The sequence below is a fragment of the Orcinus orca genome, chromosome 9 (genome assembly GCF_937001465.1).
Source record: "Orcinus orca chromosome 9, mOrcOrc1.1, whole genome shotgun sequence".
Taxonomy (NCBI): Eukaryota; Metazoa; Chordata; class Mammalia; order Artiodactyla; family Delphinidae; genus Orcinus; species Orcinus orca.
This window is the reverse complement of record NC_064567.1, coordinates 32,925,160-33,069,338: the sequence shown is the minus strand read 5'-3', so window position 1 is coordinate 33,069,338 and position 144,179 is coordinate 32,925,160. Positions and strand designations below refer to the sequence as shown.

The following is a 144,179-nucleotide window of genomic DNA, read 5'->3' as shown; positions in this document are numbered from 1 at the left end:
AAATGTTTTACTTTTTATTTGACATTTAATGGGTAACCTAGGTCACAGTAAACTACCTTTCCTAAAGAAATTTTCATATTTTGCCATGGCAGAAAGGACAAATAAAATGGTATCAGATTCCTGGCAAATTGAGCTATTTGTCTCTTGATGCAATGTCTAAAATCACTTCCCAATCCCAAATATAGACTGACTTAAACTCCTGCCAAATTGTGTTCTCCTAAAAAATTTAACTGTTAATCCTATTAGTTTGCCTAATGGGGAAAAAGTGAACAATCCAAAAGCCTTCTTTTGAGAAAAATGTTCTCCTCCAGCCACAATGATCACAAATTAAACTTCTGAGAATCAGCATTACCCATTTCACCAAGAAGAAAATTCATGGATGGCTTAGGCCAGATTACAGTTGTTCATTCTTCTCCAGCATTCCGATCTTGACAAGGCTTTTTGAAAATGTGAGTTTCAAGTGTTCTAATTCTCAGGAGATTTTCACTTGGGGACAATTTCTCATAACATCCTAAATAAAGGTTTAGGTCAATTCTTTCATAGTAACATAAAGGGAGAGACCATGCTTACAATCATAGACTTGACTCAAGAAATAACCTTATCTTAGAGATCCTGTCTCTGAAGTATGTTTGAATGCTCCTGTTGACTGAAGATTCACTGCTCCCTGTCAGTCAATCTATTCTGGTTTTAGACAGCAATCATGATTAAGTTACTCAAAATTATTCTTTTAAAAGTTCTCAGTCTTTCTAAATAATTTTAAAAATATCATAATGATGGCAAAAAAGGCATAGAAACTCATTTTCGTATCTATTTCCACAGAAAAGAGAAGAGTGAATGATCAGGTTTTTTGATCATTGCTCCCATCTCCATTTTCCCACTTGGCATGATTCTCAGACTTTGTGTTGGCCAGTCCCATGCCCACAACAGGGAAAATCTAGGAATATAGCAGGCGAATAAGTAGTCTAGTAATATAGCAGGCTACTAGTAAAATAGTGGGCCAATAAAGTACTTTCCCAAGAATCAAACCAATGGAAGATGCCTCTATCTAATGCAGGGGTTAACGAACATTTCTAAATTCTGTGATGAAAGCAACTACACTGAAAGAAAACATGGGCCACCAAAGGTTACTTTCAACAGACTGGGCAACCTAACTTCTTAAAGGACAGTCCAAAGCAAGAGAGGCAAATGCGTTCTGCCACAGTCTCTTGACAATCACTCAAGCGAATAATACCTATGGAAAATCTACTATGCTCAAGGGAATATACTTGACATCTTATGGAACGTAAGCACTTACTTCATGGGGAGACAAAGTGTGATTACAGAAAATGTTTTATGAACCTCCAATCTCTCACTCTAAGGCTACCCCTATTTTTCTTTTTGACAGTTTCATTCCTACTCTTGGTGGGAATATAAGTACTTCTGACTAGCTGGTTGTCTCATCAACTGATGATGCCCTTTATGATGATTATGCCCTTTATGTTCAAACTAGGAGCATAGACACTATTTATTGAGTGTCAAATACTTAACATTGATTACTTTTATTTCTTATAACAACCCTGAAAGATAAATATTATGATGCCAATTTTACAGGTGCAGAAATAGAGGTTGAGAAAGACCAATGACTTACCCAAGTCTAGGAAGAAGCACTGTATTTGGAATCAGATAATCTTTTATAACCTTGTGAGCTGTATAATCATAAGCAAATGACTAACCTTCTGTGTATCTCAATGTCCTCTTATGTAAAAGGGATATAAAAAGGACCTATCTCAATGGGTTGTTGCCTTGATAAAATTAGATACTAGCCATGAAATTGTAAAGCATCATCCAAATGTAAGCATTGCTGTTGTAACTTCTACATAGCTAGCACATTAGATTTTTTAAGCCTATACAATGTGTGCTATTTCAACTACCAAGATTAAAAATATCTTAGTAACAATACAGTACAGCAATGTGACATTATCCTGTTGAAATTTTAATATATACTCGAACTCATAATGCTTTAGCTCAATTTACTTCTATGGCTCAAAAATATAAAAATGGTGCCACCTTATCATAATGTTCTATTAGCTGCAAAATAAAAAGAATTTATGTGCCCCTGGAAACACATAAATAAAAATAATCAACATCTAAATCCACAATACTTTTTTGTACATCTCCTTACTCTACCTCAAAGATATAATGGAACTAGGATAGATCCAAAAAAGGATATTAAACTTCAACAAACACACATTCAATGCTTATTACATTCCCAACACTCTGTTAGGCATTAAGGAAATTGAGATAAATAAAGCAGAGTCCCTGACCTCAAGTAATTCCTGGCTAAAAATAGCCCACTTATCTGGAAGAATGAATACTCTGCTCTTAAGTGTCAGTATACAGTAAGAATAAGAAAATCAGAAAATTCGCCTTTATGGCTTCTACCCCACAAGATGATTGTATTATTAGTCTACTTCATATAATGAATCCAAACTTATAGAATCTATTTCTCTGTTTGGTTGTACTTCAAAAAACTAAACAAGAAGATTTTAGGCAACTCATAAATAATAAATTAAAATCTGACTATTAATAGAGACTAAAACATGTTAGCAAATAACATTTAGCTTTTGAGATTTATGTCATGGAATTTCTTCAGGCCCTTCTACAAGCCCCAGTTCTATACTGTCCTGGCCAAACCAAATGAAGAATGGTGATTCTTTTGATTGTCTTATAAATTATCTTTAATCATGGGAGATATTAAGAGGTTTAGGTAGAACATTCCTCACCATTCAAACATCAAAGAGAAGTAGAAAAATGCAAAAATCTTTGTATATTAAATAGGTTTCCAAAACTATATCACAAGGCAATAGTTAAAGAGAGGTCAAGTGATCAGCAATGTAATTGCCTATACTTACACCTGGAGGTGCAGGTTGGTTGAGCAAGATGGGAGGAGGGTGTAAAGTTTAACAGTGGTACACCCTACCAAACAAAAACCTAGATTTGTTAAGAAAAAAGTATTTGCATCATGAATTTGGACTCCTAAGCTGCTATTTCATTAGCTGTGTATTTTAGCCAGTTTTTGGAGGGGCTACTGCCTGTGGTCAACGTGCTAAGCATCGCACAACTCCAGGGGGCACCATTTACATACATAAACTATAACATAAATGTCACCCTCTGGAGCTGCATAACATAGTAGCCTTTATTCTGTGTGCAAGGCAGCGGAGGAAGGGTGAGATGGGGAAGAATTATGAGGTAGGCCAGAATGCTGTAGGGGAGGAAGGCCAGTAGACATACACGATCCAGACATCCCTGACCTGAGCACCTAATCTGGAACTATACCAGATACTTACATATACCCTTAACAGGGATTTGGGGGTATATGTAGACACATAGTACAGTTTTCAAACACATACTCCCAAATAACCATACTGCCATTTTGTGTAATGGCAGTACACATGACATTGTGTTAGCATCCTTATAAAACCATTTAAAACTAAACTATTTGATCTGAAAATTTTCATTTCTTAGATTCAAATGAATTTGAAAATACATGCCCCTTTAGTGTGGAATATCTATAGAACATATTCAGAATGTTCTGTAGATGCTGAATATGGTCTGAAAATTCTGCCTTACATGCTGTTATACTTATTTTTGTAACAAACTTTAAGAAGGTTTTTGGCTTTTAAGAAATCTGTCATGCTGGTATCACACCAGATCTTTTATATTAGATCATTTATGTGTATTTCTGGAAATTCCATAAATTTGAGTCAAATCAAACACATCTTACTTAAACAAGTCAAACCACATCTTACTTAAGTCTTGCATATATCATGTAGGATATATAGCTGCATGATATTATATTACAGCTTATCGGCAACACATACACAAAAACACACACAACCATACACACAATGTGAGTCTTGAATTCTATAAAGTAACATGCTATTTTATGATATAAATTCAAGTGAAGAATGCTCAGTTAATAACAGAAGTAAATAAGATCACATATTTATCACACATTTCTATGATTCTTCAATAAGAGAAAAGCATTCTTTTATAAATAGACATTATTCCCACACGATCAATATGAATGGCATCTAATATACTCATTCAGAGTATAACATTTACTGGTGAAAAAAAAAAAGGTTAGTACCTAAATTGGTAGATAGAGGTAAAACCATTGACTGAAAAACAGAATCAGCATATCTAAATTAATAATGATAGCAAATATTAAGTATGAATAATTATAACAGCTACTATTTTTAAACACCTACTATTACTACTGTGCTTATCATGCATTATTGCTCATTTATATTTTGACATTGCAAAAATGATGTCATTTAGTTCAGAGTGATTAAAGAAAATTTCAAGATATTGCATCTGGAACTCAAACTCAGATTATCTAAATCCAAAGCTCTCAAACCTGTGCTTACTGTCTATGGGAAGAACTCAAAATATTTTATTTTAAAATATAGTAGTGATTCCAAGAAATAAAATAGAACTTTTGTTTTGCTTTGTTTTTTGCTTTCCTACACTTGCTTGGAAAATACTTTTTAATCCTAGTTCACCTAGAATTAGGAGCCCATTCTAGCCCTTATAAATTTTAAATAGAATTTCATGGTAGGGAGCACTTTGGATGTACCCTCACTAGATGACAGGTTCAATGTAAATACTTGTGAACGATGGAGCTATGCTAGCTGTCAATCTCTGGGTAATGAAGACACACCAAAATCATCGTTTAACTGCTTAAATTTTCCTCCTAGCATATCACTAAGTTAATACTCCTTACAAAGAAAGCTATTTAAATTATGGGAGTTTTTTCATTCTATTTTAGGATCATAGGCCACTGACAACAACAGCCAAAGTCAGAGACTATTGTTAATGTACTTGTTATCTACAAGCCAATTCACTCCCTAGATCCCTGAATCACCATAACGTGTACACACACACAAAGTCATGTAACCTCTGTGGGGTTCAGTTTTGTCATCTGGAAAATGGGAATAATGGTTTTGGTTTAACATATTAAAAGTAATTTTTAAAATAACTGAGAAGATATCACACTTATGCCAAGTTTTAGGTGAAGAAAAGACAAGTTGATGATACGTATTTCATTGTATCAAGCACTTATTCAACAAATACTTAAGAAACATCTTTTAGATGTAAGAACCCTTGAAGGAAAAAAGAATGAGACGGAAAGAGTGAGGAATATATAAAGGTGAAACAAAAGGAGACTCTGTGACATAGCTTTCTTAAGTGGAAGATGCTAAACTCATGAATTACTCCAAATAAAAGAACATAGGTAAGTCAAATACATTCTGGAACACATTACAATATCTGATTTTTAATTAAAATTAAGATCGTCTATTAACTATTTTTTTTTTATAATTGATGTCATGATGTAATTTTATATTCACTTTGCACAACAACAAGATCCAAAGCCTTGGCAAGATAAACGTTCTGACTATTTAAAAGAATCATCATACTCAGTGTGTTTTAGCTTTTTTCGGTGACTGGGATATGAGGGGCCAAGGAAGGATATGTGTTCCCAACACTATTAGTAACCGCCCCTTCTTTCTCTTCTCCCTAACAAGGTCAGGGAGATTCGTGCAGACTGAGTAGGTTTGAAAAATGTCCTTATCACTGCCTGGTGATCACTGTTCCAGCTGGGACAATGAGGGTTCATCCAAAAGCACTGCTTCCTCTTGCCTATTGACAGGAAACCCTGCCTGTGACTAGCTGCACAAGCCTTGCTCAATGCTGGCAGGGCAGCAGCTAGAGACTTGGGAAGAAAAACAACTTCTAAACCTGGTTTTTGTGCAGTAAAGTATCAGGTGGTGGTGACATGGGAAGGCTAATTGGGGATTTTTTTAAAATACTCATATCACCATAGGCTTCCCCAGATTGTAGAGAGAATTATGATATTCACAAAAGAACTTATTAAAAGTACAAAATAAAATAATTTTCAGTCTAAGACAGCTAGGAACTTAGAAACTTTGCATGTAAAGAGATGTGGTGAGGCTCCATAATAGAATGATAAAAGTATTAGGATGGAGTAGCTTTTCTACAGGACCTTCTAGAAATGGGTTTCAAATGCTTGAATTCTTATGTTCAGTTTAGAAGAGTGTGTTGGACCCCTTTTTGAAAATTGTCCTTAAAAATGTGTACCAGACTGCCTTAAAAACTTTACCAGGGGAACACTTAAAATGAAAAGCACCAGCAACTGAAGATCTGAATATCTTGTTTTCATGTATCATTTTTCATCTATATTCCTTGAAAAAAATGCATTAATTATAAGACTTTTTTTATACATCTGATTGGAGGCATCAGAGGAAGAAAGTGAACTGCATCTTTGATGTGCTAAACTGAGAAGCTGATGAGAGAACATGGATGGAAACATCTATCAGGTAGTTGGGGATTTGGACCGAGAGTTTGAGAGAAAGATCATTGGAGCTACTGACACAAGAAAAAAATGCCAAAGGAGAGGAAAGATAAGAAGGTTGAAAACAAAGTCTCAAAAAATGCCTATATTTGGAAAATGAAGAGAGAAGAAAACAAATAATTTTATTAATATCTATGTAAATAAAATGATAAGCCAAGAGAATATAATAAACCTAGAGGTGACCAGGACATGATGCAGGTCATCAAAACTGGCAAATAGGTTTTGACAAAGAGAAAACAATTTCAGTAGACTGCTGAGGACAGAAACTAGACTGCTAGAAGAACTGGACTGCAAATGAGTAAGTGGTTAGGCAATGGAGGAAACATGAATAGATAATTCATTCAAAAAAATAAGGGGGAAAAGGAAAAGACACAACCTTCGAGAGGGGAGAAAGCTGGAGGGCAGCTTCCTGCATTTGAAAAAAAAAAAGCTCTAGTGGTGAAATTTGAACAGAGATGAGAAGGATAGGAATCCTTTATCCTCAAGGAAATAAAAAGTCTATTTAAAAAAATTAAAATTCCAAAGAACCAAAAATTAAGGTTTGGGCTGTTCCTGCACACACTCAGGCAGGCCACATCCGTCAGCATTTAGGAATTCCCTCCCCTTCTGTTACAGGCGTGGGCTTAAGCCCACGATGCAGGCAGTCTGCTATTTGTTTGCTTTTCCTTTGGTGAGAGCGTCTGAACATCCTGTGGTGAACCAAAGGCATCCCTGACCTCTCCTGACCTCTCCTGCCCTCTCTTCCCTCCAGCACCCCACACCCTCACTCCACCTCTCCCATTTTTTTTCCCTCAAGCTGAATTTGTCTTGCAAATTTGAACCTAGCAAATTGAGATTATTAAACAAGCTAGGCAAATATCTCTGGCAATCAAGGAGGGATTCGTTCTACTGGAAACAACAGCCAAATTTTTAAAAAGAGAGAGAGAGGGAAGGAAGGAAAGTTACATAGGAAATAGAGATAAAACTTGATTACCAGGTGCCTGCCTGGTGGCCCAGTTTCCTGAGTCAACAAGTTGGTCCAAACTTGCAGAGCTGGCTGAACTATAAAAAGCAGCAGAGCCAATCAGCTAGATCACTGGAGGAGAGAATGCTTCCCAACTTTAGGCAAAGCCCTGTGAGTTTAATGCCCCTTACTCAAAATTGGAACCCAATTGGCGTGAAATAGGGTCTGATGAATGGGAGAAATAATGTACTTTTTCAGAAATAACACACACATTAGTATCTTTGCGCCTATGTATATTTTCATCTCAAGTCTGTAATACCTTTCCCTGCCACCCCTTCCTGCTGAAATCTTCCTCAACTTTAAAATCCAAACACTACCTCCTCATCAAATTTTGCAAAATTCACCAAGTGGAATCCTTTCCTAAGTGACAGGAACTTAACTCAATATCAGGAACTGTACACTGATGCTGGGGATAGTCTCCTTTGCATCTCCCTCCCGTCAGTCATGCTCTGACTTTTTCTTTTTTAACTGTATAATATTTTTCATTAATTGATATTATCTTTATCCATTTATATATTTATTCTATGTCTCTTCCTACCACAATATAAGATCCATGAGCACTGGGAATTTATTTCATGTGCAAATATGTTCCCAGAACTTTGAATAGGGTCCAGCACATAGTAGGCACTAAGCATATATTTGTTAAATTAATCAGTAAACCAACCAATCAATCCTGTCATTTAATCCTCACAGCCATCTGTGAAGTAGAAATTAATTTGCACATTTTTTCAGATAAAAATTAATACGAGGAAATCAAGGGTAACAGAAAACTAGTAAGTGAAATAAATCATCCAGGTCCTTCTGATGGCAAAGCCTTATTCTTTCCATTTAATATCACCTACAGCACTTGTCACACACTGCCTTGTTTGCTTACTTATGACCTTATCTGTCATACCCATAGCACTGTGAGCTCCCTGGGTATAGACTTCATTCTTCATATTTCCTCTCGTATAATCCCTATGACTTGAAGATAATGGCTGTTCACCAAATGTTTATGAGTTGAATTTCCTCATCCCTACTTTAGGCAGTAACTACATTTGAGACTCATTTACGCTTATAATCTTTGCTCACAAAAGGAGTGTGCAGTTTTCCACAGCTAAACCAAGAAAAGTGATTATTCTCTCAGCTAAATGACGGTAATGCAGGACAAAGAGACAGCAGTATATCTATAAAAACAAGCGAACCTGTGGCTGGAAAATAGTCTGTACAGAATAACAAGAGGATAGTTCAGGAGGAGGGGCAGTGAGAACATCAGCAAAGAGGCAGGAAGACTTGGAGAACACGCTTGGAGATTAGGGAATAGATCCAGTTTGGCTGGGAACATTGACAGCCACTGGAGTGGCAATAGATGCTGGATGCTTCTTCTATATTCACCAGAGTAAGTGAATTCTAAACTCTGAGTTCTCAATAGTGCAGTTCATGAACTGTTTCCTATATGTATTAGACTTCTATTGTTGCTGTAACAAATTACCACAGATTTAAAGACTTAAAGCAACGTAAATTTATTATCTTACACTTCTGGAGGACAGAAGTCCAAAATAGTTTTTTTATAAGGCTAAAATTAAAGTGCCAAGAGGGCTATGTTCCTTCTGCAGGTTCTAAGAGAGAATCCTTTTGTTGTTATCTTTTCCAGCCTCTAAAGGCCAGCTGCATTCTGTGGTTAGTGACCCCCTTCCATCTTCAAGTCCTCTTCTGTATCTAGGCAAGCAATCACATCACTCCAACCTCTGCTTCCGTCCTTCACATTTCCTTCTCTGAGTCTGATTCTCCCACCTCCCTCTCCTATTTATAAGGACCCTTGTGATTACACCCAGGTAATCCAGGATAATCATCCCATCTCAAGATCTTTAACTTCCATTTCCATTCATTTAAATCACATCTGCAATCAAATGTTCTACTCCTGAGCTGTACCTTCACAACTGTTAGGATGTGTATCATCAAAAAGACAAGCAATAACAAATGCTGGTGAGGCTGTGGAGAAAAGGAAACCCTTGTGCACTGTTGTGGGAATGTAAAGCTGTGCAGCCACTACAGAAAACAGTATGGAGTTTCCTTAAGAAATTTAAAATAGAACTACCATATAATCCAGCAATCCCCCTTCTGGGTATGTATCCAAAGGAAACTCACTATCTCCAAGAGTTATCTATACTTCTATGTTCATTGCAGCATTATTCATAATAGCTAAGGTATGGAACAACCTAGGTGTCCATCAATGGGTGAATGGATAAAGAAAATTTTATACATTATCTTTATACAATAACTTTACTGTGTGTGTATGTGTGTGTGTGTGTGTGTGTGTGTGTGTGTGTGTGTGTATAGAGAGAGAGAGAGAGACAGAGAGACAGAGAGAATGGACTACTATTCAAGCCTAAAAAAGAAGGAAATTCTGCCATTTGTAACTTGGTTGAACCTGGAGTGCATTATGCTAAGTGAAATAAACCAGACATACCAGACTCTATAGACTAGCCTCCCTCTGTACCTTCTCACCAAAAAGAAAGGAGGATCTGAAAGATACTATTCTGAAGAATAATAACACTGTATTTCTAGCAAGTAAAACTTTAAATAAAATAATACATATGATGCTGTATTTTCCCTTTGCCCCAAATGTATCATTTCTATAACACAGAATGAAAGAGGCCCTGAAAATTCTGAGACTCAACTAGTTTGACAAAAGCTGTATGGGGGCTTCAAGTCTTTATGTCAACAGTGCTGTTTATAGAGGTTTGCAAACCTAATTAAATGTACATCTTAGACAAAACTACTTAAAAAATAGATCTGGGCTTCCCTGCTGGCACAGTGGTTGAGAGTCCGCCTGCCGATGCAGGGGACGTGGATTCGTGCCCCGGTCCGGGAGGATCCTGCGTGCCACGGAGCGGCTGGGCCCGTGAGCCATGGCAGCTGAGCCTGCGCGTCCGGAGCCCGTGCTCCGCGACGGGAGAGGCCACAACAGTGAGAGGCCCGCGTACCGCTAAAAAAAAAAAAAGATCTAATGACTACTATAAGGAAAATGCTATAGCCACATAACAAAATTGCAGCTGTTCCATTTACTATATAATTTTCACTTTTATCCTTAGGAGAATTATTTGAACATTACAGAAAGTGAAAAGAATTCATTTTAAATAAAACATAATTTTGTAGGAGAGCACCTTTTGCTTCAGGTAATGATAAGGAACCTGGAAATTTTCTCTCCATCAATGGTGATTCTAATTTTTCCCCATCTTTTCAAATTTCTCAGTAGAAAGTGGAAAATCTCTGATCTACACCATCTGTTTGTCTCATCTGGTGGTGCATGCATTCCAATTTCTGCAACAGGAGGCTCAAGACAACCTGCCAGTAAAATTCCCTGAGATTGCCAAGACACAGAATACCTGTGAAAAAGATTAAGATAAGCTTTTTTCATGGTTAAATTCTTCTCACACAACCTCTCTCTCAGGGCACCTCTGGCTTCAGCAACAGATTTTAAGTAAAACTAGAAAATGCCACACAGAGAGAGCTTTCAATGATTTATTACATAAACAGGCAGTTTGCTGGGTTGGAATCCCTGACTCACTCATCTGTGGGACAGAAGTCTGGGCTTTCATTTGCATTCATTTAAATGGCAATAGGCTGATGGCAGGTCACATCGAACTTACTACATTCCATAAAGAATGGAGATCCAGGCCTGCCAAAGAACACTATCTAAGTTAAACCCACAGTGATCACCCTTTGTATTGAACCCAAACAGGGTCACAAAAACAATGTGCACAATCCTTTGAGTTCCACAACCATCATGGAGGTTGAGAAGCTGCTTTCTAAAACAAGAGACTGGGTGTAGTAACATTTTCTAAGCATTTACTAACGTGCCAGAAGCTACATTAAGAACTTTAAATGTATCACCTCAGTTAATCCTTTCAACTACCCAATGAATTATATAATACTATCTGATCTACTTCTCAGATGGAGCAATTGAGGCAGAGGGTTAAGTAATTTGCCTAGAGTTGAATGTCTAGTAATCCTGAAGCCAGGATATTACACTCAGATAGCTTGTCTAGAAAGTCCATACGCTCAACCACTGGGCTTTGCAGCATTTGTACCAAGAAGCTGCTGTTTTTCTATGAAGAAACTGAAATCAAGCAGGACCCTGTGGGGCTCCTGGGCACAGAAGCCTTTCTGGGTCCCCCATTCATTGCTTGTAAGGAACAGACTCCAGCCTCCATGACCTTCCCTGAGTTCCAAAGGGCAGATTTGAACAGTTTGTAATCAGGGAAGGGAGGGGATGCAGAGACAAGGGAGGAGCAGCCAAGAAACAATAGTGCAGCCTTGGGGCAGGGTCCTGGTTCTGCCTCAAGGGATACACATAACAATATCTTTGAGCTCCTCAGGAACTAAACTCCCCAACAAATGGAAAGTGTTAGCATTCTTCATTCCAGAAAAGATCAAAGGCCAGATTAAAAGAACCAGAGAAGCTTTATCAAGAGACCACCTGAGGCCAGATTAAAGGAACCAGAGAAGCTCATCAAGAGATTTCCTGAGCCCAGATTAAAAGAGTGCAGGCCCTGCACACACCCTAATCTTATCAGCAACCCTGTCCTTGAACCATTTCTATAAAACTCCTCACCAAATTTTCCTAGGTGGGGACACACAGTTTTTGAGGGGCATGAGCCCACTGTGTCCCTCTTTGCCTAGCAAAGCAATAAAGCTATTACTTTCTACTTCACCCAAAACTCTGTCTCTGAGATTTGATTCGGCACAAGTGCACAGAGGCTGAGTTTTTGGGTTCTAATTCACTCTTCATACAACATTGGGTATGAGTGGATTTTCCAGGAGGTGGTGAGAATTGCACTAATCCATCTACCCATACTCAACCAGTCTCAAGAAACAATTCTGCAAGATTGGCTGGCTGAATCTGGGTGGAGTTGTTGGTTCTAAGCCAGAGTAAATTTATTGGCTTACCTGGGGGTGAATCTGAAACTTGGACTCATTAACATGATGCCTAAATGAAATAAACTAGTAAGCCATAGACATTGTAACAATTTATTTGATTGCCTGAAGCCATATACTTCAAAAGGAAATTAAAAACAGAAATGTTCTCTTCTTTATGGTATATAAGATAAAACAACCTCTTAGTTATTTTTTCCATTTTTTTTCCCCTGGAGCCATCAAATTTCCAATGTTGCTAAATACACTGAGCTCCCAAAATTCACAATATATTGCCTTCTAGTGGCTCTAATTCCTTTAAAATGCCTCTTAAAAAGTTCCATAGTTTGTTGTGAGATTAGCCTTAAAGATTAGGAGGAGGTTGCCACAAATTTTGAGCTCTCCTAAGTAATACCATTTCCTACAGAAACCTCACAAACTGTTCTCTCAAATCAATGAATTTACTCTCCAAATCAAAGCACTTGATTAGATAACAATGTGATACTCCTTTAAAAAGTCCTGACAGATTCTTATAGATAAGAAAAAACCAAAGGTGTGAGCAATGATGTACCTACGGGAATAGACTACTCAGAAGGAAATGCAGCCACCTGAAGCCTGTGTGTTTCACACTTCCTGAATGCAGAGGCCGTCTCTTGCTGAGACTCTGATATCTGCAGAACCTTTGCATTTGACTTTGCAGAAGTAGACCATTTATTTACATCAAATAGAGGCCAAATAAGTCTGATTCCTGTGAAAGACACTGTTTTAGGAGCGAGGGAAACAACAGAAAGAATGTCATTTATCAAATATAATGGAGGCATTATCCAAATGACACAGCCATACTTTCAGGATTAGAGACAGAAGTGAGAAGAACTAAATCCATTTTTTCTTTTCGTTTCTACTTAGTACTATGCCAATGAACCATACAACTTAAAAGAGGGGGGTTTTTTCATCATAAAAGTAACAATTGTTCTGTGTACAAAAATGGAAATATAGAAGCTTATAAAGAAGACAGTTAAAATCATGCATAATTACACTATCAAGAGAATTATAATCACTCATATTTGTACAAATAATATTTCAGTATATCCTCGTCCCTTTCTTTCTATGTATTTTTTATATGGCAGAATATATTTACAATTGCAGAATATATTTGCATTGCAACCTTTGTGGTGAGATTTTTTGATGTCATTAGTCATTTATGATATCCCTTTATTGAACATACAACAGTCTAGATGGATATACCATCATTTACTCAAGTAGTTCCAGGGCTATTGTGTTGCACAATTCCACAGAGAATTTGCACTGTATTTGTGCATTTGCATTTCATTTTTAATTATATTTTGAATTTACATTTGCATTGTATCATGCACATGAAGCACCATTATATGGTCAAGCACTTGTGCAATGAGGCAACTCAACCATGACCTATCCCCTATTATTGAACTTCTAAATTGTGTACAATTTTTTTCTATTATAATTATTCCATAATAATCATTCTTATACATATACAATAGTTTAATCTTAAAAGAGTTTTTAAACATTTTCTTCCAGAATTTTTATCCTATACCCACAAACATGCTTATAAAAGTGCATTTATGCCATTCTTATTTACCATCTTTTTTTGTTGTCTTTTTTCAGCTTGGTCTCTTGCAACCGATTTTTATTCCTTATTCAATCTCCTACCTTAAGATACTAATGCTTATGATTTTGTTGCCTTGCCACTTATATGTATTAGGATATTTTTAGCAACAATTAACAAAGGGCCCAGCTCACAATAACTTTGAGAATATACTAAAATATTATTTCACCCAGGAAACAATAGCAGAGAAGATTTAAGATTGTCTGAATCTGAGGCCAGTCACAGAGAGCACTCCACTACTGTAAAATGAAAGGCCAACATCCAAGTGCAAGGCCTTCAAGAGGCAGTTTCTGAAACCAAATACTGCAAAGACATCAACACAGGGGAAGTGATTAACTTGAGCAAGCAACCCATGAAAGGAATACAAATTGAAATGGATTTTCACACTTACCCAGCTACATTGGTAGGAGGCTTTATCTTCTTTCTTGGTACTACATATAATCATGAGCTTTATTTGTTATCTTTTCTTATTGAGAAGCAAACTGAAATAGCACCTAGGAAAGCTACATTTACTAAAAATAAAAAGCTGGTATGTCATTGTTTCTTTTTCAAGGGAGCTGTTTTATTTCATGTATATAACTTCTTTTCATCTATATTTCAAATACCAAAAAGAGACTGATAAGTTTTCCAAAACTAAAGATAAAAACACGATTACCAAACATTTATTCATCCATTGTAATTCATATTCTTTTGATGGTGATTGCTCTTGCAAAGAAAAGAGAAACACAGTAAAACATAATAATAAATTTTGAAGGAATTATGAGAGTCTAAAGGCAAGAATTTAAAAATGGTTCTCCTCCAGGATAGAGTCTAAGTGGGTTCCAGGTGGCTGACATTCAGGCTCCACCTGACCCAATGAAGGCAGCAGTAATTTTGAAGTCAGAAAAGTTGGATTCTTATACTAAATTACATATGGACTTTTATAAAGGCCATGCCATGCTTTTAAGACTCTTTGCAGAGAGATCCAGCATGCACACACCTAGGTCAACAAAAATGACCTCTGAAAATAGCCAGCATTCAGTGTTTATCTAAGGACTCTAATGAGTCCCTTGTTTGTCTTATGATACCTGACTACACAGTTTGGTAGAGCCCGGGATGCAAAAGCTAAAGTACAAGTAATCCTGTTTGAACTAGCAAAGACTTATTCAACATCTTGCATTTGAATGGGTCATAAATATTAAAAGTGGGAGCATGCAGACATGTACACATACTGTACTGGGAAAAGCAAGCCTTTGGAGGATGAAGCACTTTGCAGGCACATGGAAGTGAGAGGGTATATAAAGGACATCAGTTTAGAAAGAACGCACCCACATGCAAACTTTACAATCTACACGATTTTGCCATGGATCAGTTCTACTCAGAGAATAATCATGGGAATATCAACTTGTTTGCAAAAAATAAAATATTCAAATTAAAATTTTTTCAACAATAGGAATTTATTTTCTCACTTCAAAAAGTAATCAGGGGCTTCCCTGGTGGCGCAGTGGTTGAGAGTCCGCCTGCCAATGCAGGGTACACGGGGTCGTGCCCCGGTCCGGGAAGATCCCACATACCGCGGAGCGGCTGGGCCCATGAGCCATGGCCGCTGAGCCTGCGCGTCCGGAGCCTGTGCTCCGCAATGGGAGAGGCCGCAACAGCGAGAGGCCCGCGTAACGCCAAAAAAAAAAAAAAAAAAAAAAAGTAATCAGTAAGTACAGTTCAAGACGTAGCCACTTCAGGGATTCAATGATGTTATCAAGGATCTCTTCTCTATAATTTCCATTCTTCTTTTTTCAGGGTGTTGCCAATGTTTCCCCTCATAGCTCCAAAATGGCTGCAGCAATTTCACAGACTCTTACTGTTTTCACCAATTTCGTAGATTTTATTGAACGAATATTTCTCCATTTGCTTTATCCTCTTAGGACAATTTCCAGAAACTTAAAAAAACTGTTTTTTTTTTTTAAATTTTCACCAGTTAAATTGTCATTTTGCTGGGGATAGAGTCCATCTAGACACTTACTCTGTTATTCTGGAAGTCCCACCTTTCAAGGTTTCTTGAGACTAGGTTTCAAAATGGTGCACCATCACTTCTGTTATATTTTGTTGCCAAAACTAGGTCACAAGATCAACCTAAACTTAGGAAGTGAGGAAATAGGCTCCATCTCTAGCTAAGGAGAACCACAAAGTTCTATTGCGAAGGATCTGGATACAAGGAAGTTTAGATAGCTGAGACCACAGTCAGTTCACGATCAGGAGGAACACCTTTCTGAGACTTCCCCAGAAGATTTTTCCTGTGGCTCACTGGACAGGATTAAAGGATTAAATCACATGTCCACACCCTAGCTGCATGAAAGACTGGATAGCCAGAGTCTGACCTTTTCAGGTCCATAATGACAAACAGACTTTTCCACTGTTAAGGGGAAGGGAGAAAAAGGTTGTTTGGTAGGCAACCTACATGTCTTCCAAAATGTCCAATCTTTTACCTCAATTTGAGAAGGCAGTTCTCAGTACTTAGTCAAGAACAGAAGGACCACCCAATGTCAAATATAATAAAAATAAAATATTCAAAAAACAGGAATAAATATTGAGTGTGATATATACTTTGGAAGGTTTGTGATAGATAAGATGCTGGGTTTTAAGACAAGAAAATTTCATATAAAAATGTATATCAAACTATTAGAAGATAAGGAAAAAGCAGGAGAAAAGTACTTCATTTGAATATGATATTTTCAACAAATTACTATCCAGTTAGAATAACTGGACTTGCTACATGGTATCAAAAATAACAACTGACATCTCTCCATCATTTGCAGTATTTTTAAGCCCCTTCTATGTGCTAGACAATTTGCTAAGTGTATTCCATATGAAATTTCATTTGGTCTTCATAATAAACATATGAAGTGGATCATTATTTTCCTCAGTTTTCAAAAAGAAAAGAAATTTATCTTCATATAAGTTGATAAATTGGGATTTAAGTTAGCCCAGCTAATAAATGACAAAAATCCATATTCAAACCTATACCAATCAGTTTTCACAGTGTGAAATCTTTCTGCCGTGTTATGGTCTCATTACCAAACATATGTGGCTTTAGAAGGGAAAAGAAAAAGAAGGAAAGTTTGCGAAAGTAGTAATTATAACATCACTGAGATGATATCATTTCAGAAGTTTTGCTCTGTCAGCTTTCTGTAACTAAAGGATCTTCATAAGTCATGGTGACCATGTGAACAATGATAACATTTGTGCCAAAAGTACTGTTTGTAATACATGCTTTTCACTCAATACATCAAGAACACCTTATCATTGCATTCAGTATTAAAAAAATTTTTTTCTTAACTGCTCAGTGTTCTACTATATGGATATAATTTATTTTAAAGTGTATCTACAATTAAAATTTGTAATTATTACATGTTCACCAAAATCTATTTCTTCTGTTGTCTAAGAACAAAGCTGGAGTACATTTCCCAGCCTCCCATACTGTTGGATAACCATAGACTGTGTCTAGCCAATGAAAAGGAAGCAGAAGTGATCTATGCCACTTGCACACTCAGCATAAAGCATCTTCCATGTGACCTCCATATTCTTGTGATCACATAGATCAGCCAAAGGCAGAGGATCTCCTTCAGAGGAGGAAGGCGTCAGGAATCACAAGGTGGAAGGGGTTTGAGTCTTTGAATAATTATATGGATGTGCACTCCCTAAGGACATCCATTTTGGAATTTGTATGAACACGAAATATGCTTTTCTGTATGTCCAGTCATAAAATTTTTGGATTTTTTACAGCAGCTGGTGTTACTGTTACTTAATCTAAATAATATATGAACAATGCTGCAGAAGACCACTTTGTAGCTAACTCTTTGTGCAAACGTTGATTATTTACTTAGAATATATTCTTAGAAGTAGAATTTCTGGGTCCACAAAAACGTGTATCAAATTGCCTTCCAGAAAGCATTTAAAATACTTAGCAGCAAATCAATGAGAATTTCTTAAATAATTCACTTTACAACTCAACAGTGTTTTCTAACACAGGCAGATAACTTCTGTAAAGAATTTACTAGGATCTTGTACTGGCTCTTCTACTTACGTTGTAAACTAAATCTGTGTAACATACCTATCCTTCCATTTATTTCAAGGATCAAACATCATAGAATAGTATATATTTTAAATGTTATAAAATATAAGACAATACAAATGCAAATTTGACATGAATCTAATTTCATATGTGAAATTAATCGTTGTAGTGTCAATTTTTTTCTGCCTTGAAAACATCATCCACTGAAACCTTGTCCATATGATCTTTAATTAGATTTTCACTTTGCTGTACTATCACAGTAGCATTAGTTACTTAACAGTACAGATATTTCCTTCTTGTAATTTTTATTGGCTCAAAGTGAACTCAAGCTTTAGTTCAAACAAAGGTGAGAGAGTGAAATTTAAATGAGGTGGTGATAGAATACTAGAAGAGAAAAAGAGATAGATGTATCAGCTGTTTGTTTTGTTTTCCTTTGAAAACTGCTGTGTCTCTGCTCCTGATTTGACACTTGGAGGCTAGAAACTTTCCAGCTGTGTTGAACAGAACCTCTGTCTCCCCTTGGGAGCAGCAGCAAGCCATGGTAGACCACAGGAACCAATGAAAATACCTCATGCTATTTACAACGGATCACATTTCACCATTTCTGACAGATGGAACCTTTGGAGAAGAATATTAATGACCATTGGGAGATGACACTAGTCATTTAGGGAAACACTCAATAAATAAGCAAGTGATACTTGACACAGAGACTCCCTGGATTTGTAAAATACTTAGAAGCCAAAGGAAGCTTTTCCTGGGGCTTTGATCATTTTTTTAAGGATAATAAAGCTTAATTCTGAACTCCCTGATGTAGTAAAATAGCCCACTAGTACCATACTACATTTCTTTAAATCTTGAAGAGCTCTGTTACTTTATTTTTTCTTATAAATTCTGGAGTTATATAACTTAGGAGTTATTCAAAAATATATGCTCTGTTTTCACCAATTATAAACCAAATAAGTTAGTATATTACAAAGAATCATGAGAAAGATGCCTTTCTTATAAAGAAGATGCCTAGGATCAAGAAGTTGTGGGTGATATGTTCAATGGAGCCTCCAAAGCCCCTCACAGTTGGTAGCAGCCACCGTGCTAGCCATAGGCCTAGAAGGCACCCCTTGGACAGAGGCACAATCATCTCTTACTCGTCCTGGCTGGAAGGCTCATTCACCAAATTGGTGGACTGAGGAGAAGAGGGGTAACAAACACCTGCAAAGAAAACTAAGTCTATGTTTCCTGAAGTGAATAAGTCCTGTTTTACCTCAATCTTTTTTTCTCCCCAAATCTCATGACTGTCAACCTGAAACACTGAAGAACAAGACTAAAATTATTCTGACTAGAACAAGAAGAGATCACATGTAGCCGTTAAGTTTTATTCAAACCCCTTGCCCATGACACTATTACTGCCAAACTCCCTTTAAAATGAGTCACAATATTTCTCAATACAACTGATGATGGAAGGGATTCCCCTCTGGCCATTTTGGGAGCCCCATATTTTCTCTGATAAATTATCTAATATATCAAACACTGGAGTCTCCTATCAGAGATTAGTCACTAGAGCAAACAGTCAAAATCTTCCTCCAACAGAGGTTTTTCTGGTGTACGAGACTCTTGCAGTCATCTGTAAAGAAGAATAACAAGTACTCCCCAAAGAACTTCCCCAGGATTATCCCTAATAATCCCAAGAGGAAATCTCAGAAATACTGTGCCTGCAACAGACTGAAATATGTCAAAAATGCTAAGGGTACAGGGTATGTTCACTTTGCTGTTTTGTAAACAGAAAACACACACCACACAATGTTAAATGAACATTTCAGACTTTCACTGGGGGGAAATGAGGTATTTTAAAAGAATGTAAAGTCAAATTATTTGGTTCAGAGGGAATTCCATTGAAAGAAATTATTTAAGAACAAATGTTGATGAACTTAAATACAAATCCATGGTTAAATACAATAGAGGAAAATCATATGGAATGCTAGATTTTATCATTGTAGTACAATTTCCTTAAAATTAAAACTCTCTAGATAATGCTGGTGGCACTGTTACATTCATATCTGGTATTTTAAAGACAGAGGCATATTGAAAGAAATGTTTAATGATCATTGAAATGTTGTTGAAGGAATTAAGCTATGAATGAAGATTAAGAAAATGTATAATTTGGCAGGATAGCAACTAATCAGGAAATAGAAGAGCAAAAATGCCATTAAAATGAGAAATCACTTAAGGTAGTCCATAGAGGAATATTAACAAGGAATGATGACTGGAAAATATGAAAAGGAAAACTAAAGAATAAACACAAGAAAAGTTTCCTGAGAGTCAAACCTTGTCAGCCTCTAGGGAGTCAATGGACAAATCCATCAATTAGGTCATATAAAACTACATTGTTCAGAATATTAACCAAGCCTTGTATTTCGACTTCTCAACCTTTCACTCTGAGAAACTATGTGTGCTGCCCACAACAGCAGAGTTCTTTAGGTTTTGGGCTTATTTTCTTTATAAACTCCTCCTTCATCAAAAGTCAATGACAACCAGAAGAACTAGTAAAGATGACAGGTAGCCAAAGTGGAAATGAGAAGTAACTCCCAGTATCAGTGGATATATGAATCTACTTAATTTTAATCAGAAAAGGGTACTGTTGGTTAATAAACGATTTGTAAGTCTTTCCCAAAATACCACTGAAGCTATCATTTCTATGGCATAAAGATTCATATCTGTAATTGTCTCAGTTCTCTAGAATATATAGGTTAGTTTCAAATTTTCATAATTAATAGAGGAAATCTGATCTCCAGTTCAGATCACAAGAACTCTTAAATTCTTTACAAGTGAAGTGACATTTCCTTCATGATTAAAAATGTTCACTGCAAATGTGTTTGAGTTAAATGAAGTAAATCAGATTTTCCATATTAATATCATTAGATACCATCTTATTTCAGCACAAATAATATATCAGGTTACAATTTAATATTAATATTACTAAATATGAATGGCTTGATACTAAATAGCTCTGATTGTTCTATGATGACAGCAATCTCTGTCACAGATTTCATAATTTTTATTAAGCAATACCTCAGAAGGCTGGGGCAAAGGTTTTCTTACCCCTGTTAAGACTATGTGTGGATGTTACACAGGACAGATGTCTCCAGTTAGTGCTATTTTTCAATCAAATTTATTCTCCCTTTTGCAGGCCAAACTAGTAGTTCAGATACTTTCCATTAGTATCAATATTTGCAAAGTCTCTGACCAATTTGGCAGTTCTACCAATTAGATGTTTCCATGAGTAGACTTTTCCAAAGTGGTTCAGGTTTCACTTGTATACATTTCATCTGCATGACCAGTTACTTTCATTGCTAATATAATCTAAGCAACTGGAAGAGAAAATGAGGCCAGAATAACATTTCCACACTTTCTTCTTTTTTGTGAACAGCCCCTAATTTCCACGCAAAATGATTATTCTGTATAAATTTTCTCAACTTTTTTTAATGGATCATTCACTACATTTAAGCCACTCTGTGGCTCATTTAAGTCACCCCAAAGTCTTTCCCTTTACTATTGCTGTTCACAGCAAACCTGGAGTCCCCTCTCTACTGCTGATCTCAAGTTGAGTTTTGCTCTTCGTAGCTGTGGTACTGAACTCCATTCCTGCTTTCCCTGCCTTACTTATTGGGAGTGGAGGAAGCATAGAGATGACTACACACACACACACACACACACACACACTCACACCCACAGAGCACAGTTTCTCAGGCACAGAGACCCTGAGCTCTTTGTCTTTCTGACTGTCCTGTGGATGAGGAAAGAAGGGAGATGCAGAGGAAGGAACATGCTAGGTTCTAGGACCCTAGTCTGCTTCTGCTCTGAGAACAGAGAGCTTACATTTCTGAGAACAGTATTTACCTCTACTCCTTTCAACACATAGGATGCCAGAATGACCTCGGCAAGCTCCTGTGTCTATTTGCCAAGATGCCCTGGGAAGAGACTCTATTTGTTCATGGAAAGAGGATAAGAGACCTGAAGCAAAATAAGTCTCACTTCACTGTGGAATCAGAGTGCATAACGTGGAAGCATTATGAATTTGCTTCTCTGGAAGGTGTATTAGGATGCATTTATCTACAAGAAAGAATAAAACTGGTTATCAGGGGTTTAAACAAATGAGAAGTTATTTTTATTAGACAATAAATTTGAAGGTAAATTACTGGTAGCATGGATTCAGTGGCTCAGTGATGTGATGACTGTTGTCTGATTCATTTACCCTTTCCCTCATAGTCACAAGATAACTGCCACAGCCATAGGGAACCTGTCCTCATTCAAGCAGAAAGAAGGGGGGGACAAGGGGAATCCCCACCAGATGTCTCTCTAGCTCTCATTAGTCACATGGCCACCCTCAGTTCTAAGGGAGGCTGGGAAAGCAAGTATTTTACTTTCCAGTCTCTATAATTGGGGTTGGAAAGGAAGAAAAAGTTGAGATTACGTGCGGGAAGCCAGTCAACAACATCTGCCACAGAAGGGATCCCAGGCTCAAAGTTATCCACTTATTTTTATTTTTCTTGGAAATATCCAGGAAGCACATCATCCTTCCTGACGCTCAGCAATACCCAACTCCCAATAACACTGTCCACTTATAAATGCTAGTTCTCTCTTGCTTCGTAGAATTTGAGCATGTTGTATGTTTTGGAGGCCTGCAGTTTTATCTTTACGTGCCCTTGCCACCCAGTTTGGTATGGTCCAGCTATTATAGAGGTTACATACTCTATACTCAGGCTATATACTCTATACTCAAATTCAAATGCAGGAAACTGAATGAAAAAAATATATATATGTTCCTTCTTAAATCATTGTGTTCATTCTTTCATTATATTTTGTTCAACAAACACAATATGACTATCCTAATCACATCCCAAGCTCATTTTTTTTTCCTTTTGCAATTTCAGATGACACCTGCAAGCCTGAATGTCCAGGTAAAAACTATTTGTCCTTGGTTTTTCCTCTTGTCTCAATTCTTCCTCTAATTCCAGCTCTACCCACCCAGTCTTTCATTTTTCTCACAGAACCTTTTGCTTTTCTAGTTATTCACCACTGTCTTAGAGAAAGAGCTTCCTCCCTTGGAAGATGTGCAATCTTTCTCGAGACCACACAATGTGCCTTTTTGTGTGATGATGGGGGACAGATGTGATTTTTCCAATGAGTTCTATTTTGTTTGCTTATTTATGTATTCTTCAGACTTTGGTCTGCAGTCTGGAACAAAATAAATCAGGTCACTCGTTTCTCCTAATTTATACTGAGGTGGGTTTTCATTAATTTTAAATAATTTGTTAATTACACAAAGTTCTTAAGCCCCTTTATTAAAAATCATAGAATATACTGGGCAGGGTTTTAAAAGCACATTTTTCTTTAAAAATGTTTTTTGAAAGCAAGGCTGCAGTACTATTTAATAATAGATTATTTTGCTCAGGACAGTTTTCATAATATTTATAGAAAATTAACATAAGTAAATGCTCCACAACCCATGCATCAAAAAATTTCCAATTATATTTCTCTTCCTTGAAACAGCTATTTTATGTTAATAGAGAAATATGTGATCCAGAAGGAAGTCTAAAATTATCTAGCATTAACTCTTATTTTACAGATGAGAATATGGAAGCCACAGAAGGTGAACAACCACCCAACAGTTTACGGTTTGTGAGTGGTAAAGCCAGGATTGTAAACCAGGTTCCTGATGCCCAATTCTGAGCTCTTTCACAATCACCTACATCTCAAGGGTTCACCCTTATGATAAGCAACTACAAATATCATCCCTAGGTCCGGTGGGTCAGGTGGTAAAACAGAAATGGTAAAACAGCAGAAATGGCTGCATGGCAGGGCTGTATCAAGAACTAAGTACTGGATGACAGGCAAAGAATGAAAAGAAGGTGTAGAGATAAGACCAGGAATGTGGACCTGTTAAAGTTGAATGATGGAATACTGGCACTATATTCTCCATATTCACTAAGCCAGATTGAGGGTAGCAGGAAAAAGGGGGCAGGTCCAAAAGAATGAGAGAAGGGATTGCTTCCAAAGACAAGTCTCCCTTGGAATCAGGAAATTAGACAAGCATTGCCTGGGAGAGGTTAGTTGTAGTTAGTACACTGTTTCACTCATTAATCAGTTTAAAACATGTTAATCAATTGACTTTCAGGTAATTTCAATAAAAAGTATGGTGAGGTGGAGTAGGGTAAAGGAAAGCATTATTCCTACAGCAACTTCAGCTGAAAAACATACTCAGAGGACTTGTACCAGCAGCATAGCTAACGGCCCTTTTAGAAGCATGCTTACTCTGAAAAAAAATCCTTTTTTAGATTTAGTCTTCTCCTTGGTGATTCTAAATTCTTATTCATTTGTTTACTCAGTTATCACACTTAGGAACCACCTACTATATGCCAAATAACTTAATCACTGTCAATATTTACAAAGTAAAAAGGTGGCTTTTCTTTCATGGGATGGAGGGTTAGAAAACATAAAATCCTTCTTTTAAAGTGTTTGTAAATATTCATTCTGCCAGTTTGAAGTAAGTTATTGTGTTTGTGTTCAGAGCAGACAATTCCAATGTCTCATACCATAAAAGCAATTTATCTTATCTTTTTTTTTTTTTTTTAATTTTATTTATTTATTTATTTATTTATTTATGTTTGCGGTACGCAGGCCTCTCACTGCTGTGGCCCCTCCCGCCGCGGAGCACAGGCCCCGGACGCGCAGGCCCAGCGGCTCCGCGGCATATGGGATCCTCCCGGACCGGGGCACGAACCTGCGTTCCCTGCATCGGTAGGCGGACTCGCAACCACTGCGCCACCAGGGAAGCCCCATCTTATCTTTTTGAATGTTAAATTTGCAAACAAGACACTCCTAGAAGAACTGGCCATGAAAGAATAGGGTGTGTTCAGGGTATACCAGTCCAGAAGGTATGCACTTATTTGAACCATGCATCATGTTATATAAAACCTATTCCCAATTAAGTACAGCACTTAAATAAACTGCAGAGTTAAAATGGTAGCATTAACTAAATAGATTTTTTTAAATGTCAGAGCAATTTCCTCACCATGTTGTATAAAGATATTTTATGTACATTAAATATGGGGGAAGGACTTGGCTTTCTCTTCCATCTCTCCAACCCCAATCCCACTCCTGGTCTTCAGTAAAGTAGATTAAAGAGTAAGCGACTTTGTTAGCATAAAACACATACAAAACACACGAACCATATTAAATGTGTGTCTCCATGTATAATAATCATCCCCCTAGTAGCACCAACACCTGAATTACTCTACTCTCCTCTCTTTCTAGGGTCCTAGCTCTATTTTGGAGTAGAATCATATTCTGCAGATCCTGCATATCCCTGAAAGGGACCTGAGGACCACATGATCTTCAGACTGACACGTAGACAAGAAACAGATCATCCTCTTGTAAATATACTGCCTTGTAGCATAACTTGGAACTGTTATTTTATTTTGCTAATAAGTTTATATTCCATCCTACCAAATGATGGGGAGTTGTATTAGAGAAGAAAGCCATGTTTTAATATACAGTTACATGTATAATTAGCTCACATACAAATTACCTGAACAATTAAATTGTATATGCAATTACAAATGCATTCAGCACACAGTTTGGTTATTGTTTTGCCTTCCAGTGTGCCTTCAGCAAAATTTGTTAATGCCTTAAGCCACAACACGTAAGACCAGAGGAAAGTATGTTTTACACAGGCCCCAATGGATTCTATTGTCCAATCTGTTCCCCATCATCTCCCCAAACCACTTTTATAACCTAATACAAAATAAGCTTGTCTACATTATCATTCACAGGAATTTAATCAGAATGCCACTAGAAAGACCATCATCCCAGGAAGTGAATATCCATTAAAAAAAACAACAAAAATCTTCCTCCAAATCAGATGCTGCTAACAAGCCCATAGAAAAGACATGGGCAAAGAAAAAAATATTCAAAAGGTAAAATATTTCACCCAGTTCCTTGCACATTATAAGTACTGATGCAGAGGAAATACTCCCTGTGTTTAAATGAGAGGACTAACCTGAACTGTCCACATTTTATTATCATCATCAACTATTGCCCAAACAGTTCTCCAAAGTGGGGGGATCCAAAGAGGCCTTGTGAAAATTTCCAAAACAAAATCTCAAACTAAAATCCATTAAATCATTTAAAAATGTTTAAATATGAAAAGAGGAGGATGAAGAATTGAAAAATCTAATAATAATATCTTATTATTTGGAAAGGTTAGAATAACTGTCAAAACATATTTCACTTCACATTAGAAAGATACTAGACATTTCCTATATTTGTTCATTATCATCCCATTTGCAGAGAAGTTAGTCATCTTTTGGCATATTTGCCAGATTAGTCTAATCAATGATTATTAACATATGTTTTAATGTCCAAAACCTAAGAACTGATGCTTTGCCAAAGAAATCAGGGTGTAGACAAAAGAAATGTAAGGAATTCAGCCTCACCTTTTAAAGTTTTCACTAGAAATCATTTCATGAGGAAAACACTTGTTGCCTTAACATAGGAAGTTCATTTTAACTTAAGAGTGTGGGGTAGTAGATGAAGCAATGCAAGGATATGGAAACAACATAAATGTAAAAGGAGTGAGTGAGCGAATCTGGAACCAAAGCATAGACAAGAATTAACCACCTTCTCGATCCTCTTCTTTCTCCACTCACATCTATTCTTAAAATACAACCTTCCACCTGCATGCCTCCCCTCCACAAAAAAAAGTTCCCTTCAGTTTAAAGTAGTGGCTTAGCAGCACAGATAATGGTGTTCCCAATGTCTTTTTCTGAGATTGCTTATTTATCTGCACAGATGTTAGCTAGTCTCTTTATTACTTCTTATATCGAGTCTTCCCTCCATGTTTATTCCTCTGGTTTTAAACCAGCGGAGCAGTGTTATTTCTCTAAATAAAGGAAATGTACCAAAGTGTAATTTTATAGTGGTCTCTGCTAATTTCCTTCTTTGCCCCCTACCATGTCAGGAGGCTCAGTTCTAGGTTTCCCCAAAGGCAGTGGGAACTTTTCAAGGATTCTGGATAGTAACTGACATTTTGTGTGTTATACCTGGTACTATGCTGTGTTTTCTATGTGTTATCTTATTTGGTCCCTAAAATAACTCTGTAAGATATGTACTACTGTTATCCCCATTTTTAAGGTGAGGAAACTAAAACTTGGAGAGATTAATTCACTTGCCAAAGTTGAATCACAGACTTTGGATTTGAGCTCCAAACCAACCCTAAAACCCATACTCTTAATCAGTTCAATATTCCTGTGTTCTTTTAAGAAAATATGAAAATCTGTCCAAATTGCCTTCTGAAAAATGAAAAGAGAAAACCCAATCAAAATAATAAATATAGCCATACCTCCAAAAGTTTTCCTGTATCCTTTTGTTATCATTCCCTCCTGCCCCACCCCTCCCAGGCCAACACTGACCTGCTTCCTGTTACTATACATTGGTTTTCATTTCATAGACTTTTCTATGAATTATATCATATATAAGTACTCTTTTTTTGTCTGGATTCTTTCACTCAGCATAATTATTTGAGATTCATCCATGCTTTAACATGTAACAATAGTTCCACTATCAAAAACCATTTTTATTGGTTGTGTAGTATTCCATTGCATTGGATATACTATAGTTTGTTTACTCATTACCAGTTGATGAACATTTGAGTTATTTCCAGTTTTTGACTATTACAAGTAAAGCTGCTATCAGTGTCAGTGTACCAGTTTTTGTATAGATACATGCTATCTTTCACTTGGGTATACCTAGGAGTAGAAAGACTGGATCACATGGTAAGTTTGTTTAACTGCCTAAAAAACTGCCAGATAGTTTTCCAAAGTGGTTGTAACATTGTATATTTCCAGCAACAGTGTATGAGAGTTGGGTAGAAGAATAACCTTGTTTTTCTAAACTCATAATCATTAAGATCCAATGGGTAGGGGACTTCCATTGTGGTGCAGTGGTTAAGACTCTGCGCTCCCAATGCAGGGGGCCCAGGTTCGATCCCTCGTCAGGGAACTAGATCCCACATGCATGCCACAACTAAGAGTTTGCATGCCTCAACTAAGGAGCCCACGAGCTGCCACTAAGGAGCCTGCCTGCCATGACTAAGACCCAGCGCAACCAAATAAATAAATAAATATTTTTTTTAAAAAAGGAAAGGAAATAGAAAGATCCAATGGGTAAAAATTCTAAAAAATACATTAGAACACAGATAGAGATCTCCTTTTTTTTCCCCTGGTGTTGAATTCTACTAAAACTTACATGCTTATGAAACTTAAACTAGTATTCCATTTCAGACTTATCTTCAGAGCTCCATATACAAACATATAATTTAAAATCCATCCAGTCACCCACTCTAAAAATCTCAGAGGTGTTCTTGAGTCCATATCCTGCCTTAAACCCCACATATAAATGTCAAGTCCTGCTGTTTTAACACCTTAAAAATATCACCGATCTATCCCATTTTTTCCATCCTTAGCTTAGTATCTCATTATCCCTTGTAAGAGCCTTTTCAATGGTTTCCCTGGTTCCAGAATTGGACTTAAAATCCATCCTCTACACATAAAGCTGGGGAAATTTTTAAAATAAAAATATGACCATGTTAGTCCACCTAACTCACACGATAAGGTTAAAGCTACCTTTTCACATATGGCCCTCCATCTTTCCAGTTTATCATTCATCACTTCCTGCCTTCCCTTATTCCTTAGAACTGCTTGTAAATTCCTCACATACCATGCTGTCTTGCCTCTATGCACTAACACATGCAGTCTACTGTCTCTAGAATGGCCTCCTGCCCACTATTCACCTAATTAACTCATCTCTGTTATCATGTCCAGCAGAAAGTCTTCCTCAAGTCCTCAAGTCAGGTGAAGTTCTCCTCATTGGTAGTTCCATATTTCCATTTACTTCTATGACAGCACCATCAGATTGTTTCTAATTATCTGTTTATGATTCCCCCCACCACCCCCAGAATATGAGCTCTTTGGCACAGTGGTGTATCTAACTCATTGCTGCATCCATGGTGCATAGAGCCATGCTTGGCACTTAGCACACCCTCAATAAATCTAGATTAATGAACAGAAATGTCAAGGTCTGAGAGATTTGGAAAAAGAGTACCTGCCATAAAGTTTTGGAATTCTAGGATATATTGGATCATAATTATAATACCAGTAGAGTAGGGACCTGCAAATCTGCTATTAAATGCATTTTGACATAGTATGTGGGTGTTTTAAATTTAAAGTATGCCTAGATTATAAAGACTGCCTGCCTGCACTGGATAGGTGTGGTTTTTAGTCATTATCCCTTTGTGTATGTGATATAATTTCACTGAATAGATTTGGTTTTCAAGAGAAGTCAGCACATTGTCACAATAAAGTCATCACATAGCAAGCTTCTGCAGGATTCTTCCACAATCTTGTTGGTAACATCTGGCCCCTCAGGGAATAGAAAGTTGAGGCCTAGATAATAGTTTCTTAAGGACTTCTGAATTGCATTAGAAAATTATGTGATAAATATATCAAGGGGTCCAAAATGAATCTCATAATACTGTACAAAGACAAAAAATACCTTTTGAATAAATTAAATAATTAGTTCATTGTTTTGGATACCTTTGACCAAAACAGGGAAATGCCTCTTCAGAATGGCTCTCATCTTCTGAGGATGCATCTGCATATGAAGCAGGGCAAGGATGTGTGACTCAGAAATTCCATTCACTGGAAGTCAAAGGCACAATTTTTTTCTATCTGGGCTTAAAGCCAATGATACCATAGCCTTAATGGATCCAGTGTAGCTGTGAGTCTTGTGACCTCAGGAGTATAATCATAAAGATAAATTTAGAATAGCATTCCAGGAGATAGCTGACACTCTATTATAAAATGAATAAATATGGATAGGGCATAGAACCGGAAAAATTGCATCACTATATACATGAAATTGCTACAAAAGAGTCTGAAATTTTCACTAACAATTATCCCCCATCTCTCTCTCTCTCTCTCAAACACACACACACACACACACACACACACACACAAACAAAAACAAAAAACTGAAGTTATATGCCCTCCTCCTCAGTCTAGCTTGCTGAAAAAAGAGATCTTGTGATTCAGGTTAAATTAAATTCAATTAAAGAAATAGTTACTGTACGTATTAAGTATAAGGCAATTCTCTAGGATACAATAGTGAACCACGTCCCATGGTATACAGTATGAAGAATTAATTTAGAACAAGGATAAAATGGAAAGCAATGTTAAATTAATATATTCCTTACATTATATATTACCTGATATTAATACTGCTACATTTTATTTCAATAGCCATTAACTGATACATATTTTGATCCTCAATTTTTTTCTTTTTTAAAATCTTTTGTCTATTTCTTGGAACCTCCTGTTCTTATTTTATTGATATGCTATCTCTTGAGTGTCTCTGAAGATAGTAATGATTTTTTTTTAAAGTTTTCTGTTTTCTCCATTAATTCCATTTCTTCAATTTGATTTTTCTCAGTTTTTTGGTGGTTCCTGGTGTGTTTGAGAATCCCTTTTTGCTCTCTGTGGTTACAGGCATTTACTATAGGATTTTGCAATCAGTTATCACAGAGGAAGGATGGTCTGTGCTACCAGGCTGAGGGCAGAGCTAGCAATGTATCTTTTAGGTTTTGGGGGCTTCCTGCTGCTCCAAAAACCTCTCTGTCTCCCTCTGTCTCTGTCTCTCTTTGTCTTATATGCTCACATATGCTCATTATCCTTCACTGTGGGGAAAAACATTGCTAAAAAAAACCCCTCACATTTCAGCAGAAACGCTGGAAAGGAAAATAGATAACTGGCTCAGCTGTGCCAAATACAGTTTTATAAATATGCACTTTAAAAATGCCAGGGTTTAATCTGATTCTGACAGCATTCCTGACATGAATTTCACAAGACCCTTGCTTTCCAGAGTCAATTATTCTGTACACACATACATAACCTGCCATCTTGCTCTGCTGATTATCATTCTATATGTGTGTGTGCATTTTTCTGACACAATGGTCCACAAAATTCTCAGTGTTGTAAAAATAACTTTATTTCCACTAACAATTTTATTATCTATCATGAGCTCCCATATCTACATGATATTAAAAAAAAAACCCTCAATTTGGTCAACTTCCATATTTCTCAATCCTATCCAGGGATTCCTTTTAACCAATTCCAAGTTTTTAAGGTATATGTGCTCCTGTTTTATCCCTAACCCATACTCCTTGGTCAAGAGGTGGTCATTAGAGAACGGCCACTGTGTCATGGTGGGGGGAACAGGGAGTCTTTCTCTCAGTCTCCCTTTTTCTCTATCCTGTGTTGAGAACTTTTCTAGTGATGTAACTTGACTCACAGGGAACTGGACAACGTGTGTGAAGCATATGTTACACTCAGAGGGCAATTGCCCATGGGTGGATCACCTGGCACTTTAGCACTGCCAATCCTTCTTATCTGTCACTGGGAAAGCACTCACATCTCTGCTTATTGCTTTCCCAGTCCCAAGACCTCTTAGCCAAGTTGTCCCTTGTCTCAAATGTGGATACATCATTTCACTGTCCCTACTAGAGCGCCCTGGTAGACAGAGTGTACCACATCCATGATGCTGCTGCCTTCTGAGATGTTAGATGAGTAGTGGACCACGAGACCCTTTATCCTCATATTCCTACTTAAAGTTAATTAGATCATTTCCTCCCCACACCACACCCCCACACACACACACACCAGACTCCTACGTCGGGGAGTGACAGACTCATGGCCCCTGCAATACTTCTAACTTATTTCCTAAACTCTCCACTTCCTGTGAAGTTCCTTTGTCTAGTATGAAGGGCAGAAAGACACACCTATTCTCCCTGCTAGTGGAGCTGCATCAAATCTTCTTGGTCTTAAACTGAGATATCTTTTGACTGTAGAAGCTTAAAATATAGCTTAGAATAGGATGTAGAAGCTCTTTGTTCTCATGAGTGGGGTTTTCCTTCTCTGAGCAGAAGGTGCACCCCTCCCTCATTGCCTAATAGGAAGAAGGTGGCATTACAACAGGGAAAACAAGAAAGTTGACATTAGTTAGTATTTGAACTGTTATCCCACCAGAGATTAATACTTCCTATGCCATCTTGCCATACATTTCTTGTCTTTGCAATGAGACTGAATGGGATTGTCCCAGTGGGCTTTTAGCCTGAGTCTGAATCAGGCTGGAATCATAAACTTCAACCTTCATGGTATACTGTAGTTTGTCTTCATGTCAGTCTTTGAGTAGGCCAAGTGTGGTCAGCTCAGGAGAGGCTGAGATGGTCTGTGATGAAACTCATTGATATAATGTTAAACTTTTTCCCTGTTTTTTTCTGGAATGATCTTTCCTTTGTCTCAATATCTTTTTTTTTTCGAATTTTATTTATTTGCATTTTTTCCAGATGTATTAGGTATTAACTGACAAACATAACTGCATATATTTCAAGTGTGCAATGTGATGATTTGATATACATGAACTGTGAAATGATTACCACGATCAAGATAATTAACAAATCTGTCACCTAACATAGTTAACTCTTATTTTGTGGTGAGATCCTTAGTCCAATTTTTAGAAACACAGGTGCAGTCTAATGCCTGTTAGTGAAAATTGGCAGTGGCAAATTAAAACAATCATGCCTATCGCACTCTGTTTTTCATTGCCTCATGTTCCACTTTGTACTGCAAGACTGCATTCCTCAGGGCTTGGCAGAGAGAGAGAGAAAGAGAGAGAGAGAGAGACCCAAAAGGTCATATCCTAGGTCTCTAACATTCAGGACTAACAAACACAAGGATAAGGATAGCATTTTTTTTATGTTTTAATGGAATATATTCATCCTCTAGGCAAAGAACAAATAATTGTGAAGGGGAAAGAATCAAAATTCTCTTTGTAAGAAAACCATTTACAACAAGGTACTGCTTGAAAATTTGAAAAGAAAGTCCAATCTCACTCCTAAAATTGTTAATTAGAAGGAAGATTACTACACTCCATAGTAACTAAAACTGTTTGAACTAATTCTGAAATATCACCTAACAATTTTTTAATGTGATGCTTTTTCTAATTCTTTTTTTTGATAGGGAAATGACATAAGCTTTTCATACTTTGTGCATGTTTAAAGTAAGAATATTTATAAGCAAAAGTAGCATTACTTCATTGATTCAGAATCAGGAATTACAATCTCAAAGTTTGTTCTTCAATGGAAGTTTTTAAAAAATCACTTAAGTGTACCACAGTTTTCTTTTGTGAAATACATTTTTCAAATTAATAGGTCAGAAAACTTTGGAGTAATTCAAAAACTCTTCTAGTAAAATTTTATAATCTGAAGTCCAAGTTAGAGCCTTAATTCCAAACAAATACGCTTTCATTTCTTTTTAACCTGGAATTTTGCAGTCAATAATATGCAGATAGAAATATGAAAAAATTAAATTAAAAGTTTGTTATATTCAACTATCTGAGAGGCATAAGAATTATCTGGGAAGAAAAGAGAGAAACACCAAATATTTTAGTATTGATTGCCATCATCATAAATAGTATGTTGGAATGATAGCAAATCACTCTTGCCCTGTTAGTACATATCTATATACAGGGAGAAAAAAAATAACTAGTACACAATCAATTTCTGGCAATGGCAATTCTCATTTTGATACATCTTGGAAAATCACCAAAGCCAAAATAAACATCCAACTGTCCAAAAAGCACATGGATTATTAAAAATAAAACAAAGTCCCTGTGCCATATTTTGGAGCTAAATACCAATTCAGTACCTGGCCTAGAAAAAGTACTCAAAAAATATTTTTAGAAACAATGAAGGAAAATGCTCATTGGTCTACGTATTGGTCAGACTGGTATATCGGTGAATGATAACACTGGGTTCAAAGATCAACACTATCTCATTTCACAAGATAGATAGGCAAAAAATTACAATGCACTGTATTAAATGGAACAATAATGTCACATCAAGTTTCATGGAAATATAATAAAGGATAAGTAATTCTGCCTAGACAGTTTGCCGAAGTAGCCACAGAATGAGTAATATTTGAGCTAGTTTTTGATGCATGAGTAGAATGTAGGTAGATAGAGAAGAGCAAGAAAGGATCTCCCAGAAAGAAGGGTCAGCATGTACAAAGCCTTAGCATTAAAAATATCTCTATTTGGGCTTCCCTGGTGGCGCAGTGGTTGAGAGTCTGCCTGCCGATGCAGGGCACATGGGTTCGCGCCCCGGTCCGGGAAGATCCCACATGCCACGGAGCGGCTAAGCCCATGAGCCATGGCCGCTGAGCCTGCGCGTCCGGAGCCTGTGCTCCGCAACGGGAGAGGCCACAACAGTGAGAGGCCCCCGTACCGCAAAACAAACAAACAAATCTCTATTGAAAGCACAGTGAGGAGTTCAGTAGGGCAGGTTTAGGCGTGTATGTGTGAGAAAGCAGCACAAAATGTGGCTTGGGAGTCAGGTCCAGGCTAGCTTGTGAAAACATTTTTAAGACATTCTAGGATTTTGAACATTTTCCTATAGTCTCGGGAAACTACTGAAGTTATTTAAGCAGAAACAAAGTATTTTTGAATTTGAGTTTTATAAAGTTTGCTTTGCTGGTAGAATGTAAAAAGGCTCGGTTACATACAGAGGAGCAAATTAGCCTCTCAGGAAAGAAATGCTGAGAATCCACAAAGAATTCAAATACAGCTAACAAGTGCTCAACACTCTCTCCCCAAGTGCTTTGCCCTCAATAAATACAGAATTCACTAAATGAAGGAACAGATGAATGCATGTCTATCAGAGTTTGCTTTGATATCAATTTTAAACACGGCAAATACAGTTTTAGTGAAAGAGAACTGAGGTTGCAATGGGCTGATTAACAGATATTCTACAATATATCTTAACCACTTACTTTTCAGAGAGTTTTTTTTAAATCAGTTTTAGTTGTATATGGGCTCACAAAAATATTAAAATCAAATATAAAGTAGTAAGCTATGCTGCCGATTGTATTGTACTACATAGTAGTATATTATACTGTTTTTATAATTACAAGGTGTTATACAATGTAAAATATATTGTATATATAATGTATATAATCTCTAAATATACAATGAGAATTAGATAATTATCAGTTTTATTTTCATACTGTTTTCTTTTTCATAATTAACTAAAAATTCTAATTTCTTAGAAACCTTGATTATTTCATATTTTATAAAAAGTATTTAGAGATAAATGCTATTTCCCCAGAAGAGTTCCAATAAGACATGATTTTAAAAGTTTCCTTGAAGAGGTTGTTAGAATTTAGATGTTTATAGCTCAAAGATAGATGGATTGCTAAGCAACTTTGTGGTAAGTCACCATATCTCTGAGGGTCTACATCCTCAATATGAGAGATAAAGTAAGCACTGGGGTTCCCTACCTACCATCCACTCCCCAGTCTGCTGGTAATAACCAACCTCAGCTTGCTTGTTCACATGTCCCATGAGGAACTTGCATGCTTCAGGGAAAGCTGACTCCATCCTGGATCTAGAAGTGAGGCAGGCAGCTCCGGCATACACCAACCTGGACAAGCCCATCCACTGGCCATTGGTACTGGAGGCTGTATGACCTAATTTCTCTCTATGAGACTAGAAGAGGTATTTGCAGGGGCTTCTATAGTAGAAACTTTCTCTTCTGGGAAACAACTGGAGACAATGTCTCTTCCCTTTTGGATGATGGCACCTAGAACAACCATAGTCAACTCCCTACCAGTTCCTCCATGTAGCTGATGATGAGGCTGACATCTTGAGAAAGGCAGGGAACCAAACCAGAGCAAGATAGGCTGTTCTAGAGTCTTATATATCTCTGGGGATATTGGTTACATCAGCCAATAAATCCTCTACATAGTTTAAGCCATTGTGAAACGGGTTTTCTGTAACCTACAATGAAAGGATCCCCAGGGGTATAAGTTGTTAACATAGAAATGACTATAAAGACATCACAAAGGAGCAGCTAATGTGGAGACACTGCCTGGGCTGACTCTCAGCTCTATATCCTCTAGCTATGTGACCTTAGGGAATCACGTAGACTTGCTGTGCCTCAGTTTCATCATCTGTAAAATGCGGATAATAATATATACCTCACAATGTTATGAGTTAGTAACCATAAATTAATAAAAATGAGTTAATGTATATGAAGTGTTTAGTATAGTGCCTAATGCATTGTCAATGTCTCAATAAGAGGTAGCCTTTATTAAAGTCATTCTAGTCTTAAAGAATCTGTGGTTCAATTATTTATAATTACGGTATCTAATGTTATCTATGTTATCTACTCCTCAAGCCCTCAGCCACTCCCAAATTTTCATGCCTTATCTCTCTCTCTGACCCTTTGCCTTATGACTTACGAAAACCCACTGCACCTACCGGAAACAATAATAGTGATTAAAGGCTCCCTACCCATAAATTCAAATGCTTAGTTGTTTTAATAATACTAGCTTACGCTTACATATACCTCCTTCCATAATGACACTTGTTAAAACCAATATCAGTCTTGCTATATACCTCTCACTACTCATGCAAGGTCAGGTCCCATGGCTGGGAGTTTCACCAGTCTCTGTCCTGCTTACTCCTAGCTTATTCCCTTCCCTTACTACTAGAGTTGTTGAAGGTCTAACATGTTTTACACATACCCGAGCTTTTCTGAAATATTAGAATCAAGGACAAAAGCTTGTGGCTATATTACAGATTTTTAAAATTCTTGTAGTATTTCATTTTAGTTATGACCTGCATTCTTCTTAATTTCTCCTATAACTAATAGTATTATAGCAAAAGTCTAGTTCACTTTTGTTAAGTATGGACAAACTTAACAAAACTTACTTAACAAACTTTCCATTTTATAGACACATCATTTATAGAGAAAATAAACATCCAAAGAACTATCTGTAAATAAATGCAGGTTTGGTAACCACAAATAGTGCTACAATACTCTTATTTTAATTGAAGTATAGTTGATTTACAATATTATATTAGTTTCAGGTGTAAGCATAGTGATTCAATATTTTTATAGATTATATTCCATTTAAAGTTATTACAAAATAATGGCTATATTTCCCTGTGCTGTATAATATATCCTCGTTGCTTATCTATATTATACATAGTAGTTTGTATTTCTTAATCCTATATCCCTATCTTACAATACTTTTTAGATGCTTGTGAATGATTTTTGTTTTGGCTCTTAAGCCTGAATTGTCCAATATGGAAACCACTAGCAATACATTGTTATATCAATTTTTATTAAATAAAATTAAATAAATTAAAGATTCAATTCCTCAGTTACCATAGCTACATCGTAGGTGCTCAACAGCTACTAGGCACATGTGACTAGAGTAATAAGCAGCATTATACAGAATGATGTCTCCATCACCACAGAAAGTTATACTGGACAACCTGGACCTAGATGGTGCTAATAATGGTGAAATATATCTGTAAGAGAGAATAATATGCTAACGACCAGACTAAAGTCTTTTAAGTTGTTAAATCCTGTCTTCCTTGCCTTATGAGTAAAATAAGATAGGTAAATGCTTCATTTTCTTGTTCTTTCTTATCACACAAATAACAAATATTATTGACAAAGTTAAAATACAAAGAAGTAAAAAGAAAAGGAAGTAATTCACAAATCACTCTAAATTGGGTGATGCTTTGATGTAGAAATTCATTTCTAAATAGAGTAATGATTGACTCTTCTACTTTTCTGTTTAAGGCACTTTTTCCCTTGACTTTTTCAGTAGGTAATAAATTGACCTGCAGTGAACCTCACAAAAATCTAGTACAACGTTACATATTAATATGCTCATTTGTTAAGTAATTACAAAAAATTCCTTCAAATTAAAAAAAAAAAAAAAAGAGTTTGCAGAAACACAGGTGCTCCATCCAGGGGGGGAAAATGTAACACTTTAATGAGGAGTAACTAATTTCAACTATTAGGAAATGCAGGGAATCCCATCCTTTAACAAAAATATTTTCACATTCCCTTTGAAGAGCAGAGTGGTAAAATGCTGAGGAAATGAGGCCTTCCTGTTTCTGCCACATGTATATAATTATCCAGCTGCATCTCCAAAATAAGTATGGCTGGGAAGTTCTTTCAAAGAGCTCCTTGCAGCTGAATACCAAAGGAAATTTGCATGTTTCTAAAACTATTGTTCTTGTGGTTCATGATGGAATTATGAGGGCTCTCCTGTTTTTGTCTCTAAATAAAAATAAGTAGAGTTAAGTGATTTGAACCTACAGGATCTCGTTGCAGATTTTCCTCTTTTATAAGATGGCTACGGAATAAGCAAAGAACATTTTGATGGGGACAAGTTCACTTCATTTACCAAGTGACCAAAGGCCAGGCCACTACAAAAACTTTGTTCTACTTGTATTTCTAACTATTCAGATTTTTTTAGTGTTTTATAAAAGCTTATTAAGTACTCTTTATTAATATTTTTCTGAACCTTTTAGAGCTTTTTTCTTCTATTCATATCTAAGAAAAAGTATGTCACAATAATTATGTCATGCTTTCCTTTTCTGGGCAAAATATATTTTACAGATGTTACTCTTTTATTACAAATATTCATCTAAATGAGCTTTAAGTGGTCATTCCTGTCTATTCTGTTTCCAAAGAAGGCTGATGAAGCCTGAGCTGGTGACACCACCAAGACACATTTAATGGTAGCAAGAGGGGCATAGTATTTGAGAGATAAAAAACAGAGCAAGAAAGTGGTTCTATGCTCCAGCTTCAGCACTATGGTCACCATGCTTCCTCTCTTGGATGGACCGTTTCATTAAGAAAGGGAACTTTTACCCCAACATTAAATTTAAGAGTCCAAAACCACTAGGACATTTTTCATATAATGTTACTGAGAACAAGGAAGGGTAATGGTGGAGGAGCAATCAATAAATAAATAGAATCAATACATGCTAATAAAAAAGATGAAATCTTCTAAATGAAAAGAAATTAATTTAGCCAAGAAATTCTTTTATGTAAAAGAAAGAAGTTTAAAACATAGAAATGTGTATTTGGTAGGAGATATTAAAATGTTAATCATCTTTAAATAGAAAATAAAAGACAAACAAAACATTATACTGTTAAAAGAGTTTAAAATAGGCTGGAGAGTGATATGGGTCAGAATTAGAATGATGCTCTGTGATCTAGAAGCTGGTAATTTGAAAGGAAATTTGGCATCTGAGAGAGGTGAAAAAGGGAAGGGAATATAAATATTTTCCACAAACAGTCCTAGATCAGGAATTTATGTGACTAAGGAACGATATATAACTGAATTTTTTTACGTGAGTTTAAAAAGATGTGACTAATTTCTGTGTAATCCTTTTGTACTATATTTCTGTTCATAAAAGTAAAAAAATGTCATCTCCAAGTTTTGATATTCAGAAAGTTTCCCACAGGGAATATAAAATATATATATTCTTTCACTTCCTTTATTCTTCCACAATTAAATCCTGGCTTCACTTCCCACCTATTATGGGACTGTGAGCAAGTTAGGTAGCCTCTCTGTCTTGGCTTCCCCACCCGTAAAATGGAGAGACTAACAGCACGTATGACATGAAGTTGTTATAATGGTTCAATGAGATAATGCAGATAAAGTGCTGAGCACAGTGCCTAGAATATAGTTAAGCCATGCAAAGTATCACTGGCTTTAAGTCTACAGAGATATTTCACAGGAACAAGCAGTGATCTACATAGTTGATCAACCCGTGAAAGGAAAAAATAGCAAATGTGACAGAAGAGGGTAAACATCCGTGTCCATCAAGGTATGGCTCTAGTTGGCAATGGATTCTACACCTGTGGATTTCAGATGACCAACTGAACAAATATAATTCCTAGTAAGTATACTTGTCTGCTCACAGAGCAGCACTTTGTTGAACAGTGTTAAACAACAGAACTTTCTCTAATAATGGAAATGTTCTATTCTTCTGTGTCCAATAAAGTAGCCTCTAGCCACGTGGCTATTGAGTAATTGGAATGTGGGTAGTATAAGTGAGGAACTGGACTCTCATTTTACTTTTTAAAAATTTAAGTAGTCACATGTGCTATGGCTACTGTTTTAGATAGCACACCTATAGAACAATATAAATAAACAGCATACTAAAGTCACATATTTAAAACAAACTTCTTTCATCACTCTGCATTACTCCAAAAATAATAATATTTTTTAGAGGTGAGTTCAAGTACTTTGCATCACTCTTAAATTACAGCATGCTACAACACCCAGCACAGATATAGGTAAATGTTTAAATCAACTAATCCTAAAATGTGGTATAGCTACACTTCTTAGATCTATAGCCGCAGACCATTTGTGAAGGATTTAGTACTTATAAAAGAGATAAATTGAACACATAGAATTTACTATTTACTTGCTGAGATACAATGCTAATTACAGAAGCAAGTTAACTACTCTAGCTCTATGTATGATAATACAAATTGAGGCTTCCCTTTCTGGTAATGGCTGAGGAGCTCTTATTGGATCAATCCTACTGCAGATAACAACTATACACTCTGGACAAAACACAGAAAATAACTGCTTGAAAATACCGATAAACAGGCCAAAGCAGGCAGAATCTGGATGTGGGGGAGAATCTACACAAAGAAGACATCAGCACTAGGTGGATTTCCCATTTTTTATAGCCTTTTATCTGAGGGGAGGACCCAGTGTGGCTCAGTGTTGGATGTCTAGAACTCTGATAGATTCCGATGGTCTTTCTGGTGTAAAGAATGAGAGAACAGAGTTCAGGTAACCACAGCAGCTGGAAAGTGGTGGTAAGCCCTGAAAAGGAGAGAGTAAGAGAGGGGCAGCTCCAAATCCTGTTCATAAACTCTACCCAAATTTCTGGCTGAACCCTGTACTATATAAACACAGGGCAGACTGCAAGCAGCCCAGTTAGGGCTAAATAGAAAGAACTAAATAGATACTTTAGCTGTTACCCATTATAGGGGAGACAGGGCTGGAAGTATGAATCTAGACAAGTTGATTGCCTGCTAAAACCGAAAAATGAACACTCTTCTGAGGAATATAAGAAAATCTCAGAGTCTCTAGAACACAGCTTCTGTAAAGTCCAGGATGCAATCCCGAACTCCTAGATTTATTTATAACAGAAAAACATGACCCATGCTCAAGAAAAATGGCAGTCAATGGGAAGAGACTGAGATGACCCAGATATTGGAGTCAGCAGATAAGTATTTTAAAGCAAGTATTGTAACTATGCTCAATAAAAGAAAATATGTTCATGATGAATGAACAAATGTAACAAATTTCATCTGAGAAACAGAAACTATAAAAATGTATCAAATGAAAATTCTAGGAGTGAAAACTACATATCTAAAATAACACTTCCAGCAGATTAGAGATGACAGATTAACTTTAATATTTATTTAATACTTCTAAATTACAGAAGTCAGTGAACTTTAATATAAAATAACAGAAATTCTCTAATCTGAAGAAAAGGAAAAATATCTTAACAGAGCCTTAAGAATCTGTGAGAGAATAGCAAAGATCTCCTGTGTGTGTGTGTGTGTGTGTGTGTGTGTGTGTGTGTGTGTGTGTGTGTGTGTATTTGTAATCCCAGAAGGGAAGGGAGAAAGATAATGGGGCAGAAAAAATATTTAAAGAAATAATGACAAAATATCCCAAATTTTGTCAAAGATATAAATTTAAAGATTTCAGAAATTCAGCAAATATCAAGCAAGATATATACACAAAAAACTAAAAAATGAAAAAAAACTAATAAAATATAGTAAAATAGATTTCATAGTACATGTATTATGCCACATACATTCACACACATCACATCATGTATCATTCGGTGATATATATATTGTCACACTGTGTATGTACTGTCACATATGTTGTATTGCAGGGCTCCCCAACCCCTGGGCCGAGGACTGGTGGTGGTCCGCAGCCTGTTAGGAAGCGGGCCGCACAGCAGGAGGTGAGCAGCGGTTAAGCAAGCGAAGCTTCATCTGCATTTACAGCCTCCCCATCGCTCTCATTACGCCTGAACCACCCTCCCCACCCCACCCCAGTCCGTGAAAAAACTGTCTTCCACGAAACCGGTTCCTGGTGCCAAAATGGCTGGGGACCGATGTTTTATTGTACTAGCTCTGCCTTCCAAACCAAGCTGTGTGTTTCCCAAGGTAAGGGATTTTATTTGTGTTTCTACTTTAGTTCCTGGTACATGGTACAGGATAAACATGCATAAATTGATGAATAAAGTGTCTTGACAAGTTACAAAGAAATTTAGTGGTAGAACCAGAATTAAATTGAGTTTTTAGTATTTGTCCTGCCTCTACCTCATCTTCTCTCCTTTACCTGGTTAGGGATACAAAAACTTCCCTCTTAGACATTTAGAGATTTGTTTACTATGTCAAGTGAAGGTTAAACAGGTTTTATGAAACTAATGTACATGTTAATTCACTGAAGTCAGCTTTAAAAAAACAGGGATTTAGATATAAATAAGCTATATACAAACTTGACCTCCTAAGTGGGGGAAAAGTTAAAGTTGGACTTAATATTTCTGCCTAGTGCAAGTAATCCCCAAAATAAAAATCATGTCCATAAAGTGAAACAGGAAAAGTTCCTAATATTGAAAAGCTATCCTTAGAATGTATTTTAGGTCCTCAAAAAACTTAAGGGGTATTTCTGTGTGCTCAGACAGATTAATACTTTCAAATAATTATTGTTACTAAGAATAAAAATAACTAACAATTAATGTGTATGTAATAAGTGTGGGCATTTTGCTATGTTTTACACGTATTATTTTATTTTAGACTCTTGGCGGCTCTCTAAGGTAAATACTGTTATTATTCCCATTTCACAAGCTTCAAGGGAGTAAATCAAGTGTCTAAGGTCACCCAGTCAGTAAGACGATGAGCCAGGACTGGCACCCACTGCCTGCTCTCCAAGCCAGGCCCCTTCATCACCAAGCTGCACTGCCTCTCTTTTCTTGAAGTCAGCTTTCCAAAAGATCACCTTCAGTCCAGGATAAAGCTGGTACATCAAGACATGCCCCAAAGCTCACAGAGTGGTAATGAAAATATCCAAGAAGATTGTACTATTAGAGGTCAGTAAGAAAACAGGGAGACGTAAATTTGACATACTTAAAAAAATGAATCATGCAGACATTGCCTTTATTGTAGGCAATGTGTTTCAGGCTAGCTGAATTTTGTGAAATAAAATTATTGGGACTTTAAATTGTGTATAGACTGTAGTTACGTTGCTCTCTTGGTTTTAATTTATGAGTATATTTTATTTGGAATCACAATTGTTTTCATAATACAGCAATAACAAATCTGTCACTCTGAATAAACAGGAATATATGTTTATGTTGTATAGTAACTTGTTCCAAGGAGTTATTGAAACTCTAATCCAGACTTCACAAAAGGCAGAGGCAAGAGGAAAGCATTTTAGTATCTTATCCTGCAGTGCAGATAAAGATATCTAAACGGGTAGTTGCCTGCCAGGTGTATTATAAACTGTAGTTGGAGAAGAATGAAGACTCAAAATATCATGACAATACTTTAAAAGAAAGGATCTTTGTTTTCAATATATTTGAAGAATGTCAAAGTAAGTAAATAGACAATTAAAATTGATGGTCAGTTTTTTAGGCTTCATTAAATTTTCCAAAGTGTGGATTTGCTTTTCCAATTTGCTTTCTCAGAGTGTTTTGGATTAGAACATTTTTCTTCAAAATTTAAAGGAATAATGAAACATTAGACTGCAGAAGTAAAAAGAAAATATGGATAAAATGTTGTTCCAATAGTATATTACTGGAAATATGAACATCTAGCTAAATTATTGCTGGTACAACACTTCGTTGCATATGTATCAGGAAAAAAATTCAAGTAAAAAAGTAGCTTCTGGTGCAAAATGGTAGACTGAGCTCATTTGTTTATCCTCTTTCCTTCTCTAGATCTTATTAAAAGTAAAGAAATAAAGAAGGCATTAAACGAAAAGAACACAAAAACAGAGAAAACCAGAGACAAACCATCAGCAAATAAGAGTTTTCAATGAATTTTCAGGAGACAAAAAGTAAAATGAGATGGGATAACTAGTAGAGTTGGCCAGAAAAAAAAAAATCACAGCCCAGAATATGCTGATTTTCAAATCAGCCTGAATATACATCAGAAAGGTGTTAATTATGGGTGCGGAACAGAATACAAATGCTGAAAGGTATAAATAATGTAATTTGGGAGACAGAAATAAGGAAGAGAGTTTAAATCAAGGGTAGGGGCACTAATGTTCTTTTATAAAGTGAGGAGTCTAGAGATACTGTCTGTAATTGGTAGAAAACACAAATAACCAATAGAAGTCATAAACAGTGCTGTAACAAAAAACTGGAAGGTGGTAGTGATGGTGGTGGAGGTGGAGAGGGGATTACCTAGGCTAATTGTCATCTATCAGAAAGTCAATGAATAATGTCTACATGGAAAATTAGGAGATAGTGACATAGTATACACAGTATACATATATATGAAGTTAACTAGGAAAGAAGTTTAAGATGGGAACACTTAAGAGAGAAGAAAACACTTGCCTCTGGAAAACAGAATTCCGTGTAGGAAAAGATGGGGCAGGGGGCTGATTCTTTTAACTATAAATTCTTCTATATGTTATTTTTAAACATGGACATGTATTATGTTTATAAGATTTTTCAATGTATGTAAGAAAAAATAAAATGCTGTGAATATCTATATGTTCAGCTTATCAATTTAAGCCTGATATGCAAGGCGGAAAAGCAAGGCAAATGCATTAAAAATTCAGAATCTTCAAATGCTGCATTAAAGAGTGTAGAAGCTCCTGTTTAGGACTAAGTGTTATGACATAATGATGTCTGTTTCTATTCTGGCCAATAAAGCCTGGCAGCTTGTCAACTATTATCCTGTTAAAAGGTCTGGAGTGGAAGAATTAATTAAATGTGTTTTTCATAAAAGATTTGCCAACAAGACCAGAGAGGGGCTCCACTGGCAATTCCATTTCACAGTCTTTGCCTTCTTTGGGCAATATAGACGATGCCAGTGGGCTACCATATGGCCTCTAAAATCTTTTCCTTCTCTCCTCTGGGTACAAATCACTACAGTGTAGGAACACTCTGGATAATTCTGTGGTTCAATTATTAGTACTATTCTTAGACATGTTTAGAATTGTAACAGCAAAAATAGCTTGATTTTTCAGAACATGGCAGCTTTACCATATAGCATCTACTAATTTCAGAGAAAATGGTTTTTATAGATTCAAAAAGTTAGAAAAGTTCCAATGATGCATGGATTTAATTGGTTAATTATTGCTAATTTGAATTAATGAAAAATATATATACACACACACACACCCCACCACCATGACCACCACCACCACCGAAGCAAATATCTGTGTTGTTCAATTTTGTTCCCAAGAGAAGTGATAATACCTAAGGCAATGGAGATTGCAATAGCCTGTCAGGATCCTAGGTAAGCACTCTGGGCCTGACAGCTTGTGTCACTGGGTTGATATATTAGGAGACAACATGTGATTCTCTAGTTCTTTTCTTCCCCTGTTTTATGAACGTGGAAACCATATGTCTCCAATGCAGTTACAATATGGCAGCTTTAGTCCCTGAGTATATGTCTGAAGCAGAGCCCTTACTACCTGTTTTAAGTGTACCATGACTGAGAAGTAACCCTTTGATGTGTTAAGCCACTGACATTTTGAGACCTAGCATAATTTAGATTATCCTAAGGTAGATGTTAAAAAGACATCTCAATCTTAATGTAATTAAAACTGAATTTTTTTGATGTTCCTCCTTAAAACTTACTCCACCTGCAGCTTCCCTATGTGAGCTGATGTCAGTTCCATCATTCCTGTTGCTCAGGTCAAATTATTTGAACAACCCTGACCTCTTCACTTCCTCTCACATTCTACATCCAGTCTATTAGGAGATGCTGTTGGCTCTGCCTTGAGAACATATCTACAATTCAAGCACTTCATCCCACTTCCTGTCATGGCATCTTAGGTGGTTTTCTTTTTTTGAAATTTGTACCAAAGTTTAATAAAATGCTCAATTCTTCAAAACAGCCACAGGCTTTTCAGCTTTGGACACTCAGGTTACACAAAAACCTTGTGGGACTCATTCAACCAGAATCTTCACTAGCACCCTAGGTTGATGTTGGCCTGTTGGCCAACATCATCTCTCTCAGATCCAATAGCCTCCTAATAGTCTCCTTTCATCTACTCTTGCCCTATAATATACTCTCAAGACAGTTGTCAGAATAATCATTTTAAAATACAATTCAAATCATATCACTCCTCATTAAATCCTCCCAAGTCTTCTCCTCGCCCCCTAGAATCAAAGCAAAATCTTTATACCATGGCCTACAAGACTTTGTATAATCAACCTGTACCCCAGTCCTCCTTATCTCTCTGATTTCTACTACTCTCCCCCTCACTCCATTTTAGTCACACTGGTCTTCTTGTTCTGCCAACTCACCAAACATGCCTTAGGGCCTTTGCCCTAGTGAGTCTCTTAGCCTGGAATGTTCCCTGATGGTTGCCTCCTTTATGTCTTTTGAATTTTTTCTCAGATGCCATCTTCTTTTTTTTTTTCTTTTTTTTTTGCGGTACTCGGGCCTCTCACTGTTGTGGCCTCTCCCGTTGCGGAGCACAGGCTCCGGACGCGCAGGCTCAGCGGCCATGGCTCACGGGCCCAGCTGCTCCGCGGCATGTGGGATCCTCCCGGACCGGGGCACGAACCCGTGTCCCTCGCATCGGCAGGCGGACTCTCAACCACTGCGCCACCAGGGAAGCCCTGCCATCTTCTTAATGAAGCTTACTCTGACAATTCTAAGTTGCAATGAACCCACCCCTTCCACCAGGAACTTCCTGTCTTTACACTCTATTTTTTCTACTGCTTCCCATCTTCTAGCCTGTTATATGATTTATTTATTGTGTGTATTGTGTACACCCTTACTCATTTGTTTCTCTTCTGTTATGTAACATAAATGCCTGGAACAGTATATGTCCCATAATAAAAGCTAAATAAATATTTACTGGATTAACCTAGCGTGGGTGAGGCAGACATGTTTTTACATTTCATAAGTAAAAATACAAACTCAGAGACAATGTAGCAACTTGCCCCAAATCACTCCAGTTAATAAGTGTATCCCCCCACAAAAAAAGACATAAAAGCACAATTTCCCAGAATCACAGAGGTAAGTGTCTATGTTCTCTAAATTCACTGGATAGTTTAAATCTTGTAGTTTCATCCCAATACTGAGTATGAACCTACCTAATTGGCTTGTTTATATTCTGGATTAATATGCCAGAATGACACTGGCTTTAACAATTAAATTTATCAGAGGATTTTATGTAGATAGAAAACAGTTTCAAGACAAAACTAGTATAGTAGATGCATTAAATAAATTTATGTATCTATTTCTTGTACCATAATACAAATTGCTCATTTGGGGGAAAGCTACAATTGGCTCATGATCTAACTTTCTACTCATCAAAGTTTTCACAAGGGATGGAAATCATAAACAAGTTCATATTAGTCATTAGTGATCTGTGCTCATAAACCACATGTGAAGATCATACATCTGTTATGATGCCTTTCTTATATCCAAGATTAAAGTAAAAAGCAAAAGAAGATTTTAAATATGTTGGCCATATGCAAAATGTTTTTCAAATTGCTCATTAAAATTTTTCTTCACCCATATGACAAAACACTTGATTTAATTAACTTCATACAGTTTTTGTTAGGCAAAATTAAAAATAAGGAAAAAATATTGTCTCTAACCAAAATTAAGCCAATAATAGCAAACAATAAAAATAACATACCAAAACCAAATATCTGAAGTCTAAGAGGATAGAAAAACCAAAAGCTGCATTGGCTTTTTTGGCAAGACATGAGCATTACCCCCTAAAAGTTCAGTAAAAACTGCATAAATATAAACAAGTACCAAAGTCTAACTATTACACATGTAAGAAGTTGTTTTGTATACCTTTGCATTTGCATTTCTAATAATGATGTATATTGGATCCATGAAATTCTGGATTTGGTGGGAAGGGAGGCACAGTATAACATTCTAGAGGTTCCAAAGCTGCCTTCCTATAATGTTTTTGTTCTATAATAGCTCTGTGTCTGTACTCTTATACTTTTAGTCTTGGCATAAACTTGACTCATACTTATTAAGTCACATCTTTGAGCCAAACTCTTCATGAGACATCATTAAGCCTTTGCCTCAAAAATGTCAACCTTTTGTGGAAACATGTATAGAAAAAAGAAATTAACTGCAGAGCAAGGCAGTGCAAGCTTAAAGGGGCATTCAGAGCACAAATGAAGAATGGATTATTTCTGACTTCAGGACCAGGGTAAGGAATTAGAATGAAAAGACTTTTGAGCTAAAACGATTGTTTAATTTCAATCATTAGCATTTCATCAAATGCAGCCTAATTTTCGAGGTGAATATAATTAAGACGAGTTTTCCTTTAGGGTCATGGGACTTTTTGCCTCAAACAAACTGAAATAGATTTAGAGCCAAATAGATGTGAATACCGTGACAAGTTTTTTTTTCAATATGTAATTACTGGCCCATACAATATTGGAAATAAGATGGTTCCCACCATCTTAGCTGTGCTAAACTAGGTGTGAAACTCTCAGTTATGCTACTGTTGGGGAAATGTTGACTAGGGTTACTGCACAGAAGTTGTTTTTCATTTTGCTAAATTACGTAGAATTCATTTTCAGCTCAAGCCCATTTTGGACATTTCTTTAACAGGGGACAGATCTTGAAGAATTTGGAGACTGTACCAAAGAGTTCATGTTTTATTCTAAAGGCAAAAAAAGGACATTAAATAATTTTAAGCAGAAAAGTAAATTTGCTTTTCAGGAAGATCAAACTAGTGGCAGTGTGAAGGACAGGTTGGCAGTGGCAAAAGAGGCCAATTGGAGGCTGGTTTCAGTAATCCAGGAGAGAAATGGCGAGTATCTGGAGGCAATGACAGAGAAGATTCAAAAGAGGAGGTGAACTTGAGGGATCTTCAAGATACAGGATTGGGAAGACTTGGTTATGGATCAAAAATAGAGAATTACATAGGGGGAGAATCACTTTTTTTTGGATAAAATAATGTATGTAAATAAATAAAATGTATGGAGCTGTCAATAACAGAAAATACTGAGAATGAGATGGTAGGGTCTGATGAAAGGGAGGGAAACATTTAAGTTAAACTATTTGTGTAACAACCCATGTGAAAATATCTTGTATCAGATATGAAGGTCATTATGTATAATACAACTAAAGAAATCCTAGATCAAGAGCACAGGGAGCAGGGTGAGATATGGAAAGTGAAGAATTAATTCTTAATGTAAATTTTGAGCAAGTACCTTGAAAGAGATTGTGGATTTTCTGCAACTGGCAATAAGGAAAGATAAAATCAATAAGGAAGCAACATCCCAACATTAAACACTTGGGGTGGGAGGTGCGGGAAGCATAGAATCCACAGAAGCTATAAATTGTAATAGAAAATGGCAGAATCTGGGACAGATCAGCAATTGTATTGGGCAAAATAAGATAGCGGATGTCACAATAAACAAACTGTGATATCTCAGTCTCAAAAATTTTCAACAAATATGAGCCAACCAGATGCAGCAAAATAACGATATTACATTAAGACCAAGTTAATTTTGTCCGGAAATGCAATGTTGACTCAAAGATCAATTAATGTAAATAACCACACTAACAGAATAAAGAAAAAAAGTCATATGATTATTCCAATAGATGAAGAAAAAGCATTTGGCAAAAATTAAACACCATTCATGATTAAAAACTCTCAACAAACTACTGGAAAAGAATAAAGCTGAAGGACTTACATAACCTGATCTCAAGACTTAAAGCTACATTACTTGAGACAGTGAAGTATGAGGATATACTATAGAGCAATGGAACAGAATAGTGTCCAGAGAGAGACCACACATAGATGACCAATTATTTTTTAATAAAGTCACCAAGATAATTCAATGGGAAAGGAAATTCTTTTCAACAAATGTTGTTAAACAGTTGCATTTGGGCATGAAAAAATATGAACCTCAGTGCTTATTTCACATAAACAACAATTAACTTGAGATGGATCACAGACTTAAACATAAAAGCTAAAGCTATGAAACTTCTAGGAGAAAATATATGAGAATATATTCAGAATATATTTGGGGTAAACAAAGATTTCTTAGGAAGGATACAAAAGACATGAACCATGAAAGTTGATAAACTGGATAAAATTTAAAACTTCTGCTCTCTGAAAGCTATGATGAAGGAAAAGAAATGACAAGCCATAGACTAGAAGAACATATTCACAATACATATATGACAAGGGACTTGTGTCAAGAAACTCAGTTTAAAAAGTGACAAGTGCTGAGCAGATATTTTACCAAAATAGGTTATGAATTGTGAATAAGGACATAAAAATGTTCAAAATAATTAGTCATCAGGAAAATACAAAACCACGATGAGATACCACTACTCACCCACTAGAATGGCTAAAATTTAAAAGACACAATGCCACGTATTGGTGAGTGTGTGGAGCAACTGGAACTTTTGTACATTGTTTCTGGAAGTGACAAATGGTCCAAATAAGCAGTTTGGCATTTTCATATAAAACTAAACATCTATTTACCATACATCCTTACAATTCATTCCTATGTATTTATATTAGAAAAATGAGGGACTTCCCTGGGAGTCCAGTAGTTAAGACTTCACCTTCCAATGCAGGGGGTGTGGGTTCAATCCCTGATCAGGGATCTAAGATCCCACATGCCTCACAGCCAAAAAGCCAAAACATAAAACAGAAGCAATATTGTAACAAATTCAATAAAGACTTCAAAAAAATGTAAACACATTTAAAAAAAAAGAAAAATGAAAACATATATCCCCAAAATAGGATCTGTACATGAGAGCTCATAGAAATTTTATGCATAACAATCAAATACTGGAAATAACCTGGATTTCCATCAATAAGTGAATGGATAAACAAATTGTGGTATATTCATGCAATGGCATACTTCTGGGATATGATACAGTTTCCAGGAACACCTCTGTAAGTTCAGCCTTATTTATTAAATTTCTTTCCCACTAGAGTGGGAACAATAAAATATGCTGTGCTTCAAATGATTTAAAAGGAATTTCCATTTTGGTGCTTACAAATTATTTGACATATTCCCTATTTACTTAAGTCTGACCCCAAAGTTTTACTCCAATACGATAGTCTTCTAAATACTTTGCTAAACAATAAATCAAGGAATCAGATAATGTGGTATATATGACCACACCCTCATGTTGCTATGAATATTTTAAGTATTTTAAATAGCTCTTGATTTTCATTACAGTCAGGAACACTGTGGAGATTTCTAGATTTATGCATTATTTTTACTTATGTAACACAGAAGGTTTTCCTCATGTTCTCTTTTTCAATACTTAAGAAAACAACCCTACGTGTCCAAAAACTTTAGAAGCAATGTACATTTTAATGAATATTTCTAAAACAGAGAGACATAAATTCACTCAAATATTACTTGTTAACACGTGTCTCTTTTCCCATGCTCTTCAGCTGTCAGCAGCTAGTACTTCTCTCAGCATCAATTCCCCACCCTCCCCAGTCACCTGATCTCCCTTTCTATCCATTCATTTCTCCCACCAGTCACTCCATCTCCATTCTGGTCTCATTTTCTTTGATAATTTTCTCTATCAGCCTCCCTCATACAGAATCATTTTACTCCCACTCACCCTCAATCCTGAACTTGAGTATCTCACCCTCTACCTAATACTGCACATTAGCTGGATCTTTCACTGACCAATACCTCTGGATTTGGAATTTTTTCCTACTTATAAAGAAGCCAAAAACATTGTTGCAGTATGGAGCTATCATTTCCTTCCTTCCTCCCTCCCTTCAATAAGTAATATAGTATAAAAGAAATAAAATATGTGCTATGTGCCTTCATAGGAGATGAGACATGCCTATATAAGTCTAAAGAATTCTAAAACAGTTTGTTTACAAAGGACATCTAAAGGAGAAAAAATGGACTAATTAGAGTCTTGTTTCTGCTGTACTATGAAAAATAACTTGTTATTTAAGACCTTGTGTTTTACTGGAGAATTTTTTTAAGTATTGACTGAGATTGAGTTTTTGATAGGCAAATCAATTGTCCAAGTCAAACATAGCTATTCAATTTAAGTGCATTTTTCTTAAAACCATAGAGCAATGCTTATAATCAGGCTTCATAGACCTTGAGTCAAACCAGCAAATAATTCTAGTTCACAACAGAAATGCCCATAGACACCAAATAATAAATTTTCTAAAAGCACTATTTTATATATGTTTATGATATAATTGCCTATAAAAAGCTAAAGCAAACAAAACATAATAAACTACAAAATAGATACTAGGAATAGAGGAGATGTTAACTATAGGTTAGAAATATTTTCTGGGAGTAAATGGAGTCTAAGAAAGTACTCAAAGGGAATTGTATTAGTCTGGTAGGACTGTCATAACAAAATACGAGACTGGGTGCCTTAAACTGAAATGTACTTTCTCATAGTTCTGAGGGCTAAGAAGTTGAAGATCAAGGTCCTGGCAGGGTTGATTTCTCCTGAAGATTCTCTCCTTGGCTTGCAGATGGCCACCTTCTCATCGTGTCCTCACAGGATCTTTTCTCCATGCATGTGCACTGCTGGTGTGTCTTTCTCTTCTTATAAGAACACCAGTCTTATTGGATTAGGTCCCCACCCTTACTACTTCATTTAACCTTAATCACTTCTTTCAAGGTCCTATCTCCAAAAACAGTCACCTTGAGAATTAGGGTTTCAACATACACATTTTGGAGGAATACAGTTTAGCTCACAACACAAATGATAGGCACAAAGATTGAGGTTAAAATGATAGAGGTGAATGTATTTTAAGAATATTAATATATTTTTCTTAGGAAAGACATGCTGTGGTACTCTAACATCATGGTCACTTTTCTTCACCATCTGTATTTGCTGAGAATTAAAAGGACATTCCAGATGAGGGAGTAATATAAACAAAGGCACAGAGATGGGAACAGGAAAAACAAGCGTGAGAAAGGCAAGAAGCCCCATCTAGGGAGATACAAGAGCAAAACGGACAGGGACAGAGTAACAAAAAGCAGAGAGAAAGGACTATACTTTAAAATTCAGCATCAATTAAAAACAGCAATTTCAGCTTAAAAATCGAAGCTTTTGCCTCCCACTAGTTTTGTGATTTGGGACAGTAATTTCATCTTCCTTGGCCTTAGATATTGGGAAAAGTAATTTCTAGGTGTTTACTGTTCTAAGATTTCGTTACTTAATTATTCCACTATGTCTATGCTTATGTTCACACATTATTTTATTGTTTTAATCCAGATGTTGCAATAGACACTTAAGTTAGAACAGACTACAAAACACAGCACCTGTTTCTAAAATGAGCAAGAATGAGAGTGCCAGGTTAGTTCAAGGTTGTTTTCACTTCCAACCAGAAACAAGCATTAAAAGGATACAAAGTAGCGAGCGGATGCAATTCCTTTCTTGCTATAGTTACATATTTTTGTACCATGTTTCTTACAGTAAACAAGCTTAAAGCAGGCCTGGTCAAGTCTACCACAGGACTCTAAAATGTTTCCACTATTCAGCAAAATAGAAGTAAATTAATTACATTTCTGTTTCATTGATGACATATTTTTTAACATCTTTATTTCACTATAATTGCTTTACAATGGTGTGTTAGTTTCTGCTTTATAACAAAGTGAAACAGCTATATATATATATATATCTCCTCATATCGCCTCCCTCTTGAGTCTCCCTCCCACCCTCCCTATCCCACCCCTCTAGGTGGTCACAAAGCACCGAGCTGATCTCCCTATGCTACGTGGCTACTTCCCACTAGCTATCTATTTTACATTTGGTAGTGTATATATGTCCATGCCACTCTAACTTTGTCCCAGCTTACTGTTCGCCCTCCCTGTGTCCTCAAGTCCATTCTCTACATCTGCATCTTTATTTCTCTCCTGCCCCTAGCTTCCTCAGAACCTTTTTTTTATTAGATTCCATATTTATGTGTTAGCGTACAGTATTTCTTTTACTATTTCTGACTTACTTCACTCTGTATGACAGTCTCTAGGTCCATCCACCTCGCTACAAATAGCTCAATTTCGTTTCTTTTTATAGCTGAGTAATATTCCATTGTATATATGTACCACATCTTCTTTATCCATTCATCTGTTGATGGACACTTAGGTTGCTTCCATGTCCTGGCTCTTGTAAATAGAGCTGCAATGAACACTGTGCTACATGACTCTTTTTGAATTATGGTTTTCTCAGGGTATATGCCCAGTAGTGGGATTTCTGGGTCGTATGGTAGTTCTATTATTACTTTTTAAAGGAACCTCCATACTGTTCTCCATAGTGGCTGTATCAATTTACATTCCCACCAACAGTGCAGGAGGGTTCCCTTTTCTCCACACCCTCTCCAGCATTTATTGTTTGTAGATTTTTTATGATGGCCATTCTGACTGGTGTGAGGTGATACCTCATTGTAGTTCTGATTTGCATTTCTCTAATGATTACTGATGCTGAGCATCCTTTCATGTGTTTGTTAGCAACCTGTATATATTCTTTGGAGAAATGTCTGTTTAGGTCTTCTGCCCATTTTTGGATTGCGTTGTTTGTTGTTTTGATATTGAGCTGCATGAGCTGCTTGTAAATTTTGGAGATTAATCCTTTGTCAGTTGCTTCATTTGCAAATATTTTCTCCCATTCTGACGGTTGTCTTTTCCTCTTGTTTGTGGTTTCCTTTGCTGTGCAAAAGCTTTTAACTTTCATTAGGTCCCATTTGTTTATTTTGGTTTTTATTTCCATTTCTCAAGGAGGTGGGTCAAAAAGGATCTTGCTGTGATTTATGTCATAGACTGTTCTGCCTATGTTTTCCTCTAAGAGTTTTATAGTGTCTGGCGTTACATTTAGGTCTTTAATCCATTTTGAGTTTATTTTTGTGTATGGTGTTAGGGAATGTTCTAATTTCATTCTTTTACATGTAGCCGTCCAATTATCTCAGCAGCACTTATTGAAGAGGTTGGCTTTTCTCCATTGTACATCCTTGCTCCTTTATCAAAAATAAGGTGACCATATGTACGTGGGTTTAACTCTGGGCTTTCTATCCTGTTCCATTGATCTATATTTCTGTTTCTGTGCCAGAACCATACTGTCTTGATTAAGGTAGCTTTGTAGTACAGTCTGAAGTCAGCGAGCCTGATTCCGCCAGCTCCATTTTTCTTTCTCAAGACTGCTTTGGCTATTTGGGGTCTGTTGTGTTTCCATACAAATTGTGAAATTTTTTGTTCTAGTTCTGTGAAAAATGCCACTGGTAGTTTGATAGGATTTGCACTGAATCTGTAGATTGCTTTGGGTAGTAGAGTCATTTTCACAATGATGATTCTTCCAATCCAAGAACATAGTATATCTCTCCATCCATTTGTATCATTTCTAATTTCTTTCATCAGTGTCTTATAGTTTTCTGCATACAGGTCTTTTGTCTCCTTAGGTAGGTTTATTCCTAGGTTTTTTATTCTTTTTGTTGCAATAGTAAATAGGAGTGTTTCCTTAATTTCCCTTTCAGATTCTTCATCATTAGTGTATAGGAATGCCAGAGATTTCTGTGCATTAATTTTGTATCCTGCTACTTTCCAAATTCTTTGATTAGCTCTAGTAGTTTTCTGGTAGCATCTTTAGGATTCTCTATGTACAGTATCATGTCATCTGCAAACAGTGACAGTTTTACTTCTTTTCTGATTTGGATTCCTTTTATTTCTTTTTCTTTTCTGATTGCTGTGGCTAAAACTTCCAAAACTATGTTGAATAATAGTGGTGAGTGTGGGCAACCTTCTCTTTTTCCTGATCTTAGTGGAAATGTTTTCCATTTTTCACCATTGAGAACGATGTTGGCTGTGGGTTTGTCATATATGACCTTTATTATGTGGAGGTATATTCCCTCTATGCCTATTTTCTGGAGAGTTTTTATCATAAATGGGTGTTCAATTTTGTCAAAAGCTTTTTCTGCATCTATTGAGATGATCATGAGGTTTTTCTCCTTCAATTTGTTAATATGGTGTATCGCATTGACTGGTTTGCATATATTGAAGAATCCCTGCATTCCTGGGATAAACCACACTTGATCATGGTGTATTATCCTTTTAATGTGCTGTTGGATTCTGTTTGCTAGTATTTTGTTGAGGGTATTTGCATCTATGTTCCTCAGTGATATTGGCCTGTAGTTTTCTTTTTTGTGACATCTTTGGTTTTTGTGTCATGGTGATGGTGGTCTCGTAGAATGAGTTTCAGAGAATTTCACCCTCTGCTATATTTTGGAAGAGTTTCAGAAGGATAGGCGTTAATTCTTCTCTAAATGTTTGACAGAATTGCCTATGAAGCCGTCTGCTCTTGGGCTTTTGTTTGTTGGAAGATTTTTAATCACGGTTTCAATTTCAGTGCTTGTGGTTGGTCTGTTTATATTTTCTATTTGTTCCTGGTTCAGTCTCGGAAGGTTGTGCTTTTCTAAGAATTTGCCCATTTCTTCAAGGCTGTCCATTTTAGTGGCATATAGTTGCTTGGAGTAATCTCTCATGATCCTTTGCATTTCTGCAGTGTCAGTTGTTACTTCTCTTTTTTCATTTCTAATTCTATTGATCTGAGTCTTCTCTCTTTTTTTCTTGATGAGTCTGGCTAATGGTTTATCAATTTTGTTTATCTTCTCAAAGAACCAGCTTTTAGTTTTATTGATCTTTACTATTGTTTCCTTCATTTGTTTTTCATTTATTTCTGATCTGATCTTTTTGATTTCTTTCCTTCTGCTAACTTTGGGGGGTTTTTGTTCTTCTTTCTCTAATTGCTTTAGGTGTAAGGTTAGGTTGTTTACTTGAGATATTTCTTGTTTCTTGAGGTAGGATTGTGTTGCTATAACCTTCCCTCTTAGAACTGCTCTTGCTGCATCCCATAGGGTTTGGGTTGTCATGTTTTCATTGTCATTTGTTTCTAGGTATTTTTTTATTTCCTCTTTGATTTCTTCAGTGATCTCTTGGTTATTTAGTAGTGTATTGTTTAGCCTCCATGTGTTTGGATATTTTACAGATTTTTTCCTGTAATTGATACCTAGTCTCATAGCATTGTGGTTGGAAAAGATACTTGATACGGTTGGTTCAGTGGCTTGTGTAGGCTTCCTGGTGGAGAGGGCTGGTGCCTGTGTTCTGGCGGATGAGGCTGGATCTTGTCTTTCTGGTGGGCAGGTCTGCATCCAGTGGTGCATTTTTGGGGTGTTTGTGACCTTACTATGATTTTAGACAGCCTCTCTGTTAATGGGTGATGGTGTGTTCCTGTCTTACTAGGTGTTTGGCATAGGGTATCCAGCACTGTAGCTTACTGGTCGTTGAGTGGACTTGTTTCTTAGCGTTGAGATGGAGATCTCTGGGAGAGCATTCACTGCTTGATATTACATGTAGCCGGGAGGTCTCTGGTGGTCCAATGTCCTGAACTCGGTTCTCCCACCTCAGATGCTGAGGCCTGACACCCGGCCAGAGCACCGAGACCCTGTCAGCCACATGGTTGCATACCTATGTAAGTCCTGTGCAACCAGTGCTTTTGGGTTGTTTTTGGTTTTCTCCCAACAATCACTCTTGGAACACCCTGCCAAGTATGACGCTCTGTGCTCTGCTTATGCTCACTCCATTATGTGGCCTTGGTCCACCTCCAATTTCTGTCCTCACAACTCTCATTTGGGTACTGAAATCCTGAAAGGACTGTGCTTTTCTAGCTTGAGATGAGTTGCATTCCATGATGTACTGTTCTGGAGACTAGAAGTCCGAGGTCAGGGTGCCAGCAGTGTCAGTGTCTGCTGAGGCTCCCCCTTTGGGTTGCAGATGGTCTTTCTTCACAGCACGAGAGTGAGGAGTGAGGGGAGAGAGCTGATGACATATTTTTAATCAACTTTATTGAGTAAGATTTACATATATATAAGGTACCCATTTTAAGTATACATTTTAATTATTTTTAATAAATGTATATACTACACAACCACTACAGTCAAAATATGATATATGTCTGTCATCTCTGAAAGTTCCTGTGTAACTTCTAAATCAATGAACCCCCTACCCTCACACCTTGTTTCCAGGTAACCATCGATGTGTATTCTGTCACTCTAAATTAGTGTTCTATTTTTTCTATAATTTCATATAAATGGAAACATATAGTATGTACTCTTTGGAATCTGATTCCTTTCACTCAGTGTAGTATTTTTGAGATTCATCTGTGTTGTTGCTTGCACCATTACTCTGTTCCCTTTTATTGATGAGTAACATTCTGTGTTATAAATATACCATCATTTGTTTATCAATCACTTATGGATGGACATCTGGGTTATTTTCATTTTCTGGCTATTATGAATCAAGTTGCTATGAATATTCATGTGCAAGTCTATGTGAACTTCATTTCTCTTGGGTAAAAACCGAGGAGCAGAATTTCTAAATCACACTGTAAGTGTACACTTAACTTTTAAGAAACTGTCAATCTATTTTCCAAAGTGATTGTTTATTTCATTTTTGTTTAATTTATAGTGATTGTTATTGATTTAAGTGATTAATTTAAGCGCCTGTTTAATTTATATTGCCCAAATCAATATATGATAGTTTCAATGGTTCTACATCTGGGCCAGCACTTGGTATGGGCAGTCTTTGTAAATGTAGACAATCTAGCAGGTGTGTAGTGGTATTTCATAGTGGGTTTTTTTTAAAATAAATTTATCTATTTATTTATTATTTATTTTTGGCTGCATTGGGTCTTTGTTGCTGCGTGCAGCTTTCTCTAGTTGCGGCGAGTGGGGGCTACTCCTCACTGCAGTGTGCAGGCTTCTCACTGCGGTGGCTTCTCTTGTTGTGGAGCTTAGGCTCTAGGTGCACAGGCTTCAGTAGTTATGGCTTGCAGGCTCTAGAGCTCAGGCTCAGTAGTTGTGGTGCATGGGCTTAGTTGCTCTACAGCATGTGGGATCTTCCCAGACCAGGGCTTGAACAAGTGTCCCCTGCACTGGCAGGCGGATTCCTAACGACTACACCACCAGGGAAGCCCTCATAGTGGTTTTAATTTACATGTCCCTAATGACTAATGCTTTTGAGCATATTTTCGTGTATGTCTTGGTCATATGCATATCTTCTTTTGCTTCTCCCTCCTCTCCTTTGTGCTATTGTTACTATACATTTTACTTCTATGTATGTTATACACTCCAAAATACATTGTATTATTTTTACTTTAAGCAATTAAATACTTTTAAAAATCACTAAAAATTAAGGGGAAAGGTCTTTACATTTAAGCATATATTTAGCATTACCAGTGCTCTCCATTCCTTTTTATTGATCCATATTTCCATTGGTACCATTTTTTCTTCACACGATAAACTTCCTTTAACTTTTATTGTGGTTCAGCTCTGCTGAAAACAATTTTTTTCAGAAAATTGTCCTTATTTGCCCTTATTTGAGGAGCAATGCCTCTGTTTATAGACTTTTAGATTGAAGGCTTTTTTTTTTTTTTTTTTTAGCACTTTAAAAATGTCATTCCAGGACTTCCCTGGTGGCGCAGTGGTTAAGACTCTGCACTCCCAATGCAGGGGGCCCGAGTTCGATCCCTGATCAGGGAACTAGATCCTACACGCATGTCACAAGTAAGAGTTCGCATTCCACAGCTGGAGCCCGTGTGCTGCAACCAGGGAGCTGGCAAGCCACAACTAAGACCCGGCACAACCAAATAAATAAATTAAATTAAATCAATATTCAAAAAATAAAAATAAATAAATAAAAATGTCATTCCACTGCTCTGGCTTATATAATTACAGATGACAAATCTACTGTAATTTCTATCTTTATTTCTCTTATCTAATGTCTTTTTTCTTTAGTTGCCTTTAAAATATTCTTTTCAAGTGTTTCCAGAAACTTGATTATGGTGTACCTTGATGTAACTATGTTAGCATGAGTGTGTTCATCCTGCTTTCGGTCCATTGTGCTTTTAGAACCAGTGGGTTCATAATTTTCATGAAATTTGGAGCCATCATTTCTTTATTTTTATGTATCACATTTTTATTCCTATAAATTCCATTTGCCTCTTTTTTAATAGTTTACATTTCTCTACTTACTGTGTTCATGTTTTTAACATCTTTGCTAATTCTAATAACACCTTCATTTCGTGCTTTTCCTATTGACTAATTTGTTTCCTGGCTAAAGGTCCCCTTTTCCTTCTTCTTGGCTTGTTTATTAATTTTTTTCTTGGATGCTGGATATTGTGAGTGTTATGTTGTTAAGTGTTTGCATTGCATTCTTCCTGTACAGAGTTAAATAACCAGGGCTCGAACAAGTGTCCCCGGCATTGGCAGGCGGATTCTTAACAACTGCGCCACCAGGGAAGCCCTCATAGTGGTTTTAATTTACATTTCCCTAATGACTAATGCTTTTGAGCATATTTTCGTGTTCCATCACCTCTGAGGTCTATTTATACATTTTGCTAGGATGGGCCAACAACAGCATCCACTCCAATGTTGGTTCATTCTTACTTCTAAGGCAGGAATCCTGGGGTCTGCATTAAATTTCCCAGATGATCATTAAGAACTCTCCATTCTGGATGGCCAGAGCTCAAATGTCTTCTTGCCCTTTGTGAGCTCTGAATATTTCCTCTTACAGACCCATAGTCATTCCTTCTCCATCTTCGTGGAGCTTTATTCTCTATGTGGGTAGCCTAGTACTCAATGAAAACTAGAGGTGACCCCATGCAGATTTATGGACTTCTTTTCTTATAAATGCCCCCTTTCCAAAACTCTGCCCTGTAACTTCCAGCTGTCTCAGCCTCCCCAGACTCTGATCTTCATCTTCTCAAGTTAGCAAGCCTTCCAGGATCTGTTTGAGTTTCCATCCCTGTGTTCCCTCCCTTGGTTTTGACTCCAGGCAGAGAACCAAGAAGATTGTATGGGTCACAGTTGCTTCCTTTCTTACAAGGATCACAATTCTATGCTGTTTATTCTCCGAACATTAGAAACAGTTGCTTCATTAATTTGTTCAGTTTCTGAATTATTTACTGTGGGAGGTTAGAGCTGCTCTTTGACACTTCGATTTTAGCATACCCCTCGTATAGGATTTATTCCTGGGTGGGACTATATGGGTACAGACTCAGACTAGGTGGAGTTTATATGACAACTTCTATTATAAATTGCTACCTGAAGCAATGTGTTGTAATTACTACTTGAATATTTCAAAAAACCATTTACTGTCATGTTATAACTGGTTGTAGATAGTCACCTCTGACTAAACATTAAGCTTGGAGATCCAGAGGAGATCTTAAAGATGGTGGAAGAGTAAGATGTAGAGATAACCTTCCTCCCCACACATACATCAGAAATACATCTACATGTGGAACAGCTCCTACAGAACATCTACTGAATGCTGGCAGAAGACCTCAGACTTCCCAAAAGGCAAGAAACTCCCCACATACCTGGGTAGGGCAAAAGAAAAAAGGAAATACAGAGACAAAAGAATAGCGACGGGACCTGCACCACTAGGAGGGAGCTGTGAAGGAGGAAAGGTTTCCACACACTAGGAAGCCCCTTCACTGGCGGAGATGAAGGGTGGGGGTGGGGGAAGCTTCGGAGCCGCGGAGGAGAGCGCAGCAACAGGGGTGCAGAGGGCAAAGTGGAGAGATTCCCGCATAGAGGATTGGTGCCGACCAGCACTCACCAGCCTGAGAGGCTTGTCTGCTCACCCGCCGGGGCGGGTTGGGGCTGGGAGCTGAGACTCGGGCTTCGGAGTTCAGATCCCAGGGAGAGGACTGGGGTTGGCTGCGTGAACACAGCCTGAAGGGGCCTAGTGCGCCACAGCTAGCCGGGAGGGAGTCCAGGAAAAGGTTTGGACTTACCTAAGAAGCAAGAGATCATTGATTCAGAGTGCGTGACGAGAGGGGATTCAGAACACAGCCTAAACAAGTTCCACAGATGGGCATGGGCTATCAGTGTGGACACCAGAGACGGGCATGAAGTACTAAGGCTGCTGCTACAGCCACCAAGAAGCCTGTGTGCAAGCACGGGTCACTATCCACACCTCCCCTCCAGGGAGCCTGTGCAGCCCCCCACTGCCAGGATCTCGTGATGCAGGGACAACTTCCCTGGAAGTACACACGGCACGCATCAGGCTGTTGCAATGTCATGCTGGCCTCTGCTGCCCAGGCTCACCGCATTCCGTACCCCTCCCTCCCCCCAGCCTGAGTGAGCCAGAGCGCCCTAATCAGCTGCTCCTTTAACCCCCATCTGTCCTGGCAGGAACAGACACCCTCAGGCGACCTACACGCAGAGACGAGGCCAAATCCAAAGCTGAAACCCAACAGCTGTGCGAACAAAGAAGAGAAAGGGAAATTTCTCCCAGCAGCCTCAGGAGCAGCAGATTAAATCTCCACAAAGAACTTATCCACAATAAACTTGATGTACCCTGCATCTGTGGAATACCTGAATAGACAACAAATCATCCCAAAATTGAGGCAGTGGACTTTGGGAGCAATGGTAAATATATATTTTTCCTTTTTCTGTTTTTGTGAGTGTGTATGTGTATGCTTCTTTGTGTGATTTTGTCTGTATAGCTTTGCTTTTACCATTTCTCCTAGGATTCTGTCTGTCTGTCTTTTTGTTTGTTGGTTGGTTTGTTTTTTTAGTATAGTTTTTAGCACTTGTTATCATTGGTGGATTTCATTTTTGGTTTGGTTACTCTATTCTTTCTCTCTTCTTTTCTTTTCTAATTACTTTTTAATTTTTAATTTTTAATAATTAGTTTTCATTTTAATAACTTTATTTATTTATTTATTTTTCTTTTTTCTTTGTTTTCTTCTGCCTTTTCTTCTGAGCTGTGTGGCTGACACAGTCTTAGTGCTCCAGCTGGGTGTCAGGCCTGTGCCTCTGAGGTGGGAGAGCTGAGTTCAGCACATTGGTCCACCACAGACCTTCCAGCTCCACTTAATATCAAACAGCAAAAGCTCTCCCAGAGATTTCCATCTCAATGCTAAGACCCAGCTCCAGTCAACGACCAGCAAGCTACAGTGCTGGACACCCTATGACAAACAACTAGCAAGACAGGAACACAACCCCAACCATTAGCAGAGAGGATGCCTAAAATCATAATAAGGTCACAGACACCCCAAAACACACAACTAGATGTGGTCCTGCCCACTAGAAAGACAAGATCCAGCCTCATACACCAGAACACAGGCCCCAGCCCCCTCCACCAGGAAGCCTACACAACCCACTGAACCAACCTTAGCCACTGGGGGCACACACCAAAAACAATGGGAACAATGAACATGCATCCTGAGAAAAGGAGACCCCAAACACAGTAAGTTAAGCAAAATGAGAACACAGAGAAACAAAGAGCAGATGAAGGAGCAAGGTAAAAGCCCACCAAAACAAACAAATGAAGAGGAAATAGGCAGTCTACCTGAAAAAGAATTCAGAGTAATGATAGTAAAGATGATCCAAAATCTCAGAAATAGAATGCAGAGAAACGTTTAACAAGGACCTAGAAAACTAAAGAGCAAAGAAACAATGATGAACAACACAATAAATGAAATTAAAAATTCTCTAGAAGGAATCAATAGCAGAATAACTGAGGAAAAAGAACAGATAAGTGACCTGGAAGATAAAATAGTGGAAAAAACTACTGCAGAGCAGAATAAGAGAAAAGAATGAAAAGAATTGAGGACAGTCTCCTGGGACAACATTAAACGCACCAACATTCAAATTATAGGGGTCCCAGAAGGAGAAAAGAAAAAGGGACTGAGAAAATATTTGAAGAGATTATAGTTGAAAACTTCCCTAATATGGGAAAGGAAATAGTTAATCAAGTCCAGGAAACACAGAGAGTCCCATACAGGATAAATCCAAGGAGAAACATGCCACGACACATATCAATCAAACTATCAAAAATTAAATACAAAGAAAAAATATTAAAAGCAGTAAGAGAAAAACAACAAATAACATACAAGGGAATCCCCATAAGGTTAACAGCTGATCTTTTAGCAGAAACTCCACAAGCCAGAAGGAACTGACGGACATATTTAAAATGATGAAAGGGAAAAACCTACAATCAAGATTACTCTACCCAGCAAGGATCTCATTCAGATTCGACAGAGAAATTAAAACCTTTACAGACAAGCAAAAGTTAAGAGAATTCAGCATCACCAAACCAACTTTACAACAAACACTAAAGAAACTTCTCTAGGCAGGAAACACAAGACAAGGAAAAGACCTATAATAACAAACCCCAAACAACTAAGAAAATGGTAATAGGAACATACATATTGATAACTACCTTAATGTAAATGGATTAAATGCTCCAACCAAAAGACAGAGACTGGCTGAATGGATACCAAAAAAAGACCCTTATATATGCTATCTACAAGAGACCCACTTCAGACCTAGGGACACACACAGACTGAAAGCGAGGGGATGGAAAAAGATATTCCATGCAAATGGAAATCAAAAGAAAGCAGAAGAAAATTCATATCAGACAAAACAGACTTTAAAATAAAGACTATTACAAGAGACAAAGAAGGACACTACATAATGATCAAGGGATTGATCCAAGAAGAAGATATAACAATTGCAAATATTTATGCACCCAACATAGGAGCACCTCAATACATAAGGCAAATGCTAACAGCCATAAAAGGGGAAATAGACAGTAACGCAATCATAGTAGGGGACTTTAACACCCCACTTACACCAATGGACAGATCATCCAAACTGAAAACAAATAAGGAAACACAAGCTTTAAATGATACATTAAACAAGATGGACTTAATTGATATTTATAGGACACTCTGTCCAAAAACAACAGAATACACTTTCTTCTCAAGTGCTCATGGAACATGCTCCAGGATAGATCATATCTTGGGTCACAAATCAGGCCTTGGTAAATTTAAGAAAATTGAAATCGTATCAGGTATCTTTTCCAACCACAATGCTATGAGACTAGATATCAATTACAGGAAAAAACTTGTAAAAAATACAAACACATGGAGACTAAACAATACACTAGTAAATAACCAAGACATCACTGAAAAAGTCAATGAGAAAATAAAAAAATACCTAGAAACAAATGACAATGAAAACACAATGACCCAAAACCTATGGGATGCAGCAAAAGCAGTTCTAAGAGGGAAGGTTATAGCAATACAATCCTACCTTAAGTAACAAGAAACATCTCATATAAACAACCTAACCCTACACCTAAAGCAATTAGAGAGAGAAGAACAAAAAAACACCAAAGTCAGCAGAAGGATAGAAACCATAAAGATCAGATCAGAAATAAATGAAAAAGAAATAAAGGAAACAATAGTAAAGATCAATAAAACTAAAAGCTGGTTCTTTGAGAACATAAACAAAATTGATAAGCCATTAGCCAGACTCAAGAAGAAAAAAAGGGAAAAAACTCAGATCAATAGAATTAACAATGAAAAAGGAGAAGTAACAACTGACACTGCAGAAATACAAAGGATCACAAGAGATTACTACAAGCAACTATATACCAGTAAAATGGACAACCTGGAAGAAATGGACAAATTCTTAGAAATGCACAACCTTCTGAGACTGAACCAGGAACAAATAGAAAATATAAACAGACCAATCACAAGCACTGAAGTTTAAACTGGAATTAAAAATCTTCCAACAGACAAAAGCCCAGGACCAGATGGCTTCACAGGCGAATTCTATCAAGCATTTAGAGAAGAGCTAACACTTATCCTTCTGAAACTTTTCCAAAATATAGCAGAGAGAGGAACACTCCCAAACTCATTCTATGAGGCCACCATCACTCTAATACCAAACCAGACAAAGAAATAAAACTACAGGCCAATATCACTGATGAACATCGATGCAAATATCCTCAACAAAATACTAGCAAACAGAATCCAACAGCACATTAAAAGGATCATACACCATGAACAAGTGGGGTTTATCCCAGGAATGCAAGGATTCTTCAATATATGCAAATCAATCAATGCGATACACCATATTAACAAATTGAAGGAGAAAAACCACATGATCATCTCAATAGATGTAGAAAAAAGCTTTTGACAAAATTCAACACCCATTTATGATAAAAACCCCTCCAGAAATTAGGCATAGAGGGAACTTACCTCACCATAATAAAGGCCATATATGACAAACCCACAGCCAACATCGTTCTCAATAGTGAAAAACTGAAAGCATTTCCAGTAAGATCAGGAACAAGACAAGGTTGCCTACTCTCACCACTATTATTCAACATAGTTTTGGAAGTTTTAGCCACAGCAATCAGGAAAGAACAAGAAATAAAAGGAATCCAAATCAGAAAAGAAAAAGTAAAACTGTCACTGTTTGCAGATGACATGATACTATACATAGAGAATCCTAAAGGTGCTACCAGAAAACTACTAGAGCAAATCAATGAATTTGGTAAAGTAGCAGGATACAAAATTAATGCACAGAAATCTCTTGCATTCCTATACATTAATGATGAAAAATCTGAAAGAGAAACTAAGGAAACACTCCCATTTACCATTGCAACAAAAAGAATAAAAAACCTAGGAATAAACCTACCTAAGGAGACAAAAGACCTGTATGTAGAAAACTGTAAGACACTGATGGAAAAAATTAAAGATGATATAAACAGATGGAGAGACATACCATGTTCTTGGATTTGAAGAATCATCATTGTGAAAATGACTATACTACCCAAAGCAATCTACAGATTCAATGCAATCCCTATCAAACTACCACTGGCATTTTTCAGAGAACTAGAACAAAAAGTTGCACAATTGGTATGGAAACACAAAAGACCCCGAATAGCCAAAGCAATCTTGAGAAAGAAAAACGGAGCTGGAGGATTCAGCCTCAGTGACTTCAGACTATACTACCAAGCTACCTTAATCAAGACAGTATGGTACTGGCACAGAAACAGAAATATAGATCAATGGAACAGGATAGAAAGCCCAGAGTTAAACCCACACACATAGGGTCACCTTATTTTTGATAAAGGAGGCAAGAATATACAATGAGAAAAGACGGTCCTTCAATAAGTGGTGCTGGGAAAACTGGACACCACTTTGTTTCACCAGGGTGTATCTATGCACATATACATACTCAAATTGTGATAGCTCCATTAAAAATGCTAACCTATTTAAAGTGATCTCTGATTATTTCTACCACTCCCAAATGGAGGCCACCAATATTTCCATTTGACCAATAGCTATTTTCATTAGCTCTAGTCACCTAGTGGCATCCAATGTCCTTTCTTCTCCCATTTCATTGAGCCTCATTGAATGCACCCACAGATAATGCCCACTAACCCAAAATCTGCGCCATGTGCTGAATCCTGAAGCTCTCAAAGCCATCAATCTTTGGGATATCAGAGCAGGACTGGAATCCACAAAGAGCCTGAAAGAATGAGTACCAAAATAGCTCCAATATATCCAGAATTTTACATCTTTTAAGAAAACAGTTCTTCCACCTTCTAGTTCTTCCGTTCTAATTCCAAGGTCTCAATTCTTGTCCAAAGAGCCAGACTGGGAACATATACCATGTCATCCCTTCCATCTTTCTACTCACCCCATTTCCTATGACTCCTTCTTCAACCAGACTCAGAGCTTGGGGAAAAACAAAAAGCTACCTGCATCCCAATCTAGACAGTGAAAAAGACACTTTTATAATAGGGCATTAAAACTCATCGAGATTTCAGAGGCCATCAAAATGATGCCTACATATTTTATATTTCATAATGTGTATCCTTTTATCATTGTGGAAATCTCAATTACCATTTTAAGACACTTAGAATAAGCAATTTAGATGCTCAATACGGCATCATTTTTTTGTTTGTTTTTGTTTTTGCGGTACGCGGGCCTCTCACTGTTGTGGCCTCTCCCATTGCGCAGCACAGGCTCCGGACGCGCAGGCTCAGCGGCCATGGCTCACGGGCCCAGCCACCCCACATCCTGTGGGATCTTCCCGGACCGGGGCACGAACCCGTGTCCCCTGCCTTGGCAGGCGGACTCTCAACCACTGCGCCACCAGAGAAGCCCAGGTGTCATTTTAATACAACTGATTAAAATGGGTTACATAATGCATGAGTTAGAAGATTTTTAAATGTAGAAAATATGTAAGAGAAAATAACTTTCGTAGAACCACATAATAAATTCTACAATGCCAATAATTAAAGTAGATAAATACCAGAATCTACCATGCCATGTAAAATATGAAGAAGACTGCCTAATATCAATTTTGCAAAGCATTTACACTGTTTACAGAAAATTTACAACACATAAAATCTTTTAAATAAAACTTCTCCTATCAATGTTAGCCACAATTTGATAAACAGTAACTCCAAAAAAACTATTGTCATTTATTCACCACTGATTTCAGTAAATCAAGAAAATGGAAATTTATGATAATATATTTTCTCCTAAATGTGAGTAAGCTTAGTACATTGACACTAAAAAACAAAATAATTTAATTGATAAGATCAGGTTACGACAAGATAGGTCATCACACAATTACTCCAGGAACTGGGAGGACAAGAGCACAACCAGGGAATCCCCTGTTCTCGGGTATGATTAGATAAATTTGCCTTATAAAATCATTTGTCACAACCAGAGTACATAAATGTTACAATCAAAGGTATGTGATCAAACTTGCATATGCAAATAATTTAAAAGGAGGGGATGATAAGTTTCTAAGTCAACAAAATATAAAAGATATGTATTAATTTTCTAAGAAATGTAACTAAGTACAAGTGAATGCTAGCAGGAACATTAAAAAACAGAAATAACAAAACACGTCCCTTAACTTTTTAGGACTTTCTTCACCAAGCTTCCACTTAATTCTTTTTTCATACTATTGGGATAGATTTGTGATCTTTCCCCTTTTTAATGCTCTTTGATGACCTTTCTCCAGATTCTAATACAGCACATTCCATCAACCATTTTTTAAATGCACAATCATTCTGACACATTGAAAATAATCTGAAGTTTCAAATTCTATATAATTAAGTATATTCCACATCTCATTGTTCAATTAACTTCACTCAGCATAAAACACTCATGAGTCTCTTCTACTCACTCCCTACTTCACTTATTTCAACCCCAAAAGACTGGCTCTTCCTTAACCTGTGCTTCCAGATTACCATTCTTCCTTACTAATTGTTTCTTTACCCACTTCTCAGGATCAGCTGGCTAGATTAAACCAGGTTTGCCTCAGCCTCCTGTCAATGTAATTTGGAATACTTCTTCTAATTCCATCCACACAGAAAGCCTGCTGTGGCCCTGAAAAATGCACCACTCAGATCTCTTGCTATGGGGAACATAGTTGATAGATGGCCCTAACTGCTGCTTTCTGAATCCACCCCCCTGTTCCTGCTGAGACCACACTTTCCACTGGTTGCCCCCAGCCAATGACTGAGCATGGGGATGCTGAGGCCAGCCCAAGCTTTCTTATAACTCTGCTGCAGTCTGAGACTCTTCCTAAGCAACTCTTCTTCCTTTCCTCTTTGTCTTACACGTGTTCCCCCCAATAAATCTCTTGCACATCTAGTATATAATGCCATTTTGGCATCCGTTCCTAGAGGACTCAATCTGGTACACCTCCAGCTCCACAGCCAGCCCATCTCTCTCAGCCTCTCCCAGTCCAGCAGGCCCAACATTAACCTAGTATGAACTCTCAGAGTTTCTTATTGCCAAGTAGTTATGACACTAGGAATTTTCTCACTTGAGATACCTTCATACTAAAAAAGGTATCTAGTAGACACTCAATGAACATTAATTCTATTTGGTTGCCCTCAAAGCTGCACAGATTAACTTGAGGTTCTGAGAAAAAAACTGAAATTTACTCAGGAAACATAAATTAACTACACATTGTATATCTAGCACTGTGCTAGATGTGAAAAATTTGAAGTTCATTAAGGTATGGTTGCTGTCTTCAAGGAACCCCTGGGCTATTTGTAATAAAGGTAACCCTTAGAAAGCACTGTAGAGTTTGAAAAGCAATTTAAGATACTTTTCCTCACTTATGTCTTGCAAATCCCTTTATACAGGGATAAACAAGGATCCCCTCCTATTAGTTTACTTTTTCCATGAGCCTGGACCCCAGAGGGAGCAGGGCAAGTGCCGAACCACAAGAAAGGGTCAAAGGCAGGAAAACCCCATTTTGCCACATGGAGGACTGAGTTGTATGAGTGATAAATCCAAATCAAACTATTAAGAGAGACATATATATATGGACACTGTCAGGAGTTTAAAACTGACCATATTTGGCTTGAAAAGCTGAAAATCCTACCCTCAGTTAAAGCTTTGCTCCTCAGCCGCCAAATCAAACATTGCAATACACTTACCAACTCGCAACACTCTTATGTTTAAATGTGATCACTTTTCTGAAATTGTACCTTCTATAATTTAGACATAACGAGGGTTTTCTTTTAACTTGAAAATATTTTTAAATGCTTTTAATATTTTGACAAAAACCCTAAGAAATTATGAAAATCAGTCTGAGCGGAAAAGATCAAGGGCCTTCTCAGAAGGTCTTGAAAGCAGACTTGGTTCACATCACACTGGAATCATTGAGGAGCATCTTCCGGGATGACTTCCAGTAGCAGAATGTGCTCAGACTGGACAGCTGCTGCTCTGTTTCCTCCCTCACCCTCCCCCAACATCAGATTTTTCAGATAAAATCAGGACCAAAATTAATATAATGGGGAAAGGAAGTTACAAAAATGAAGCCTGTGCAGTTGGAAAGTACCTTACCTTGAACCATAGCAATATTCTTCTCTTTATTCTTTTTTTGCTCAATACCCCATTAAAAAGTTTAGAAAAACTTTGTAAATTTCTAGGTTGACACATAAAAAGTCTTTTTCACCACAGTTTAAATAGCTGCAAAGAAAGTAATTTCCAGAATATTATAAATACTAACATTACTGTTTTAAATGTAGCCAATGGCATATAGGTATCATCAATTTGATACCATCATCTATTTTATTAATAAATAAGCAAATACATGACAAGTTTTTCTTTAATTATAAAAAATTTGTCTTTGTCCTTTTTCTTCTTGAGATGATTATTTCATGTGGCTTCCCCTTCAGCATCTATAGAACATGATTTTAAAGTAATTGTTTTATGCTCGAAACTACTTTTGACCACCTTAGCATACTTCTTTGCTACAAAAATATGTCTATAAATTGAAATTGATTTTTATTGCCTGTGATCTTAAACATCTAAGAATTATAAGTTTCCTTCTGGAATGAGGTATTGCTATAACAATTACATCATAATAATAAATAATAATAATTACTATTAAAGGTATTAGTAGTAAATAATTGATCAAGACAGTATAAATGTTTCACAAATTTCGGTGAGTAATTACTAAACATAAAAAGAAAAATGCATTGGAAATGTTTATCTTAATAAGATGAATTAGGGGTAGTGCTTATGGCTTCTTGATTGAAGAAGACTGCTAACACCAATACTTTGAATTTGTCCCTGCCCCACTCTCTTCTCCAGAGGCTTTTACAGCACTGAGCACAGCAGCGTGATAAGTTCAAGATGGATGAGAGGTCTGCATTTCTTTGGTATGACATGGAAAAGGAGCAACTTTGAAAGGGGAAGTGGGAATGGAAAACAACAGATGAGTTATCAAGCAAATCAATTTTGTTAGAGTACATATGGAAGTTGAACAAATGAAAACTGATACCCTTAAAACCACTTTTACTCACATAACGCCTTGTTAAGCTTCCAAGTGCCTCCCAGTATAATCTGTGGATGTGGTTCTATTTGTCTGACTGATAGAGATGAAGAAAACTCCCCACATCACTCTATGAAACAGCAGCACAGGGCCCCTGTGCAACACCCTCACCTCCACAGGGAATCACCCCCAATCCTCTTATCTTAGGGATGCTACTGTACTTAATTATCAAGCTCTGTTAAGCTATGAATTTAAAAAATTAATTTGGTAAAATCCTAATTACCCAATACTTGATGAAGTTTACATTTTGTGAATATTGGTTCATTTACATCTTTTTAGCTTTAAGACTTCATTTAAACTAGCCTAGCAAAAAAGAGCGATCAGCTGAACTAGTCAATAAACAAATTCTTAGTGGGTGCAAACTACATGCTCAACTTTGTATTAAATCATGAAATGGTCTCAAAATAAACGAGAAGCATGGACCTTATCCTCTGAGAGTTGCAGTCTTCCTGGAGAAAATTATATAGTGCCCCTAGAAAAGATGTAACTAATAAGACAATACCCTATAACAATACAATATATAAATACGATTTAATGCAATATAATAAACACACTATAACTTAATTGCCACATGACAAGTCCACGGGAAAGACATAACTATGGAATAGGAATTACATGAAATGAACAAAGAACTTTTACAGTGGAGATAATATACAGGGATTTGCAATATTTAGCCAATATTGCCCCTGAAGGGCATATATATTGGCTAACATTCTGGACAAAAATGAAATCTATAATTAGCTATCAGAAAAATGCCAATCAATGAGTGCTATGGTCTAAATGTTTATGTCCCCTGAAAATTCATATGTTGAAATCCTAATGCCCAATGTAATGGTATTAAGTGAGGCTCTGAGAGGTGCTTAGGTCAGGAGGGTGGAACACTCAAAAATGGGAGTGATTTTATGAAAGACCCCAGAGAGCTCCCTAGCCCCTTCCACCATGTGAGGACAAAGCAAAACGACAGCTGTCTATGAACCAGGAAGCCCTCAATTAACATTGTCTGCCAGCACCATGATCCTAGACTTCTCAGCCTCCAGAAATATGTGAAACAAATGTTTGTTGCTTATAAGCCATCCAGTCTATGGTATTTTAGTACAGCATCTCAAGAGGACTAAAGCAGTGACATACTACTTACCATCCACTAGGATGACTATATTCAAAAAGATAAATAACAAGTGTTGGTAAGAATGCAGAGAAACTGGGCTTCCCTGGTGGCGCAGTGGTTGAGAGTCTGCCTGCCGATGCAGGGAACACGGGTTCGTGCCCCGGTCCGGGAAGATCCCACATGCCGCGGAGCGGCTGGGACCCTGAGCCATGGCCGCTGAGCTTGCACATCCGGAGCCTGTGCTCCGCAACGGGAGAGGCCACAGCAGTGAGAGGCCCGCGTACCGGGAAAAAAAAAAAAAAAAAGGAATGTAGAGAAACTGGAACACTCCTACACTGCTGGTGGGAATGTAAAATGGTGCAGCCACTTTGGAAAAATTTGGCAGCTCCTCAAACTACTAAATATAGGGTTACAATATGACCCAGCAATTCCACCCCTAGGTATAGATGCAAGATAAATGAAAACATGTTTCTACAAAAACTTGTACCCAAATATTCACAGCAGCATTATTCATTATAACCAAAAAGGAAAAACAATCCAAATGTCCATCAATTAATTAATAGATAATATTAGTAAAAGGAATATTATTCAGCAATAAAAAGAAATGAAGTACTGATGTTTAATGCAACATGGATAACCTTGGAAATATTATGCTAAATGAAAGAAGCCAGTCGCAAAAGGCCACATATTGTATAAATTATTTTATATGAAATGCCCAGAATAAGCAAATATAAAGAGACAAAAAGTAGATCATGGTTGCCTAGGGCTGGGGAGATGGAGGGATTGGGGGATAATAGCTAATGTGCAAAGAATATCTTTTGGGGTGATGAAAGTGTTCTAAAATTTATTGTGGTGATGGTTTCAAAACTCTGTGTATATACCAAAAACCATTGAATTGTACACTTTAAATTTGTAAATTGTATGGTATGTGAATTATAGCTCAATAAAGCTGTTACTTGTTTTAAAAAAGAAGCTTCCTTTAAAAAGGAAGTCTAAATTTTTTCCACATGGATTCTATCTTCTTTTTGGACCATTCTCTCAAGTCATACAAAGACATGTACTTATTTCTACTTTTTTAGTCCAGTGTTTTCTGAGGCACTTTAGAACTATTTGGGCTGAACCTGCAGCCATGTGGGTGGCCCCATCCCACCCTGTGCTCAGGGTCAGCCCACTCCCCTTGAAGAAGCATGAGCCACTCCCATTGATTTGGAACATTGTCCATCTGTTTCCCCTTCTTTCTTTTGTTGTTGAATAGCAATGTCCTGACTATTAAGCTCCAAAGGTTTTAGGATTAACTCTAGCTTTCTCATACTATCAGCTGAAGAATGTGGTGGAAAATAATGCTAAAACATAGTCGGGCCCTGATTTATTTTTCATTTGCCTTTGAAATAATTTATGTGCTTTATATCACAGATTGAAATTATTAATTGTATTTTGGATGTAATATCAGCATTCCCAGAGCATAATACTCTCACTGAATAGACGGTTGATGGAAAAATATCTGAGGTGTTTCTAGTATTCAGGGAAAAGCAACTGCAGAACGGAACACTTGTTTTAGAATAACCATAAAATGTGTGACACATATGCAAATAATAAAAAGTTAGTGATTTTTATCCTTTAGCTGCTTCCAGAACTATAATCAACACCTCACTTCTGTCAAAAAATAAAGCAAAGCATATCATACAAGCAAATATACCTTAAATATTTTATTAAATGGTTTCTTTCAAACCAGTGTCTTATCTCAAGCCTGGGGACCATAGTTAATTAATTACCCATCCATGCACCTGAAAAAGGCAGGAAGAGCCAGACATGTTAAAAAAAAAAAGTCCTAGACCAAGATGCAAGAGACCTGGGTTTACATCCTGGACCTAACATTTAATAACCATGGCAATTTTGTCAAAACTATGAACATCTCTGAGCCTCTGCTTCTTTGTCTCTAATATGGGTATAATAAAAATTGCCCTGCCTTTACCACAGGACAGTTCTTAGAAACAAATATAAAAGTATTTGGAGAAAAATATAAAAGATACATACAATATTAAGAGTTATACGTTGGATGAGAGAATTGGACCATATTCAGTATGAGGCCACCTCCTCTCCCTTTGATTACCTTCTTATTTGCAAGCATTGACTCCCTTGGAAGAGTAATATGTATTGAGTATCCTTCCTGGTAATGACAGACTTAAACACTTTCTCTGGCATTTTGGTTCATTCTTACATCATTGCATTTTTCATTGAAGAATCCAAGGATAAAAGAGATTGAGTAACAAAGCTACATGGATAATGATTTTAGAACAGGAATTAAAACTTAACCCTAAATTCATGTTTTTTCTACTACGTGATACTTTGAGGTGGGGGGCAGATTCTCCTTTCCTAGATCTCCTTTAAAGCAACCAAATTACAGTGTCCACCATCCATAGACCAGGAAATGGGAAGGCAAGATTATCTGAAGATTGTTATCAAGCTCGGATGGCAATAGGTCCCAATTTGCTCATGACAATCTCTGTCTTTGCTGGTTGTCCTAATATAATTATCAACAGTGTCCCCCTTTCACTCTCAAAAATGTTTTGGTTTGGACCTGAGATGCTAACACTGTCTTTACACCATGAAGGTTAATCAGGATCATCAAGGAATTAGATCAGTACTTCTCAACTGTCATTACTGGACATCAAAATTATAGATTTGTAAATGTGCTACAGATTTAGATATTTTTTTAAAGTGGTATGAAGTTAAGCTAAAAGGGAATATAGATGTTTGAGGAAGATAAAAACCAGGTGAGCAACTAGACTGAAGAGACAACAAAGACAAGAGAAATAAAGAAGTCATGGAAATGTAAATGAAGAATTGCAATACTGGATGTGTCAACATATTTGTAGAAAAATAACTCACTTACTCATAAGATATTTTAAAAGACTGTTTGTAAAAGCAAGGTACTCCCCTAACACTTGATATTATCCCTTCCCAGGAAGCAAGTACAGTGAATAAGAATTCATTTCCCACTCCCCAAAGGGACATTTTAGCTAGGTTGATTATTTTGGCCCCTGTATGGTTTCCAGTGACCCACCCCTCAGAAAGAGTATCAGTCTCAAACCAGTACTTGGTTTGCTTCTCATCTACCTCGTGATTTTAAAATAACCACAGGGATATGTCACTTTTTACTCTTGATGTTGCCAATCTTAATATTTTCTTCATTCTTGCTGAATTATCTAATTCTTACAACGCTTTTGCTATTTAAATTCAAAGTTGTAGGTACACATGGTGATGATGTGGAGCAACTAGAACTCTCATTTACTGCTGGTGGGAGTATAAATTAGTATAATCACTTTATAAAATTCGATGTATCTACTATAATTGAACATAAATTACCCTTTAACTCAGTGAATCTTCTCCTAGATATAAACCCAGCAGAAACGTGTCCATATCTGCACCAAAAGACATATTCAGAAATGTTCACAGCAGCATTATTCATAGCAGCCCTTAATAGCAAACAACCCAAATATCCATCAACGTTAGAATGGATAAATAAATTGTGGTTTAGTCGTATAATGAAACACTATACAGCAATGAAATGAGATGAAATGAAAATGAAAAAAACTACTCCTCCTCTATATAACAAAGATGTACTATTCACAGTCATGTTTAATGAAATGAACTGGACTCAAAAAAAGTTTTATGTATGATTCTTTTTATGTAAAATTTGAAACAGGCAAGTCTAATGCATCATGTTAAAGTTCAGTTACTTTGGGAAGGAAATAAAGTTGGTGAGAGACATGGCAAGAGAGACTTCTGAGGTCTGGTAGTGTTCTATTTCTTGATCTGTGTGGAGGTTATAGGGTATGTTTTCCTTGTGACAACTCATTGAGCTGCATATTTATGATTTGGTATATATATATATATATTGCTGTATATATATTAAGCTGTGTATATATTATACTTTGTAACAAGAATATTCATTAAATACTTCAACAAGAATATTCATTAAATTATGCATTTTTTCACAGTAAGTCTAATTAACATCCATCATCACATAGTTACACATTTTTTTCTTGTGATGAGAGCTTTTAAGATCTACTCTCTTAGCAACTTTCAAATATACATTATTATTGACTATAGTCACCATGCTGTACATTACATCTCCAGAACTTATTTATTTATTACTGAAAGTTTGTACCTTTTGCCCCCCTTTACCCATTTCATCCACTCCCCACCCTCTTTGGCAACCACCAATTTTTTCTCTGTATCTACAAGTTCTATTTCTTCTTTTTAGATTGCACACATAAGTGAGATCATACAGTATTTGTCTTTCTCTAACTTATTTTAATTAACGTAATGTCCTCAGGGTTCATCCATGTTTTGCCAATGGCAGGATTTTCTTCTTTTTATGGTTGAATAATATTCCACTGAATATATTTGCCACAGTTTTTTAATCCATTCATCTGTTGATGGGCACTTAGATTGTTTCCATGTCATGGCTATTGTAAATAATGCTGCAGTGAACATGGGGGTGCTGATATCTTTTTGATTTAGTGTTTTTGTTTTCTTCAGATAAATAACCCGAAATGGAACTGCTGGATCATGTAGTAGTTCTACATTAAAAGATCCTTTGGCTGTTGTGTGGAGAAAGCAATTTCTGGGAGAAGAGTGGATGCAGAATCAAACATGGAGCCTGTTGAGATGGTTCAGTTAAGACGTGAACTTAGACCAGGGAAGGGAAGTGAAAATGGAAGAAAGTGAAAGCACTGGTTTTGAAGATTGAACTAACAGACTTGATGGGAAAGGAAGCAGTGAAGAAAATGAAGAAAATAAAGCTGACTCATAATTTTTGAGTTTGACCAACTGTGTGATGAGAATGACCAGAGGGTTGGATATGGGGGTGGACATCAACATCTAGTTTTTTGGAAATATAAAGTGTGAAATGTCAAAGTTGTCAGAAGGATATATGAATTTGAAGCTTGGAAACAGCAACAGCTAGAGCTATAAATTTAGAAATCATCTCTATTTATAGCCATTAAATTGGAATGCTTCATAACTTGGTTCTCAACCCTGCTTTTTTCAAAATTTTATCAGTGACTCTGGAAAAAGGTATAAGCAAAATCATGGTTTAACAGTAATTTAAGACACTGAAAACAGTCAAAAATAAGAAAATAACTCAAAGTATGACACTATTTAATAGGAATAATATAGTCATCCTCTTAGATTCAAATCATTAATTACTTCATACTAGCAGTGTGACCTAACCAAAATACAAATGAGTATGAAAGACTCAGAGATTTCAATATCTAATAGGATTAATTTGAATCAGCACTAGGAGAGAGTAGCCAAAAACATCAAAACAGTCTAGTGGCCAATATGAAGAAGGTAATATAGTATTCTTGCTCTACCCTGCACTGCTCAGACCCCAGACCAAGTGTTATACTTTAAGTGTGGTTTTTGAGATATGGAGCAGGTCCAGAGAATAAGAAAATTATAAGAAGCATTTGGTAACAGTGACACGTGAAGAACAACTGAAGGAAATAAATCTGTTTAGCTAGAAAAGAGATTCAGTAGGGACAGGGGTTGGTGTTCAGAAACTACTTTCAAATACTTCAAGAGCTGACATTTCACACTTTTTTTTATCTGTAGAAGTCAGAAGATGATAGAGAGATAAAGAAAAAGAAAGAAAGAGATAGAAAGAAGGAATAGGAAGGAAGGGAGGAAGGGAGGGAGAGAGGGAGAATTTTAGGTAGATAGATGACCCTGGCACATATGATGAAGAATGTTATAACAACCATATTGGGTTGCTTTATAAATTCCCCATTGCTAACTATTCCAACAGAGCCTGTATGCCACTTATGAAGATTCATTGATGGGTGATCATTAGTCTAGAACCTCTAAAGTTCTTCCCAACCCTGAGATATTGTTAGTAAGACTGTGACTGGGGAAAATAACACTTTGAAAAGGAAGAGAGCAAGAAAGCAAGAAAGAGAGAGGAAGGAGAGGAAGAAAGGGGAGAAAAAGGAAAACAGTTCTGTCATGGAAGCTCTTTCTCTGGCAGGAAAAAACAAACCAACAAGAAAACACTGAAGAAACTTAGGGGAAAATAAGATCCATGGCAGGAATGTAGACTTCTAAAGTAGGTTTTAATAGCCCAAAACATCTCCCTACACCTAAAAGAAATTTAACTGCATTTTAATCTTTTCCTAAAGGATAGTCCAACTCTTATAGATTATCAGCATCCTATAGCTAAAAATAACTTAAGCCTAAACAGTTTTTATTTGTCACCTCTTGCTTCTTCTATTATGCTATCTTTTTAATAAAAAAGACTTGCAATACATACATGGTGAAATTGGATAGGCTTTTCCAAGACAGTAAAATAATAACTCTATTTTTTGGCTCAAACATTTAGCTATTTGTGCTCTACTCCTTCAGAAAATACTTTGCTTTCATAGTAAGAGTCTTCAGAACCAAGTAATTTGAGTAGCATGCCCTTTACAGCAACATTCTGCAAATTCTACTATTTCCAAATAAAGTAGTGTGCAGTTTTTCAGGACCACAGTGTTTTACTATCTAAGTTTATTTTCAGTGACTTGTTTATCCAAGAGCTTCCAATGACCATAATATTATTTAAAAAGGAAAAAAAGCGTATTTGTTAGTAAAATGTGTAATTATGTGAATATATATAGACTGATAATAAGTGAGAAGCAAGATTTTTATATTCACTTACTATTATTAAGGGGAAAATAGTCACTCTACCTATCTGGTAAATAATTGTTATCATATCCCCAAAGTGAGATGGTGACATAAATACAGATGTTACAGGAAACTGTGTATATTTCAATGAAGTTTGTTGTTTCTCTTGAGGTTAGCATGATGAGAATGTTCTGAATGCTTCAAAGAATTCCTCTTTTTTTTTAAGAAAATGCAAACATCTACTAAAGTTGCTTTTGAAATAATACATTTATTCATTTAGTAATTATTTAACTAGAGAAGAATTACCTTACTCAGACATACAAGAATGTCAATAGTCCTACTGGTAATGAATTTAATAAAGTAACTTTAAAATCTATATTTGGATCCAATCCTCTCCCTATTCTAACAAGGAACCTGGAAGTTAATAAGCAGTTGGCAGGCAGTGAGGGTCTAACTAGGCTTCAGTGGCCCAGAAAGAATGGATACAGACACCTGAACTGACTAATTTATTTCATGTCTTTATGTAGTGTAGAAATGTGCCTTACAGTTTCATGTAACCACGGAACAAAAATAGACATTCTTTTAGTAAACTCTCTGGAAACAAAATTCTTCCCAGATATTTATTGATAGGAAAATATAATCTAAAAATTCTTCTGCCCAGCCCCTTGGCAGTCGCCCAGTCTTCCATCTGCCCCATGCAATTGGATTCCCTTTGCTTTTTTGCTTTTTTTTTTTCCCGTTGCGGAGCACAGGCTCCAGACGCGCAGGCTCAGCGGCCATGGCTCACGCGCCCAGCTGCTCCGCGTCATGTGGGATCTTCCCGGACTGGGGCACGAACCCGTGTCCCCTGCATCGGCAGGCGGACTCTCAACCACTGCGCCACCAGGGAAGCCCTCCCTTTGCTCTTGACTCCCAGATGACTCTCGCAAGAATTAAAGTTCACCTAACAGACACCAAAGCAGTAATTTACAAGAACCAGGTAGAAGGCATTCTGTGTTTTTGTCTTTATTCTTCTTTTGGAAATATGCAATAAGACTAAAATTTATTAAAAACAAAAACTAACAAACAAAACAAGCAGACAAAAAACTTCCCATACTTTTGACTAATGTAAATTCACTGTGTCATTTTTAAAAGTTGGCATTTACTCTAAATGAAAAGTAGAATAACATTTGCAAAAACAAGAATTACTAGAGAAAACAAAGGCTTCAAATTGAACTAAAATATTTTTTTGTCCAAAATAAAACCCCAAATTAAGAAAACAACCTCTTGATCTTTTGTTTTGATAACTAGTAATCTTATTGTGCACATTTCAGTTGGTATTTGAAAAACATTTAACTATGCAGAAATATGTTCCCATTTGAATGTAGAGGAAGTTGTACTTAATAAGAGTTTAATTTGAAAGTTAGTGCTCACCAACACTTAGTGCCTACTTCATGTTCTGGAAAGATAAAATACCAAAGTCCTGGGGAGATGTCTTATTTATACATACAGTATGCCAGAAATCAATGGGATGCTCAAAAGATTAAACAGGAACATCCTTTATTTATGGAAGACAGGATAAAAAAAATCCAAAATTAATTGTCATGCATTGTTTTGAATGAGAATAGAATGACGATCCTATCGGTTCTAGTCATGAATATAGACTTTTCAGGAGTGTACCTTCTTCCTCGTCTATTTCTAATAGCTAAGTATTCCCAAACAAAGTTAATTCTGGAAATTCTTGTGTATGAAAAGAGGTTATGGCCAGAGGTGGTACTATTTGAAACAGCCAGAAGATTAAGCTGGCAACAATTACAAACTAGCTACTGTGCGTTAATACTAAACTCAGAATTTGCTGGTTCACTCAGAATTTGCTGGTAAAGGCTAATTTTACCCAAAATGTGAACAGAGACAAGTGATAGGTAAGAAAAAAAATGAAAAAGCTTTTATTAAATACCATACAACTCTCTGGCACCAGTCCACAAAAGTTAATTATTGAATAACTTTAATAACAGACATTTTTTATCTGTTCCCTTAAACTTTTTTGTGGGGGCCCTGGGGAGGGGATAATTGGAGAGTAGGGGTGAAGGGGGGAGAAGATGAAAAGATACATGAATGAAGATGGAGTACGGGACAGGAAGTTATGGAGGGAAGTTTATGCAAAGCCAACTATCCACAAAGAGAATGACTCATGCAAGATACTGCAGGTCTTTCCAAATTTCTCAGGCTTTGCCTTGCTGCCAGCAAACAAGTCTGGGAAGGGATGCTTAAAGGACTTGGTAAGCAACCATCTAGCTGTTCCACCAACAAATCCATGAACTTCTCAGTTAAGGTCACCTAAAGCTTGCAAAAGTGCTGAAGAGTGTCAAAAATTACTAAGCTTTACAGCCTTAAGATGGAATCAAGAAGTCCCCAAATCTCATTTTTCCAGCTATAATCATTCAAACCGCCCTGGCCTTTGTAAGGAAAATGTAGGAGGCTGCAAGGTAGATAGGCCCTAGCAGTTGTTTCTTTTTGGTCTCTTAATGAGGTATATGTACATCCCTCAAATAATACCAGCATTATATTGAAAATCTGCAATTTAACTGATGATAATAAGTTCTGAAATTTTTACAGGGCAAACAAGTATCCTTAAGGTTAATTTTAAAAATCCCTGGAGTTTCTGACAAATTGGTATTACAATTCTGAGCTTTAAGCATGGGTTTGTAAATAGACAGCTGGAGCTTAATTATTCCCATTCACATGAAGACCTGTTTCAGCAGTATCTTATCCAATGTTCTCACCCCAGGAAAGGAGGGAAAAGGTGATTTTGGCCTCCAGGGGACATTTGGCAATGTCTGGAAATATTTTTGGTTTTCACGACTGGTGAGTACTACTGGCCTCTAGAGGGTAGAGGCCAGGGATGCTGCTAAACATCCTGCAATGCACAGGACAGTCCCCACAACACAGAATCGTCTGGTCCAAAATATGAATAGTGTTGAAGCTGAGAAACCCTGCCTAATCCAAATGCTTTAAATATGATCAAACCATAATAGTGAAATCAAGAAGTCATTATTTTCATTAATAACCAGTTTTCACAAAGGTCGTTTGAACAGAACCTGCCTAAAGTTGTATGTAAGCATACAGAGGGAATATATATATATACATATGTGATCTGGAAAAAATTTAAAAACTGAAGAAAAAAATAGATATTTTTATTCATAAAAGTATTCACACACAATTTTCAAGGAACCAGAAATATAACCTTCTTTCTTAGACACTATGCTGAGAAAGGTGACGAACAAAATGGTTATAAACTATCCTACTCAAAAATACTAATACATTATCAAGTTGTTATTCTTCAAATATATTAATAACCATTGGAAAATCAGCCCTCTTGTACCAGTGCAGAAAATAAATGCACCGGTATGGGATTTGTTATGAAATTTTTTAGTTCCTTGGGTTATAGGGCAATTTTAAAAAATTAAAGAGAGCTTACTGGAGAGTTATTCTGTGGTATGGAAGATCCTAGAGAGTGCTCAGCCATTTAGCTCCCGCCCACCTCCTCTCTTCCCCCTTTTCTGGTAGATCTCCCACTTAGAGGAAGCAGGATACTACTTGCTGTGGTAATCACTCTGGTTTAAACTCCTTGAGGACAATAGTAGCTAAGATTTTCTAAGCATTTACTAATAAGATAAGCAAAATCATTGTTACAGCTCATCTCAAAAAATTTTATGTATTAGAATGGTGAGTTGGACAAGAATTTCATCCAAATAAGAACCTTCACTGCAGCACTATTTACAATAGCCAAGATAAGGAAGCAACCTAAATGTCCATTGATAGTTATATAGATAAAGAAGATGTGGTATATATATACAATGGAATATTACTTCACCATAAAAAAGAATGAAATAATGCCATTTGCAGCAACATGGATGGACCTAGAGATTAATACTAACTGAAGTAAGCCAGACAAAGACAAATATCGTATGATATCACTTACATGTGGAATCTGAAAAAAAAAAAGATACAAATGAACTTAAATAAATACAAAACAGAAATAGACCCACAGACATAGAAAACAAACTTATGGTTACCAAAGGAGAAGGGGTGGGGGAGAGAGAAATTTGTAAACAAATGGACAAATAAATTGTTCTCTTTTAAGCTCCACATTAAATACAACAAATCTAGATGAGTCTGGATGAGTTTCTTTTAACTTAGGTTTTAGAGACACTTTTTCATCGATACCTACCATTTTACAAATGAATCTATAAGCTATCCCATTAAAACCAAGTTAATTTTACCTTCCTTTTGGCCTCCTCTCCCTGCCACCTGAAAAAATGAGTCAATTACTTGTGATAACTATTGCAAATGTCTTACTAATCCCACTAGAAATGTAAATGTGGCAAGAGGACAGAGAAGGATAAGGAAAGAAGCCCTAACGCCAGATTTTCAGCCACTGCTTAAGCCCACTCTAGCACTATGGGAATGACTTTCTTCTTTGGATGAAACATCTGGAAATCTTAAACTTCAAACTTGAATTTTAAGTTTGAGGAAAATAAGTTTGTACAAAATGTTATTTAGCTGTAAACTCTCTCTTCTTTTCCATCTCCTGGTAATTGATATAACGGATTTCCTTAAGGATTAATGTTTTCTATTCACTTTGATAAACAGTTGTTGGGCAACAACTCTAGAAAAGTCCCAACTCTCAGAGTCAAGCGTGCGTTGGTGAATAGAGGAAGTAGAGAAATATAGAAAAAGCAATAAGCAGAATGTCTAAGTCATCACTTTGGAATTAATTGAACATAGATAAAATTGGGAAAGAAAATAAGAAATAAGGGAATGGGCAAGCAGAACCACTTCTGGGAGAGAAGGAGCAAAGTTTGCATAACATTCAACTATGTTAACACTCTACAGCGTTACAACACTGCCATCCATACGCAGTAGTAGCAGTACGTAAACTTTTTATTTAATTATTAGACTACTGAGTTTTGGCTCCAAAGTATTTTTCCAATTCGGATCCTGCTGTTTTTTCGTATATTTTCAAAAATAGTCTTTTTCTTTCAGAAGAAGTAATTCTTCAAATCTAGTTCACACAAGGGGATTTGATATGTTCAGTGAGTTCCTGTATTCAGCAATACCTACGGGGTGCCTACTATGCCTTAGGCTCTGAGCAAGCTGCAGGCACCCCCTCAAGTCTAGGACTCATTATTTTGCTTTCAGCAAATTTTCACTAGGTGCTTTTCCTCCCCCATGTGTAAGTCCACCAGACCTTAAACCCTTTATGAACGTGCAAGCTCCTCCCTTCTGAAAGCGTTTGTGTGAGTAGTTCACAGGCTGGTTCATCTACTGCAGTGTGGCTTTATGATAGGGGTTTGTTTACATGGTTCCTACAAGGTAGTTGCAGATGTGACTGCATCTTAGAGATACCTGAAATCTTTCAACAGGATCTGATCCAAAGGAAAAGTAAGTTATAATTTAGAGAGAGAGTGGAAAAAAAAAAAAAATCAGACCTCCCCTTATGGTCTGAAGATGCAAACCCATAGGGGTTAGGAGGCTCACGTACCAAGTTTCATATTCTCATGGTGCCTCCAGCTGACTCACATACTCTGGGTACTGGGATAGCTGAAGAGCTGATGTGCTTGCGGGGTCCCCTGGCACTTGCAAGGTTGCCTGGCATTCAGGTGTGTTATGGCTGCTTATCTCACAGTGCAGCAGTAACAACGTTGATTGGAAGCGTACTGTGTGTAGGGACCACGTAAGAGGTTTACTTGAATTAATTCATTTAATTCTCACGGGACAACACTGTGAAGCAAGCACCACTGCTCCCATTTTACAAGGAGGCAGCTCCTTATAAGGAGGCTTCCAAGAGGCTCGGTACCTCGCTCCGGAGCACACAAGGTAAACAGTAGAGCCTACAGGTGAACACAGGCCTTCATATTCGATACCTCCACGCTCTTAACCACCAAGCTGCCTCGCTGCAGTGTGTCCGTTATCCCTGGGTCAACCTGCCGGCTCTTACACATACAGTTCTAGGTGTCGTGCAATGTGACCCAAGAAGCCTTCCTGCCCCTTGTGGGCCGAATTCGGGTCCTCATCCCCGAGACGCGCTTCGCCCACCTGGGCAGGGCCGGGATCTGCCTGGTTGGACATCCCCCTGATCCCTCTCCTGGCCTGGGCCGGACTGGAACCCGACCAGGGACGGGCGGCAGGGTGCGCGGGGAGGGAGCCATCTCGCGGGCTGCGTTCGGCCCCCGCCCCCTGGCCGGGCCGAGGGGCGGGACTCGGGCCGCGCGGGCCCGGGAGCAGAAGCCGGCAGCGGGAAGCTACCGCCGTCCGGGCCGCTCTGGGAGAGGCGAGGCGAAGAGAGGCGGGGCGGGGCCGAGCGCAACGGGAAGGCGAAGCTGCGCGGGCCGGGAGCCGCGCTGCGCCAGCCGGGCTGCAGCTGCCGCGCACCAAGCGCTGAGATGGGGCTGGAGACCGAGAAGGCGGATGTCCAGCTCTTCATGGACGAGGACTCCTACAGCCGCCACAGCAGCGTAGATTACGCCGACCCCGAGAAGTTCGTGGATCCAGGCAGCGACCGAGATCCCCACCGGCTCAACTCGCATCTCAAGGTGAAGCCTGGGGCGGGCCCTACCCTGGACCTGAGGCTGACCCAAGTCCCCGCTAAGGCCTGGGAGTGGGGGTGCCCCCTCTAACTTGCTCCGACCCCAACTCCCACCCTCGCCACTGGGTCAGCGCCGCAGAGTACGGGATCCGGATTCCCTCTGTGGGGCCGCCTGAGTAGCCAGGAATTCTTAGCCAAATTCCTGTCCGCCCACCATGACCCTAAGAGAAGGTGGGGCACCGCAGCCAAGTCTTTCTTGCTTCTCCCACCCCGAGCTCTCCCGTATCCTGGAGAGGCAGGTTGGGCGACAGTTCAGGATCCCTGAGTCTTGTCTCCGCAGGTGGGATTCGAGGATGTGATTGCAGAGCCCGCGTCTACGCACTCTTCTGACAAAGTGTGGATCTGCAGCCACGCTCTCTTTGAAATCAGCAAATACGTGATCTACAAGTTCCTGACGGTGTTCCTGGCCATTCCCTTGGCTTTCGCTGCGGGAATTCTCTTTGCCATCCTCAGCTGTCTGCACATCTGGTGAGAAGGGGCACACTGGGGTGGGCCGGCTTTCTGAAACGTAGGAATGTTCTTTGCCACCTGCCCCCTGCCCTCCCCTTCTCCCAGGCCGGCTTGCAGCCGAAAGAAGGCGCATCATCTCTGAACGCAGTAGCAGAACTGGGAGGCCTTGAAGGGTAGTGTGCTTTCTTTAGAATTGTAGGTTGGGTTAGGAGTTTAAACAGAAGAAGGAAGGTCCCTCTGTCCACGGGTGTGATCTTCCTTCGAATGCTAAAGCCCAGCTGACTGTGGAGGTGGAGATCTGGAAGCCATGCTTCCAGCCACAGGCTGCTCTCTCATAGGGCCCTGTTTTGACTTGTGCCCATGGTTCTGGGCAGGGCTCTTATTTCTTTCATCACCTTTTATTCAGTCACCACCTGTGCTTGGGGTAAAACAAAAGAGATCTCTGAGCAGAATGCCAGTGACAGTATCATTGCAGAGGGATGTCAGACCTGGTTAAGCAGTGCTATGGAGAGGCGGCTCCAATCCTGTCACTGGCAAATGGCAAGGATGAGAACAGAGGAGAGGCAAGATGTGTGCAGTTAAGGTGAAGGGGTCCGCAGCACAAATGAATGAAACTCAAACTGCAGGATAATGAAATGAGAAGGCTTCCAAGTTACTTTTTCACCTATGAGGCACCAACAGGAGTGGCATCTAGTAAAAGGGGAAATAAATATAGAAACCTATTGGACATTTTGGGACATTTTGAGTAACTTTATTCACACATGAAATGCATCATAAAGCTATAGAGAACATTTCTAAGCGTTAAAAAATTTAAAAGGAAATGTCATATTTTACCAAGAAGTTTTGTTATTGTTGTTTTTAAAAATGTCCACTTTATTCTGAGAGGAAGAACATTCAGATTATCCCCTGTATGGCAACAATTGCCAAGCTTGTCTTTTAGGGCAGTCCTGCAGAAATGTATAACCCCAGATGTCTCCATGTCTTTCATAATCACTTTATATGGTATTGCCACACCCTAATACATGTTGTGTTCATTGTTAGAAGTTATGAAATTGTTCTCCGTTCCCCTTTACCATCTGAATCAATTTCTTTAGTCAGTTAGCTAGCTAGTTAGTTCAACCAAGAAAGTTTATTGAGTGCTTAGTTTGTGCTGGGCACTGGGCCCAGAATGAATAAGATGCAAGATCTGCCTTCAGCTTACTCACAGCACATCAGGACAACTGGCTAGGTACAGAGGTGGCTGCTGAGGAAAACCCAGCTAGATCTGTGGAGGAGGGAAGCACAGGGAAGGCTTTTAAAAAGAAAAGGGTCTACAAAGGCTTTTAAAGGATAAATTGAAGTTCACCCAATAAGTAAAGGATAAATAACAAACATCAATTTAATTTGATCACTAAAAACTGTAAACAATTAAACTATATTGAAAGTGCCAGAAAACTGCCAGAGGAATGAAAATCTTTGCCTGTTTACATGAGCAGATCAACAAAGGATATATATAGTTAAGCTTATATTTTGACATTAGCACATGAATTTTTTTTAAAGATGCCCAAGTCAGTGCATAAAATTTTGGATTCCTAATTGAATAAAACCAGTCATCTAAACTCTATGTCCATTTTCTCACCTTCCAAAATGTGAAAAACTGAGTGACCACATAACATATTGTGAAATGTTGGCTATGAAGCTATTTGGAAACATAGAGTGCCAGTCAACAAAGCTAGGCTTTCCTAAAGCACTTGTGGAATAACTGACAACAAAAAGGTTTCCATTTACTAAATGGCGGAGAGATATAAGTAAAACTACAATTAACCAAATGATGCTTCTCTCCACCTGGCTCTCCTGAGAATGGGAGATGTTTTTTTGTGTAGTGCTTCCAGAGGTGAATCATCAAACCACTTCCTTTTCAGCCACAGAAAATGTATTATTTAACTATAGCTTATTTTTCAAATTACATTCATGTGGGACATTAATATTTAACTGTCATACATTTGTCATCAGGCAGCTGTGATTGCAAGTAGAGGAGTAACTTCAAACAAAAATGTTTAAAAGTTAGTTTATACCTTGATAAAATAGATTTATCATTAATGGATCACATTCCAGTGACACAATAAGACCAGATCAAGGAGAGGCCTTATAGAAGAGCAAACCCATTTGAGTAAACTTTTTTTCTTGGTGATCAAAGCTATGAAAATATGCAGTAATAAGTTCTTTGAACCACACTGCATGGTCACAATGGATCTGACTTTAGATTATTTAAACAAACAAACAACAAAAACAAAACACTCAGAACTCAGTCTGGTGATGCTGGATCCTAGGCCAGAAGTACAGGTCATTAGGGACCGGTGAATTGGTTTGAGTCTATACCATAAACTGAGGTATATGCCATTTGGCAACCACAGGTTATTGGTCATAAGTGGATCATACCAAAGAAATGTGGCTTGGACCCCTCTACCTTTTATTTTTGCTGGGATGCAATTCAAATAAATGGTCCAACTGATGGAAATTCAGTAGTAGCAGTCTCATTTCCCAGAAGACTTTTTAATACAGCAAATTGCTGTGACAAGGCAGTCTTATGGAACTATAGTTAATACAAAGCTAAACAGAAGTCCCAGTTCTAATGGATTTATTATCCAATGGATAAATATATAATCTTGCTAATTATAAGATTTATTTAAGCAATATTTGGTTGGTCACATAGAGCCCCAACCAAGTTTTGAGTCACTCCAAATTGCCTGGAGTTTCAGAAAGGAAACTAACTGGGATGTTGAGAACACAATTTAAGTTTGTTGTCAGTGGATCACTGGATCCTCTGATCCAAAGTGAGAGAACAACAACTTGAAGAAAATAAAATTAAAATGAGTTCACCACATCCTATGAACTGAGTCCTCAAATGTGGGCAATTGCACTTTGCTGCACTTTTGTCCTGTGTTTAATTCCCTCTTAGGACATGGAGATCTAAAGAGTTAGGGGAAAGAAAATTTCTCAGCCTAAGAAAGAATGGAAAGTGCATTATATTCTGAGGGAAGTGAATTTGGCTAGGAAGCTTTCCAAACTAAACTTAAGTCAAATTGAGATTATTTTGTCATAATTGTTTCATTATATATTCTGACTTCAAAATAGTTCTATTTATTATTCATTATAATGACAGCATCATATGGACCTGTCAGGGATGCATAATAAGTGTTAATCCTGATAGCTGGTCTATAAGATTTCCTATTCTTACTTTAATTTGTAGTGATTTGCCCAAGGCCACATATCAAGTGAGAAACATAATGGGATAAGAAGTTAAAAGTTGCTATCATTCAGGTTGCTGTTCAACTATGTAATTCTGAAACACCTAGTAATTAATTTTCTTTAAAAAATTGCTTCAAGTCTTTAGCACTTGGAACAAAACACAAGATAAATATAATCTATGCAGGTAGTCAATATGAAAAATTCAGTATTCTAAAAATATCTCAATCACTCAAATGCCTGATCTTCTCTTTACTTTGGGCTAAATACAACAGACCTTTATTTAAGTCACATTTTAATAGTAAACCAAGAAAATCAACCTTACTTCTTTGTGCCCACCCGAGTAATAATAAAAATTCTATTGAAGCCCTCCAACAATGCCTGAGAGTTCACAAACACTTTTGTGCCCAAAAAGCATTACTATGACAAAGAACATTATTCAGAGGACTACAGAAAAAATTAACCAGCCTGAGAAATATGAAAATATGTGGTTATCTTAAGAAAAGGCATAAAGAAAAAATAAATTTAGGATACTCTAGTTTTTCTTGTCTAAGAGTTCTGACATAATTGAAGGGCTCTTTTAACTGTACTACACAACCCTTTTCAGTGTGTGTAATTACTGTGGAAAATTAATAATATAAAGCATATGAGAATACTAAATTCACTTCCGCTCAAACATTTATTAAGGGTAAAGGATGTCCTAACTTAAAAAGCTTACATTCTAATAGGAAAGACAGAAATATAAGCAGTTAGCATCCATTATGATATCTTTTGGTAAATTTGAGGATTAAGAAGTTTGTTGCAGTACTTTAGACGCACAAAAAAGGGGTATCCAACCCAGCCTGGTCCAATGGGGAGGAAGTGGGATGAGACAACAGGAAAAGCTACCAGGAAGTAGGACCTCAGAGACATATGAAGATTTAGGCAGGTTAATGTTTAGGGGCAGAGATCAGGTATATAAATTTACTATTTTGTTTATCTTTTGCTTTACTATTTTAGATTGCCTGCTACCAATAGAAAGAATATTGGTGTTTATCATGTACATTCTTGTTTATTTTTTTTAAGCAACATATTTTCTGTGCATCTTATCATGATGTGGGTCACTGTTCATTTGTTTCAAATGCTTAATCCGGCTTAGGTGAGCTGGGCCATTGTTATATCTTTTCATGCATATGCAATAGTCAGTGGCCTTATTTGGTAACACTAATAATCTTTACACATCTCTCTTCCTCCATTCCAGGATTATAATGCCTTTTGTAAAGACCTGCCTAATGGTCCTGCCTTCAGTGCAGACAATATGGAAGAGCGTGACAGATGTTGTCATTGCCCCATTGTGTAGGAGCGTAGGACGCAGCTTCTCTTCTGTCAGCCTGCAACTGAGCCATGACTGAATACTTGGACCCCAGGTCCAGAGATTTGGATACTGTAATACTTCTTTGTTGTTATAACATAAAGGCACTACTGTTCTGTTAATTCCCCAAATGTTCAAATTAAGAAAGCTATTAAGATGGGCAACCACATGTAGAAATGTTTATTTTCAGATCTTTTCAAATAATACTTTTCTATATTAAAAGCCAAGGATTTCATATCTAACTTTATAACCAGAATTACTCAGTAGGTTGGCAACACTTAATTTTGAAGGCAGACAGTTCTTGCTTTAGAATGTAAGTATACATTTTGTAATGATGAATCTATAATGATCAAGGGACATTTCTCTCAAACACTACAATAGTTTTGTGTACAACTGCTCATAAAAATATGGAATTTCTTATTTTTCTTTTACTTTAGAAGTAATACTTTTTAAATTACCTTTGCAGGTAAAGTCATGGGGATACTTAGAGATAAGATAATACAAAGATTCTAGAAATTACAGTAACAAAAGTATACAGTGATGATAGGGGCTCTCAAATATGATAAAACAAATGTGAAAATAGATTCATGAAAGTATGTTCCTTTAAATAGGGCATAGTTAACCTACAGGCATATTTAACAAGATGTTTCAATTTACTGTATATTTTGTACTTATTGTAAATGTTTCTCTAATCAGATTTAAAGAACTCATTATATTTGCTTTAAAGAACTCATTATATTTGTTATCTTGTTGAGCTAATATATAGGAGGAGTAAATGTGTCTTCCACAAGGAACTTCACTGGTGAGATTGCACTGTCTTGATTACATAAGCATATGCATCTTGTTTGGTAATAGAATGGAAAAGAGATATACAAGGCTTTTCTTTCTAACTTTTCCAAGCAAAATCCTGAAGTGTTTTATGGCTGATGTTTATCTGGCTGTGATCTTAATACAAACCCAACTGATATTTCATCTAGGAGATGCTTTCTGTCTTGTAATTAGAAATTAAACCTGTATTCTGCATTCCTATTAATATTTCGCTTTACCTTCAAGTAATATTGCTGCTATTTAATAACATTTTAAAATAAAGGCTATTTCTGACACTTAAGTACAATTTCAACTACAGTAATTCACGTAGTAATTTCAGGAGAGTTGTCAATTTACTGGGTCCATGCTACTGAGCTACGTATATATAAATTAAAAACTAACAGCTGCAAACTTTCAAGATGTTATCTAATATGAGTCTTGTTACACAGTATAAAATTATTCTTATTATTTTTGAACTGTAGAGTCCTATTTCAGTGTTATGAGTCACTGTTGTTTTAAAAATCTCTATTGCAAAATGATAGGCATGTACAAAAGATGTCTCTGATGTGAGTGGTTAACTATAATTTGCTTATCTTAAAAGTGTATAAATGCTCAAATTTCAGAATTACTATTAGAACTCGGATTAACATTCCTTTGAATATCTTCATAGAGGACAACTCCTCATTCAATGAAGATTAATTTTATTTTCCCAAATTCTAAGGCTGGTGAATATACAGGATGACTGTACTGGAATACTATTGGGGACCAAAGCAAATGAATGATCAGATTATGAAACTCATATCCTTTTGAAGGTAGCTACAGAAGAGATTTTTTCAAAGCTGCCTTAGGCCATTCATGCTTAGAAAACACTCTCATGATCATTAACTTCAAGCATTACTACTCATTTGACTATATAGATGTTACTATATAGTTAAAAAGGTCAATAAGTCTCATGACTTTATACCTTATATTTAAGATGTTTTTAAAAAATATTTGGATATGTTGATTGGGCAAATGTATTTGATCAATAAAATATCTATTTAAATAAATCATGAGCTTCTATCTTCTAGTTATTGGTAAGTTTTAAAGCCAAAATATATACACAGTCATATAACAAAACCTATTAACTTGCAAAACGTAGAATATGTGATTTCCTTATTTCTGAATAACATTGATCATTTTCAAAATAACTTTTTATTGAGATTTGCCATTAACTATTTTATTTCAAAGATTGAAATTTTGTACCAAGTGAATCCAGGTTTCATGTGCAAATATGCTGGTTCTTTTATTTGGGGGTAGGGAAGAGGTGGGTGATGATGGGACTTTCCCAGTATCCATAATAAACTTTTTAAAAACTCATAAAATGTGTTTATTGCTTTTACTACATGTCAAACTCATCAATAAAGAACATTTTAAAACTAATTTTTCCTTATTTAAAAAACTCATAATATATAAAAATACATGAGTTATTGCTTATTCAGGAATGTATTTGTGGAAAATTACAAGATTGGTAATTTAACTTTTTTGTTTTCCCAGCATTTAAGAGGTTCCCTATAAACATTTCTATCATTTGATGAATATGATAGAATAGCATGTTCTTAAACCAACCATACTTCATATTCTTCATGAAATAAAGTATCTTGCTAATGCTAAATAAACTTATATTTCTGTTTTCAATTTTTTAAATAAGAAAATAAAACAATATAAGTCACATGTTCTTGGATACCAGTACCATGAAGCCAGACCAGAGTCCAAAATTATTTTTGGAAAGTCAATATGTGAAAAGTAGTTGCTGATATTGGCATAGATTTTCTTGTTGTTAGTTAATCTGGAAAAATGACCAATCTCCAATAATAAAACATGCGTTTAGCTTTTTAAAGTGCTCTTTAAAGTTGTGAAGAACTTAAAAGTCCCTCTTTTCAATAGTTGTCTACATCCCATGAATTTATTTAAATACCTTTCTTGGGAAGCTGTTGGAGTTTAGTGAAAAGAGCCCTGCCCTCCAGGTCAGGCATCTGGATTCCTGTCTCAGCACTGCCATTACTGAGGTGTGTCACCTCCTGCAAATGGTTTAATCTCAAGGTCTCAGTTTTCTTATCTTTAATGAGAGGATTAGACTCAAGGATCTCTTAGGAGCGTCCCATCTCATTGTTTCCTGTGACTTCTGTAGAATGAAGACTTGGCTATGTACATGCATGTATATGCAATCTTGCTGTTCAGTCCAGGAATTTTTTTAAAGGCATTTTTTAAAATCATGAATTTTTTATCAATTAAAGGACTGGCATGCTATAAACACAGGAATTAATGCATTCACTTTTCACAGTTCTGTTGATTATGAGACTGTATGTGGCTTTGATTCTTCATGACAGGGATTCCTAGATTTACAACAATTCTAAGTCTTTATTATTGTGACAGTTTCCCCCCAATAATATGTTACTCTATTTTAAATTAATTACAATTTATTTTATTTATAGATTTTTCTACCCAAATCACTGCTATACCACCATAATCACGGCCATCTTCATCTTTTGCCTGCCTAGTTGCCACAGCCTCTTAACTGGTCTCACTCCCAGCTTCAATATGATCTTTTCCAATCCATCTTCCCCTTCAAAAAAGAAGTGATCTCATGAAGACTCCATGTCATTCCCCTGCTTAAACTATCAATTATATGCCATTGCCCTTAGAATAAAATCCAAACTCTTGAGCAGTGTTCACAAGGCCTTCACTATCAACCCACTGTTGTCTTCAGCAACTATCTTCTGCAGCCCTCACTGAAGTGCCCAGCCCTCTCCTGTCCATGGCAGCATCACTCTTCCCCTCATGGCCTGTCTAACCCTTCCTGTTTCCAGAACCCCACCACATTAAGTGCTTCTTCTATGTCTTCATATAAAATCTTGTACAAACCCCCATTATCACTTACCACATGGTAAAACTAACCCTGTTAAATAACCCCACTAGACTGCTGGTTAGGTCTTTGAGAACCAAAAATATGACTTCATCTTTGTTTCCTGGGGTTCTAAAATGGTGCCAAGCACTTAGTAAGGTCAATCAATATTTTCTGAATGAACAACTACATGAATAAATAATTGAAGAAAATTTGGGATGATTGCAGAGTTGGAGTGGGAATCACATTTTGACATCATAATTTTCTTCATTTGCATGAGGGGTTTGAAAAGTACTGATCCTAATAAGATTTTCCTTCTCATCATTTTCTCACTCATGAATCATTAAGTTGGGAAAATGAAAATGTATGTAAAGCATATCAAGTATATTTCATCTTTTGGGGTAATGCCTATCTTTACTCTCAATTTTCTTGCCTGAAATTTATTTTCACGGCTTCAGGGGTAGGAAATGCTAGTACTTAAAACTGGTTTGGAAACATTCTCTCTGGCATTTTAGAATGTTGCTATTTCTTTTACTATCCTATTTCCCATTTTGAAATTTATACTAAAACATTGTTTTTATCGAGTTTTACATTTTAGAAAACACAGTCCCATACACTGTCTCATTTGAATCCAGGACAAATTAAATAGCATAGTGGAGAAATCACATAAATAATGGCTCAGTTTCTTTAGCTTGCAATTTCATCATTTTTGAATGTTTACTTAAGATAACAAGAGCTTAAAGAATTTTTACAAGATTACATATTACTTTCAGATAAAAAAAAGTAGGTAGTGTTGCAATGAAAATGTTGCACCGCTAATGCAACTTATCATAAATCAGGATTTGGTATATTTCCTTCCTTCACGGTATATGTGTATGTAGGGAGGACAAGAGAAGGAATTGAAGGAGGAGGGAGCAGAAGATAAGGATATACTAGATATCTAGGTTATATGTTTTAGGAATAAAAATAATTTCGGCTTCCATAGCTAATCTTCCCAATTTCTTCTCCCTGTTTACTACCAAATGAGCAAAAGAAGGCACGCTGTTGTATTTTAAAACCATTTTTGCACCCACTCTTCAGCTTCTTTCTTCAGACTATATCTGAACTGCTCCCACTGCAGCCTTATACCTTGATGCTTGTTTAAATGAATGATACCTTTGGGTGAGGTAACATTTCAGTCTACTAGTAGACATCCATTACTTCACTGTGAATGGATGATCTGAGAAGGGGATGCTGAAAACTATATAAGGGGCCCTAGCATGAGGGCCTTGAGTGGAGTGCCACCTGAGAGCATCTTACACTGATTAAAAGACACGCCACCAAAGTGAAAGTCAAGACAGAAAAGGGAGAACAGGAGGCTCCAATGACACAATCTTTACCCTTCACAGTTTTGCTTTTGGACACCTCTGTTCAAACCCCTAGCGAAGGGGTCTGAACAGGGTGGAAGGAGTTGAAGTCAGCTAAGACCATAAAGGAAAGTTCCTTATGTCTTGTTAAATGAAAAGGGCCTTGGGAGGGGGCATGAGGGCTCTCCTAGAACCCTGTGCCCTAAAGAAAATGGCAGAAGAGCAAAAGTTAAAATGAAAACTGTACTACAACTTGTGACCATCTGTCTCTCTTCCACCTCACCTCTCTGTGCTGTTGACTGTTGCCGTGTATCTGTGGCAAAGAAAGAAGACCATGCAGCAGTCAGAGAAATCAGAGGACACCACTTCAACAATTATCCAAAAATAGGACAGACACCTATCTGCCTGCACTTGGACGTGTCAGGTCATTCAGCTTGGCTGCACAGCTGGAGAAGTTGTTTTGCCATTATAGGAAAAGGTAGGGGTGGAGAACGATGAAAGAAAGGAAGAGACATGACTCAGAGTGGGAAAGAGCACGTAACCAAGGGCAAATATTTCTCCCAGACATAAATGGTTCAGGAAGAGATAGGAGCTACAGGTCATCTTTGGAGCATTCTTTTCTCTCCCTGCCTCTGAGTAGCTTGTCATCGAGCACCTGCCAGTAACAAAAGGGGAGAGAAGGGCAGGAGGCAGGACCTGCCTCTAACTGAATGGCACACCAGTTCCAGCCAAGTGCTGGCTCAGCTAACTGGGACAGTGAAACAAGGAGTCATTTGGAAAGTTGCAGGGATAAACACAGCATTTCCCAGGGAGGCAGGTGGCAAAGATAACATGTTTCTTTTACTGAGGAGGACACCGGTTGGAATCCTTCATGCATTACAACAGTGGGAGAATCCTGATCTCTGGTACAAATAATAACATTTCCATTTGTTAAGCATTTATTACTTGCTGGGCATTTATTTAATCTGCACAATAACTCTATGATGTGGGTTCTATTATTGTTTTTCAGATGAGAAAACTGATGTCCTTAAGTTGAAGAATTTTCCCAAGATCACATGGGAGTCAAGATCTGGGCCAAGAGAGTCTGACACCAGAGTTCAGGCTCTTAATCACTACAGAGATTATCGGCTATTTCTAGGATGTGGGTATGGCTGTTCTAATGACTAATTCTGCCTTCCGACCAAAATCTTCTTTTTTATTCATTGTTCAGTCATGTCACCTTTCCTGCTATGAGAAGCACCTTTTTTCTTTCCTTTCTCCCATAAATGGAGTCAGTACAAAGTCCTCAGTGGTGGGAGCGCCCTACAACCTGGTATCTGGGCTCCCTGTACCTTCCTCACTCTGCCCCCTTCTGATCCCTGAGCCCTCCCCCAGCCCTATTCTCTACTTTCCTGAGCACACCACTTCCTTCCCTGTATGATTTGTGCCCTAGACCCTAACACTCCAGCTAATGTCAGAAAAATATCTTTCAGGAACTTCCCTGGCAGTCCAGTGGTTAAGACTTCGCCTTCCAATGCAGGGGGTGTGGGTTCTATCCCTGGTCAGGGAGCTAAAATTTCACATGCCCCAGGGCCAAAAAAAAAAGACATAAAACAGAAGCAATATTGTAACAAATTCAAATAAAGACTTTAAAAATGATCCACACCAAAAAAAAAAATCTTAAAAAAAATTTTTTAAAAAGAAGATTATCTTTCACATGCTATTATTCCCATGTTTTATAAATTTCATAAAATTGCACTACCTTTAACAAAAACTTTCTTATTATGTATCAGAAACACAATGATGATCTTTCTCCTCAATACTAAACACCTAGACATGTAAAATTTTAATAATTACAGTAATAATTTCTCGTTAGGCTAAGCATATACCTTTCGAGATAGGGGCCATATTTCATATCTTCATTTGGTTGGAAATTTCTTATCAGTTTGCACAGCTTTTAGTATGTTATCCAATCCTATTGTCATTTATTTTACCTTGAAAATTCCAGGGAAAACCATATATAATTTTATTTTCCTCCAATAAGATAATTTGCTCACGAGAAATTTTAAAAACAGAAAAACCAGATTGGCGTATACAATCATATTAATGGCTTGGTTGTATATTGTCATACTGCTTTTCAATAGGCTTGTACAATTTACAATTGCAATAGCAGTGTATGTGTCTCCACACATTATCAGCATTCATGTGTATATATGTATATCAGTAAAAGTTACATATATATGTAATTTTTACTAAGATATTAGGTGGTATTATAGAACAACATTATAGTATTCCATTTTGCACACATAAAATTTTAACAAACATTTTTCTACAGTGATAACTCATATTGTGATCCCCATACTCATTTTCCCCTAATTTTTCATTCACTTTAATATAGTAATGCTGTCTGTGCTTTGCAATAACAGTTATGCTGAACACCTATCATAGGGCATGGTGTTTATATTTCCCACTATTGGCAATGGCAAGCAGAGATCCACCCACTCTTCTGCTCTTCCTTCCCTCTTTCTCCTCCTCTCTGCTCTCATCCAGTCCAATGAACTGAATATTTTAGATGGCTTTGAAGGGTGAAGGCTTACAATGTTTTGCTATGAGACAAAGAAAAACTCAGTGGATCACACATGATCTTGATTTCTTTACAACTCTGTCTTAAATGATCTCACAAAGTTTAATATTCTTTCTGATTGAAACTTTGCAAATAGTGCACCAAAATAAAGAAATCACCAAATGAACATGTCTGCAAAAACAAACATTTTTTACATACATATTTTCTCACAAAGCAGTTGTGGTAAACTAGTCAATATCATAATAGGGAGCCATATGGAAAATGAGAAGTCATCACACTGGAATATATAAAAAGCGTAAGATACAAGCAAGCCTTCCTTCCCAGTTTAGATATGACTGTGTTGAGGCAGTCACAGAAATAGCACACATTATTTAGGGTTAGGTAATATAAACTAAATGAAATCTCCACAGAGTAACTAGCATATTCGATCAATTTCATGGTAGCCTCCGTGTGCAGGGGCCATGAAGAGGGCGGAAGGGGTGAGGGAGGGCCATGATCAAAGCATTGGAAATAAAATATCAAAAAAAAAATTTTATCGTATAGAAAAAACAAGCGAGCAATCAACTGAATTATTTATGTACATTTTATTTAGACAAGAGAAAGATCTTATGAAGATTATAAATTTGAAAATAGACCCCTGAAAAAGAGCCAGAGTTGTTGATATTATTTATTCTAAAGGTGAGTAAAGGGCCACATAAAAGATGAAAAATATTGTACAAAGAACGATTTTATTAAAACTATTTTTTTTTCTGAGAGAGAGAAAGACTAAGTGGGGTCATCTTAAGTGATAATTTTATTAGAGTAGGCACATGCAAAAAGAATTGTGATCCTAAATATATTGAACAAGAGGAAATGGCAAAAAAGATCATAAACTACTTTTCATGTTAGAACTTTTGGAAAGATGAGACAGATCAGATGCAGGCAGTCTCTATGCTCCATGATGAACTAGGGATTCATGTAAAGATTTCCATGATTTCATGATTCTTAGAGTTGAAGAAATATTCAGAATTGGAAAGGAAAATCCTCAGTCTTAAAATCTTCAATGAAGTTGGCCCAGCATGACACGCTTCTAGTGCAGGGTGGGTTTGGGCTACTTTGAAGCCCTCCCTAAGGCCAGTGCTGCCTCAGCTCTTGCCACAGCCAACACGTTTTGGGTGTGGCTAATGGGAGAATTTAATACAGCTCAACTCCTTTCGTAGCAAACAAACAAAGCAAATAAAGAAACCAACAACAACAAAAACCCATCCTGGCTGCTGTCCAGTTTGTAATTCTTGATTTCACATCCCAAGAAGACTTCAGTTTATAGAAATGGAAAGAACTGCCAGTTCCCTGTAAGCAACTTGGACAACTTAGCCTGTAGGATTTCCCCTTAAATGATGCTTCCTTCAATTTCCTTCAAATATTTCTTTAATAGTATGTTACTTCCTTTTTGGAGTTGGGATTCCCTGTAAGTCATCCAGGCTGCCTTACTACTGCTCTTCCTATGATGATGTACAAGCTCTGTTATGCATGTATTTGTGGAGGTTTTTCTTCATCCGTGGTTCTTATATATGAGGATTTTTTGTTTTGTTTTGTTTTTTAGTTTATTTGCTGACATAACTTCTGCCTTTTTTTTCATTTTCCCAAGACTGAATGATTATTTAATAAAAAGCATTCCACACTGTATAGAAACCAACACTCTCTCCCATAATTCTGTGTATATGGGACTACAGAAATGTCACTGTCCCTGTCCCACATCTTCAAATTGACATTCTCAGGTCACAACAATAAGTCTTCCTAAAGGGGAACTTCTGGAAAAACAAGCTATTTCCTCGGCTCATATTTCCCTCTTTTTGTAGCAGGCACCAGCCATCTATCCAAGAAGTATATATTGGGGAGTAAGGAGGGCATCCATCAGCAAGCCCACAGCTGTTGACAGCCATAAGATTAGAGACAAGCACAAAGGGATAGATCAACACACTGGCAAAAAAATCCTGTGACAGCTAGGGAATAACTCATTTCATTCATAGGGGAAACCCCACCGTTTGGTGCAAGGACATTGATGAGGTAGGCCACTGAGTTACAGAGCCACAAAGAAGTGATGTCACCTAGGAGGCGAGGAATAACACCCACAAAAATCCTAGTATGTCCTCTTCCTGATAGATAGTTACTATGGAGTCACAAAGTCCATGGTACTTGGATTCTCTGCCAATGAATTGTACCATAGATCTCAGGGTGCTCACGTGAAAGGGATGAGTGATGAGAGTAGCAGCAGAAGAAGCCATCATCTCTCCAGTTGTCTCCTTGATAACTCGGTCAGAGATGAAACTTCTTTCTGTACATTTCCAAATCATGATTCCTCAACCTTGTCACACTACTGGTAATGTTGTAAAACTTTACCATGGACCACAGTTCCAAGGACCCCTGAACACAGTCTTGGAGTTAAGCCTGTGCACAACCCACACTTTTCATGGATGTTTGCAATGTGCTGAGCCTAACAAAAAAGACCAGGAAGCTGACATACTTGCCGCCCCAAAATATTTCGTCCAACTGTTGGAGGAAGAGGCTCATATCCCACCTTCACATACAGAGTGGCTGGGACAGGATGGTGAGACGAGAGCCCAGGAGCACCTGACTGGTAGCGTCCGCCATGATGGCACCCACTGAGGGACATACAGACTGAGCCACCAAGCAACGGAGCCGGTCTGGGATCATGTGCCAGGGCCACGGGGTTCACTGGCCCACCCTCGTGTGCGCACACTCACTCCCTGCCCAGCTTCTGCCTAACACCTCCCTAACACCTTCAGAGAATAATATTTTCAAGTCTCCCCTAGAATGCTGCTTTTCAAAGTTTAATGTGCATACGAATAACCTGGCGATCTTGTTAAAATGCAGATTCTGATTCAATAAATCTGGGATTGGACCTGAGATTCTGGTTTATAACAAGCTCCCAGCTGATGCTGCTGGTGAGGCTGCAGGTCCCTTTGGGTAGCAAGGCCCTAGTAATTAGCTTGAGTAAGACATGGAGAGAGATGAAGATGAAGTAGCTAAAGACAGAGAAAAGAAGAAACTGAAAGAGAGATTATTTGACCCTCTGAAAAGATTCTAAGGCTTAACTGGTGGCGCAGTGGTTAAGAATCTGCCTGCCAATTCAGGGGACGCTGGTTCGAGCCCTGTCCGGGAAGATCCCACATGCCTCAGAGCCACAACTACTGAAGCCCCCGGGCCTAGAGCCCGTGCTCCTCAGCAAGAGAAGCCACCGCAATGAGAAGCCCGTGCACGGTAACGAAGACCCAACACAATCAAAAAAGAAAAGAAAGATTCTACAGTCTGTCCCATAACTATAATCCCCCATACTGGGTTTAAAACACATTCACATTCCCTCTGAAGTAAGTTGAATTGATTGACAGCAAAGCCAGCAGTGCCGAATTAAACCCATCCTCCAGTATGTACAAAAGCTCATGTTACAGACCAAAATTTTCCCTGGAATTGGTTAAAAAAAGAAAAAACCTTCAATATACTCAATATATAATTATAAGAAAGTAAAGTTCTCTATAAAGACCAGACCACTTAATAAATGGTCAATATGAACTGATATATACTTTTTGAAGAGTGAAATATTTTATGATTAAGCATTGTTGCCTCAAAGGGAGTGGTTGTAGACATAAATTTCCCCCAGGTAAAAGCAACTCCTGGTAAATAGTTTATTTACTAGGGAAAGGGCCAAAAGGAAAGAGAGTTTCCTTTGTTAAATAATGGAGCTCTGACAAAGCCAGATGGGTTGGTTACAAAACAAAGGGCTTTTGTAAAGGACTCCTCCCAAATACTTACATTAACTTAAGAAAAATATGAAAGTTTTACAGTGTATATCTCCTTATAATTTCATGGTAGTATTCAGGGACTACTACCATTTTTGTTCTTTATCACTTCATTAAAATAGAATTTTTAAATTAATTATTTGTTAAAATAAAATGTTATGTTCTAAATTTAGATTTACTTGTAGGCTGTTCAAACACTCTACTAGTATACTATAAAATGCCATTTATCTCAGATATATATTATATTACATTATATATTATATTACATTTTGTTGTCCTATTAGGTTTGCTGAGAGTTAGTCACCCTTTGAATAAGATTTATGGAGTTTCCATATTTATAAAGGGTGATCAGAATTTTGTTTCACTTGAATAGAAGGAAATGTAGTCATCGTCCACATATCTAAAATTCTACTTCTCTCAACTAGATGTAATGTAGCAATCTGGCTCACCACTTGACACCAATTTTTCTGAAACATTGCTATGCCCGAGCCTCATATTAAACATTTTCAATCTTGGGTTAGTTAGGACTGTAATTAGCATTACTTTTATTATTTATATAAATCTACCTAGGTAAAAAACAAAATGAGCCAAATGTTGATATTTTTACCTCTCTTTTCACGTTTTCTGAACATATTATTCCTTGATTATATCAGTGTTTGGACTAAGACTTCCTCTCTTTAATAAATGTTGGAACAATTATTTTGGTAGGGCTATTATCCAGTTATTAAAATAGTCAAGGTAGGTAGAGCACTGCTATCATGATGAAATGATGAACTGAACCTGGAATTTTAGCACAAATAAGAAAGAATTCAATGTGATTTGTGTTTGCTTACATTTAGCATTTTCTCAATATTTAGATTTACTTGTATGCTGACAAATCAGATTGTATTATGATTTTGTTTTTAATGTAATTTATGGGGGAAAAACTCAAGGAAAAATTTACATATAAAAGAAAAAGGAAGTCTGTAGATTTTGAATACCTACTCTTAGAGACAAAATTTCGCTGCATTTTCAAGGAAAAATCACAAGTTTCATCATATTGAGTTCTAAATCCGGAACAATAATAATGACGATGACAATAAGATGGCCTAATTTTTGAAAGTAAGGTAGATTGTCAGCTGCTTTGAAAATCATATTCTGCTTAAAGCCAAGAGAATTTATTTTGTGACCTGCTGTGCCCCTTGATCTGAGGCCCTCTGTCAAGCATTGTATTTGAGAATCCTCATATAGAAAATTTGCATTTAATGTAAGATTAAGAGATTTAGTTATTGTTGTTACCAACTGTTTAATACAAAGATTTTTAAAACATATGTAAAGCTTTCTGAGAATGAAATAAAAGATAGCAAAGGGTATATCACAGAAATTAGATTAAAACTTGAAACATTGAAAGCCAGTCGCTGAAGACCACACACAGGTGATGTAGATTTGGGCTTCTCACATCTTGCTGCATTCACACCCTCACCTTGGCCTCATCTTGGTGGGATTTACTTGTCAGTCCCTTGACTTTGGGCTGAGTCATATGACTTGCCTTGGCCAACAGAACAGGACAGAAGTGTCAGTATGTCATTTCCAAGTGTAGGCTTCTAGAAGTCTTGCACATTTTATCTTGTCTCTTGTGCCTCTGCTGCTCCTTGGAGCATGAGAAGAACCTGCCCTAACTAGCTTGCTGGTCCAAGGAGGGTGAGAGACATACGGAGCAGAGCCAGCACAGGCCTGCCATGGGAAGCAGAGTTGCCCCAGCCATCCCAGCCTAGACCAGCTGAGCCCCAGCCAAGCCAACCCATGAATCTGTGAAAATAAATGGTTGTTCTTTAGAACCACTGAGCTTTGTAGTACTTTATTTGTGCTGAATTATTGTAGCAATAATTGATACACCCTAAAATTCAATTTTAAAATATGTGTTAGATATATGATGACAAAGAAAGAACCAGTTCACTGCATCTTTTGCTTTTAATTAGCTGTTGTGAATTCAGACATAGTCATCTGTACTGATTTAGTACTTACAACTATATTTTTACCAATTTTACTTAGGACACAGACAAGAATTGTACTTTTCTACACAAGATTTCCTACTCAAAACTTTTCCCAAGAATTAAACTTATTTCAATAATACTGAATAACCAGTCAGATTGATTTGGTCTTGAATAACAAAGATTTTACAGGAAAATTATATAGTAAACTGATACAGTAAAAGCTAAAGGCTAAAGATATTATTCCACCATCAATATTTTGAGCTAATTAGAAGGATATAAGCCTTAATATAAGGCTATCAATGAAATATAAATGTTGGCAGAAGTTCTAAAGTTACATATTTGGAATTTGAATTTGAGGGTTTGTTATAATTCAGAAAAACCAGATAGATCTTATATGTCACCAGCAAAATCTTACCAGGATTATGTTTTCTTCCAGTTTATTGAGATATAATCGATACACAGCACTACATAAGTTTAAGGTATATAGCATGATGATACATACATCATGAAATGATTATCCCAATAAGTTCAGTGAACATTCATCATTTACTATATATATAAAATTAAAGAAATAGGAAAAAAAGGTTTTTCCTTGTGATGAGAACTCAAGATTTACTCTTTTAACAATTTTCATATATAACATACAGCAGCGTTAATTATGTTTATCACTCACACATTACATCTCTATTACTCTTATAACTGGAAGTTTGTACCTTTTGACTAGCTTCATCTAATTCCCCCTCCAAGGGAAAGAGGAAAACTAGTGAATGATGACACTTTTGAAATGTTTACTGATGTTCTTTTCTGGATGCCCATGGAGCCTTCCCCTACCTCACCTTCCACCATACCTAGGGAAGGATTATTACAACGAAAAAGCAGAGATAAGGCTTCTCTTGATTCCAAAAGCCTTGGTCCTGGGGGAATTCAGGGCATTAAAGAAATTGAGTGATATATGAGCAATGCTTCCTGCTCAAGGGAGACAAAATTAGGAAAATAAAGTAATTTTTGACACATGTGTATCCCTAGCATGAACCCAGATAAAAGAGGATCTGAGAGCAGAGGTACTTGTGCCTCCTGCTTCTGAGTAGGGCCTGTAGAGATAGCAACCCTCTAGAGTTCCTCTGCACGGTGGTAGGGCATTTATTCTGTTCTCTACACCACATTTACCATAGGAGGCTCCATGATGCTGCATCAGGCCTGCCCACCCAGATTCATCAGACTTACACAGAGCCCCAAGAAAAGGACAGAAGTAGCAAAAGGTGTCTCTAGCCCTAAGGGTCATATTGAATCAGCATGAGGACATTATAGCAGCATCCTGAACGGACCAATGACAGACAGGATATGTACCTATCAGCAGATCCAAGATGTACAACTAAGGAAGAGACTCTCCTCCACAGACCCACCCTGAGACTCCTTGGCAATAAGCCCCTGGAACTTAGATGCAATACAACCTTAACAAAATGGAAGAAACTAGGACTTGATTGAGGTGAAGGTTCTGCCACCTGAAGGAATGGGGTTTGTAAAAGAAATTAAGTTCAGTTATTAATAAAAGAGAAAGTTATGCCTCACAGGAGACCAGAATAATATCTATGTTTTCCACTTTAAAAATCTGAAGCAAACCAGGCAAAACAAAAGTATTTGATCAGGCTTATGGTGAGTGTTCATTACACTATTTGGTATATCTTAGATGGTTGAACTATTTTACAATAAAAATACTATAAAAGAAAATACACTTATTTCAATCCTGAATCTGTGGACTGAAATTTGTCTCCTTAACCCTAGCATCTGTTTTGATTTAGGCAGTATCCTCAGTGGTTTAAATGCATCACCTCATTGAATGTTCACAGCACCCCTCTTGGGTAGACGTCAATTATATTTTTCATTTTACAAATAAAGAAAGTAAAGCTAATTTAAAGAAACAGTATAAAAAGAATACTTTTTCAGCCATCTTGATCAGATTTTTAAGATGTAGAAATAGTTGTCCTTTTTTTTTTTAAGAAAATAAATAGAAAAAAATCATTTAAGAGAGTCAAAATGTAAAGACCGATGAATTCCTCAAACTGAGGAAGATTCCAGTGAGGCCTTCAAACCAGAACAGGGATAGGAAGGGACTGGGTGATGAGGCAAAGTCTTCTTCTAGAAAGCCATTTCTTTCCATGTATAAAATGGAAGGTATGGAAGAAGGTATGGCAGGTATGGGAAGAAGGCCTGAATGGGATCTGGGTTATGAGGGTGAATAGGGGAAGGTATGAGAGGTGGTGATGGTGAAAACAGGGTAAATACTCAGCTGAAACACAGATTGTAAAAATATTGCCATTTATGTACTTGTGTATAAATAGTCACTGCTCTAAAATGTACTCCCTCCCCTCCTGTCCTTCTCCCAAGGGCCCCCAACTCCCAATAAGCCAGCAGCTAGCTGGCAGGACACTAAGGCACAGCTCCAGAGCTGTGACTCAAGCCTAGAATGACTGCTTGGTGGCTCTGCCATACTAGTTATTAAATTGTTTTTATATCACACCTAGTGATAATTCTTATTATAATCTAAGCTACACTCACTTTTTTGAACTCATCAACAAAGGCACATTTGGGCAGTATCAAGCTTCTGAGTGTTGAGAAATCTTGGAAAGATGACTGCTTTTTTAAACCTTCATATCATTATAAGCGGTCAAACCTTAGACTCCTAATCCTGGAGTGGGAATGAGATGAAGCCAGCTGAGAGTATGAAGAGGACCTAGGGTGGAAGGGATGGGAAGAGGAAGCTGTGCTCAGGGGTTAGGGAGCCTAGAGAAAGAGATGAGAGAACACGAAAGGCAACAAACGTCACAGTACTGCCACAGCCGTCCTCATTACACTACTTAAGAATCCCACGCCCCGCAAGTTGTTAACAGGTGCTATAGTTATTTATGAATTTTAAAATGTTTCATTGCCCCACAAAACTCCTTAAGAACACATCATTTTCATGTATTTAAACTTCAGTTTCCTTATTTCGAAGACGGCCGGTTTGATGACCTGTGTCCTTTCAGCTCTCTATATAGTAACATATAATGCATGAGCTGACCTTTAAGGCTGCTTCCTAAAAAAAAAAACGTAGAGGGCAAATGAGTTGCCATTTACCCATTTTTTTTTTTTTTTTTAGTAAATGATTTGGAGAAGTTATTAACTTGCCTCTAAGCCTAAAGTTATATCTGTGGGTATCAAAAAATATATATATCTCTTTACATCATCTATTCATTTCAAATCTCTGCTAACAGTGTTCTACTTCATCTTTTCTTTGTATCTCATGAAGTTGGATGGAGCCAGTTATCCCAATCAGCTATTATAACCAGAATATGATCTGTTTCTCTTTGGTGCCAGCTTCTTGTTGGGGCAGGTTAATGAAGAGTTTGTGGTTTTTCTTCTCATTAGGAATTCATTTTGGCATTGACAACGCTTCACTGATCATTATGATTCCATGTGCTGTGCTGACTTTGGGGTGGACTTCCCCAGGGAGGCTGCTTTCCCTCCTTTGAGTGCTAGTTAAGCATTCACTCACAGGCCTCCCCACAAAGTCCATTCCTTGCTGGAATGCAGGACATGCTCTCTCCCTGTTCCTGTTGACTTTTTTCACAGTCAAGATTACTCACTGCAGCTGAAGACTGAATAACAAAAGATGGGAAACAGCTTCCACATTTTTCCATAGAACAAAACTCAACTGCTTTGCAGCCAACATTTTTATGAAGGAGTTAGAGGAATAGCAATCTTTTCGCAATCATTAGAGGTAGACTAGGCACTACACAACACACTGAGCCTGACACCTCCCTTTTCTAGAATATTATGTTTGTTAACATGTAATCTGTTCAAAGCATTTAGAAATGCAATTTGGCAGAAGTAAAATTAAGAAAACCCAACTTTGGGAAGATCTTTAGTATTCTAATGATGACTAGTCAGCATAAGTAAAGTCATGCCAACATTTGTGACATTTTCTCTGCCATCTAGTTGAAATTGATCTTTTCTCCAAAAACTGTATTGCCTTTCTGCTATCAACAATAACAAAAACCTGTGCTTTGTCATTCTCTTTTATATGTTTATGTCTTCTCTCCACCTTGATAATCAACTCTAGGAGTTCCATCCTCTAATTCCCTTTCTCCTCCTCCTTTTGTGTCCATCCCCATTTTCCCTCTTCTAGACTGCCAGTATTTTTAATGTATCCTGTGCCCTTTCAGGTATAGTACCAGCTTTTTCATTTCAAATCATAATTTGACTTTCGATCGCATGTGGAACATAATGCAAAATGTCCTTTCCGTTTTAGGATAGTGAATCTCCTTATTACTGCCCCAAAGTAAAATGACTGATTATTACTCAATTCATCTTGTGCCACTTTATAATAAGGTAAAGAAAACCCCGATTTAGGAACAGATAAAATATTTTCATTGCTAACAACTTTTTTAAAAATTCTAATCAATTACTAGAAAAACTAAGCCTCCTCTAACTCACAGCCAAGCACTTAAAAAAAAAATCTTCTCTGGTAAACTTGAAACTCCAATTAAATATTTGTACAATTGTAAATATTTTATGTATTTTGTAAATATGGCATCACCTGTTTCCTTAGTTCCAGGGGGGAAAAAGTAATAAATTAATAGAAGAGTTAAACATTTTTATTTCTTATTTCAAAGCATTTGAGAGACATTTCAGAAGCGGTTGGTAAATGTTAAATTCTGCATGCCTGCTTCTCCAAGTTTCCATCCACACAGACTAGATGTAAACCAGTGTCACCAAAAGCACACCACACACGCACCCACACAGATTCCTTCCTTGTGTTTAGATGTGAAATGCACCTAAAGGTTCCGGGTCATTTTTCATCCCTTCCTCTGTGAAACAGGGAGATAGTTGTGTCTTAAGCAGCGATGGAACGTGGGCGATGAGAAGAAAAGGCTTAGAACAGGGCAGAATTCTTTAAGAAGCTCGGCTGCCCATACTGGGCATCTCTGCAGGCAGTCGACTTCCTCCACTCCCCACCCCTGCTGGGATGATGCACTGCGAAAACATTAGCTCCCCTGCCCGGACGCCTCTCAGTGGCTTATAGTTGGAAAAATGTTGCCCCAGGTTTAAAATATCTGCCCAAGCAGCCCAGACGGTGAAAACGCTTTCTCATTGCTCTTTATTCCTTGCGAGCGCTCCCCGCCCTCTGCTGCCAAAACCTTGGGGATGTGCCTAGACCCGGCGCAGCACACATCCCGGCCAACCGCGAGCAGAACAAACCCTTGGCGGAGAGCCAGGAGGCTCCCTCCCAGCCACCGCCCCCCCCACCCCCGGCAGAGCCTCCCCACCCCCCCACCCCCATACAATACAAGATCTTCCTTTCTCAGTTCCCTTAAATCACAGCCCAGGGAAATCTCCTCAGAGCCTTCATCCAGCCACGGGCCAGAATGTCGGGGGGCAAATACGTAGACTCAGAGGTAGGCTCGGGTGGGTGTGCTCCGGTATCGCGGCGCGCAAGAAGTGCTGCTTCTGCTATCACCCACTCCAAATATTCCGACTGCTTTTCTTGCCTCAGCCCTCTCTCGACGTCGGAGCACTCCTCTCCCCTGGCATTGCTGAGGAATGGGTCTGGGCGGGGAGGTGAAGAGGAGGCAGGAATGTTTTATGTTTTCCTGTTAGGAAGGGGGTCAAGGGAGCCCCTAAGCTAGAGGATCGCGGAGAAGGGGGTCGTCGGGGTCCTCAAGTTGGGTCTGCCAGACCGAGGGCGCGTTTCTGAATGGCTCAGGGGCACTGCCTTATTGCGGGACCCCCACGGTCCGGCCCCAGTCTTCTGGGAGGCAGAGAGCCAGAGCAGAGGGTGGGAGCTCATTCACTCGCAGTCTTGGGGACAAGAACAAGGCGCCTGAACCGGCTGGCCGGGGCGACAGCGCGCGTCTTGTTTGCACTTTCCAAAGCTCTTGGGCCACCTCAAGAACTCTTCCTGCATCTCGGCGCCTGGCAGGGGTGTCTGGAGAGGAGCGGACCTCCCCTCCCCCTAACTACCACTCCCCCCCCCGCCCTTCCAACCACCTCTCGGCGCTCGGTCTCCGCCTGGGTGTCGAGACCTCATTTTCCCAAACTCAGCCGCCGTTCAGCGACCGGCCGGCAGCCTGGGAGTGACCTGAGGGTGGGCCGGGGGGTTGTGCAGGTTAGATACCGTTCTAGAGAGCTTAGGAGGGTCTGACACTTGGCTCGACCCAAAGATGGGGGATGCGGGATTGTGAGCACCAGGGGAGTGGTGGGAGCTGTGCAGGAACAGAGACTGCAAAGGGAGGGTGGGGGACGCGGACAGGTGCGGAGGATGTTCCATGGGTCGGGGGGTTCCAGCTGGGTCTTAAGGATGAAGCTAGAAGGGATTATGGAGAGAAGGGAAATGGAGGCCAGGGACGGGAACAGGTGAAGAGCTCGGGTAGAGGGTGGCGTGGCGGAGAGAGGGGCTGGAGAAAAGTCGGAAGTCTGGTCTTCTCCCCTGCGGGGGTCTCCGCGGGGTGCCGCGGGCAGGGCGTGCACAGGGCTGAGGCCGGGGCGGACCGCACGGCGGGGTCTGCCCTGACCCCTGGCGGTGGCGGGCGGGGGAGGCAGGAGCTCCCTGCCTGGTACCGAGGGGTGTGGTGTCCTCTCCTCGATCCTCTTAAAAAGCTTGCGGCTCCAAGGAGTTTACTGTGCGCGGAGCCACCGCTTCCGAAGCGGTTAGTTCGATTTTGAGCCTCGAGGTTTGCCGCGCTACTAGGCTGACTTTTCTGATCGCCGGTTTTTCTTTTTGAAATTTTCTTCCTACCGCCGGTGCCACCCTCCCCCTCCTGGCCGTCCGCCCTCCGCAGGGACATCTCTACACTGTTCCCATCCGGGAACAGGGCAACATCTACAAGCCCAACAACAAGGCTATGGCAGAAGAGATGAACGAGAAGCAAGTGTACGACGCGCACACCAAGGAGATCGACCTGGTCAACCGCGACCCCAAGCACCTCAACGACGACGTGGTCAAGGTAAGGTGAGGCGGCCAGCAAGGAAGGGATGTGCCCCGAGAAGACACTGAGAGGGCTGGGACAGCTCTCCTCTGGCCAGCAGCCTGTGTATCTTTCCCTGTCTTTGCCACACACTCACCATTTTCTGGGCTTGATGTGCGGGAACTCCCGCGGTTGTCAGAAATGTCACATCTCCCCTCCCCACTCCTGCCGGTTAGTTCAGCTGGAATTTAGCTAACTTGAGTTTTGTAAGAGTTCATTTAACTGCACCCTTCTCCTGGCAAATGAACCTCTGGATCTCAGCAAGAGACAGCCCCACACTCCTTGAGAGGGTGAGATGTTTGCGCTGCAGGTCACCCTTTTTCCGTTTTCAGGTTGAAAGTCTAAGTGAAGGGTGGCTCTCCACTGTATATAGAATTAAGCAGTGAGATCATTTGGTAAGGTCTTGTGCCAAAGGTGACAACCGGAATACTAAGTGAGCAGGTTCCCTCAGCTAAAATTAAGATAACCTGAAGTGATTTTCTTAAAAATAACAAAGTAGGTAGAAATACTTCTGACTAAAGATGAAATATATATATATGTGTGTGTGTATGTATATATATATGTATATATATACACACATATATATACAGAATAGAATCAAATATTTAATATTTATATGAAGGGTATTTAACTGGAAAAACATGGCACTTGTTGTACACAGCTATGCATAGTTACACAACCAAAATAATATGTGCCTTTTGATTTCTCCTCTAGTTAGGTGTGGAAAGTTGCTTCTTTAGTGACTGCTTGGGTAAGCCTTCCCTGAGCTAATGGGATGTTCAGGTTGGAGTTCCTTTTCATACTTTAAGGATGTGCTTGGTGAGATTAAAAATAGGTTAACTGAATGGGTATTGGCTAAACTTAGATCTGACTGGATGGTCACTTTTTGATTATGATTATGTTACTCAACTTTGACCCTTTGAACAAATCTCATCAGAGGAATTTGTTGCTTAAACCCATCTTGATTGGGAAATCATAGGCCTGAGCCATCCTTGGCAGAGGGTTTTCTCTCAGGAAGGGGGATGACCAAAGAAATTCCTGGCCTGGAAGATTAAAGTGTGAAGACCCCCAGAGCAGCCAATGGGGTGGATGAGCAGTTTCCGCCCACGCAGCCTCCTATCCAGGATGGGAGGGGCCATAGTTCAGAGACTGTTCACATTTATGAATAATATATTTCAAAAAGGGGAACAATTTAATCTGCAACTGGAAGGAAAATGTAACTGTCAGAATTGACTCTCTTGGCTTGCTGGTGGAGGAAAAAGGAAAATTGGAGCCTTAGCAGGCTTTTCTACTAACCAGATTATGGAATATTTAAAAGCAGCAGCAATAACAAAAATAGCTTATAAACTGGAAATTAGAATTGCTAAAAACTATTTACTAAAAACATTGCCTTAAAGGAGGAAAGGGCATTTTTGCTTGTTTCCCTTCTCATGTAGCTTTGGACAAGAAGGAAAAATGCCAGGAAAAGATGCAGATTTCAGAAGGGCCTAGCTTCATTAGAGCCTCCCTGTTGTTCCACTGCAGCGTTGAGTGGGATTCCTGAAGCAAGTGAACCTCCCAGGATGAGTCAGAGAAGCCAGCAGTGTAGATGTGGGTCTCCACACATAGCATGACTAAGTTGAGAAAGAAAGGCCCCAGTGGGAAAAGAGACTTCAACACAAATGGAAAAAAGGCATAACAGACTTAGAGGAAATAGTTCACATAATAGCATTTCAAAGAGCAAGTGTGGGGATCCTCATATTAAAGAAATTAAAAGGAAGAGTTAGAACAAGCTTCTGCTGGCCTAGAGAAAGCAAACTCCACCCACTTGCTCATAGAACTGTGAGCAAAACAAGACAATCAGACAGAAAAAATCTACCTCGAGAAGAATTTGGTAGGCCCACTTACTCAGATGTCTTGCTTAAAGAGGCCTTCAGAGAATGCCCTGCAAAGAGAGACGCAAAGAGTACATCTGCCAGTAGGGCCAGGAAAGGGGGCCTACACCCAGTGAAGACTCCTATTTTATAATTTTTTTTTTCTTTGAATCCAAGCACAAATCTAATGATAGAAACAGTGATGATCCTCTCCATGTTACCGAGACAGTAAATAATAAATTTCTCTAAATTTTACTATTGATTACACAGACTTCTTAAAATAATAAAGACACCCAAAGCTTCACGCTTAATGCATGGTAGCTTAAAACTTCACATGATAATAAAGAAACAGTGGCCAACTGAATCTACTGTTAGAGTTACCAAATCAGGTAAGAAAAGGTCTGTTCTAAAAGCAAGCAGCTCTGTAAAAGCTGCCAATTCTGTCCGATTCTATAGTCACTAACCACTTTTGGCTATTTCAATTTAAATTCCAAGTAATTAACATTAAATACAATTTAAAATACAGTCTTCGGTCACACTAGCTACATTTTGAGTTCTCAGCACTTAAGGCTAGTAGCTACCATAGTGGACAGCACAGATTTAGAACACTTCCACCTTCATGGAAATTACTATTGGACAGCAGAGGACTAGAGTGTTCATTCTCTCTATATTAAAAATGTCCCCATATCAAGTTTAGAAACTTGTAGATGGAGATGAAATGAAACACTGATGTACAGTGTGAGGAGCAGCATAGTGTATCTGCACAGTATCCTTTTAGTCCCATAAAACAGCTATTTAGGGTAGGGAAGAAAACTCAGAAGATGGATGTGTTGTGATTTTATACTTCAAGAAGGTAGAGTATTATCACCTATTCCACTAGTGATAATTACATAAATTAGACTGAACAATTTAGTTCCAATAAAGTTGGTTTCTTATTTCACTAAAGGTTTGCTACACCATATTATGAGATGTCTGTATAGACATTTATCGAAAAAAAAGAGTAAGTTATGAACGCTTTTTAAAATTTCTTCTAATTAAAATGGTCATACCTTCAGACTGTCCATTCTCCCTCTGAGATTTCTATGTTTTCTTATGCTCACATTTCATTCATATGTTTATTATGTACTATTTTGATTTTCTAATAAAGAAAATGACTTCAAATTTATGATTCTGATATCACATTAGCCATCAATCAATTTGTTAAACTCATCATATGCTAGACTAGACAGTGTGCTACGTACTACAAAGTGTAATTCCTAAAATAAGTCCTAGAAATCACAAAGATTAGAGTTAGTGAAGACAAGATGCATACAGATTAAAAATACACACACACATACATACACACACACACACAATATCACAACAGTAAGTCACTTCCAAATGCTATCTAATTGGTCCTTTTTTTATTTGCCAGGAAACATATAACTAGATTTTTAAGTTTCATTAATCCGTGTTACTTATTCTCTCTCACATATGGGTTTGAATTTTCACTTTCTTTTTCAACTGGCATGCGCTTTTATGCAGTCTCTATCATAAGGTTTCTCATTATCATTTTGGAAATATACCAAATATATACTATAATAAATCAAAAGTAAGTAGTATTGAATATTGCATAATAAAAAGTTTATTTAAAAGTGAATCATTAATTATCTTGATCTTGGTAATCATTTACAATATGGATGTATATCAAGTCATCATGTTGTACACTTTAAATATTATATTTGTCAACTATTCCTCAATAAAGTTTTTTTGAAAGTGAATGGTACTGATATTAAGTGTTAGGGAGACCCTACTTGGATAGGGCATTAGGGTGAGAGAAGGATGCATTATAGATAGTTTAATGGAGAAGGGCATGAAGGAGGTGCAATGTGAGTTGGGTCATAATCGACAGATGGAATGCAAATAGCTGAGAAAAGTACAGGAGGTAATTCTAAATGACAAGGCATGGAGATGGGAATGTCACACACAGGGCATAAGTCTGGAAGGTTTAGCAGCCCATTTTGACTGAAATTAGAGTTCATGTGGCATAGTGGTAGGTCATAGAGATGAAACAACTGATCGTGGCCAGATGATAGAATCCTGAATCCAGTACTCCTGATAAGTTTGAACTTTATCATGTCAGCAGTGGGAAGCCAAGAAGACTTCAAGCTTAGAATGACATGATGAAGGTGGGCTCTTTGGAAGATGACTGGTTAAGGTACAGGATGTAATAAAAGATAGCCAGTCTGGATGAGGAGCAAACAGTTACGATGTAATTGCATCATGGTCTGGACATGAAATGAGAAGAACAATATGCAGTGGCACTGGGAATAAAACCATATAGGTGCAAAATGACAGAATTTTAGAATTGGAAGAGAATGTAATGGTTACCAGGTTAACCTCCAATTCCCAGTTCCTTTTTTTAACATTAAGAGAAACTTAAGGGTTAAAAAAGTTTAAATTTCTATCCACGTTTTCACATGGTTAGTGTCCAAAACAGATATTTTGAAATATAACATAAGGCATGAATAGATAAGATTATGTGATTTTCATGGATTATTGTCATGAGAGGAGAAATGAGCTGAGATGATTCTGAGCCTAGCTCTGAGACAAATCAGTACATCTGAGAGGAGATCTTTGTTAAAAATAAAAATACGCATTTGTATCTTTCTTTCCTAAAATTTGAATTAATGATTCTTAAATATACACAGATACAAAATTTTCTTTAGCAGTCAAGAAAAGGGATGCGCAGGGTAATCAGTTTGGGTTTCAAAATAACGGCCTAATGCCGCCATGATCCCTTTCAACTATAAAGCATTCTAGAGCAACTAGTAATTAATATTAATATAACAGAGATTTTAAATTTCATGTTTGCTTGATATAATCAAAGCATAAGATTTAAAAGGTCAGGCTGGCCCAAAGCACTCAGCGCCATGTTAATAGTCTCTTCTGTTGGAATTGGTTTTGCTTATTTGTTTGTTTAGGAGATAGCCTCAAAAGATGGTGACTAATACTCTGCCACACATGAGAATATGCATGGAGTTCAGAATCCCCAGCTTGTAAAAGAGCACTATGGTCATGTGTGGTGGGAAATTATTCTCACATCACTGAGCAAATAACAATATTAAAATGGGGGACATTATTCATTCATAACCATCTGAAACACTTTCAATTTCAGTCAACAGTGACATACCTTTTAAATGCTTATTAAAAGAAAGTATTTTTTCTTTCTTCACCTCCAAATTGTTGTCCAAAAAACTTGAAGAATTAGCTCAACTTTGGTTCTAACTGAATAAAATTTCATATTATTTATTAAAATTTAAGATAAGATACACCAAATATTCTTGAATTATGAAAAAGTTCATGATGTGGGTTATTCTTCCAATCGACAGCAGTGCTGGCTACCTTTTAAAGGGGTTTGAAGTAAGAGCAGCTGCAAACTATTGCATCTGGAAAGTCCAATAACTTCAAAAACCACCTGCTTATGCATCCTGCCCACTCAAGTTCATAAAATAACAGACACTTTCATATTCTAAATTAAACTGCTTTTTAGTTTGCCCTACTTTTAACCGTAAGTTATTGTTCTCTATGATGAAATATCCAGAGTGAGCTGATCCCTAGAAGAATAGGGCTGTGTGCACTGGGCTATGGGCTCCTGGGCCCTTTCATGATCCTCCTGGCCAGATTTGCAGCGGGAAAAGGGTAGGGCTGTTATTTTCATACAAAGATGGTTTAGGCCAAGAAACACACACTCGTCTTCCACTCTCTGGACCCTATGTATACTATCTAAGTTACTATACACTAAGGCCCTGGAGAAAAAGATTTGCATGCTATACTTTTGTTAAAAGAAGTTTTCTAAAAAGGTAGCCCTTAGCCCCTAGAAATATGCTTAACCACAGGTGCTCAGAGGCACCTGGACAGAGTAGAAAGAGTACTGTGCCAAGAAAAGAAATTTTTGTGACTTTTGTTAACTTTCTTTTTTAAAACTTGAATGTTAACGATTCTTAAATATATAGACACAAAATTCTGTTTCTTTAAAAATCAAGAAAAGGCATGCACATAGTAATCAGATCAGTTTTGGTTTCAACCTAAGGGCCAAACTAGAAAGTGTCTAGTCCCATATGTGTGGGACACCAAGGAAGGAGGGGGAAGGATGTCAGGGCAACAGATTTCTCTTCCTCAGCAGTCCCTGGGAGTGGAGCTCATAAGCAAAAAGCAAACTTGTTTAACTAATCAAAGCTAATAAACACCAGCCTTAAAAATATTTTGAGCAAGCTATTTTACGTTTCTATCCTTCAGTTTCTCTAACTATAAAGAAAAGAATGAGAGTCATTCTCATATAATAGCATTCCCCTCCCAAACCCATTCACCTTTCAATAAATGATTACTATATATCTATTATGTGCCATGCACTACAATATGGAACAAAGATAGATATGAGTACTGCCCACAAAGAGTTTATGACTATCTTCCTTGTCTCTCTTCATTGCAGTTTCCTTTGAAAACTTTTGCTGAAATTCCTTTACCAAATTCTACTGTATGGTAAAATCTTAAAATCTTTAGGGCATAGTTTAAAACATGCCTCATCTCTAATGCCTCGAATTGTTCCTGAGCCAGTAAGTAAGGCTAGGGGAAAATAAGGAACATATATTTATAATATATATATATATATATATATATATATATATATATATAAAAAATATGTAATATATATATATATTTTAGAGTCCAATGTACCACTTTTATTTAGGAAAACACCAAAGGAACATATATTTTTTAAACAATTTGCCCCTGTTTGGGTCCTATAAAAATTATAATTAACTTATAGAAAATATTTCAGTTCTTCTCTAATATTCTCCCTTCCCATATTGTTGCTTGACTTTTAATCATCCTATTGAAAATTTAAAATTTTCAACCATTTTAAAACCTCATATCCTCTTTACAAACCCAAGAGGGCTCTCATATTCACCTGAGCATCAGAATCATCACAGGAATTTTTAAAAATACAGATGCCTAGGCCCACTACATAGTTACTAAACTAGAGTATCTAGGGATGGGGCCTAATCTAGGGCCTCTAAGCTCCCTAGATTGTGAAGTCAGGTTTAGAAATTATTGTACCCAAGGCTGGCTTAAAGATATACACTTGAATGGTTCTACCCTAAGAGAACAGTTCAGTCACACTATGTAATTCTAGATGTTCCTCCTGCCAGAAGAACACTTGAAGGTCAGGCCAGTTTAAACTCTGCCAAGGAGTTCTGAAACACCATAGAGGGTTCCCAAGTCAGCCTTGCTCAGTGGTCCTCCATCCCTTGAGGCCACTTGGGCATACAGCCCACTGCAAGCTTAGAGCCTCAGAGTGGCCTAGGGGTGGGGTGGCCATATGTTCTAGGTTGTCCCATGCAGGCAAGTTAATAATGGTCAATAGCTATCCTGAATAACTATTAATTATTTTTAATTATTAATTATAATTAATTATTAACAATGCCCCTTTCATTCTCAGAATTGTCCCAGTTTGGAAGAAAAATTATATGGTCATGAATGAATTGGCAATGACCTGTCACTGATTCCTGTACCTGAAATACATTGGAAGTCCCTACTTGCACTATTTTTTTAGCAAAATGGGCAAAATTTCCATTTAAGAATGTCATGCTTTTCTTTCCTCTCCAGTCTCCAGTGTCACCTCTCTCCTATCCTTCATTGGCCATAACTTGGAGGAGTTGCTCTTAAGTGCCAATCTACTCTACCCTCAGACCTTAGTTTCTTTCCCTGCAACACAGGGTTAATGAAACTGACATCCTTCCATCACATATTTTGTCAACTACTCAATCAAAGATTAAAATGTTTAAAATAGTTTTAATTTTTTTCAGTTAGTCCAGGAAACATAAAATGGCATGCTTTCACATGAGCCATTGTTTAGAGTGGGGAAGTGCTTTTAATTTTGTCTTAAAGGAAATCTGCATGATCCATGTACTGAGCAACTACCAAGGGAATTTAATTGGTAGAACAGATTTACACCTGCACAGAATACATATTTCCTGCCTCTCCTATGCTGATGTTTTAGATATAAAATACATTTTGTTTTCTTTATTAAACCTTGAGAAGATGTCTCTTGTTGGTCATTATTTCATAGCAGGGGAAGTACATATTCCTAAAGACACAACTGAGCTTCCCTTTAGCCACTGTTAGTTATTTAGGTAATTAAGAAGCAGGCATTTTTAATTTTGAGAAGGCTTAAATAAGTTTTGATGGTGTATGTGTGTGCTTAATATATTATTTCATAGCAATTTAAAAGTGAAAATTTTAAAAGGTGCATTCAGTATTTAAACCTTTCTTGAGCCCAGCAAGGACATTATAATACAAATGGACATTGATAGATTCTATGTAAAAAGATAAATTGCATCCTGAGATTACACCGGGTCGTCTCACTGATGTAGGCATCAAACACAATTACGGTTTCTCATTTATAATGAAGAACTGAGAAAGATTCTGATTTCTGAACCCAAGTAGTGAGAAAGTAGGAAACTGGGAGGAAAAGAAGCAAAGACAAAGAAAGAACAACAAGGCCCCTTCTCCCTGCCCTGCCACCCACCCTGTGCTGGACTGGGCTTTGCACGTGCCAACTCCAGGAGCCCCCCACATCCATTGCTTTGCACGGTGCTGTCATGTCTGATGACACGATCAGGTTCAGGCATTGATTGAGTATTAACTCTCAGCTCCTGCCCTGAAGAGTTTATCAGGAAAGCAAATATATAAACAAATCTGAGTGAGGTCACTGTAACTTAGGGATGCGCTATAGTTGGACACAAAGCAGAGAGTTCTCAACAATCTCCAAGGCTGAGCACCAGGCATGTGTGGCAGGAAAGGGATGCCAGCAGAGGGAGCAGCAGGAGCAAAGGTACAGAGACCTGAGGGCACCTAACATGTTCTGGGCACCAGTGGCAGGGCAGTGTAGCCAGAGCAAGGGACACAAGCAGGAGCCAGATCCGCATGACCTTCTGTGCCCAGTCAAAGCACCTGTCCCTGTGTAGGCCACAGCAACCCACAGAGGTGTTTTTAGGCCAGGAAGTGACCTGATGAGATATGACATCTGCTAACAGAAAGGGCTAACTTCAGTGCAACGGGGCAAACCAAGGGATGCCAAATGTGCAGGTGGGAGTGAAACAGGACATGGAAGGCTTCCTCCAGCACTTTCTACAGGCTAGCTTGCTGGCACAGATTATTTTACTTACTCCTCCAACGGCCCTTTGAGGAGGTGCTATCATTTTCAGTTATATTCATCTGGCAGATAAGGAGATTCAGACCTGACCATTTGCTCAGGATTTCATAGGTAGGAAATGGTACACTCAGAATTTGAACCCAGACAGTTAGACCCCAGGACCAGGGTTCTTAACCACTGTGCTCCAGTGCCTCTCTGTAATAGATCATGATCCAAGCAGACAGTGGTGTCTCCATGGTGAGGAAAGACATGACTGTGTTCTCAGAGTGGCTGAGCAGCATTCGGCAGGGGGATTCCAGACATGGTCTGTTTTGGGAGTGACAGGCCTACAGTTCTAAGGTCAGACTTTAGATCCTGGTAGGTGAGTTGGGAAAGGAGGAGGAAGGACCAACGTAAAGACCAAGATAAAACCCCACACACCTCAAGAAATATGCAAGCTGGGTGAGCTCCCAACAAGGCAGGGAGGGTCAAATCCCAGAGACAGAAGTGGGGTACAAAGTGGGGATGTGTCCCAGTGATTAGAAGTGGAACACACACTCAGGACCAGACAAGCTGCAATGCTGGCTTGTGTTGAATTACCTGAGTCTTTAAAGCACGCTGACTGCCCAGGTTGGCCACAGCTCCTGGGCTGCAGCTGATCCTGCCTGGATGTGCAGGGAGGGCTAGGTGTGAGAAAATGAAGCAGGTCCTGACAGGCACTTTGCATCTAATAGCTTCATTTAAGGTTCTCAATTTTTCTGTCCAGTTTCTACAGATATTCGTGCCATTACAGCAATACATTGTAAAAATAGGAAACAATTGAGAAAAATCCTAGTTTTATGCTAGTGGGAGAAATGCCTATTTAATCCTGAAAGTAGTTTCTATGAGACTTCCTCCCTAATAACTACATATTTGTTCTCAAAAACAAATACCAGAAGTAAGGAACAGTGCATTTTTACAACGTACCATTAATCTCTCAGAAGAACAATTAAAATGTTCCATCAATCATGGCTCACTGTTTTTTTCTATATTAGTAATAATAATATATAGCTGGAAGTGGGCATACCAAAACGTGTCAAGGAAATGCAACTGCATTCATTGGATTTCATTGCCAGTTATTTTGGTTAGGTCAACAGAGCCCTCTTTCTCACTTGTTCTTAAGTGTCAGGCTTTTTAGTAGGGAGAGAAATTGTCTAAAATGGTTAATAACCACCAGTTCACCAAACTATTTTGGGTAAGCCTATTATTCTAGTTATAAAGGTAGGAATGAGAGTCATTCTCAGATGGGTGCTCCCTAGAAAGGCCATTCAGCAAATATTTAGGAAGCACTTACTCTGCACTATGCATGGATCCTGCCATGCATCCTTGTGCACCAGAGCCTGCCTGACAGAACCACAGCCATCCACCAAGGCTCACCTCAGATATCTGGGCCTCTGTCAGCCTTCCCTGACTGCCCTCATCAGAACTGGTCATCTCTTTTCTTGGCTCCCACCACATTCTGTTTTTGTTTCTATTTTAGCATGTATCAAAACCCTCTAAGCATTCTGCTTCTCTATCCCCATGCCTCTCTCCCCTCTTCTCTTCCCACATCATATGCAAGTCCTTCAAGACAGAACAGTGGCCCCTGGTGGCCCCAGGACTGTGGCTGCCCAGTGCCCACCCAGGGCCCCACACGGAGTCTGCTGTCAGAAAATGGATGCCAACATCATCAAAAAATCTACAAACAACAAATGCTGGAGAGGGTGTGGAGAAAAGGGAACCCTCTTGCACTGTTGGTGGGAACGTAAATTGATACAGCCACTATGGAGAACAGTATGGAGGTTCCTTAAAAAACTAAAAATAGAATTACCATATGATCCAGCAATCTAACTACTGGGCATATACTCAGAGAAAACCGTAATTCAAAAAGAGTCATGTACCACAATGTTCATTGCAGCTCTATTTACAATAGCCAGGACATGGAAGCAACCTAAGTGCCCATCGACAGATGAATTGATAAAGAAGTATATATACTTCTTTATTATGATAAAGAAGTATATATATGATATACTCCATATATACAATGGAGTATTGCTCAGCCATAAAAATAAACGAAATTGAGTTATTTGTAGTGAGGTGGATGGACCTAGAGTCTGTCATACAGAGCAAAGTAAGTCAGAAAGAGAAAAACAAATACCGTATGCTAACACATATATATGGAATCTAAAAACAAAAAATGGCCATGAAGAACCTAGGGGCAAGATGGGAATAAAGACGCAGACCTACTAGAGAATGGACTTGAGGACACGGGGAGGGGGAAGGGTAAGCTGGGACAAAGTGAGAGAGTGGTAGTGTATATATGGACATATATACACTACCAAATGTAAAATAGATAGCTAGTGGGAAGCAGTCGCATAGCACAGGGAGATCAGCTCGGTGCTTTGTGACCAGCTAGAAGGGTGGGATAGGGAGGGTGGGAGGGAGGGAGACGCAAGAGGGAGAAGATATGGGGATATATGTATATGCATAACTGATTCACTTTGTTATAAAGCAGAAACTAACACACCATTGTAAAGCAATTATACTCCCATAAAAATGTTAAAAAAAAAACAAAACAAAACTTCATGTCTAGAGGAAAAGTGGACATGCAAAAAGACCAATTAAAGAAAAATATGCATGTACTTTAGTAAAAAAAAAAAAAAAGAAAGAAAGAAAGAAAATGGATGCCAAATTGAACCTGCTGAAAAGAAACTGAAATTTCTTTTTTAAGTAATTGAATGTCTTCAGTGAGATAAAAGATAGTAGGATTATGTCATTGAGTGTATTCCTTTGCTCCTTTTCTCTGCAGCTGCCACATTTAAAGCCTTATAAGGAGAAACATATCCAAATAATTAAGAAAGAAATCCAAAAACATTCACTCTGTTTACTAAGGTAAAGAGACAACCTGCTCTAATATGTATATAAATTTATTATTTAGAATGTTTTAATCTCCAGTTTGAAGAGGACATAGATACATCTCTCCTGAGCCTTCCAATAAGCAGGCTGAGGCACCTGGATGACTTCCCAGGGCCTGCAGAATAAGGCTAATCTCCTAAGTATCTCGCAGGCAGGGCAGGCAGATTCCTAGAATGCCAAAAGATGCCATTGCTGCTGCTTGGCACTGCCCCCTGGGGCCAGAAGTATGAAGGCTGAGAGTTGGGTCTCAGGCCACATGAGAGCTCCCTTTCCAAGAGAGGGGTAGAAGGACTCCCTGTCAGACTCCCCATATACCTTTGGACAAATGCAAACATCAGAGAAATGACTAGGTCCGGAGACAGTTCTGAAGAAAAATCTAAAACCTTTCTCAAAGCCTAAAGGAGACAACAGCTTTGAGAAACCCAAGCCTCTTCTTCCTTCTCTTTCGCTTTATTACTTCTAGATATTAAGTACACAGAGAGCTGAGATTTTACTAGCTGGGATGTGGTATCCACTATTTCAAAAGCATAGAAGTTTCTTTGTACCTCATAGGTGGTCTGTCAGAGATCTCAGATCTCTTCTCAGAAGAAAAAAAACAAAAAACAAGCAAAACACTTAAATGTTTCTAGAAGGGGTCAGACATCATTTGTTTCATTATTGATGTCTGGGCCAAGTGAAATGAATGTTAGCTCCTTTTCCAGATATGCTTCTTTCTATCATTTCCCGTGATAGGAGGTTGATTTACTATAATAAGGATAAGAGTAAGATGTGTCAATTTGACCCCAAATAGTTTTCTCATCAATAAGCTAAGTATCATTATTCAGTTAAGCATAGGTAGGACTAGAAAGTTGCCATTAAAAAAGGGTGATGATGTGTAATGTGAATTTTAGGTGTGACTGATATCTAATATACAGCCAAGACCACAGTCGTAGCACATTTAATGCTTTATCAATGACTGGAATGAACAAGTTAAAGAGGACTCTCAACTTACAAATGACACCAATTACAATGACCTTATTAACATATATAAAAAATAACATCAAAGTGATTTTTGGCAAATTACAAATAGCCCATAAAAATAAGATAAAAACCAATACAAAGTAAGATAATGTTAAAAGACTAGGAATAAAACGTATAGCTATTAAGCGGGAAACAAATAGGTAAATATATGAAAAATAAGAAAATATCAGGAGAGGGTTGTCATTTCTGTGGGAGCTTGTGATGTGGAAAATCAAGATGCTTGGTAAACACAACGGATATGGAAACCCTTTGTAATAATTCCACAGCCCCTAAGGGACCAAGATCTCCTGGGTGAGAATCACTATTGTAAACACACCCTTAAATGAATCCATCATGCTCCACACCCCTTGAGCAATAGGGGACCAAAACTAAGTCTATCAATTGTGTCTGAACATTAAACATCTCAATAATTTAATGATATTTTAAAGGAAGCACAATGAATGGAATCAAAAGGAGAATGTAATCCAAAAAAAACAAAAATGTCACAGACAAGATTCTCTACTTTATTTGCTATTGGCCAGACTTATTAAATATAGGATCTGTTTTGATCTTATAAGGAGGTAGAGATGCTGGAAAGATCCTAGGGAAGAGCAAAAGGAAGGAGATAAGAGATGAAGAGAAACACCCAGGTAGGGCTGGGGAGGGACTGTTTTGTCTGGCAGTTTGTTAGAAGAGTTGAAAGTGAACATAAAATGACAACTGCCTTTAGTTACTGCTAGGTTCTTATGAGACTTAACAAGGAAAATACTGCTCAGACACAATCACCATTCAGGACAAGGAAAAAGGAGGAAGGGGTTAGTTGAAAAAAAAAGAAAAGTTAGGTTACATGGGAGAAGAAATTCCAAGTAATAAGAGCAGTTAATCCCAGGAATGTGTCACAAGAGGTTGTTCTGTAAGAGTAGTGTGTTAAATTACTTACTTGTCTATGTAGCTTCTCAAATCCTTCTACCTCTACAGCTACAATTTGGTGTATAAGAATACTGACACAGTCTCATAATTAAGCACAAGCATATGTATGAACACTTTCCTCTATTCCTGCAGGATACCTGGTTTGTTTGGGGGCAAAGAGGAGTTGATGTGGCATTGTGTTAACAGTGGTTGAGAATGCAAGTGGTAAACATCTGAAAGTAGAATACTACAAAATGCATGCATTGTATGTACCAAAAGGTCAGTATGAAACATTATCTTTATGGCAAGCCTGCCCATCCAATCCCTCCTACACATTGCATAGTCACACAATTTTGCAGCTTGTATAAATCCCTATTGTGATTTAAACTCATGAGAGAGTGTGGCTTCTGCAAAGGGTGGCTGTTTTGTGACTTTAGACCAGTGGTCCTTTACCCTAGCTACAAATCATCTGGAGAACATTTAAAAATACTGTTGTACACGCTCCATCCCTAGAAATTCTGATTGAATTGGTCTAGGATGGGGCCCAGGCCTATGTATTCTTTTCTCTTTGGAAAGCTCCCCAGGTGATGCTAACGTACAGCTGGAATTGAGTCTGGTTTCGACTCGCAGAATTTCTTAATAATAAAACTGTGTATCATGACAAAACTTTCAGGACTGTAAGGGCTACAGTGGGGAAATTATTACTTCTCTAGGTCCTCATCCTGCAGAGTCCTTAGAATTTTTATTAGAATATGATATTTATCACTCAAATTCCTATTACAAAAAAAAAGTGCTTTCTGGAACTCTGCTATAGCAACTACATAAGATAGACTTTGTATGTGGGATAAATCTCATGTCACTTATGTAATTCAGTCCTGGTGTTTTTCCCTTTCCTTTGCTCATTCTTTCTATTCTCCCCAAGAGGAAGATCAGCAGGTTAGAGTGTCAGAACATCATCCCTATCCCTCTTTTTCACTTGGGTTCATGGTTCAGGCATACTAGGAATGGAGCTGACAACATGCACTGGTTTTTCTCCTAATGGTGCAGAGGCCACAGGAAGCTTCACTGGACCTAGGGATGGCAGGTGTCCCACACTGCTCCAGGGCCTGGCACAGAGAAGAGAGAAGTCACTGAGAAGTGCTTTACTGATGCCAATCACTCCTCAGAGCAGATGGGGAAACTGAGCCTCAGATGAAACCTGAATTCCAGATCTCTCTTGGACACTGACCTCAAGTGTTACCTTGGGCCTCGGAAAAGTCACTTGGACCCTTTGGACAGCAGTTTATTCATCTAACAATCAATAAGTTGAACTAGAAGATCGCTAAGTCACTTTTATTTCTAAAATTCTGTGATTCCAGTTAACCAGTATTCATAAAAGTGTGGAACGCTGTAAACGTGCATAAAAGTCCATGCAGAGATAACGGTGGAGGACCCCCTCATCAATACTATTTTTATTACCTTCTTCCTAGATTTTACCAATTGTCATTCTTACTCTTAATATTAAGGCTGTGGGACTTAACTAAATCATCTTTGAAATACTGAGCTATCAACAGATGGCATGCTGAATGCAAATATACTGCAAATAAATATTTGGTCCTGAAGAAGATCAAGAGCTGGAGTTCATTTCCCCTTCTCATTTGGGCTCAGAACTCTGCGGTCTTTCCTTTTACTGCCCTTGCCTCCAAACTGGCTGTTTGTGTTCAAAGATGGATCAGGAAATCAGTTCCAAAGTTGGTTACAAACTTTCAGTAATTTTTGTTTTTTATTTTTTGTAACCAGCCAATTTCTCTTAGTTCACATAACAAAGAAGCTCATAATTATTTGCAACTTTAGTTAGAGCAATGGTCTTAAAAATGTCTAGCTAAATAGAAAATGCTCAGACTTTCTGAGTGCCGACAGTTATCAAATTCACCTAGTTCATATATGGCCACATTTCTGAAGTTCTTTTAACAGCCCAACTGTGAGCAATAGGATCAGATGACTAAGAACTACAGGACGGAAGCGCTATTACTTTGAATCATATTTTCCCATTACCCAGCTATAAAGAGTCTGTTTCTCTCTGACCCATATAAAGTTCAGAATTTAGGGCCCTATGTGATTTTAATCCCATCATTTAGCACCCCAGCTGTATGAATCTGAAAGTAAAAATGAAGTTGTTTGAATTCCAGACCCCCTGAACATTCTCAGGGAGCTCATCAGCTCCCTAAGCTAAGCTATAGGTTTAAATCTAAACCTAAATCTGTAGGTATGAACCCAAATTTCATGATAAACAAAAACTGAATAGATCTGTCTTCCCTGTCATTACTCACCTTTTGATCATTCTTTTACCAAAATTACTATGACTGGGTTAGAATAATAGAATGCAATCAATAAATGCAATCACTAGCCCCTGGCCAGATAATAACACATTCAGAACTTTCTTTCCTAAAGGAGATTTTATCGTGTTTGTGCTCTTGTAAATAGGAGAAAGAGAGAAATATAACTTAATAAATGGAAGCATTCACTAATTTATTCAACAAATATTAATTTAGTATCTACTAGATTCCAGGAGTTTACAGTCTAGTAGCAGAAATAATCTCACACACATACAAAATCAAACCATTAAATAAGTGTGGGGTGTGGGGTAGGTGGGATGAAAAAAATGGTCTGGTCTAAATTCAAGAGGTTAGTGATTTGGGGAGGGGCAAGAAAGTGACTTCCTCTATTACCCTAAAAGTAAGCTTGAGCAGCCAGAGGCCATGTCTATTTTATTGGCACTGTCCCCTTTTCAGTGACACCTGTAGCCAGCTCATAGACCCTATCCTGGCTCTGTTTGCTTGGTTCATTTATTCCATCCTCAAAAAGTAGGTATTTCCTAACTACTGAATGAAGGAATGAATGAACTCACAAGGCCACAGTACTGTAAACCAAAAGTGCCTGCAATAAATATGCATGCATTCTAGGCTATAAATGTTTCTAAAGTTCAGGTACTGTCTCAGCAAATTGTATTCTGATTTTCTAGAGCACCAGTTTGCAACCAGGGATTATTTTTTGCTCCCCCTCCCAGGGGACACTTGGCAATGTCTGGAGACATTTTTAGTTGTCAAAATTTAGGAGGTGCTACTGGCATCTGGTGGGTAGACGACAGAGATGTTGAGAATCACCCTACAGTTCCCAGGACAGCACCCTCACCCTAACAACAAGGAATTATCTGGCCCAAAATGCCAACAAGTGCCCAGATGGAGTAACCCTGTGGTAGAGCTTGGGAGCTATGTCTTGGGAGCCACATGATGGGCTGTGATTATCCTTGCTTAGACCTTACAAGGACCCTAGTGTAAATCCTTTTCCTCACTAGCCAAGCAATGTTCAAACCTACAGAGATTTATTTCATTAATTTTCTATTTGTTTAATAAACAGACTTAAAGCACTGGAGGGAAAAATATTCAAGCAGTGAGGTAAGACGAAAACTATTAGTAACACTAGGTTGACTTAAGTGAATGGTAGGAAACAACCTCTGCCATCAGGAAGTGAGTTGTAGAAACTGAAAAAAAGTTAAGAGTGTTTAAAAAGCTCTGGTTCAAACAAATGTCTATGTGAACCAATGGGTAGCTTGAAAACAGTGAAGACATTTCCGTCTCTTATGTCTTTGATAGAATGGAAAGAGCTTTTATTTTCTTTAGTGCAGTGATCATTCATATTTTTCCCATGACATGCCCAGAAGTTTAAAGAATAACAAACTCCCAAGTGTAAACACAGAATTTTGTGAGAAAGTGAGCCCTCTGGATGAATCCTTATCATTGTATGTTTGGATAAAATAAGATTTCCATGCATTAAACAATACAGGACTTTCTATTTGAGAAGTAAGCTTCCAACACTTTGAAGGGCTGCAGTTATTTCTCCTCAAGGATGACAAACATAAGCGCCCGCAAGGTATGGCTCCTCTCTGTTCAAGTTCAATGCTCTAGTCTCAGTGCTCCTATCACTGGCCCTTGCTTGGCCTATTTTTACACTGTGAACTGTTCCATGTCACTTGTTTGGTAACACTCAACATCAACAAGTGCCACCAAATCAATACCAGAAGACTGAAGATTAAAAGAAAAAGGAATCAAAAGATATGTAGCCTGCTTTGTACCAAGCCACCAGAAACTAGGTGCTTTTTGTAATAATGAAAATGTGAGGCCATGTGGACAGGAGAGATAGTTCCAGATTCCTGAAGAAGGCTCACGGCCAATTGGTCTCAGGTACACCAAATGTGGTTTTAGGTTCCTGACTGGGATCCCCAGAAGAAAGAGTGCACAGCATACTCAAGGAGGTATGAAAATGCTCTGGAATCCCCAAATCATCTCATCATCAAGGACAGTTTTTAGCAATTTCAAAAGGATGTATATTCGTTTCCAAGGGATACCTTAAAAAGTATCACAAACTAGGTGGCTTAAAGCAATAGAAATTTACAGTCTCATGGTTCTGGAGTCTGGATGTCCAAAATCAAAAGGTCAGCAGGGCCATGCTCCCTCTGAAACCTGCAGGGGAATCCATCCTTGTCTCTCCCTAGCTTCTGGTTTTCTGGCAATCTTTGGCATTCCTTGGCTTACAGATGCATAACTCAAATCAATCATATGGCCTTCTCCTTGTGTCTTCACATTACCATCTACTTATAAGGATGCCAGCCATCTCAGATGGGGAGCCCACTTCTACACCAGTGTGACCTCATCCTAATTATATCTACAAGACCCTGTCTCCAAATAAGGTCACATTCTGAGGTACTGGGGATTAGGACTTCATCGTATCTTTTTCAGAGGAACACAATTCAATGCATAACAGGATGTAAACTAGGAGTGTATATTTTTGTTATCAGAGCAGGGAAATTTAACTTAAATTTTCAAAGTGTAATACAAACCCAAGGATCATTTATTCTCCCTCCTAAGAAGAGCAAAAGATGGAAAAACCTGGTGGTTGCCTTCAGGTGAAAGGCAAAAGGAAAGGAAGAATAAGGCAAAAAGGAATTAATCTAAAGCAAAGAGAGTCTTGTCTGCTTGGTGTTGCTGCCACTTTCAGACACATCCGGTCACTCAGTCAGCTGGAGCATCTTCTCCCCCAGGGCATGTATGCCTCATGTTTACAATAAACTCCAGAAGGCTAACACACATGCAAGAGATGAGCTAATCCTTCTTATTTGCTTAATGGCAGAATGGAAAATAAGCACCCACCTGCACAAAATGGTTTCAGGAATGCCAAGAGGTTCTCCTGTTCCAAGATAGCTCCTCCATCCTCCCAACACTGCTACTGAAATCCCTGACACTTCCCCACTTCTCCTGGTTTGGGTGCCTGGGCCAGAAGCTCCTGATGTAGTATTGACCATTGCCCCTGGCACTGTCCCAAATATTTTGCATAAGTTAAGTCATTTAATACACAGAATAATCTTATGAAGTATGTACCATTATACCCACAATTTACAGATAAGAAACTAAGGCACAGGGAGGTTTAGTAGCTTAGCAAAGCTGAGATTCAAAGCAGCCCTCATGCTATCAAGCAGAGTACCATATTGCCTTTCAACAGTAGAGAGCAACACAGTAACTAACTTAATATCATGCCCACTCAGATCTGAGTGTTAGATTTTTCAGATCCTCTCACCTAGCAGAGAGCTAAGACAGCCTAAGACAGTTTTTTTTTTTCTTTCTCGAAGTGTCTTACCTATAACCACTTGCATCAAAATGAGGGAGGAGGTACAGACACCAGGACCCTACTCTCAGACACAACCGACTCAGAATCTCAGTGCCCAGAAATCTGCATTTTAACGAAGAAATGAGTGGACTAATGTTTGAGAACCACTGGCCCTACAGGAATGGAATAGGGAAAGGTACAATGTTATGGTAAACCAGAAAAAGCCACAGAGAGGTGACAAGGCAATGGGGACCCTCGTAACCAATGGTCAATGACTCAGGGGGTCCTGACCAGAGAAGAGGTTGGTTGCTGGAGAGTGAGGGTAATGCTGAGCATGGAGGTTTGACAGCAGAAGGAGGCCAGCCACATCCTCTGGCTTGGATTCACATGCCCTGTCCTGGTAGAAATGGTTATGCTGAGTCAGGGCAGCATTATCTGTTAGTTTGGATGGGAAGCATGGTTGCAGGCAAGGGAGAGCAACCAGAGCACGTGGATTCAGAAATTCCTATGTGATTCTGATTGAGCAGGGCTTCATAAGCAGAATAAGGACTGGTGTGGGGTTAAAGAGAGTTGTGTGATGGAGGATCCAAGAGACCTAAGTCCTGCGTTTGGTTCAGTCACTGATTACAACCTCCCTGAGACTCAAGTTCCTGGTCTGTAAAATGGGGAAAATAACACCTGCCTTGAAGGTCCTCACATACAGGATGTGATGAACCAATTGAGTCATATAGTACTCTATAATGTATGTCATTGCTTTTCCAAAACCTCTGTACAACTCTTCTGCCTCAGAATATATCCGCCACACTCATGCCCTAAGTCCATTAATGACACAATAAAGGACAGTTGGAGATGATGCTCTGCCTTGCTCTGTGCATCCCCCTATACCCCTGCCAGGAAAAAGAACATAGTCACCTAAATTCATTCTAAAGTACAAATTACAATGTAGGCCTCCTGCACTGGGGAAACACACACACACACACACACACACACACACACACACACGAAAACATGAGGAAAAGTGGAGACTAGAGACACCAAAGAACAAATTCACTCTCCTCACTCTATCTCTTCCCCACTGGTGTGCTCTACTGATTCCCCGAAGAGCTGGGCTGCTACTTCTGCTTCCACCCCTGCTTCCCCTCCTCAACATACTCCAGTGCGTGCCCCCTGCTTTGGGGCCAGATCTACACAACTGTAGTTATTCAGATCATTGAGGCAAAACCCAACAAAGCAACAACATGCTTTAACCAATATTTTCTAAATCATTCTTCCTTAAAGCTGAAGACTTCTGAGTTTGAATTGCCCCCTCCTCTGTAGGCTTTCCATGCCGTTCAAGTAACTTAAATGATAACCAACCCTACACTTCATTTTGATCAGATCGTGGTATTATAGAGCTATGGTGAAAAGAACATCTTTTTTAATAAAATGGGATACCAAAAATATCGATAAATAAAAGTGCACTTGTGAAATTGGAAAAGAATTCATAGTAGATAATATGATAGTTAATGTATGCCTACATTCTTTCAATGGACATTTATAGCTCCTTTAAAATATTATACATATTGAAGGAATATTTGCTAATTAATGTGTGCATAGTACTACTAGGAATTGTGGAGGATACCAAGATGGGTACAACAGATACAGACCTACCCTAGGTCCTGGTTTGATCCATTTATTTATTAGTTAAGTGACCTTTCCTTATTGGGGAAATAAAAGACTATTTTCCTTTCTTGTTATGAAGATAACCTAGAACTTCACAAGTTTGTGAAGAGAAGCAGATGAGTGAAATAGGACACTATATGTATAAAATATCATTATTCTGAGGTCTCTGTAATGTCTGAGAAGCAACAACAGGGAGGTCAATCCAAAGAGAGACACTCAAGGGTCCCAGCTAGAGGCCCAGGCCAGGGACTGCAGGTCCCCTCTGCACCCCTCTTTCTACACCCAGCCCTCTTCTCTCACTCAGAGGTAGGTATATACCCACCTTTCTGTCCTCTTTCAGCTTGAAACCCTGGTTAGTAATGCAGCCCTCTCCCTTCAGGCAATCCTGTGCTCTCCCACAAGGTGAAGTTGCCTAGCACCTGCTACCCCAAAGCAGCCCAAGAACACTTCAATGTTCCCACCCCAGGTTTACATTTTTCCTAGGACCGTGTGTGGATCCTCTGGAAATCCAAGCAATCATAAGCATTAAGAATACAGTCCAGGCCTCCTCTTTTCAATCGGGGCTGGAAGAACACTGCAGCTTTTTTCCTACAGTGGTGCTAGTTCAGCCCAGTAAACAAATGGGTATTTTGCCTTTGCCCCTGAGAAAACACATAGGCATTAGAGCAAAGTTCCTGTGTTCTGGTAACATTTAATTGTGCTGGTTCTCAGCCCTCTCTACACCCACACACTCATGGACAACATTTATTTCACTGACTTCAAAGGCTGTTCAACATGTTGGAAATATGTGAGAGAACACTGAGGGGAGTTTGAAATTAGTCTCAACCCTCCTTCTGTATGTGTGGGTTTGGTTCATGTGTTAGGATTTTAGAAGTACGTATTTGATTTTTAAAACATTCATTTGTTTATACTGGGTTTAGAGTCATGAAAAATAAATCAGGATTTCTATTGCCAGTTTTTGTGTTTTTCATAATAAATAGTAGTCATTCATCCTTGTCCAATAATAAATATTTATAGGTTTAAATTAGGAATAGCTTTTCAAGAGAATTTCCATTCATTCATTATCCATCAACTTCCAGATGCCAGCCAGCACATGAGGAGTTTCCAGAAAGAAGCAGGAAGCAGACTAGGGCTTCCAGGCATGGAGGGGAAAGAGTATCGGCAACAAAAAGAAGTTGTCACTAAATCCAAATGGATGTGTCATTCGCTAGGAATCATTTGCATAAGATTCCCCAGGCCCCAACCCAGAGAGTGTGATCTGAGTCTGAAATGGGCCTGAGCATCTGCATTTTAACAAGCATCCTCCCTCCAGTTGATTCTTTTGCAACACTACCCCTGTGCTGGTGCATTCAAGACATTATATTCAGAAGTCAAGATTCAGTGATGCGTCTTCCAGGTGGAGCTAGCTCTTAGTCCTTGGTGCATATCTGGGTAGAAAGCCAAGCACTTTATGGATATGCGCTGATAGCACTATCAATTGCCTAAAACTTTTCTAATATTCAGTTTGATATGAATTGTAGAAAGTTGAAAATGCTGCATTTCCTTCTCATATATTTCTAGACTTTGCTCCAGGACCAAATTCCAGGATATTTATGTACATTCATTATATACATTTTTCTATAAGCTTAAAAATTAAATTATCTAACAGAAAAAAGAGCAATGTAATAGAAAATAGAACATGATCATCAAAATAAAGATGGTTTGTTTTAGTCATCTCTAGCTGCATAACAAATGACCCCCAAATTTAGTAGCTTAGAACAACAAATATTTACCATCTAACAGTGTGTCAGAAATCCAAGTGTGACTTAGCCGAGTAGTTCTGGTTCAGGGCCTCTCACAGGCTGCAGTCCAGGGGACAGGGCTGGAGTCATCTCAAAGCCCGACTAGGAGAAGACCCATTTCCAAGCTCACTCGCATGGCCAATGGTAGGATTCAGTTCCTCCCAGGCTGCTGGATTGAGGACTCAGTTTTTCAGTGGCTGTTGGCTAGAGTTCTCCCTCAGTTAACTTCCACACAGACCTCTCCATAGGGCCGCTCACAACATGGCAGCTGGCTTCCAGCAGAGCAAGCAAGCAAGAGAGCAAGAAAGGAAGCAAGATGATGCCATGGTCTTTTGTAACCTAATCTTGGAAGTGACCACCCCATCACTTTTGCCACATTTTACTATTTAGAAGCAAATCAATAAATCCAGCCCACACTAAAGGGGAGGGTGTTACACAAAGCATGAATACCAAGAAGTGGGGGAGGGGGGATCACTGGGAGTCATCTTAGATGCTATCACAGAATACATGAATTTGCTTTTTCATACTCAATTTATCATCCTACTTACACTTTGCTAAAACTAAATGTTAATGTAAAACAAACTCTTCTGATACAGGTTAAGGAGTACATTCTGGGGGTAGAGTCTAGTAGTGTTGAAAAGATATTTTGAGGTTATTAGTTGAATTCAGGTTTCTATATGAGGAGCTGTACACCTACTATGCCAACAATAGGAAAGAGTGTTAGTTACTATATCACTTAAGAATGCTCTCTGCTATAGGTAATAGAAAATCTGAAGAGCTGTGGCTTAAAAATAAGAGCATAAGGAGAAGTCTAGAGGCAGACAGCTACTGGCATTGTTTCAGTAGTTTGGTAATAGCAAAAGCAGCATCTTCTATTCTCTTAATTATACATGTCACCTCATGATCACAAGATGACTTCTCTACACTAAGGCAATACATCATTTTCTAAGTAGGATGAAAGGGGCAAAGGGCCACACCATATATCTCTGCTTCTTTTCATAAGGAAGATAAAGCTTTCCTGGAAGTCTTGCCCAGCAGACTTCTACTTAGATCTCATTGGCCAGAATTGGGTCACATGTCTACTCTAAACTGACCACTCACCAAGGAGCCTAAGATTACCCTGGCAAGTCTATAACCAACTATAACTTAACTCTGAGATAAAAGAATTATTTCCAAGACCTGAATAAACGGAGATTCACTTGGCAGAGAAGTGGGACTGTGGATTTAGAGCAGGCAACACACATCTTCTGTAAACATCTTGTTTGTTATTATTTATGTGCTCCATATATCCAATACAATCACAATTTTGTGATTTTTTCACAATTTTGACAAAAGTCTAAAAAGATATTTTCCCACAGAAACAGACAAGGCAAGCATCATTGCTTGTTAAATCTCAAATATACTTAAAGTTTCCTTCTTGAAAATTCCTTATTCATAAATAAAATGTCCAAATTTTGAGACAAAAAATGACCCCATGGTTTTTTAATCCTGTGTACATATAAAATGTTTTTTAAATATTTCCATTGCATACATTTAACAAGATGAAATCTTCTGAGACTTACTGTATTAGCCAGCTATTATTAAAACACAATGAGACAGATTGCTTTTCTTGAACATCTGCTGATAGATTTTTGTTAACTTACATTTCCAAAATTATAGCATCATAAGTCAATGTTGCACAAAAGTATTTAATGTCATTTATAAAAATCTAGTTATATAAACTGTTGACTCCTTATAAAGCATCTATTAAGACACAGAAATATCACTGAAGCATATTTATGTCTTTGATCTTGCAGTCTGCATAATGATTCGGGCCAGAGGCGCAACTTGTTCCATAGATCACAGAACAGAAAATCAGTTCTTGGAGAAGCTGTTCAACCTCATCTGAGGCATCCCATTCTAAGAAACTAAATGGCACCTGCATGTCTTGGTTTTTGTGTTTGTTTAAAAGCAAATCTCTAACTGCTGTTCTGCTCCAAATCTAGGTGAGCAGATAAAGTTCTGCTCTGAGCAAGACCTGCCCTCCTATAGAGGGATAAGAGGAGCATGTCCCTGAGGGAACGGGACGCCAGAGTGACAGCTTTGATAAGGGATAAAATCAAACCAATGATGCATGTGAACGATGAGCACACTGGAGATAGAAACAGGCATCATCATTCATTCAGTGATGTTCAAATTCACATACAAGCCTAGCTGCCTTTTACATTGACTACAGAATGTAGCATCCAGATGATTGAGGATGTATGGTGACAGCAGACAGCTGTGGAAGAGCCTAGGAGAGTTTCTAAATCTGAATTCCAATCCTGTGCCTGTCATTAAGTGGGAAAGTATTCTTGATCCAGTCATCTGACAGCTTTGCCCATCGATTTCTCTATCTCAAATGGGACTCCTTTTCTTTAAGGATTCCTTCAGCTTTAAATACCTATGAATCTGCTAAAGCAACTATGCTTTGATGGATGGAATTGTGAACTACCTTTAGATGGAATGACTGATTACTAACAGAACTTTGTTGGGTTCAGTGCATTATGAATACATATCAAAATGTACAATAAGGATATTTTTCAAAATATTCCCTCCAGTTTTCTTCACCCTAGATAAATGTACAGAAATGTCTGTATTAGTGTTGAGAAAAGGACACTTCTCCTAACCTCACACAGAGATACATTTCAAGTCTATGTCTTAGAAGACAGTGAGAGACTTACAGGAGACCTAGAGATATGAATGGGGTAGGCAGAGAAGGGACCTGGGGAGAGAGATGTAAGTTCTTAGGGAAATTATGTGGAGGGCAGGGCTGGATCTAGGCCTGGGAATCAGGAAGTTACAGTTCTAATTTCAGCCTTTCCACTGATTCACTTGGGACCTTGAGAATGCCTGGCCCATTTAAATCGTGCCTCAGTTTCCTTATCTGCCATTTAGAGAGAGTCCTTGGCTAGGTGCCCAGGATTGTGAGAACATAATGTTCAGGGCCATGGAAATTCAATCAGTACCAAAAATGCAAAACATCCTAGTTACTAGATGTCCTAACTTAAAATGGAAACATTAACAAGAGTAATTCCTTTAATAATCAAAATGTGAATGTTTTAGAAAGCATATCTATATGGGTGAAAATTAAGCGAATAAGGCTACTGGAAGAGCTTATAGTCCTAGGGATACATAAGCAGAAAAAGGTCAAACTTGGGGTAGGACAAGTTCCAGTTTTGCCACTTATCATCCTTGTGTCCTTGGGTAATTTCTTAACCTCCCACAGTAGCCTCATATGTAAAATGAGAATAAGAGCACGCATCTCAGAGGGTTGTGTTAAAGATGATTACAGATGGAAGTTAGCTCTTTTGAAGCATTGATGAGGTTTGAATTCACAGCCACCATATACTTTTCAGCTGATAGTTTCTCTTATTGCAATTAAAAAGCTTAGTCACCCAGAGCAAGTACTTTTTTCATGCCATTTATTAAGCATTTACTGTATTGCAATGCTCTATCCCCATGCTAAGCACTTTGCATAAATTTTCTCATGTTCTCCTCACAAAAACCTATTACTATTACTGCTGCAGAAATGGAGGTGGAGAGAAACGAAACATTATTTCTGGCTTCATTGTGTTTCCTTAACCTGCCTTATTTTTTTTCTCAGCTGCATCTAATTGGTTCTACTTTTAATATTATTTTAAGCCACTTAAAGTTTTTAAGACTAAAGCAGCAACTAACTGAATATATTTATATAACATGTTAGTTTTGTCATGTTGCTGTCCACCCCTGGAGACCTGCTCTAAATTTACTTGGATATTTGAGGATAAATAAATCATGCTCACTGCAGTTTCTGGAAAGCATTAAAAAACACTAAACTTGCTTTGAAATAATCAAAGCAAGTTAAAATAAAGCTTAAGAATTTCCAAAATATTCATTGAAAAAAGCATTTATATTTATGTTTAGAAAAATTAACTTATCATTGAGAAATCTTACACACATGCATATGTTCATAGATCTTCACTAAGGACCAATTGTGTATATATGTGTATGACCTCATCGTAACACGCTCCTCAGAGACCACACTATGGGAATTCTTACAGTTACCAAAGGGTTAAATTCAATAAACTCTTTTTTGTTAATGTACCATTTAATTATGAAATACTATAATCGTCTTAGAGAAAATTTGAAAAATATTTTTTTAAGCAATGTGGTATTGAAGAAAGAGTCGGTATCTTTCAAACCAGATTAGAAATTCAAATCCACCTCTTATTTACCTGGACAACTTATTAAACCTTACATTTTTCTATGAAATGGGAATAATAAATTACAGAGTTGCTGTAAGTTAAATGAGAACAGTGTTTGATCATGATAGCCAATCAACAAATGTTAGTAACTATCCATTCCCTTGGAAAAGAATCTCTAGGCAGACGTGCATAAATTCTGTTCTGTAAAGAGATAGGAATCCTCTGTTCCCATAAAGTGCTTACCAGCCTTCTTTGGTAATAGACTATTTTCTAAGAAAAAGCAATGGACCCTTTTCTATTGTACATTCAAAATGTATGCACCCACTTCAGGGCATTCGTGGACCAACACTGCCCATCCTTTGACTCAGGTTAAGAACACCTGCTCTAGCGCATTCATTCTGACTTCACCAAATCCTCTTACAAAATAAGGTCATCTTTAAAAAATACTCAATTCTTTGGGTACCTTTCAGTTGGATGAAGGAAAACAGCAGGGCTTTATTTTTAATAGCTCTAGGAAAATGCATTATCTGAGCAAAACCCCACAGTAGACAAGTAAACTGCACAGAAACTTCATTAAAGGACTGATCTGACTTGCCACATATTTAGAACAGCCTTTGAAAACACACAAGTAAATGTTTACTTCTGAGTCTAGATCTAAATGAAGAAAGAAAACATTAGAACAACAATAAATTTACTTAGCTTCATTTAGATAATTGTGGACATACCATTTTTATATATTACATATTCTTAGGACATTGGACAACAGATCAAGAAACAGAATGTTCTAGAAAATAAACCTTAACTATTGGTAAGTATTATGTACTTTTTACGAAAGAGGTTTTGTTGTGTTGAATCAAAAGTGGCTCCTTGGCACTGAGAGGCTCCATGGAGTCACCCAAGTTCTAATTCCCTAATCCTGAGATTAGCTGGATTGCTGCTAGCAGTCATCAACTTGTTTGGATTTCAAACTACATTAGATCCCTTCATATTGCTGCCACCACCAAGCAGTTAAGCTGGCTCTGTCCTATTCTTTTCTTTTTTTTTTTTTTTGCGGTACGTGGGCCTCTCACTGTTGTGGTCTCTCCCATTGCGGAGCACAGGCTCTGGACGCCCAGGCTCAGCGACCATGGCTCACGGGCCTAGGCGCTCCGCGGCATGTGGGATCTTCCCAGACCCGGGGCACGAACCCATATCCCCTGCATCGGCAGGCGGACTCTCAACCACTGCGCCACCAGGGAAGCCCTGTCCTATTCTTTTGGTGGTAATTTTTTTACCCTATGCTTCAGTTTAGTCTATATAATCCTTCCAGAGGGATAAGAGCTCCTGGGAATTAATTGCTTAAGTGAACACATACTGTGGGAGAGAACGCTATTTGGGAAAGGGGCCAAGTTTGCATTCTGTCCCCACCATTGCTTTGTGTTTGATTTCAGCAAGTCACCTTCACCTCTCTAAACCTAAGTATCTTCTTTTGTAAAATGACAACCTACCTTCCCAGATTGGTTTGAAATCCCAGATCACATGGAGACAATGCATGTAGAAGCACTTGGTAACTATTAAGTGCTATGTGACTGCAAACTCATTTGATTACTTCCTAGTGGCCACCAAAAGGGACTAGTACAGGTGTGGATCACTGATGTTTGCATCTGTCCTTATTCAAAACCTTACTGTTTGCTCAATTCAAAAATTAAGTTCTCTCTTAACATTTTCTTAACTGCCTTCCTAATTTTCTTCTTGCTTTTAATGTCACCTCTGCTCTCTCTAGCAGGAAAACCTGAAGCTCAAAGCTCAAAGCTCACCTTAGGCTTTTCTCTCTCCCTATCCTTGAAGTAATTAAGTCCTGTGGATTCTTCCTTTAACATCCTGAAATTCATTATTTATTCTTTTCTTTTTTCTTTTTCATGGCCTATTCCAGTTTTGGCCCTACCATCTCAAACTTGAGATACAGCAAGAATCTCTCTGCCTTGAGTCTCTTCCTTTTTTCTCAGGCTGGACACTGATATCAAATTCATGTTGATAAATGATTGCATTGATTGTGGCTGTATTCCTCCACTCCAACATCTTCAATAGACCCCCACTGTATATAAAATAAAATTGAATCTGGCCTCAACCCATCTTTCCAGCCGTGGCCACACAGGTCTATCTGCCTGTGACACTCACTGTATCATCCTTCCTTGTTCCTGGGGCCTTGCTCACTGCATTTTCAAGATCCCTTCTTCCTTCCTTTCCAAATCATACTCCATTTTCCAATCCCTGCTCAGGTCCCACCACCCCATGAAGACTTCTTGAATCCTCAGAGCTCACGATGATCTAATTTCCTGAAGATATTCTACCAGTTGAATGTTTGAAGAGTTGATAATCAGTTATGAACTAACTACCATTTAACATTGTGTGTGTAGTTGTCTTGGAGTCAATTAACTTAGGTCATGTCATTTACATTTTATTGAGTGCCATGTATACTTATCCATGTTGCTGGGTTTTACCTGAAGGCAGGAATTTTATCATATCCATTTAGTTTCCCTCAGAGCAGCAGTTTTCAACCTTTCACACAGCAAAGAAGCACCTGGAGGACATGTTAGAAAATCTCCTTGATGCCACTCCTAGGGATTTTTGTGGGGCCCAAATCTCTGAATTTCCTACAAATTCCAAGCGAGGCTTATGCTGCTGGGTGCCTTTTAGCATCTTACACAGAACCTGTACATAAAAGCTAATATATATTTATGCATACTCAGAAATGTTTTTTTTTTCTTTTCTTCTTCTATTTCATGCTCATGTTCTGTCACTTCTTCCTTTTAGATTGATTTTGAAGATGTGATTGCAGAACCAGAAGGGACACACAGTTTCGATGGCATCTGGAAGGCCAGCTTCACCACCTTCACTGTGACGAAGTACTGGTTTTACCGTTTGCTGTCTGCCCTCTTTGGCATCCCAATGGCACTCATCTGGGGCATTTACTTTGCCATTCTCTCTTTTCTGCACATCTGGGCAGTTGTACCGTGCATTAAGAGTTTCTTGATTGAGATTCAGTGCATCAGCCGTGTCTATTCCATCTACGTCCACGCCTTCTGTGACCCGCTATTTGAGTCTATTGGCAAAATATTCAGCAATATCCACATCAACACGCAGAAAGAAATATAAATGACATTTCAAGGATAGAAGTATATCCGATTCTTTTTTTCCCTTTTAATTTTCTTGGTGCCAATTTCAAGTTGTTAGCAACAATACATGAATGAATTTTCTTGGTTCAGAGCAAAGAAATCACTCAGTTTTCATAACTTTTATTTGTCTCTTCTGAGCTATGTCTTCTATTTTTGGGGGGTTATGAATTTTTAAAACCCACTTAAAATATTTTCCTTACATTTGGATCATTGTTTTATTGGCTGAGATATGAGCCTATCGTTGAAAGATAATTTGAGAGAAATATGAAGAACTGAGGAGGAGAAAAAAAAAAAAGAACTAACAACCTCAACTGCCTATTCTAAAATGTTGATCATTTTATGGTAAGGGAAGAATTCCAGGCTATTGCCATTGAGTGTACAGGTATGTGGGCAGTTTTCAACCAACTCTTCCCTCTGAACTGTTAGTGAATTGCTGCCATTCACTTTAATGATCCAGTGGAATCTAGTGATCTTTATCAAGTTAGAAAATATAATCTGCACATGATCCGACTAATGCCTTACTCTCCTGAAATTTTAACCTGTGATACTTTCTGTGCCTGAATATTTGTTATATAGATGGTGACACCTAAGTGCCTTCCTGTTCTTCAGGTTTTCCTTTTCAAATAGGGTCCACCTCATCAACTTTCATTAGGTCAGCAGCCTCCCTGAAGACCAAAATTAGAAAAATCCATTACCTAGTTCTTCACACTTGTTTCTGACTCTGAGATACAGAATCAGATGAAGTTCATGTCTGCACTTGATGACACAACATCTTTACCCATATCGAGTATGGTCCACATCAGCCCCATTAAACGAATTAAGGAGGATAAATGGGGCCAAGCCCTCTCTGGGCTGGCAGGAGTAGAAGCCAACTGTCCCCGTCTCTCACCAGCTGAATGAGGTCAGCATGTCTATTCAGCTTCGTTTATTTTCAAGAATAATCACGCTTTCCTGACTCCAAACTAATCCATCACTGGGGTGGTTTAGTGGCTGAACATTGTGTTCCCTTTTCAGCTGATCAGTGGGCCTCTGGGGAAGGGCTCATAAAATGGAGGCCATTGTGTGAGACTGTCAGAGTTGTTGCAAATGTGACCTCTTCAAAGTAAAGCACTTGCAACTGTCTGTAATGCTGTGACACATGGCCCCTCCCCCTGCCAGGAGCTTTGGACCTAATCCAAGCATCACTTTGCTCAGAGAGAAGATGGGGGAGGAGGCAGTAATAAAAGATTGAGGTAATTTTGCTGGAATAAATTCAAATTCTTCTGAACTCAAACTGAGGAATTTTACCTGTAAACCTGAGTCATACAGAAAGCTGCCTGGTACATCAAAAAGCTTTTTATTCCTCCTGCTCATATTAAGATTCTTCCCAGGGGGACTTTATTTTTAACCTTCAGTTATGCTTTTATTTTTATTTCCATACAACTGTTGGAATTCTGCTTGTTTTTTTGTTTGTTTGTTTGTTTTTTGGCCTCTTCCAGTTCTCCTGACACTTTAATTGCCAACCTGTTACCTACTTAGGTTTTTTGCATTTAAAACAGACACTGGCATGGACATAGTTTTACTTTTAAACTGTGTACAAAACTGAAAATGTACTATACTGAAATATTTTTAAGTGCAAAGATATTTTTATCTTTATATGAGGAAAATCACTTGGAAAATTGCTTTGTGATTCAATCTGTAAACTGTGTATCCCAAGACATGTCTGTTCTATATAGATGCTTAGTCCCTTGTACAAATCAAGTGCTGGTCCAAAAGACAGCTGAAATTTTATATGCTTACTGATATTTTACACTTTTTTATCCTGCATGTCCTGTAAAGTTATAAGTCTGCACAATAAAAATGTTTAACAGTTTGTCAGCTTTATTATTTTTCCTCAAAACAGGTCTGTATGTGTTGATTTCTGTGGTGTGTGTGTGTGTGTGTGTGTGTGTGTGTGTGTGTGTGTGTAATGAGCATATTCATGGTGTGTGTACATATTTGTAGTATGTTTTTGGGGGTGGTGGTCTTCCAGTTTTCAAGACCACATTTTCCACATTTAGTTGGGCTCTTTCTTCTAAAGCCATCAACATTCATGAGTTACTTCAGGTGAAAGTTATAATTAATAAGAAATATTTGTTTAGCAGTTTACTCAATGTTTTGTTTTATGTCATCTAATTTGAGCTCCCAACAACTT

General features: G+C 38.0%; 2 protein-coding genes, 1 long non-coding RNA gene and 1 pseudogene across 6 annotated transcripts; 3 read left to right on the top strand and 1 right to left on the bottom strand.

Annotated features, from left to right (window-relative positions):
- Window positions 1–85,603: 85,603 nt before the first annotated feature.
- Window positions 85,604–97,840, top strand: CAV2 (caveolin 2). Of its 2 annotated transcripts, none has more exons than XM_004269861.4 (3): window positions 85,604–86,241; window positions 86,575–86,762; window positions 91,210–93,785. In XM_004269861.4, exons 1-3 carry the CDS (start codon window positions 86,092–86,094, stop codon window positions 91,358–91,360), a joined length of 489 nt encoding a protein of 162 aa, XP_004269909.1. In that variant the 5' UTR covers window positions 85,604–86,091; the 3' UTR covers window positions 91,361–93,785. The 2 variants fall into 2 exon arrangements, with proteins under 2 accessions (XP_004269909.1, XP_033284141.1); XM_033428250.2 differs by lacking the exon at window positions 91,210–93,785 and adding an exon at window positions 97,367–97,840 and having other exon boundaries at window positions 85,941–86,241.
- Window positions 97,841–100,477: 2,637 nt separating this feature from the next.
- On the bottom strand, window positions 100,478–102,944 carry LOC101280570 (mitochondrial carrier homolog 2-like; annotated as a pseudogene).
- A 6,867-nt stretch (window positions 102,945–109,811) lies between these two features.
- On the top strand, window positions 109,812–143,858 carry CAV1 (caveolin 1). 3 transcript variants are annotated; one of them, XM_049715227.1, is made up of 4 exons: window positions 110,152–110,814; window positions 111,509–111,673; window positions 139,603–139,659; window positions 141,645–141,784. In XM_049715227.1, exons 1-3 carry the CDS (start codon window positions 110,425–110,427, stop codon window positions 139,651–139,653), a joined length of 606 nt encoding a protein of 201 aa, XP_049571184.1. In that variant the 5' UTR covers window positions 110,152–110,424; the 3' UTR covers window positions 139,654–139,659; window positions 141,645–141,784. The 3 variants fall into 3 exon arrangements, with proteins under 3 accessions (XP_004269906.1, XP_049571184.1, XP_012388496.1); XM_004269858.2 differs by lacking the exons at window positions 110,152–110,814; window positions 139,603–139,659 and adding an exon at window positions 109,812–110,125 and having other exon boundaries at window positions 141,645–143,858; XM_012533042.3 differs by lacking the exon at window positions 139,603–139,659 and having other exon boundaries at window positions 110,704–110,814; window positions 141,645–143,858.
- LOC117201337 (uncharacterized) lies at window positions 125,715–128,181 on the top strand. Its single transcript, XR_004483342.2, has 2 exons — window positions 125,715–125,842; window positions 126,611–128,181. It is a non-coding gene; the product is annotated as an uncharacterized LOC117201337 (long non-coding RNA).
- Window positions 143,859–144,179: the final 321 nt, after the last annotated feature.

Excerpts from the sequence above, each read along its gene's own strand:
- CAV2 (XM_004269861.4), top strand. The coding sequence starts at position 86,092 with ATGGGGCTGGAGACCGAGAAGGCGGATGTCCAGCTCTTCATGGACGAG. Across the intron at positions 86,242-86,574 it reads GGCTCAACTCGCATCTCAAG|GTGGGATTCGAGGATGTGAT; the intron begins GTGAAGCCTGGG and ends TTGTCTCCGCAG. Across the intron at positions 86,763-91,209 it reads CTCAGCTGTCTGCACATCTG|GATTATAATGCCTTTTGTAA; the intron begins GTGAGAAGGGGC and ends CCTCCATTCCAG.
- CAV1 (XM_049715227.1), top strand. The coding sequence starts at position 110,425 with ATGGCTCAGGGGCACTGCCTTATTGCGGGACCCCCACGGTCCGGCCCC. Across the intron at positions 110,815-111,508 it reads AGCCTGGGAGTGACCTGAGG|GGACATCTCTACACTGTTCC; the intron begins GTGGGCCGGGGG and ends CGCCCTCCGCAG. Across the intron at positions 111,674-139,602 it reads TCAACGACGACGTGGTCAAG|GACATTGGACAACAGATCAA; the intron begins GTAAGGTGAGGC and ends ACATATTCTTAG.